Here is a 144,179-nt window from a genome sequence, read left to right on the forward strand (position 1 = left end):
TTTCAAATTGTTGTGAAAAGAAATTTGAGCATGATTATAATAAGAATAGAACAATATTACTATAACCAACTGAAAAGATAGAAATATTTCCTCGTATCGTATTATAATTTTAGTCTTTACTGTTATTATTTTTGAAATATTTTTAAAATATACGAAAAGTCTATAGTTCAAAACATACGTGAAAGATGAACGCAAGGATAACACCAATTATACTAATTTTTGAAAATTCACTGTAAACTTATTTTATTTTGTATGTAAAAGGCCGTATTTTTTAATGAGTTGTTTGTAACTTCAAAAATCAACTAAATTCGTTAAAATTTAAAAATATTTGATTGTTGAGGTCAAGAAAAAATTAAAACTGAACTGGTGCGTTAACGCACCAATGGTAAAAGATGGGTTAAGCTAAAATGAAAAATTTTGCATTTTAAAAAGAAAAGTTTTCAATCATTTTTCGTTATCTTTGCGATATCTGTCTATCTTCACGATATTCAGGGATATTAGCGAACATCCAACCCCAGAAAAACTTTTCAATCTATGTCACTGGCAGTCACGTCACGGAGACTCTTATTGTTAGGGCTTATCTCGGACCTATATAACCAGAAGAATTGATTTCTATTTCAATTTGGTTTTACTAGAAGAATACATATCGCTTATGACAGATGTACTTTTTGCAGACAATCTAACGATGGATTGCGTACATTGCGAGAAATTGAATTTCGTCTTTGTATGTTAAGGTGAGATATGAGATGTGAGGCGATGAGGCTTTTTGTAAAAGGCTTTCGAAAGAATTTTATATCTGCTGCTTATCCAAATGTCAGAAACATATTTTTAAAAAATAAACATTGTACATTAAAGAAGCAATAGTATAATATATATATATATATATATATATATATATATATATATATATATATATATATATATATATATATATATATATATATATATATATATATATATATATATATATATATATATATATATATATATATATATATATATAGTTATTTCTACTTACAAAAATTAATTGTATTTCCGACATTTGAAGAAAACTAAAAATATCTCGGAGAGTAATGAGTTTAGGTACAGGAATAGGTATAGGAAACGCTATATAAAAATAAAAGAGTCTCATATAATATTTCTATAAAATAAAATACACGGTGATCCATTTAAAAAATTGAGAAAATCGTAATTTTGTTTTGTAGTTCACCCTGCATACAAATTTTTGTCAATGTAGAATTATCTACCGATGTCGCACTTAAAACTCACCCTTTATATATTGTAAAGAGCTTCTAAGAATGAAATAAAATAAAATGGAAGATCCATAAAAGATCTCATTTTAAGTCTGCTTACATCCCAATGGTTACAAGAACCTCCAAGAGCAAAGAAAATGAAAGAGAAGAAGGTTCAAATGAGAAAACAGGATTTTGACAATAGCAAGATTATTATGAGCAGAGATATAACCTCCGTTCTCTAAGACTGTGTCGTTGAAAGGTACAAAACTACTTTATAGAGATGAAGACACGAGCGATCAATAACTACTTGAAAAAATGGTGTGCGAGAATGAAATAAAATGAAAAAGTTAAAGATGCCCTAATTCACCTACATGTACCCCTGAAGATATAAGAAATCCATTAAGAAGTAACTGTCAATACCTACTTCAAAAAATGGTATCTAAAGGTAGTATAGTACCTCTTGGGTACTACACTACTATAAAAACGAGGAAACTCTATGGGCGGTGGCCATATTGGCGTCATAAAACGCAGGAACTCGTTACCCCCTCAAAAAAGTGCACTCAAGATGAATTATTGTACTTTAGAGGCACTATACTACTTCTAAGAATGAAATAAAATGAAGTAAAAGTCAAATGAAATCGTAGGCTTCCACGGCCAGAGTCAGAATTATAGTTTATTCGTCTTCCGGGTTTGGACCGTGTCATTTGTGAGTGACCCAAAAGTGGGTTCATCATGAAGTAAAAGGTTTATGAAAGATATCATAATGATCCTGCATGCATTTATTAATATTAGAGGTCCTTAAAAAGAATAGCCTCTAACATCTCAAAGGATTTTTTTAAGCAAAAACAGAGTTTAAAGAAAAGCTGAAAGAACTCCGTAAATTCAAACATGTGCAGGCGATACTTCTATCAAAACTGAAGGTAGTATTGGTCCATTTTGGTAAGCAAAATTCAGCACTGAGGATATTTAACTACATGAAAAGGCATGCAAAGTATTTGTAGGTAAAATTAAACAATCTAGGCTGGAAGCCACCCCAAAATGCTAGTTTTATGCAGTTGGATGGAAAGAAAGACAAAGGATGAGGATGTATTAACCAAAGCTTGTGTTAATTACTTCCACGCAGGAGACCAAAGGGGAGTCTATGTTGATGGAAAAAACGGCACAAGAGCGATAAGTTTGACATCCTAAAATCGTAGAAATACGTTTTGTAGGGATGGAAACTAATTATGGGCATTTCATATACTACTATAACAAACATGTTTGTTATAGTATCATAATGTGTATGACCACAGACAGCAACCTTTTTTAAGTTAACTTTTAAGATATTCGTGCTCAATTGCATACTTACGGTTGTCTTCTTGTTGTTGTTCATTCAATGAACATGATTTTCTGCCGTTTTTTTTACTTTATATAATTATTAAAAAGTTTGATATATTTTTATACATAACGTTTTTATTACTTTTATTAAAACTAATAATTTAATAAAATTATAAGGCAGACTTTTACGCCATACTATGTCTTCTTTTTCATTTTACACTTCTTTGCGTTTGTGATTTACTTTTTAAGATGAATACTTATTAGTCTTCCCGTTTCTAGCGATAATGCTATGCAGCTGCCAAAAGTGTGGCCTAACCCGATGACGCACATCCAATATGCACCGGTTCGGTTGTCGGTGTTGGAAAAAAGAAAAGATCCAATAAAAAAATGACAACGTAAATCGCTAAAGAAGACTTGTGCCAAACTGAAACTTTTAATGGTAGTTCAGTGTTATCCGATTTAGAGGTTAGGGTTGCTTTTTCGACTATCGAGTAACACAGATTATGAGGAGTGTCTACTAACCATTTTAACGGTATTTTGCGGTGGAGAAATAAATTAAACAAATTGATTCAGCTTATTTTTATTGTATTTCTATATAAAATGTATGAATTATAATTATAAATTATAAACGAAACGACGACAATTGATATTTATATTCGGGTTAGATTTGTCACTATATACGATTCAAAAGAGTCGTTTATTACTGATTGTTTAAGACTTAAGTAGGCACCTGTCATTATTCTGCGTTCAGTAACTTTTTATTCCACTTTGGCCTGAAATATATTTCCGGTAGGCTGCATCAGGTTCCTTTTCTATTCTCGGACGCCTTCAACAATGCGGCTTTTTGAAAACTCTTGGTTAACAGTTAAAAACAGCTACAAACAGTTACAAACAATTATATATAGTTACAAACAGTTACAAACATTTACAAACTGCTACAAACAGTTACAAATAGGTGAATTGTATGGGTAAATTATTGATCTACTAATGAAATATATTTGTTCCTTACTTCTTCTTCTTCTTATATTGCCGTGCACCTATAGTGCGTTTGCGAATTATCTTAAGGCCAGACGTCTGTCTTTTGCGGCATGCAAAAGCTCGCCAGTGTTATTTATGCCTGTCCAGTTCTTTATGTTCCTTAACCACGACATTTGTTTGCGACCTACACCTCGCTTGCCTTCAATCTTTCCCTGGATGATTAGTTGATGGATTGCGTATCTGTTTCCTCTCAAAATATGGCCGAGGTATCCAATTTTTCGTACCTTGATCAAATTGAGTACTTCTCTCTCAGTATTTGCCTTTCTTAAGACTTCCTCGTTACTCACCCTATCTGCCTATGGTATGCGGAACATTCTTCGCAACGCCCACATTTCGAAGGCTCCAAGTTATTAATGGAAGGTACTCTTAACGTCCATGTTTCCATGCCATATTACAATATGGACCATACATAGCATTTAACCATCCTGTAGTGGAGATTGAAGGAAAGATTGCGGTTACATAGTAGAGGTTTAAATTTGATAAAGGCACAGCCAAAAACTTCTGCCAATCTTAGCAAAATAGTAGTAGTTTTACAACGAGAAAGAACCTAGATATCATCTGGATGCCCACTATATATGGAAAAACTCCCACAGAGACAAATGAAGTCAAAGATTTAGGAGTACTACTGGATAAGCGGCTTACAAAACTTTCATCTTCAAAGAATATCTAACAAAGCAAACTGATAATTGAACTGAAATATTTAAAAAATTTAATTGAAGAATACTGATTAAACAGAATATTTGATTGAAAGAAAAGTTGAGCGCCAACTATTTTTTCTTCTTTAGTGTTTTCAAGTTGTTGTTAAATTTTAATAGTTGTACTAAATGGAATGGGGCCCGGAATAAGTTTATTATTCTAAAAAGTATCTCATCAGAGGTAACTCAGCTTGTTTTCTTATTTATTAATGTCCAATAATTTTTTAACTGACTTTAAAGACGCAACAACTCATTAGCTATTCCCGAGTTTTCTTGTTCTTGTAATTCACTATATAATAGTTTCGCATAATAGTACCACTCTATATTCTTTTCTATAGCCTCTTGAGCCTATTTTTTAATAGCTGAAGTGATGGCTTTTCTTAGCGGTCTACAAATAACTTTATTTGTATTTAACTTTCATCGAGGTATCGGCACAGATATAATAATTGGCAATCAGAAACTGACTTTTAGAAAGATAGGTCGCTGTTGTGTGTGAGGAATCTGTTAAGGACTTTTTTTAAGCAAGGACATGGTTTATCTCGATTATTTTTACACAAAACATATATTGATATTTCTATCCCTTCTCCACCTTATCTAAACGTGTCTTTGTCTTTACATTAAAAGCTTGTATATATAATGATTATACAGTAATGAAGGAATCAACAGTGTCGACGAACGGTTGGACGCACCTGGGGCCTCACGCCCAGGGTGATCGCCTAGATCTACACCGCTGTCATTTGGCCAATGCTAACTTACGGAGCTATTGCTTGGGTACCAAAAGTGCTACAGGCAACAGCGATTAACAAACTAAACCATATTCAGCGGAGGGCTTGCATAAATATAACAGGTGCCATGAAAACAACACCAACTGCTGCAATGGAGTTGATCATTGGCATCACGCCTCTAGATATATATGTCAAAGTGGTGGCGCTAGTGACAATGATGCGACTGCGCTTAGCTGGTACAAACCTTGATGTAGGAATGGGACAATTAAGAACTCGTTTCTGGCGGGGAGAGCTGGATGCGTTACCACTGCTACAGGCAGGCTGCGACTCAATTGAACCAAAGTTTGTCTTTAACAAACCCTACAAAATTGAAACAAGACAGTTTATGGAGACAAACGTAGCAAATGCCTATTGCATATACACCGATGGCTCCAAAATGAAAGAAGCCTCAGGATGCGGGATATACTCCAGATCACTGAACCTAAGAATAAAGAGAGGTATGGGCAAACATGCCAGCGTAGTTCAAACAGAACTGACTGGTATCTCCATAGCCGCAAAAGAGATAACCCAAAAAGGTATAGCAGGGAAAACTAAAGTAATCTGCACAGATAGCAGACAAGCGCTACTAACCTTGAACAGACCACGTGTCACATCAGGTTTAGTAATGGAGTGTCACGAGTCACTAACTCAAGCTTCGAATGATAATACCATCATCCTGAGGTGGGTTAAAGGACATAATAGGAATACAGGCAACCGCATTGCTGACCAATTATCCAGGAAGGCGGCAGGCCTAAGACTCTTAGGACCTGGGGATCTTTTTGGTTGGTCAACTACAACAATCGCGGTAATTATCAAATGTCACTCCCATACGCAAACCGTAAAAAGATGGGAAGAAGGGAAAGGATGTAAACTTGCCAGGGTAACACTAAGTAACCTTGAAGAGTCAACATCAAAGAAGTACTTGGGAATGACCAGGAAAAATCTACGTTTGGCAGTTGGTTTTTTAACTGGTCATTGTCAACTAAGCAAACACCTCCACACACTGGGGCTAGCAGACACACCACTATGTAGAAAGTGTGAACGAGAAGACGAAACTGTAGAGCATGTCCTATGTGAATGCTCAGAGCTATCGTTAATACGAGAGTACGCGTTCGGCGAATCCTGACCCACACCTGCCCACATAAGAGAGATGTCTCCTGGTGACTTGTGCACCTTCCTAAAAATGGCAGGTTGGACAATGAGCTAAGCGTGACAGTTCGCTGGGAGAATGCACAATGGGTCAATTGTGGCCTAAGTGCTGTGAAACTTAACTCGCCCTCCCTACCCTACAGATACAGATATCATTAATATTAGAAAGTTACAATATTTGGGACATCTTACCAGAATTGAACCTTAAAATCTGCAGTGATAATATAGGGAAAAATACAGGGAAAGAGAAGCCGAGCGAGAAGACTTGTCTTGTGGTTGAATAATTTGAGTGTGTGGTTTAAATGTGGCTTTATTTAACTATTAAGAGCAGTAACACCCAAAATACGTATTTTCGTAATGATTACTAACTTTCTTAGAGGACATGGAAGGTGTAGAAGAAGAAGATAGTAGAGGATTTATAGCCTGTTTTCATATTTATAAATAGCAATAGTATATTAATAAGAGTTATTACATTTTACCGAACTTTTTTTTAATACATAATTGATTACTTTACAGTTTTTGTAATACTTAATTTATTGCTATTTTTTCTTTTAGATCTTGCAATATATTATTTTATTAAGTCCGCTCCTGCTGGTAGTGGCATTAGTCACTACCGCAGAGTAGGGTCACATATGGAAAGTGGAACCAGGGCTGCACAAGCCACGTGTTATAGTGTTTTGGACCACACACTCCGAGATTTTTCACCTTTTCTTCTCCTTTTGACTTTTTTATAGGATCAAATTGACAATGTAAGCTACGCGAGAGAGTGGCTGCTGCTGCCAGGAGATCACGCTTTCGCTCTAGTCGTTGGACACGTTCTCCTGCTGATACGATTTTTTTTAGATTTTTGCTCTTAACTTTCGATTTTTGCTTGTTAATGGTGCTTTGTGACCTTATTAGATGTGTGGAAATTGTTACCCGGTGCCGTACGTAACGTTGAATTGATCTCCATTTCTAATTTAATCGCCTCATTATCCGTATGTGGGAATTATTTTCTGCTTTCCGCAAAACACTTCAATTTATATTTTGTCTGTTCTGTTAAAAACTTGCGTGCATTATGCCGACTGTAAAAGCAGATGGTAAAACAAAGCTGCAATGTTACATAGTATTGATGTAATTTATTGATTCTAGTAACAAAAATATGTTTTTATATAGAAAGAGAAATGACGTTGATGTAAAGTAAAGTTATAAACAAATACATAATTTTAAAAAGTTTTAAAATGATCATAATTATCATCATCACTGTTTCAACAACCTCTCTTTGTTCTTAGTCTATTTACAAATATTCTTTTCCATTTTAATATATTTCGCACTTTATTTTTTTAATTTTTTTTTATGGCAATATAATTTTTATTTGATTGCAATTTAGTTTAACTAGGAGCTCAGTAACTAGTAAAGCCGCATCAATGGAAAATCTAACGATCCATTTATATTTGAAACCTTACTTACAAGCAAAATTATACGATGTTTGGCAAAACCAATGGTCCAAACCCATGGACACTTGTTGAAAAGAGAAAAGAAACTACGACGGTCCAATATACTCAGTTGAAATACTTCCACCGCCTTCCAAAAACTTTAAAAGAACTTCTAGAAGAATCTAAATACATAGATGACTTGGTAGAATTCTTAAAATCTATAAATTTTCTTAATTAACTTTAATACAATACATAAATACACATGCCAACCATGAAAAAACTTTTTTGATCAAATTAGCTTTATCTTATGTATTTTAGTGTGCTAAGTCCGAAAATCATATTAAAAATCACCCACCATTATTTTACAATTTAACATTTAAAATTGCATAATGTTGCTTGGTTGGTAGCACTGATAATGAATTGTACAACACTTTTTGTTCTTCCTGCTCTTGATTAACAGCTTTCTTTATTCTAACAAACATAACCTCACTTTTCAGTGGTTGACTTATATTCTTTTCAGTGTGGCTAGTCGCGGTTGTTAAAGCTGTCCAAATACATTTTGTTGCATATGTGGTGATCATTTATTTATCGTATGGCATACAATGAGAACTTCTTCTTCTTCTTCACTGGCTTTCCAACTCGGGGTGAGTCCTCGCCGCATCCACTATCGCCCCACATCCTCTACGATCGTGCACTTCTATTTCCCATTGTTGTACTCCAATACTAGATAAATCGGCTTCAATATCATCCTTATATCTTTTTCTCGGTCGGCCTACTGATCTTCTACCATCTAGTCTTTCAAAAAACACTATCTTTAACACTCTGTCATCCTCTGATCGTACCACGTGACCTGCCCATCTTATTCGGTTTGCCTTAATATGTCTAACTATGTTTTCAGTTCCATACAGAGTCACCACCAATTCAGCATTGCGACGTGTTCTCCAATCCCCTGTGAATTCATCTCTTTAAGGGCTAAATATTATTCTCAGAACCTTTATTTTAAATACTAGAAGCTTATTGATTTCCCGCTGGTTGGCAGTCAATTTTTCACTGCCATATGTAATAAACTAATAATCGTCTTAAACAGTGTTAATTTAGATTTTCTCTTTAGCAGCTTCGATATTAATAATGTTGTGTACCCTCTGGATGATCGATTGAAGGTTACACAAAGAACGGTACTAGGCTCGGGCTTCAGTCTGGTAGAGGTATCTTGGTCGGGGTTCTTGTTACAGCTCAAATATCACGGATCAATTAAGGAAGTACTTACGACACAAAGACAAGAAGTTAGAAGAGAAGATAAGAGATAAGAGAAGAAAAGTTATTTGGGCACCACCCTATTTTTAGAGGAACAGGGAAACCTTAAGGCATAGAGAATACGATAATGAGAAAGATAAGATACAGTTAAGATACGCGAGAATAAAATAAACCGTGAGAGAAAAGGTATCTTGATCGTGCGGTACACACTCAATATTTCGACACAGATACACTAATTATACGATAAAACAAATAACATAAATCAGTAAAAATGCCTGAAAGAGATACACCATGCACAATAATATATATTCATATCATAACAATAAAAATAAAAAGCAAAAGGTTCGTCAACAAAATTATATTGAGGTATATAAAAAAATACACTATAACAATCTTTACGGCACAGTTAGATGACACGAGATAAGTGATTGATTAATTTATAATCGAATAAAAACAAAAAATATTTTTTTTGGGAAAATAATTCTGCATAACGTAGTATTCTCAAGGATAGAAGAAAGCAAGGGACATTATAATAGTCAATATTCGTCAAACAAATTATTATTATGCCTTGAGAACACTTAAACGTTTACCAAAAATTTTTTTATTGAATGTGATCACCTCAAATCTATATATGAAATTTAACATAAATATACCCTACATTAATATAAAAGAAATGGTCCGTAATTTATACATATATTGTATCGTAGGTTCAAACTCATAATAGTTCGTTCCGTTTAACCATAAACAGCAAGGTCACTAAACTAAACGTTATAAATCAAATTCTTACGGTTTAGGTATCAAAGTTGAGCTTTAGTCAATAAAATTTACTACTCACAATTAATATGCCACAGGTGGATACAGATAGTGGCGTTAGGCCTTCAATAAAGTCACTTGACACTTGGTCCTCGGCAACAGGTAGCTACGCAACGAATTACGGTTTTCAATCCATAATTCCTGGGTTTGATTTCGGCAGACGAGAAGATAGACAGCCAAACAGGAATAGCACAGGTAATAATCGGTAGTAGAGATGAATGATGAATAATGCACAATGAATAGTGAATATTAAATAATGGCTAATGGCTAATCGTTAATGGCTAATGGTTAATCGGCAAACAGAAGTGACCTCGTTCCTTCGAAGTGGAACACGTCTGTTGGACAAAAGAGAAAATATTTAATATAGGACTCACTGTGTAAAGATAAATAAGGGTGAATTGAAAATCCACTTACCGCCGATTGTCGAAGATAAGACCGCTTGCCACAGGAACCAACTTGGAAATGAATATCGGATTGTGAATTTAGAAGGGCTTAGACAAGCGAAGGTTGAAAATAGGGAAGGGATATTGGCTGAAGGATGCCACGCGAAATTGACATTAAATATCCGAGATATTGGGGTTCATTTTCGTAGCGTTTACCAATAGAAAGTAAAGTTTCTACGAAAAACAACTCTTCTGATTTTCTGAGAAGGTAGCTCGGAGATTTCACAATAGGTCCTTTTTCCTTTGTTATTAGGAAAGATTTTTATGTAGCAAAACAAGATAAAAAGAAGAAGAAACATTTGGCGAAGTTATTTCTTTGTTAAAAAAAGGCGTAACAAAACGAAGGTATGCAGGCATGGGCGGCGTGAAAATAGTTTATTAAAGGGAATAATTTAAAGAAATTATGAACATGCTTCACAGCCCTTTCCACGATGTAAACTGGGTGTACTGAGTTTGCATCGGAACTGTGAAACAAGGAAGCATGGGAGAACTATCGTAAAGACAAGTTGAGAAAAACAAGGAAAGTTTACGTTACTACGATAACACATACGTACAATATGACCAAGTAACATTATAACATAACATAAACGATACACTAAATAGTATCTATCTAACACAATAGACAAAACATAAAAGTAATTCTACAAGTTTTACAAAAGTTATAAAGGTATATGCTTAATAATTATAATTTTTACAAAAGGTATGAAAGTACAAGCTTAATGAATTTATTTAACCTATATAATATTTTTATACAACTATGTTAATATATACACTTATGTGTCAAAAGGTATAAGAGGGTATCCGCTCGATATTGTTACAGCAAAATAGGACACGTAAGGCAAACAAGGCAATATGGAGATCGTTAAACAATGAGCGAGAGAGTGAGTTCGTCGCGAGATTGTTAACGTGAGGCACCTTGGTTTAAATAACACTGTATCAATAGATAGTCCGAGTATTTTGCTTAGATATCATCACTAGAAAGATAGACTTAACCTAGTTTCAGTGGTGTAAGAAGATAGCTAAAAATCCATATAACGGTACTTATTGAAATATAAGCGGTAATAATAGACGATTAATATGCCAACGTTTTTCGTAACCCGGCATAAAGGTAATAAGACTAATGTTAAGTTTTGGTTAGGTAGGTAGGGAGTTTGTAACTAACAAGGAGAATTGTAATGAGGATTTGCGTACTTAGTATCTCTTAATGATTATCAAAAGTCTATGCAGTATTAACAAGAGATTGAGATTTAATAGAGTTAAAAATTATATTTCAGTAATGTGGTTGCAAAAACCCGAGGTTTAGGAGCAGGGGGTACATATGGTACATAATTTTTCAGGTGCACATAGGGTATTTATTCTGGTATTGATGGGACTAACCTCTTAGGCACCAAAATTAACACTAAGAGAGTCATTTAATTGGCCTCATTCCGGTTGAAGAACGACTGAATTCTTACCACAGATGGTCAATAGAAACTAGGATCCAGATACTATTTTCGGCGAGTCAACTGGCGAACGTCCGCTAACATCAGTCCTAGCCTTCCTCAGTGCCTAGTATCTCTGGCAGATGCTGATCTCTATGACGAAAAGGGGTAGAGAAGATGTTATTTCTATGTTGGGTCTCACATCAAAAGTTAAACCAAGTAGGAAAGAGAGTACTACACGATTTGGGAATTCTAAACACGACAGAGATGTCACAGCCGGACAGTGTGTTTAGGGATTTAGGGGAAGTCTTGTTAGAAACACTGTATCAGTAAAGATAAGGTATAAGGCAATTGTACTTTTTAGAAGGTAAAGGCAAGAAAATCTTAGGTTTTCTTAAATAAGGTAGTCCTTAATTATTCCATTTGGAGTCAAGGTAGTTTTATTCAAGATACGATATGTTTCCAATTTTCTTTGGAAGGTAAGGTGTGTTTCTAACAGATAAGGTACCCTTCAATTTTCATTTGAAGGTAAGGTAAATCTTTTCCAATTTTTGTTGGAAGATAAGGTATATTTTCAACAGATAAGGTACCCTTCAATTTTCATTTGAAGGTAAGGTAAATTTTTCGTTGGAAGGTAAGGTATATTTCCAACAGGTAAGATATCCTTACATTTTTATCTGAAGATAAGGTAAAAATTTTTAAATAAAGGTAACACGATAAGATTTCTTCGCTTGTAAGGACTACAGCACAGCCTATATAACGATTATTTTATCAACGCAATGAGGTAAGGTGTGTTATAAGATAGGACGAAAAATTTAAGGTAAATCGCATGACGTCGAAAGTAAAAATAAAGACATAGATAAGTAGAAATCAAAGCAATTAAGACTAACCATGAATTATAGGGGTCTCAACAAACATCAATTTACATGGACAGGTAAGATACATCGGTAGAAAGACATGAGAGGTGTTTTCACGAATCTTGTTACAACAATGTATGTATGAGTGTCAGATAAGAAATAGTAGGAAATAGTAAAATAACCGTTTTTACTACAGACGTATTATAACATATATAGATATGGGAGGTAAAAGTTCCTAGTCAATAAAGTTAGATGTGGGCGTTAGACGACAGTTACAAAAGGTATAATATATATATTTCTAACATGGTAAATAGTTATTCTTGCTCATTTTCTGAGACTTCGGAATCAAAAGAGTCACTATAACACGGCTTTAAATCTTTTATATGCCAGCGTCCAGCATTAGTACCATCTTCGTTTTTTATTTGATACACCAGACGAGAGAATTTTTTAGATATTGTACCCTTGACATACTTGGGAGCAAGCTTAGACATGAAACGTTTTGGAGCACTACTAAGAACAATATTTTTGCGCCACACGGTATCACCAACAGAAAATTGAACATCTCGTTTGCGGAGATTATAGTATTTGGCATTTCTTTCATAGGCTTTAGATAGGTGGGTTTGGACTTCCTTGAAGACAGTTGACAGTCCAGTTATTTCAGAGGCATATTCGTCTCTGTTACCGGGAGAGAATTCGATATTTTGGAGCTGGTCATAGGGACGATTATAATAATCTCCTAATAAGGGAACGTTGCGGGCAAAATTCAGAAAAGCTGGGGAGTGTTGAGTAACTTCATGGCGGGCGGTATTAATAGCTTGTTGAATTTTAAAAATTTCTCTATCCCATTCGGAATGTTCGGTAATATAGCTGCGAATAGCGGTACAAATGGTACGATTACTTCTTTCTACGAAGTTGCATTGGGGGGAATAAACGGCAGTGAACCAGATTTTTTGAACTCTGTATTCATGACAAAGATTCTTAAGAATTTTGCTATTAAAATTAGAGGCATTGTCGCATATGATGTGTTGGGGAACACCGAAAGTTAAGAAAACATTATTTTCTAGGAAGTTAGCGACATTCTGAGCGGTAGCTTTGCGTAGGGGTTGTATTAACGTATATTTAGAAAACCAGTCAGTCACGACGAGTAACCAAGAGAAACCTTTTTTACTGCGCGTGAGGGGACCGATAAAATCAATAGCAATTATTTGCCACGGGAACTCGGCTTTCTTCTGATTTCCCATTAAACCCATTTGAGGAACATTTGGAGCTTTCTGTGCTCCACAGACTTGGCAAGAACGAACGTATTTGAGGACGTCTCTCCTCATCTTCGGCCAGTAAAATCTCTCTTTGACCCGGGATAAAGTTTTAAAATAGCCTAAATGGCTACAAGTAGGAGGTTCATGACAGGATTTGAGAACGTCGTGTTTCTGGGGAGAAGGTACTAAAATTTTCCATTCTATTTCGTTAGATTTAAAAGGTAGACAGGTAGGTACATACTTATAAACATATTCATTTTCTACTTTCCATTGGGGGAAGTTATCTGGATTAGCGATAATTTTTGACCGTAAGTTATCATACCAGGGCTCGATTCTATTTAGATCAACATCGAGAGAAGCTAATTCGGGACTTACAGGAGTTTCGTCCAGAGGGACTTGTTCGTGCATTCTACTGAGTGCATCCGGTACTTTATGGCAGGATCCCTTTCGGTGAACAAGAGTAAAGTTATGTTGTTTGAGGCGCATGGCCCAACGACAAAGACGACCAGAGGGATTTTTGAGGGTAGTCAACCAGAGAAGGGAATAGTGGTCAGTGATGACGGTGAACTTGGTTCCTTCAACGTACGGACGAAATTTTTCAATGGCGAAAAGGACGGCAAGGCACTCACGTTCTGTGACAGAGAAATTTCGCTCGGCTTTAGTCAGAGATCGACTAGCGTAACATATAACTTGTTCGCTATCATCTAATTTTTGCGTCAAAACAGCTCCAACTCCAGTATCACTGGCGTCGGCTTGAACGACGAAGGGTTTCGAAAAATCTGGTTGAACCAGTACGGGGGCAGATACTAAGGCTTGCTTGATTAAGATAAAAGACTTTTCAGCTTCAGGATTCCAAGTAATGGTTTGTTTCTTTTCTTTTCCTTTACCCTTTAGGAGATCGTTTATTGGAGAGACAAGGGTAGAGAAATTTTTAATAAAACGGCGGTACCAAGAGCAAAGTCCAATGAAGCGTTTAATTTCGGTAGTGTTTGTAGGTCTGGGATAGGTTATCATAGCAGATATTTTTTCGGGGTCCGACCGAAGAGAATTATCACCAACGATATAACCGAGAAACTTAAGGGAAGTTTTGAAGAACTCGCATTTATCTACGTTAATGGTAAGATTTGCGTCCTTTAGCTTTTCTTTAACTTTAGAAAGAAGAGAGATATGTTCTTCAAAGGTAGGGGAACATACTATTATATCGTCAAGATAACAAAAAATAAAGGGTTCGAATTCAGGTCCGAAAATTGCATCTACTAGACGTTGTTGTGTTTGTGCTGAATTACACAAACCGAAAGGCATAACGGTAAATTGGAATAACCCTCGACCTACTACGGCGAAAGCAGTTTTTTCACGAGATGATTTTTCCAAGGGGATTTGCCAGAAAGCTTTCTTAAGATCAATAGACGAGATAAATTTTGCACCTCGTAAAAGAGAGAGGATCCTATCGATATTTGGAAGCGGGTAGGTGTCATGTTTAGTGACATCGTTTAAAGTACGACCATCAAAACAAAAACGAAATTCGTCATTTTTCTTCCTAACCAACAAAACGGGTGAACACCAAGAACTACAACTGGGTTCTATCACACCTAGCTGGAGCATTGAATCTAGTTCCTTATTTAAGATATTCGACATATATGGAGACATAGGGAAAGGACGTCGCTTGAATGGTTTTGAGTCGCCTGTATCTATTGTCATTTGAATTTTATTTGTGCGGCCTATACCTTCAGCGCTACTAACTTCGTTAAAGTTATTAATAATTTTGTTCGCTAAGGTACGGTCGGTTGGACTAAGAGATTCTAACGAACAAAGATGCGGGAAGATAGCTTCTGGATTGGCCATAGGAAAAGGATGATTTGGTTTGTCGGACTTAGTATTCCATTGGTTGGTATTAAAATCAATTGAGAGACAAAATTGTTCAGCAAAATTACTTCCAAGGATAAAAGAACACGGTAAAGAAGGCACTACAAGGCATTGAATTACTCTAAAGACATTATCGGCAAGAATAGGTAAATCTATGAGACCAGTTACTTTTTTATTGGAACCGTCTGCTAGAGAAACTGTCGAGTTAACGGATTTATTTATTGGAATTTTATTTTGATTAAGAAAAGCGAGACCTTGTTGTCCGGCACACGTAATGGAACAACCGGTATCCAATAGTACAGTAAAATCTTGATTGTAGATATTTACAGATATGTAGGGTCTTTTATCAGTCTTTTTAGAGATCACAAGGGGACAGACTTTATTATGAGAAGGAAGACGATAGAAGTTTCTAACTTCCGTAAGGTAATTTTTCCACTCATTTTCGGTAAAGCGGTAGGAGTTTCTATTCTGAATTCTATTTGAAGAATAACTGGAGGATCGGGAGATATCGGACTTTTTGGGATGTCTGGGAATAGAATAGCCGATAGTATTTATTCCGTACGTTAGTTTTTTGGAGGATTACAATTTGTACATTGTGGGAAGGTAACTTGAGATTTTCCACATCGATAACAAAATATTTTCCTCGGACGACGACATTCACGGTGACTGTGTCCTTTGCCTTGGCAATTCCAACACGCAGTGGAAGAGTTTGGCTTAGAAGTTAAGGGAGGTACGTAATTCTTGCCTGAAGAACGGTTCGTGGGAAAGGTATTACTAGAAGAATTGTTTCTAGACTGAAAATGTCTCGGAGGGTTTCTCTGGGCATCCCTTTGGTTTTCTACGCTAGAAATAGAAGGAGAGTCACGTTTGAAAACTGAGGCAGCATTTATTTCGACGGTATTAATGAGAGAAGATAATTGGTCTACGGTATCCACCGTACTAGTGGCTATCATAGTAGAATATTCCGGTAGGAGATTTGAACGAATATAAGAGATTATGGTTTTTTCGGAGGGCTGTCTCGGTAATCCCTTTATTAAATTAAGTATGTCTGCTTGATACAGAACGAAAGGTTCATTTTTTCTTTGCTTACGGCTTTTGATCTGATCCCACAGTTCGTCTTCATAGCCATGCGGAAGGAATGTGAATTTAAGTAATTCGACCAGTTGTGGCCAAGAGGTAAGTTTAGATTTAACGCTGCTAAACCATTTAGCTGCGTTACCTGAAAAAAATTCCACGGCAGATCGGAAAAGTATCGCATCGGGAATATCACGCGATTCAGCAAGATTTTGAATTTTTTCCAAGACACTAAATAGATGCTTAGGATCACCGGAAAATTTAATATTCCAATCACCTACATTGACAGGAGTATTAACATGGACGATAGGGTTAATGGCTGGCATAGGAGCTTGTGAAGTTAAAGGTATATATGCAGGATTCGAGTCGGTAGTGATTATTTTATCATCTAGGTTTGCTTCTAACAGAAGGCAGGTAGAGATAGCTTCGTCTTTAAAATTCGATTCCACAGGTTTCTGTGGATCTGGGGTTAGACGTTGTAGTCTTAGGGAAAGATGCAATAAATGGGCCTTTGTTCTTTTGTAGACAGAATCACTAGGGTTTCCTTCAAATTCAGAAATAAGATTTTCGACTTCGGAAAAGATAGTTTCGATCTGGCTTGATTCATCTTCAAAGATAAGGGGATTTTCCGTTAGATCGATAATCGGAGTGGCTTTCTGAAGGGCTTTCTTAAGGATAGATTTTTTTTCGGAAAGAGTTCTATTTGACTTAATACCTCTGATTTTCAGTTCGTAATCGATCTGATTTACCTTGAGATAAGAGATAACAGAAGAATCCATTTTTAAACTCGTTTAGATAAAAAATAGTCGAGAGAAGAGAAGATACTTATATTTGAAGACTGCGTTGCGGTGCTATTTTTTACCATTTAGCTACCACATTGGACGATATTTTCTTGCTGTTAGCTACCACATTGGGCGCCATTCTTTTCTGTGTACCCTCTGGATGATCGATTGAAGGTTACACAAAGAACGGTACTAGGCTCGGGCTTCAGTCTGGTAGAGGTATCTTGGTCGGGGTTCTTGTTACAGCTCAAATATCACGGATCAATTAAGGAAGTACTTACGACACAAAGACAAGAAGTTAGAAGAGAAGATAAGAGATAAGAGAAGAAAAGTTATTTGGGCACCACCCTATTTTTAGAGGAACAGGGAAACCTTAAGGCATAGAGAATACGATAATGAGAAAGATAAGATACAGTTAAGATACGCGAGAATAAAATAAACCGTGAGAGAAAAGGTATCTTGATCGTGCGGTACACACTCAATATTTCGACACAGATACACTAATTATACGATAAAACAAATAACATAAATCAGTAAAAATGCCTGAAAGAGATACACCATGCACAATAATATATATTCATATCATAACAATAAAAATAAAAAGCAAAAGGTTCGTCAACAAAATTATATTGAGGTATATAAAAAAATACACTATAACAATCTTTACGGCACAGTTAGATGACACGAGATAAGTGATTGATTAATTTATAATCGAATAAAAACAAAAAATATTTTTTTTGGGAAAATAATTCTGCATAACGTAGTATTCTCAAGGATAGAAGAAAGCAAGGGACATTATAATAGTCAATATTCGTCAAACAAATTATTATTATGCCTTGAGAACACTTAAACGTTTACCAAAAATTTTTTTATTGAATGTGATCACCTCAAATCTATATATGAAATTTAACATAAATATACCCTACATTAATATAAAAGAAATGGTCCGTAATTTATACATATATTGTATCGTAGGTTCAAACTCATAATAGTTCGTTCCGTTTAACCATAAACAGCAAGGTCACTAAACTAAACGTTATAAATCAAATTCTTACGGTTTAGGTATCAAAGTTGAGCTTTAGTCAATAAAATTTACTACTCACAATTAATATGCCACAGGTGGATACAGATAGTGGCGTTAGGCCTTCAATAAAGTCACTTGACACTTGGTCCTCGGCAACAGGTAGCTACGCAACGAATTACGGTTTTCAATCCATAATTCCTGGGTTTGATTTCGGCAGACGAGAAGATAGACAGCCAAACAGGAATAGCACAGGTAATAATCGGTAGTAGAGATGAATGATGAATAATGCACAATGAATAGTGAATATTAAATAATGGCTAATGGCTAATCGTTAATGGCTAATGGTTAATCGGCAAACAGAAGTGACCTCGTTCCTTCGAAGTGGAACACGTCTGTTGGACAAAAGAGAAAATATTTAATATAGGACTCACTGTGTAAAGATAAATAAGGGTGAATTGAAAATCCACTTACCGCCGATTGTCGAAGATAAGACCGCTTGCCACAGGAACCAACTTGGAAATGAATATCGGATTGTGAATTTAGAAGGGCTTAGACAAGCGAAGGTTGAAAATAGGGAAGGGATATTGGCTGAAGGATGCCACGCGAAATTGACATTAAATATCCGAGATATTGGGGTTCATTTTCGTAGCGTTTACCAATAGAAAGTAAAGTTTCTACGAAAAACAACTCTTCTGATTTTCTGAGAAGGTAGCTCGGAGATTTCACAATAGGTCCTTTTTCCTTTGTTATTAGGAAAGATTTTTATGTAGCAAAACAAGATAAAAAGAAGAAGAAACATTTGGCGAAGTTATTTCTTTGTTAAAAAAAGGCGTAACAAAACGAAGGTATGCAGGCATGGGCGGCGTGAAAATAGTTTATTAAAGGGAATAATTTAAAGAAATTATGAACATGCTTCAGTTGAAAGGGAGTATAATGCTCCATTTCCCGCAGCTATCCTTGTTGAGTCCTCTTTTTCTATGTGGTTGTCCGCTGTGATTATCTCCCCCAGGTATTTAAACTCCTTTACTATTTCGAAGTTGTGATCATTAATACTGATGTTCTGCCTAACTCTTGGTCTTGGATTTTTGGTTACTACCAAGTATTTCGTCTTTTCTTCATTTCTTCGAAGGCCCAGACTACCCCCTCGAGCTGTGAAAACACCTCTCTCACGTCTCTTGTAGAATGCGTGACTGCATCTATATTATCAGCAAAGGCCAGCAGCAGTTTTGCATATTTTACTTATTGCATATTCTAAAGCAAAATTGAACAGCAACAGTGACGAGGGATCCCCCTGCCTAAGTCTTAAATTTATACCAAATGACATCGATCTTCTGCTTCCTATCTTTACTTGCGCATATGAGTATGTTACGCACATTTGCGTTAATTTAACTAATTGTCTTGGTACTCCCATTTCTAACATTGCTATCCACAATTTGCTTGCTGGAAATCTATGAAAATTTGGTGCACATCGCGGTTGAATTTCCAGTTTTTCTCTAATATTCTCTATACAATAAGAACACATCATTAAGAATCAATATAAAACGTTACATGGAGTATTACAAACGAACATCTAATGTATTATTAAAATAATGTAAAACATTTTCGGTCGCATTCAGGAACTCATCGAAAACTCCAGGGAATCGCCTTCGGGCGCATTCTTCAACAATGTGACGGACGATCTGTCGTTGCGCACTACAGTCACACTCAGAAGTAAGGGCTTTTCCCCATCTATATAAGCTGCCCAAAAGCAAAACCTGTGTGAAAATCAAATCAAGATGCTGAAATTAAAAGAAGAACACACTTGGCATGGGGCGCTTTCGGAAAACTAGCAAATATCTTAAAAAACACCTACATTCCTGTAAACTTAAAGAAAAAGGTAAATAACACATGCATACTACCAGTTTGTACCTACTTCTTGGAGACAGTAAGTAGCCCTTACCAAAAAATCTGCTAAAAAATTAGAAACAACTCAAAGAGCAATTGAACGAATCATGCTTGGAATATCACTGAGAGACAAGATTAGAAACACCGAGATAAGACGTAGAACGAATATTAGGGATATTGTGGAAGAAATTACAAAAATGAAATGGCGCTGGGCAGGTCACGTAGACCGATATAATGACAACAGGTGGACATAGAGAATTCTAGAATGGAGACCAAGAACGACAACAAGAAGCATGGGAAGACCTCAAAAAAGATGGGTGAATGACATAAGAGCAGTAACAGGTAAACAGTGGATTATATTGGCGCAAGATAGAGAAAGATGGAAACAATTGTAAGAGACCTACATTCAGGATTGGATGGAAAATGGTTGACAAAGAGAAAGAGATATAAGCTGTCAGCACATCTACCGCTACTTGCTCTTATTCTCTTTAGCGTTGTCCATGTATTGTCCTCTTTGGTCTTCAAATAGTTTTTCTATATATTCTTTCCACGTTCTTATTTTACTCTGTTCAAGATGATGTTCTTCACTATTTCTGTAATATGTTTGATCGTTTGTTCTTCATTTGATTCGTCTCTAATTGCAGTCACTTGCTCGTTTAACGTGGCTTGTACTCTTATTCTCATATCAAGGTTTTTCAGCATACTTAGGTCGTACGATTGTGCTTTCTTTTTCTGCACTGTTTTGAGTTTGACTCGAAATACTCCCACCAGTGGAACGTGGTTTGTCTCCAAGTCTGCTCCAGGGTAAGTCTTGACTATTTGATTCCTAATAATTCTCCCGGGTCTGTCTTGAGGGGATTTTCACGTGTACAGTTTGCGAGATGGTAATTGGAAGAATGTGTTGGTGACAACTAGTTCTGGGTCTTCTGCGAATTTTTCTAGGAGGTCTCCTCTCTCGTTTCTGACTCCAAGTCCATGTGCTCCAATGTACTGTGTCTTACCTCCAGCTCCAATCTTGGCATTAAAATCGCCCATAATGATGAGAACTTCCTGTCGAGGAATTTTCTGTATGATACTTCGTTCTTCTTCTTCGATCTTCAGTAATGGATAAATACCAAGAGAGTGACAATGAAACAGTTTCTAAATCTATTATTTGGCTTTGTAATTTTTTGTCTCCTACTACAAAGTCCATTTTTGAACTTTTTTGAACTCAATTTACTTCCGTTGCCATGTATGTTATGTCCTCCATTTGTTCTTACAACTAGAGAACAGATTATAGCCATGTTTCCATTTCATCTTCTTTATTCACGTGGTGTATTTTATTGCATTCGTTAAGTTTTTTCAATAAATTAAAGTTAATAAACTATATAGCTAATAAAATATGAATGCTTAAAATGTCGAATTACAGTTGTATTTTGGTTTCCTGTAGGGTCAATGTTATTTTATATTTATGAACGAATTGAAATGTCAACGCTAATTCAAAAAATAGTATTTACCTTTTAGGAGTTTTTTTTTTCGAAGATTAATCCTATTATAGTCCGCCTGCACATTTACTAAACCAAACATTTTTTTATTAAACCACATAAACAAGTTTTTTTAATCCTCATTTTGTTTGTAAAATTTTTAAATTCTAATTTAATTTTTATGATTAATATATGACTTATTTCAATGTAGTTTATATAAAGTGTTCTAAAGTTTTCTGGGACGTACAATTTTTATATGCACGAGCAATTTTATAAATATAATTATTCGTACTTTTTTACTGCTAGGTTCCTTATCTTTATGCACCCTACAATTAGATATTATTGAACCGTTCATAATATATGTTTCACATTCTTTTGAATTTGTCTTTCAAATATATTTGAGTACATTTTCACGAGGCAACGAAAACTTTATTGTTTTGGTCCATAGATGGCGCTGTTAGAATTCAAGTAACTTTTTAGATTACTATTTTCCTTACATTGGCACATCCATTGCAAAAATAAACACCAAACGTAAATTTGAAACGTTAGAACTTACCTGGGTGCAAACATTTGGTCTTATCACAACTCACTGGTAGCTTAAGTAAGGAAAAAATCAAAGACCATATTGAGATTAACAAAGTAAACCTTGACGCTCTTATTATACTGATTATTAAAACTTTAAGTAAAACGCTATGTACAGAAATTACCACATTAACTTTGATAAATTTACTCTTTTTAAATCTATTAAAAATACTAATTTATAAACACTTTTCTCTGCTGCGTTAAAATTGTAAAAAACCGTTTAATTATAAATTACTTGGAGCTCTGTAATTATCCTGCCATTGTGACCTTATTTACAAACCTTCTACTAACTATATCCAATTTATTATACTAATAAGATACCAATTAAAAAACCTTCGATGAAATCCCAACCTACAATAAATTTTGTTCAAATGCAGCACCTCCCCGCATTTCTCAACAAGCGGCATATTAAAATGATTAATCTTTTATGTAAAATACGACCACCACCATTCCGTCTATTTTGGTGAAGGATTTAAATACAATCACAGTCTAACAGACACTGAATACATGTTTTTGATTAAAGTCGACATCAGCGTTTGTAAAAGTAAATATAGTCTCCTCAACTTCCGCTTTTATATTCTGTGTAACTTCCTATCTACCAACGAAATCGTCTGTATCTGTACAACATTAAATTATTAGTATTTTCTATTTTGTCAGAGGCTTTAGATGAATTTTCAAAAGGAATTTCAATTATTTTTTAATGCACCGTCAAATATAAATATAAATATAAATACACACAAAATTAAATTATGAGTTATTTTAAAATGTTTTGTAGGAAGGTATACATACAAGGTGGTTACATAAAGAAAATTTCCAAGCGTTAAGTGAAATATTATGTAAAATTGTATAAACTAATCAGTTTAAAAAATATATGACGATCTATCAAAAGCATTGGATGAGAATGTCAAACACGTCGCTATTAAAAGTGGAGACTTTAATGCAAAAATTGGACAAAAATTAGAGCCATCAGAAACTGTACCTACTTATGGTGCTTCAGGTAGAAAGGAGCGGGTTGAAAAATTACTTCATTTCCTATAAGAAAAAAAATATATAACGTGAAATGAGGTGAGATTGATCAGTTTTAAATTTTTTTTATAAAAAAGGGTGATCAATCTCAGACCCGTGAATGGGGTGAGATTGATTATGATAATTTTATAGTATAAATCAGTAGTGATTTAAAATAGAGTGATCAATCTCAAATCTGAATAATTAGGTCAAACAGTTTTTTGAATTTTTACAAAGGGGTAAGATTGATTTTACAAGGTGAGAAAGATCACACAATTTTTATTGTAATAGCCTTTATTTATACCAAAAAAAAAATCTAAAAATGTAATTCAATCAGAACACTGTCAAGAAAAAGAAAATTGGATTTGACATTCTTTTATATTAATGTCGCCGCGAAAATAATACTTTTGTATTCTATACCAGAAATTGTCTGGATCTAGTTCAGATCTGGTAACAAAGCAACAACTTCCTTAAACGGACCAGTTGATATGACATTTTTCATCATTTTGAAAATCTTCCTCGATCCTGCTGATTTAAGGTCTTAAACTTCGTCTTTTCCTTCTAAAACTTCTTTTACCTTGCAGACATAGCGAAATTTCCGAAAACCAGACAAAAATTTCACCATCAGGAATTGTCTTTTCGTGATATTTTCTAATGTAGAACAAAAGTATTCAATCTCCTCTTCATCTTTGTTAATATCAACATCATTGTTGCTGCCATCTAATTTAAGATTTTCATTTGCATCATCGTCACTGGACTTCTTAGATGGTTTAGGTGCTGTAACACTTTGACTTGATTCATCTTCTAACAGTTTTCTTTTACGTCAAGATTTTTCAGAGCCGGAATTGTTAAAGTCCTTTAAAAAATTAGTTAGAGAGCATCTAAGCTCGACTGGATTATTAGAGTCTTTTCTAAAACTCGATTGGGATTGATTGGTGCATTGCCACATGCTTCAAAATCAGAAAGGAAATTTCTTTTTATAGCACTTTTCTATTAGTCTGGATTTTTAGTTTATACTATATTCATGTTTTCAAGTTTTTGCTTTAGCAGCTTAGGAATTTCATTTTTCAGAATGCCAGATTTTAAAGTTTTCCTTCAGATTTATTTTAAGGGCCTGAAAAACACAACATCCAATGGCTAACAAATATTGGTAAAGTTAAATGGCAAACATGCAAATATTATAGCATTTTGTTCACATTGTCTCAGAACATCGGGATTAAAATGCTATGCTAGGCAGTCGCCTATTAACACTTTCTTTCTATCGAGTATCCTACCATTTAATGTACTAATCCAGAGATACTTGGATATAAACCAAGATATGTACGTCTGTTTCATAGATTACAACAAGGCTTTCGATAAAGTCCGCCACAAAGGGCTTATGGAGGTCCTCAAAGCAAAACAATTACAATACAATGACCTTCGAATTATAACAAATGTATATTATAAACGTATGGTAAGAGCCACCATTGTGTTAAATACCAACTATGAACGACACAATATGATAAAAAAGAAGCAAATAAACATATGGACACATCCAAAAAACGAACAAAATTTTGAAGATCATATCGATAAATTCCTTCAAGAAAAATCATCAACAAATGATATTAACATCCTAAATGACATAATAGTAGAAGCAATAACAGAAGCTTAAAAGAAATGCTGCCCAAAAAGCGTGAAAGAAGAAAAAATTAGTCTGGAAACACAGAAAAAAATGGAACAAAGAAGAATACTGAGAAGCGACGAAAACTCTAGTAACGACGATATAAATAAAATGAACAAGGAAGTATCAAGAGAAATCAGAAAAGACCTAAGAAAATACAAAGATGAGAAAATCATCAAAACTATTGAGGAAAATAAGAGTATGAAAATAATGAGACGCAAACTCACAAATGGAAATAAACAAATAGTCAAACTCAAGGATAGAAATGGCAATATCACATCAAACAGAGAACATTTGTTACAAATTGTGGAATTATTCTATGAGACAATATATAGCAACCAATCGACTCTAGATATAGTTGAATATCAGCAGAGGAAGGTTCAAAATCAGGGTTCCGAAGATATCCCAGAAATCTCCTTGGACGAAATTTACAAGGCTCTAAAAAAGATGAAGAATAACAAAGCTCCGGGGGAGGACAATGTCGTCACGGAAGCGATAAAGATAGGAGGCTCAGTACTGATAACCAAAATTCAAAAGCTCTTTAATCTATGCCTATGGAATCAAAATATCCCAACAAGGGAGAGATCAAAGACATGCTCCAAAAACTGAATTACATACTACAAGAAACTGGGCTGGAGATAAATTTCGAGAAAACCAAAATGATGACCAATATGGTTCCCAGCGAAGAGATACAGATCAATAACAACAAGGTAGAATTAATCGATAAATACACATACTTGGGTCATGAAATCAGAATAACTAGAGACAACCAAACCTGCGAGCTAAATAGACGAATCACGTTGGGATGAGCGGCATATGGAAGGATGAGAGACATTTTTAAAACAAATACCCCAATTCACCTGAAAAGGAAGGCATTTAACCAATGCATCTTACCAGTCTTGACCTACGGAGCAGAGACCCTAACTTTAACGAAAGCTACTGCCGAAAAACTGAGGGTAACACAAAGGCGAATGGAGAGATCAATGCTGGGCCTAACCTTGAAAGATCGCGTGAGAAATGAGGAGATACGCCGACGAACTGGCGTAGACGATATTATACTGCGAATCAATAAACAAAAGTGGAGGTGGGCTGGACATGTTGCTAGAATGGAAGACGGAAGATGGACGAAGAGATTATTGGAGTGGAGACCAAGAGCCGACAAGCGAAGTCGAGGCAGACCACCCACCCGATGGACCGACGACCTAAGGAGAATAGAAACAAACTGGATTGCAGCAGCTAGAGATAGAGAGAACTGGAGACGTTTGGAGGAGGCCTATATCCAACAATGGATGTGAAAATGGGGCTGGATGATGATGATGATATTATAAACAGCAAGCACATATACGCATTAATAAACACATATCAAAAGAGTTAGAAATTAAAAAAAGAGTGTGACAGGGGTGTGTATTGTTACCACCATTATTCAATGCAAACTCTGAAGGAATTATGAAAAGAGCTCTTGAGGGAGAAACAGCAAGAATAAAGGTCAATGAAACACCAATTAACAACATTAGATATGCGGACGATACTATCATAATAGCAGACAACCTCCAAGACCTCCAAAAGCCAATGAACAAGATAGTGGAGTATGGAGAAGAGTATGGATCATCAATAAACATCAAGAAAACTAAATTTATGAGGATATCAAAACCCCAAAAAATATTGATGAAACCCTGACAATTAACGGTAAAACTTCAGAACAAGTTAAAAACTACAATTATCTTGGCACAATAATTAATAACACAAACGATTACTCCAAAGAAATCAAAGTCCGAATAGAGAAAGTACGAACAAAAATAGAATGAGAAAGGTACTTTGTGCAAGAGAACTGAAATTAGACTTGAGAGTTGGCAAGGTGTTATATTTTCTGAACTCTGCTTTACGGGATAGAAGCATGGACACTTAACGCGCCAACTACTAAAAAAGTTGGAAGCATTTGAACTGTGGATGTATAGAAGAATTCTGAAGATATCATGGACAGAGTATGTAACAAACAACAAAGTCGTGAGAAGAGTCAACAAAAGAATGGAAATATTGGAAACCATCAAGACACGAAAGCTGAAATACCTGGGACATGTTATGCGTAATGAAAGATACGACATACTTTAATTATACTAAGTGACATAGAAATCCGAACACCCAGTTTAAATGATTTTATTTCAATAAAATTTGGTGTAATTTATTTATCTTACTGAAAAAAATAAGTGATAAAGTTTTTAGCCTTATCGGTTGGAGATTCCGGTTTTTATACTTTTTGTTTTTAAATTCACTAACAATCTAAAAATGAATATTTCAGCAGCAGTAAAGATCCAAATTTGGCGGATTGTGGTTCTTGACATTCCTTACGATTGGTTACGATGCCTAGAGTACGGAGACCTGTACGATTTCGTCAACTTAGTGAGTTTGATAGGGGCCGTATAATGGGACTTCGGGAAGCTGGACTTTCTTTTCGGGAAGTTGCAGTTAGAGTGCAAAGAAGTGTAGACACCATGGTTAGGTGTTGTCAGGCATGGCTTCAAGAAGGCCGTACGCAAAGAGCAAGGGGCACTGGACGCCGCCGTAGAACAACAGACCGTGAAGATCGCTGCCTAAGATTATTGGCCTTAAGAGACCGTTTCTCCACTACCAGCTCCATTGCAAATGAATGATTTGCAGAACACGGAAGACCTATTGGCATGCGAAGTGTTTACCGACGAATGAGAACTTTTGGCCTGTTTTCATACCGACCACACTGGGTCCTCCCTTTAACTCCAGAACACCGCCGTAATCGCCTTCAGTGGTGCAGAGAACGGTCACTCTGGAATCAGGAATGGAACAGTATTGTCTTTAGTGACCAGTCTCGATTTTGTTTAGGCATGCACGATGGTCGAGTGAGGGTTAGAAGGCGACGTGGTGAAAGGAGGAATCGACAGTTTTTTGTTGAAAGACATGTTCATCACACTGTTAGAGTTATGGTTTGGGGTGCTATAGCTTATGGTTCCAGGTCATCTTTAATCTTCATCAGAGGTAACATGAACGCGCAGCGTTATATCCAAGAAGTTCTAGAACCCCACTTTTTACCCTATCTTGACACCCTGGCAAATCCAACTTTCCAACAAGATAATGCCCGACCATATGTTGCAAGAGTCACAATAGACTTCTTTCAACATAATGATGTCACATTGTTAGCATGACCACCAATATCTCCCGACTTATCCCCAATTGAGCACGTGTGGGATATGATGGGTAGGAGATTGCTCAATTTGCAACGTCCTCCTCAGACTCTACAAGTACTTGGAGAGGAATTTGTGGTTGCCTGAAATGAGATACCACAAGAGGACATTGACCACCTGATCAGAAGCATGCCTAGGCGCGTTGAAGAATGCGTAACACATCGGGGTGCATCCACACATTATTAAAGGTAAAAGGGCTTTAAAGCAATGCAATCATTTTCAAATGTTAATCATTTACTTATTATGCTTCATTAAGTACTTATACAAAATGTTATTAAAATAAAATCATTTAAACTGGGTGTTCGGATTTCTATGTCACTTAGTATAATTATACAAGGGAAAATCCACCAGGACAAGAGAGGAAGGAGAAGAATCTCAAGGTGGCGTAACTTAAGGGAATGGTACGGATGCACACCAATCAAGCTATTCAGAGCCACAGCATCTTAGATCAGAATAGCCATGATAATACTTCGATGACCAACCTTCGTCGCGGAGATGGCACGTAAAGAAAAAGAAGAACTGATATGCCTCATACAAGATCTAAAACATTTGGATATATTGTTGACTGGGCCATTGCAAATTAAAACTCTTCGATAAAAAATTTCAAAAATATCCTAACAGACGTTCTCGAAAGTCTGGATAAGTACTTCAAACATGTAGACTCAAACACAATCTCAATAGAACTGAGGATGATATGGATAATTGCCGAATACACTTTGGGGCAATATGATGGATACCTTCGGGACCTTACCTAAGCGACAACAGCTTCAATTAAATATTTAAGTGATTTAAATGATAACTATAATATCATCATCATCAGCCATTTTGAGTCCAATGCTGAACATAGTCCTCCTGTAAATAATTCCATTGCATTCGATCTTGAGCACCCTGAATCCAGTTGTGCTAAGTACGCTTGATGTCGTCTGATCACCTTTTTGGAGGATCGATTAGTATAAGCATAATGTCTAGTTCTCCATTTTAAATTTAATTAAATTATATATGTTGTATATTAAATGAGAATACGCTAAAAAATATAATAAAAAAACCGCCAACATCGATTAGAGTACAAAGACACACGTTTTTTAAGCATATTTTATGGGTTGTTACAACATAATATAATAGACCCACCATGTATTCATCTACTCGTTACTTGAGACACGTTAGTTACGAGTGATTAATAGGAAAAGTTATAAATGTATTTGACGGGTTTGTATTGCCTAGCGGCAGCATCAAAAAAGCAACATTTTTATTGTGGGTTGTTCTATATCAATTAGGATTAAAAGATTATGAGATTACAGTCTATTTTTATGATATACATATGTTAATTTTACCGGGAATTGATGTCAAGAAGGTTCATGGCCCACTTTAGCCGTACTATATATGTTATAGTGGAGAGAGAAAACAAAAACAAACAAAAATTAGGATAAAAGTTAATAATAAACATTGTTTTAACCATACAGTTATAATTTATTTTATGATCAAGTACTGTTCATATCAATAGTTATAAATAAATTAAGTTTTCTGGTATGATGTTAACATTTTTTCACAATTTTTTTTAAAATAGGCGTCGTTTTTGTGGATAGTGAGACCTTTTCGTTTTATTACTTCTATTGGAATGCCATTCCCTCATTGGCATCTATTGCTTTTCAGATGGTTCATCATCCAGCCCCATTTTCACATCCATTGTTGGATATAGGCCTCCTCCAAACGTCTCCAGTTCTCTCTATCTCTAGCTGCTGCAATCCAGTTTATTTCTATTCTCCTTAGGTCGTCGGTCCATCGGGTGAGTGGTCTGCCTCGACTTCGCTTGTCGGCTCTTGGTCACCACTCCGATAATCTCTTCGTCCATCTTCCGTCTTCTATCCTAGCAACATATCCAGCCCACCTCCACTTTTGTTTATTGATTCGCAGTATAATATCGTCTACGCCAGTTCGTCGGCGTATCTCCTCATTTCTCACGCGATCTTTCAAGGTCAGGCCCAGCATTGATCTCTTCATTCGCCTTTGTGTTACCCTCAGTTTTTCGGCAGTAGCTTTCGTTAAAGTTAGGGTCTCTGCTCCGTAGGTCAAGACTGGTAAGATGCATTGGTTAAATGCCTTCCTTTTTAGGTGAATTGGGGTATTTGTTTTAAAAATGTAGATGGTTCATAGTACTGTAGAAAGCTGATAAGCTTTCATATAAGATAGATTATTTTGAACAAGAAATAGTGGCGGGACGTTTTTACCATTATTAATGCTCTAAAAGAGGTAAGTTTAAAATTTAGAATATATAATTTTGTATTAAAATATTTTCTTATGTATTTAGTGTTTTGTAGTAATCTTAAAACTTATGGTATTTACTGTTAATATAGTAGTTTGACAAATAGTTGACAATTTAAAAATTCCTCACTTACTAACTATTCTGATATTTTGGCAACGCTGTGGGGTTCTAACGTCGTAAATCTTGAGTGAGAATGAATACTATACACTATGTTATATATTTGTAATCAGGAAATGCAGGGATACTCAAAACTATAAAAAAATACAGAGTGTCCCATTTGAAATATTGAAGATACATTTTATTGGGCACTCCCTGTATATAAAATTTGGTCTGTTGCTACATTGTTGGTCGGTACAGATAAAATAATACAACTTTTATTTAAAACTTTTTTGTATTCCCGAAATTAAGGAAAATAAATGGGGGTCAAAATATAATGAGAAACCCGGTACATCAATATACCGGGAAAGTGTAGTTGAAGGTCGCATTTTAAATATCTGTCAATGGTGCATTTAAAAAACAATATAATTTTTTAAATTATGATAATATATTGGAAAGATCTTTAATATCAGTCTTATTATTGATATAAGTTTGATCGTTTTTATGTGAATCATCTTTAATACGCATATTTTATTGTAGTTTTGTTCTTTTTTGTAAATCTGCACATTTTCAAAATCAAAAGAATGGTTATTTTCTAGAGACTGCCTAGCTAAAGTTGTAATGTTAAATTTGTTGGTTTGTATTTTATGTTTATGTGCAACAACTCTTCCATGTATATATTGGCAAGATTGCCCAATATATTCTTGAATTGCAATCTTTACAATTTATTTTATAATGGCTGATGATATTTAATAAATATTTTCCAGATATTTTTGACATCAATGATTAATGAATTCCGACATATCTTACAGTTTTCTGTTTAATCCACTTCTTTGACTTATTATCTCTTAGGTTGTTTTTTTTTAAATTTTTATAAGTAAGTAATAAAAGCCAAGTAATCAAAACTATCTAATAAAAAAATTGTATAACTAATAAACATAAGTCTTTAAGTAAAAATAAAGAATTTCTGAAATATTCCACTTATCTTAAATAAAATTATTAGGGATAATATGTTCTAATTACCTAAAAAGACTCTCTCTTATCTAGCACGATCCAATAAGTTATTATCTAATTCCTACCGTTCTTTATATCCCCAGTTTGTGATAGAAACCAGCCAGATACGCATCAATAAAACAAAACACAGATAGAGGCTGATACGTTGCTAGCAGTGAAAATCATGTGAATATTTATTCTCTACACGTATTGTATTCGGCAATGCATGGCGGATGCTCCAGCGAGGGCTAAAGAGGGCTACAAGAACCCCATCGACGGAGAATCCTCTAATCCTCACTCTCATACATACGGTAAAAGAACCCTTTATTCCTATAACGAAAAGTTGGAAGCCGTTTAGCGATGCTATTTATATTTTAATGGGTGTTTTCCCAGTCACGGTTTGATTTCTCTTGCTCATAAGGAATAGTTTTTATAATATTAAGAGTTTAAGGTGATAGTTTTTTAATTTTTTTCTTAATTTTTTTTTATTTAAAGAAACAAAGTCGCATCCACCCAAAGGTTATTAGCGACATTCCTGTAACATTTGTAATAATAGTAAATTTAACATTTGTAACAATTAATCATTGTAACAATTAATTACAATTTGTGAACAATTGAACATTTGTAACAATTAATTAAGTTAAATTTTGTGTAACATATTTATACATTTTAAGTAACCTAATAAATTGTTCGGAACTAAACTTTTGTTGAGGAGTGCTTTCAGGTTATTTGGCAATTTGTAAGACTGGCTTTGATTTACTTATTTAGGACAGTCTATCAAAAAGTGCTTTATACTGTCTACTATATTGCATGTTTCGCATTTTGGAGGTTCACTATTTGAGAAGAGATAGGCATGAGTATACCTACAGTGTCCAAGTCGTAGACGTGTAATAATAGTTTGGCATCTTCTACTTCTGGCTGTGGACTTCCATGAAAAAATATCACTTTTGATGGTTCTGAGTTTCGAACTAAAGTCATTCCACTTCCGATTCCACGCACTTAACACCTTATTTTTGAAATAAACTTTTAGATTGCCTGCGATACTCCGATACTCTGTTTTTGATGCGTCACTGGTGATAGCGTTACGCGCACGAGTATCTGCTTCTTCATTCCCTTCTATACCTATATGAGATGGTATCCATAGGAAATGGACTCTTCTGAAATTTTTTTGAGCTTTCATTAATTCGGCCCTGATAATTTTCTCAATGGGGTGTTTAGGGTATACATTTTGCATAGCTTTGACTGCGCTGAGAGAGTCAGAAAGGACTAGACAACGAAAACAGTCATATTGGTTGGAGTTATATTTTTTTGGGGGATTTAGATTAGTTTCCTGTAGGCATATTACATCAGGAGATTGTTCACCAATTAGATGATGGAGCATAGCAAGGCGATGAAAAAAACCATTAATATTCCACTGAAGTAGAGACTTGAATTTAGTGTAGGCTTAACTGAGATGTGTCACTTTCCGCTTCCGATGCCTAACTGTTAATATAATTATGGATTTTTTTCCTTATGGACGTGAATTTACGATTTATGGATCTTTCCTTTAAACGGGTATAAACTTGACTGGGCATATGGGACAAAGCTGGTAGGTCTGTGGTTTATTCTTGAATTGTGGTTATAGGATCTGTTGACCCCGTGATATTTATTAGGAGCATGTTAAATTGATCAACGTTTAGAGGGAAAGGTAGAGGGTGATTTTCTATGAAGTTTTTAGCAGCTTCAAGTAAGAGAGAAAATGAGCATTCAGAAGTGCTTGCTGAACTAATTTAAGCGTTTTTAGATTTTGCTTGGACTATAGGTGGTGGAAAAATGTTACATTCTTTTGATGATGGATCTGCTTCAGGTGAAATAATTTTATCAAAGTTTCTTTTTGGTTGATTAATTATGTGTTAGAAATAGTCATTTGTTTATACTAAGAAGGGTTTGTGTAATTCGATACTTGCAAGGATATATTTGTTGCGCTAGATACCAATGCTTCATCGTTTTGGTTGGGGTTTAGTTGAGCTAGTGGTTCGGAGCACTGTGACGCGATGTGTTCTGGTTTCTTGCATCTAAAGCAAACTAAACTGTCTCGAGAAATGAATATTCTATATGTCGTGTTGTCAAAAACAAGAGTAAATGACTCTGGCAGTGTTAGATTGTGAGGACTGATATAGATTTATCTTCGAAAACTAAGGATGTGATTGTACTCAGGCATAGAAGCACTTATTTTAAGGAAGGTCATGGGGAAGACAGGAACTATGCCAATTTTTTTTGTAACTCATTGATTAGCAAGTCGTGCGGTATTGAAGGACATACGCCGGAGAGCTCAAGTCGTTCCGCTGGTGTAACTAATCTTCTTGCTCTGACAATTTCACCTTGTATTTCTATTTGACCATGATTATTCATAAAATCGTCCACGGAATTATATTTCCAAGTGGACGAAGGTAGTCTTGAGGTTTGGTGTTTTCTAAGGCACTAAAGATAATTGCTTGGGACTTTAAAGGAAATTGCACTCTCGACGCTGCCGAAGAGTATGACTGTGATGTGTTTATTTGATTTTGATGGTCTTGTATCGTAGAACGGTTGTGTGATTCCATGTTTGAATTCATTTCGTTAAACGTTTGTTAAAAGTAAGTCCGACCCTGCACACCTGCTAAAACAGGTATATCGGTCTTTATTAAAAGCGGTTATTTGCTGGTAAAACTGGATTTGTTTATTGACAACAATAACAAATAATTGCAATTTGCTGACTTTAATGCTAATTTAACTGGATATTATGTAAAGAGTTTGTACACTTACAGTTTATTTTAATATATCACTAAGATTTACAATTTATAACTTACATTAAATTTTGTTAATGTTAAAAATATTCGGAGCCCACATTGAATACAACATTATAGTTATCGATGCAGAACCGAACTGTTTTTTTTTTCTTAATTGTTTTATTCATCTTCAATTTATCCCTAAAATAGTGTACACATTTAGTTTTTAAGATAGAATTTTAGTTTTGAAAATATTAGATTTAAATCGAACATTTTGCAATAATGAACTACCGAATTTAATATTAAAGTTCTTGTAAGTTGCATTATTAGCGAACCTAATGTCCATGCTGGTTTTGTTGATCTTGATTCCATCTTGGTCCTCGTCCAATGCTTCTCTGAATATACACTCCGAATACAGAGAAAATATTAGCGGTGATAAGACGCAACACAGTTGTACTTCTCGTCAGATTCATATATTTTCAAATATAGGAATCGTGAGAACCTATAAGAATTAGTATAAATTCACTATCACTTGAATTGCTCAAAGCCGGGAATGATTTGCTGAAATTGTGGCCAAATTTTTTGAAGGAGATGACACCATAAAAAGTGAATTGTCAAATTCTGGTTGGATATTACGATAGCAAAGATTTATAAAAAATCCCGAAAGAATATTTATTATAAATTACGTAAATTGTTGACCCACTTTTATTAGTACAATTAAAGACTAGACAAACAAGGACAGGCAGTCCAGTTGGGCGTGTGTAGTGTCGCTCCGAAATTAAATTCCAATATTGGGTGGTTTCTAGTGTAATCTGCATACAAAATAGTGTAAAGTGTATTATTTTAAAAAGGACCTTTATGTAAGTAAATGATCAGTTATCTGTTTTTGAACTGTATTAAACTAATAGTTAGTTTTAATTGCCCTACCGATAAAAGTGAAACTTCTGAGTGGTTGAAACGAGTTGAGCTTTTTGCGCTGGACGGGTGATTAAGAACGATAAACAATAATAATTATCAACAAAAACAATAGGTCTGTTATTCAGGTTTCGGTAAAACTATACAGAATTATAAAGGTTGAATTTATTTGCTGTTTTGATATTGATTGTATTTTTGTATTTACAAGCGGTAGAAGTCGAAACTGGTTAGGATCGAGAATAATTGCTAAGATTTAACTGTAGAGGTAGGCGCGGCGCTTGTCGCGATCCGTAACCGTTACTTATAATATTTATATTTATAAATAATTTAATTAGTTGAATAAGAAGAACGATAGTGGATGGTAATGTTGATGAAGACGGTAAAAGAAAAAGTAAAGAGGAGATAGACATATTTAGCAGGAGCAGAAAAGTGAGCCGAACACCAGACAGGTCGAAACCAACAACGAATGAAACTAGCAGCCAGAATGAAATGATGGAACTAATGAGACAAATAGCAAGCGATAATAAAAAGAGAAACAAGGACCTGGAAGATATAAAAAATACAATGAGTAATATGATTGAGGAACTAAAAGAAATTAGGAAGGAAAATAGTGAATACAAATTGCAAATAAAAGAAATAATAAGAGAAAATGAAAATCTAAAGAATGAAATGACTACGATGAAACAAAAAATAGATAAAATAGAAATAGCCTTGGAAGCATGTCAGAAAGAAAAGAAGAAAAATAACCTAATAATGAGAGGCTTACCAATAGACACAATAGAAGCAGAGCAACTGGAGAACTTCATAGAAACAAAAATGGGAGTAAAATCAAAAATAAATAGGGTCTTCTTCCTTTGCCCTATCCGTTTCGGACGTTGGCTATTAACAATAACCTATAAATAGGGTACAAAAGAAAAATTAAACAATGTATGTTATCGAATGTAAAAAATTCGAAGATAAAATGAAAATACTGAAAGCCAAGGGTAAACTAATGAACTATAAGCAACATAGAGTATATATAGAATGTGACCTAACATTAAAAGAGATAGAAATACAAAGAAATCTTAGGAAGATAGCAGCAGATGAAAAGACTAATGGGAAAAGGACAAAAATTGGATATGGTTTCATAGTTATTTAAGGCATTACAATACAGAACCAACTGGCAAAAAACTAGCTGAAGAAAACACAATGATGGACCGAGAAACAAAACAGGCACAGAACAGGGACATGAGCAGATCTAAAGATAATAACACAAACGAAAATAAAAACAATTTGAAGTACAACTTAAACACAGAAAAGAACAAAACAATTTGGAAAATGGTATCATGGAATGTGAGAGGGGTAAATGGAAAGGAAATAGAACTGGGGGAAGAAAGTAGAGATAAGAATATTGAAATAGTAGCTATAACAGAGACAAAGAAAAAAGGAAAAAAATCAATAATATTAGAAAACGGAATGTTACTAATATACAGTGGAGTGGAAGAAACGAAGAGAGCTCAGGCAGGAATAGCGTGCATGAAAAAGAAGGAGAGTATCAACAAAATAAAAAATTGGATATATTACAACGAACGTATACTAAGAGTAGACATAGATATGGATACAGAGGAAACCAATACAAACCTAATCATATGCTATGGACCAGATGAAGACGCCACAAAAAAAACGAAAAGAATGAATTCTGGGACAAATTACAAGAAGTGATAAATGATTGTACAGAGAAAATTGTGATCACAGGAGACATGAACAGTAGAGTGGGAAAAGAAACAGAAAAATGGAACAATGTCATCGGACCTTATGGGGAGGAAAAATTAAACAAAAATGGAAAATTACTACTCGAATTCTGTCTAGACAATAACCTTGTGATTATGAACACACACTTCCAATATAAAAGGATACACAAGATCACAAGAAAAGTCAAATCAAAAGACGAACAATCAATTATAGACTATACTATAGTGCAAAAAACAGAGACGAACTGGATAAGAGACGTAAGGGTAAAAAGGAGTTATGAAATTGGTAGTCACCACTATCTACCAGAAACCACATTCAAAAGCAAAAGAAACGAAATAAAAAGAAATGAGAACATAAACAGAAAACACAAAGAGATAATAAAAATTTATAAACTAAGGAAAGAAACAACGAAAATAAGATACTCAGAAGGACTAAAGAAATAGATGGACAATGAACATGAAATAACAGAAGTAATAGAAGGAGAATGTGGAAAATTTAAAAATGCGATGATAAAAACAGCTAAATCAATATGTGGAACTACAAGAAATAACAACAGAGGGAAACGAACATCTTGGTGGAACGATGAAGTAAAAAGAGAAATAAAAGAAAATAAGAAATAATGGAAAGAATACATACAAGACAAAACACAACAAAAATATGAAAATTATAAGAGACAAAGAACAAAAGTTAAAGAGATAGTTAAGAAACAGAAAAAGAAAAGTTGGAAAAAACTCGGGGAAAAAATGGAAGAAAACAGCACAGAAAACGTAAAATTACTTTACAGAACACTGAAAAACCTAAGAAGCAACAAAGAAACGAAACTGAAACAAATAATGACCAGGGAAGGAACAATAAGACAATAATGAAAATATGGAGGGAACATTTTCAGCTGATACTGAATGGAAATCAAGCGAATATAATGGACAAGGAAAGCCACAACAAGAGAGTATCCATGAGAAAGACGGAAAATCCAGAAACTATAGAAAAAGAAGAACTGGAAGAAGCAATAAGAAAGATAAAGATTGGAAAAGCACCAGGAAGCGATGAAGTAGCACCAGAAATGATGAAATATATGGGAGTAAAAGTAAAAGAAAAATTGTTATACATATATAACCTAATATGGAAGAGAAAAGTAATACCCAGAGAATGGACAAATGCAGTAATTATACCTGTATACAAGAAAGGAAACACAAGAGACTGTAGGAACTATAGAGGTATATCACTACTATGTGTAGCAGCAAAAGTATACGAAACCATAATAGAAAGGAAAATTAGAAAAGAAATAGAACATAAATTAGAGGACGTACAAAGTGGATTCAGGAAAGGACACAATACACAAGACCATATATTCACCATGCAACAAGTAATAGAAAAAGCCTTAAAGAAAAATAAAGAAATATATCTGAGCTTTATAGACATGAAAAAAGCATTCGACTCAGTCCAAAGGAAAGACATATGGTAAAGCCTAAAGAAGAAACAAGTAAGTGAAGAACTAATAGAAGCAACAAAGAGTATATACATCAAAACAACAAATACAGTAAGAATGTTAAATATACAGTCAGAACCATTTGAAACAACTCAAGGAGTTAGACTAGGGGGAAGTCTCAGCTCAGTGCCATTTATAAATGTAATAGATGAGATAGTAAAAGAATGTAAGAAAATATTCAAGAAATACTGCATCGGTTGGAACAGAATGCAAATGATAAATGCTGAGATGTGTATATTTGCAGACGACATAGTATTAATTGCGGAAACTGCAGAAAAACTGAAATACAACATGGAGAAGTGGAACCTAGAAACAAGCAAATAGAACTTAAATGTAAACAAAGAGAAGACTCAGATAATGAAAATATCAAGAAAACAAGGGACGGAAGATCAAATAGAAGTAATGATAGACCAACAAAAAATAATACAGAAAAATTCATACAAATACTTACGAATAGTAATCAACAACAAAGGAGACATCGAAGACGATCTTAACAACAGAATGGAAAATACAGGAAAACTATTCCAAGCACTAAATAGAGGATTCCTTAATAACAAAAAAATATCAACAATGACCAAGATGACAATACACAAAACAATATATAGATCTACAGTGACATATGGAGAAGAAAATTGGATATTAAACAAAAGACATCAGAGCAGAATTCAGGCAGCAGAGATGAAATACCTCAGAAGAACGATAGGAGTAAAAAGAACTGATAGAATCAAAAATGAAGAAATAAGAGAAAGACTCAAAATCAAACCGATACTCGAGTCAATCAAGGAGAAAAAATTGGCATGGTTCGGACATCTAACCCGGATGGACAATAATAAACAAGTAAAAAGAGTGTGGGACGCCAAACCAATAGGGAAGAACAGAAGAGGAAGACCCATTTAAGAATGGAACAGTGACATCTCGCAGATACTGCAGAGTAAGGGTAAGACTTGGCAGGAAGCAACACAGCATCCAATAGGAAGGAATGGAGAAAGTTCGTTAAGAGCTAGGACACCTCAAAAGACTGTCAAATATTGTAATTTAATGAATTGTATTTAAAACGGCCCAACAACGAAAGGTACAAATGGGTCTACTGATTAAGTAAAGTAAAGTAAAAACTAGAGCCCACGTATCTATTATTCACATGTGTATCTTGTTTCATAATAGTTTCGCTACACTTCAAGTTGGCCTTGTATACTCAGCACCTTTGAAACAACCAAGCCAGTCTTTGGAATTTTTTCTTCAACTGGCATAACTTGAATTGACTAATATACAAGTTTATAATTTCTTATTTATATTTTGCGTATTTTTTCTTTAACTCATGGTCTATTCCTAGAAACAATAAAAAAATGTTTGAAGTCTTCGATAATGTTTAGATAATAGTCCTTTGACGAATCTTTGCAATTCTTGTGCTTCTTTAACCATATAAATTAGTTTTTTATAGTTGCCTTCTAAAAGTAGTGTAGACCTATTACTTACTCTACTTAATGTTTATTTAAACCATCCTCGATTTTCTTTTTTAAGGTTTTCGATTGATTCACCCGTGGTATTAGAAATTATCAGATACTACACTGAATACAACTCGTGTTACATGTAACATTCGATATGCGATTTCTATATTTCCCTTTGTAGGTATTTATATTTCTCTTTGTAGGTATTTACATTGGCGAAAGCGAAATTCGTCATGTGTTTTCGACTGCCTTCGTAGTTTCGCATTGTGGGTCATTGTAATTTATCTACAACGCGTTCTGTAAATACCCGAAACACGCTGTGAGAAATAAACAAAACTCACATATCTCTAACTGATCAATTGAGTTAAAACCCCTTATTTAAAATAATAACAAATATAGTAAAAGTCGTCGAAAGAAATATCAAATATGCCAAACTAAAGTGAAACTTGGACTTACCATATAGCAAGAATAAATTATGGCAGGCTGACAAAGAAAATATTGGAATGACTACTATGACGACTACTACTATGGATTGATAAAAGTGCTACAAAAAGATAACTCTCACACACTGGACACATAACCTAAAAAGGTAATAACAAAATGGATCCAAGTAAATTAGTATAAAAGAAAGTGGTTACTTTTATATAAAGCCTATGTCCCACAAAATAATAAGTTTAAATATCTAAAAATATTTAGTATATCCCGCTTTTAAGATCTAGTTTACTTACTACGGTCATTTAAGTTGCATAAAATATTATAATTCAATATATTCCGTATATATTTTAGTAGCTGTTACCAATTACGGCCTAAATAAAGTTTATCTTAAATCGAGATTGATTGGTAAAAACCTCACATCAGTGTTGTAATGCAAGTATTTGGGGCGTTGTTAAAAACATATATTGATTAATTAATTTGACACAAGTGTGTGAGATACGTCAAGTGCTTTTGGCTACTTGAAAGCCTATTAAAATATTTCTCTTCCCGTTTGGTTAATGCTCCTAAAGACAGTTTCATCATCTGGCTGTCACTTTATTTATACATCGATATTTTTGATACCAAATCGAGAATAAATAATAGAGACTGATACCGAAAACACCGTTATTAAGGTTGATGGTGTAAATTAACGAACGTGACTTTTATTGGTGTAAAAGATTTCTCGGTATTCGAGTATACTAAATGCATTGGAAACTATTAACTTATCTGTAAGCATTTCTAAATAAATAATAAAATTTTATAGAATAGTAATTAGCTATTTAAATGTTTGTGAGGTAAGAAATAACAGCAATAAACATTAAATATTGACTGGGAAGTAACGAAATGAAAAGTTGAGCGCACGGTCCATTAGATGAACGTGGCAATTCCATGAGAGATACGAAAAAGAGATAATTGGTTCATAAACTACGTATAATATATTTTTTAGTCATATGCAGATAATGCGGTTTTAGAAAAGGATTCAGTACAAGCGACCATCTGCTTACGATAAAAATATTAATTGAAAAGGCCAACGAATATCAAATCCCAATGTATATGGCATTTGTAGACTTTGAAAAAGCATTCGATGAGGTGGAACATTGGGCAGTAAAGAAGTCTTTACAAAATGGGAGAATAGACTATAGATATACGGACTTAATTTCCCATATATATGATCAAGCAACAACATTCATCAAAATAGTTCAACAAACGGAGCCCATTAAGATACTGCGAGGAGTCAGACAGGGTGACACTATATCACCCAAACTATTCAATCAAGCTTTGAAAGACGTTATGAGGAAACTACAATGGGAAAAACGGGGTATTAACATAAGTGGCCAATACTTGAATTATTTGAGATATGCAGACGACATTGTATTAATAACAGATAAAAGGAAAGAATTACAAAATATGATGTTCACAATCTGTTCCACATTTTTGGTTAGGCTAGAGCCATGTTTGTAGAAATCTGCCATTGGTCGTTGTGCTTAAGAGCCAACGAACTGTACCTGGTGCCGATTCATCAAGTCAAGCATCCAGTTTTATTTTGAGAGTAATTATGTTGGTACCATAGACAGTTATGACAAGTAGTTTTTTGTTATGATTTTTGTTTGTTGTTTTGTTTTATTTGATTTACTAGAGTCATGATGTATTGTTGCAATAGTTAGAAAATGCTACTCTTATTCCAACCTGGATTCTGTTTGCCCTAAACGAAAACTTTTTCTGTTTGTCCAGTTTTCGCTCTTACGTGGGGGTATTGTAGCATTTGTAAATTCCTTGGTATATGTATATTGAAAACAGACGTTGATAAAGATGTTATTAGAGACATGGGAATCTAAAAATTGCATTCCACAACATATCTCCTGAACTAAGCAAAAATCCTTAACGAATCGGTTTCTTGTACTCGTACAGAGTATATCGGAATAAAAGGGAAAAGACAGTTAAAATTTGATTTCACGTATAGTGCGCCTGTATATCCGCCTTATACGTATTTCACCCTGATGAACCCTATTAGGGCAAAATACGTATAAAGCGAATATACAGACGCACTGCACGTGAAATCAAATCTTAACTGTCTTTTTTCTTTTATTTTAAGTTTGTTTATATCACGGACGCATATTCTTTAATATTTTTCTTTGATTTAAGATGTTTGATACTGCGTTTCAAACAACCATCCATTTAGATCGATAAGAAGGTTTCTTCGGAAAGATAATTGCGATAGCTGCTTCCAGCGTTTCTCCAAATTCATTGACTGGCCAGTTGGTTGTCAAAACCAGTGCCAATAAAACACACACACACACATGTCAAATTTAAAATGTTTTCTCGTTCTTCGTCCCTTTTCATGGAAAATATGTAGTGTATTGTGGCAGTTAATAGTTACAGTTAAAGTGAGGTTTTGAAAGATATCTACATGTTCCAGTTTCCTGTTATTTTAAGAAGCCGAGTCGGAAGTTCGTGTTCCAGTGCCACTTCAACCTCACTTTTGTTTGTCCCTGGTCGTTGTTTCAGACTATAGATGCATTCTATTTGTTCGTGTGGCAGAAAGTGTAAGTCCTGTTATCTCAGAAATTCCAGTGCAGTCTAGTTTCCACCCCCAAAAGTAATGTAGTGAAATCAAGGTAACTTTTGTGTTTAAATTTTAAAGGAAAAATAAACATTTTTTTTTAATAATTGCTCTCATTATTTAAAAAGATAATTTTTTATTTGTATTAATTTATTTCTGTTATAAATTATAGCCCAATAACAATAGTAAGTGTTTCTCTTTGTTTTGTATTTACTTTTGTAACTATGAATATACTATTTTTGTATTGTCTATTTTTGTAACTGTTTGTGGTGAGACAAAAATAAATGTTTAATTTATTTTCATTACAATTTTTAAATTTTCGCCCCAAAACAATTTATTTCTCACATATGTCTTTATAATTTAACACCTCAAATCGGCGTATTTATTCAAAATAGCTAGAGGTCCTTCTTGTTGTTTTTTTTGTCCAGTTGTTTCAGGAGATTCATGTAAGTAGCTCTTTCTTTCATTTTTGTAGTTTTCCCAATCCAAACTGCTTGCCATTCACTTATCCACGACCGAGCCACTACAAATAAACCCTGAGTGCCGTTCGAAAGTTTGGTTTACTTTTCTTTCCCTATCTCCACCCCAGTAATTAGCAAATAGAATACGATCACTAAGAAAAATCAAACACAGCGAACGTGTTAAAGACCTTAAGCTTATTTTAGTATAAAAACAGGCTAAATGTTTTTTGAATTATAACAAATTTAAGGATTTTGTACTGTTAATATTACACATATAAATCAACTTGTGGGCTAAAAAACAATGTAACAAGTTTTATTATTAAATTGATCCATAATTCAAATTTAATAAGAGAAAATGTATACTTAATTAGAGGATCGAGAAGACGTTTGCAAGGGATATAAATTTTATATGTATACAGAAACAATGTAAAGAGAATTTTATGTAAATATTAATTTAAATTTGTTATTTAGAAACAAAAAAGAATATTTAGCTCATTAGATCAAGACTTGTGGTTCAATTTTATATTTAACAAATTTCAGGAACAATTTACTTCGAAATATTGTGCAAAAGAAATACAATAATGTATAGTACTTTTATTACACGATAAAAGATGATATTTTTGAATTTTATGGAATGATATTTACTTTATTAATTTTTAACCATTATTAATTCCTAATACTAAAATACCTATACACACAGTTAGCATGTTTTATCTGATTGGATCATTATTGTAGCAATCCTCTTTGCTTTTTTGTGAAAATTAAGCTTTTACTGTTTACTCTTTTATAAGAATAATTAAGAGTAATTTAAAAAGAAATGTTAATAGTCACTAAAGTTTTAATCGCACCAAAAAAAACTGTCGCAAATTTTCACAAAATGTTTTCCCTACCCTAGATAAAAAAATTGCGGAATTGGTCCATATTTAACAAAGACATGGTAAATTTTTCTGAGCGCCCCGGATTTTAAGTTCCGGATTAAGTTTTTTTTTTCGTCGAGCCGATAGGAGAAGAGTTTTCCTACCACCGAACCAATTCATAAATAATTCATAATTCAAAAATGGCGGTTTTTTAAAAATTAAAATAATATCAAAAATGAAAATAATTGTTTTAATAGAATAAAAATAAAAATAATAAAAAAATATTGTTTTTTGCAACTTAAATGTACCATAAAAAATAATAAGGTATGTACAGACATGTAAGAAGTATCAATGGAGAAAAGTGACCAAAAAAAAAAATGATGAAGTCGAGACCAGAACAGAGAAGAAAAAGAAGAGCACGCCACTTATAGTAATTTATTAAAAAAATATATTTTTCAACGCAATATCATTCTTGCTTGTTCATTTTAAAATATGACAATAAGTTAACAGGAGATAATTAATATGGTTTTCTCATAACTTTTAATTTGTGTTTCTAATAGAGAAAACTTCAATTTTTAATGAAAGTTGGAAAATATTTGGTAATTTGAATCGGGCAGGCTGCCTCGATGAATTTTTGTTTTCCATATAACAAAATTGATACATCAAACTTAGTTCATTAAAATCAGTTCGCAGCAAATTCTCAGACTCGTAAATTGAACAGCCTCCATGCTTTTCTATCACAATTAATCTTAATTATAGTGCAGTGCGCGCTTAATAAACTACACTGGCCTTTAATGTACACTAATACAGCCAGCTACAAATTGAAACGTAAAAGTTGCATGGCACAGTTTTTTTAAGGGGTATGGTACAGGATGGCCATTTTGATATGAAGTAACTATGTGTTATCTGCTGTATGGTGAGAAATTTCTTCATTATATACCAATAAATTTTCGATTTTTATAATTACGAAGACTAATTTTCTTTAATATTAGTTATCAAAATTTGACACAAACTTAAAATTCACAAGAATATATAGAGATTTCTTCAGAAGTCTTAATATTAAGAATCAAGAATAAACTCTTGTAAGAAGCTGGATACAGATCTGAAGAAGACAAAAAATGAAGCAAAGTAGAAGGTGAAGACTCTGCTTTTAATAGAAGCAAAAAGACACCAAGAACTCACGACAACAACAACCAAGACGATAAACTCAACTAGTTATTAAATATGATTAGGAAGATTAAAAACCTAATACCAAAAGTAAGAAAGGCAGTAAAAAAAATCATTGTGGAACAAAGAATATAGAAAAAAATAAGAGAATTAAGTAGAGAAAAACCAACAAGGTAATAATACAAGGTATACCGATAGCTAGAAAAGATAAAAAAAATTAACGAAACCATTGTCCATTGTATGAGAAAAGAAATGGGCATTGACGTATACTTAGAATAAAATTGGGAAGCAAACTATGAACTAACCAAAGAAAAACTGAAAACACAGAAAAAATTAAACAGATTGCTAAAAAAACAAAAGAAAAAACGGGAAAAGTGTTAAAATCAAATTCAGCAAATTAATAATAAATGGAAAAACCTGGAAATAGAACAGAAGCATAGATCAGCTAGAAGAAGTTACAAAACTATTAGGCAATAACACAACAAAGATTTCAATACAAAAGGAGACGAACCAGGTGACAAAAAAATGAATTGATGTACATTGAAAAACAACAAACAAAAAAATAATGATACATTTAAGATAGCAACATGGAATATTAAAATACTACTGAAAATTTTAAAGTTACAAGAGGTCTCAAGAGAATTAAATAATTTTAAAATAGATATCGCTGTCATACAAAAAGTAAGATGGAAAAAAACAGGAGAAATAAACCTAGAAAGAATACACATTTTTGTACAGTAGGGGGTAGAAATAAGAAAATAATGGAGAAGGATTTTATATAAATAAAAAAATTCTCAAATATACTTTTAGTACATGCACCTCAAACAGTTACATCAGTACACGGGGCGGACTGTCAGTCCGCATATTGAAATGGCAAGTATGAGACGGACTAATCAATTCTTCTGATAAAATAAAATGAACCACTATTATAAACACTTATTAATTAATTATTTTGCATATTATACACATTTATTCCAAAATTTCTGTGGCTAGAAGGCAAAAGGGGATAACTCTCATTTGGAAATTTTTCAATACAGACATTTTTAGTTCATATGGTCTTTTTGTTACCTTATAGACGTAATATTAGTAACGTTTGTATATTTTTAGATCCGATTTACATTCTGTTAGATATATTTAAGTGTTTTTTCTTAAATTAATATCTATGTGTCCAATATTTTGATAAATTAAACAAAATATTTTAGGATATTTATTATTTTTAATTATTTCAAGAAAGCATAAGGAGATAAGTCAAGTTATAGTTGAAATGCACATAAAATAATCTTGGTAAAGGGGGTTATGTAGATTTATACCCTTATGCTCGGTAGTAACTTGGCTAACATTATGTGCACTGTAGTGTTAACTGCAGTTATTTCTACTTACAACGGGCAACCACAATAAAGCAAAGAAAATATTTTGTTCTGGATATACCATTGACAGAACAAGAAATAAAACGTAAATTTTTTCAAAAAGTTTATTAAACATGGAGGTTTCTAAAGCAATCTGATGATACGTTTACAAATTAACAATTGATCAAGATGATACTTAGAAAGAGAATTAAAGGCGCATTCTAAACACAAAATAAAAACATGTATTCTATATAATACGATTAGAGTAGCTTTCGCAGAAAGAAAATAATTTTGATGAATACAAATATTTTTCGGAAGCTGTTTCTTTAAAATAATAAATTCCACAAATATTTGTTTTAGAATATTTTATTAAAAATCGTCATCACTAAAATAATTATCTATGTCTGGATCTGTGTCAGCAGTATTATCCAGATCTTGTGAATTTCGTAGGATTTGGGCAAGTCCACGATAAAATTCTTTTGCACTCTCATCAACTAACTCAATAAGGTCTGAAAGATCGCTTACTTTTTTTTTCACTTATTTGTCTTGGCTTATCATACAAATTATCTAAAGTAATGTTCTTTATATCGATGGGTTTATCTTTTTTTTGTCTTCTAAAATTTATTTCTTGAATTGGTTCACATTCCTGAAGCGATGTTTTAAAATTAATAATGCCAAATTCCTTGGTGTATCTTAGCCATTTCATATTTCTCCAGCAAATTTCAGTCTTATTGTCGCACTTTTTTCTCTTTATTAACATTCCTTTGAATAAACTTTTAAAATTAAAAAAAAGAATTGGGGTCATTTCAACTACCGTAAACTTATTTTTTTCTGTTTGGTTTGTTTCCTCTGTTTTTTGTTTTTATTTAGCGGTAGTAGTACGTTTTATTCCTGCAGATCTTACTAAGTTATATCAATCTCTAGGTACATGGATAGGAAATGGGCATTTTTTTAAATCTTTCTATTGTTGCGTGATCTACGTCAGACTCCATGTGAGTATGGCCAGGCACTAAAAATTTATGATCAATTACCTTTAAGTTATTATTTTGACTAATAGCGTAAACATTGCTGCCACAATTGAGTTTTTATTTTGTCCGCCACAAGCATCACTGTGTGCAAAACTCTTAAATAAACAAGAAGCAATTTCGTTGGCACCTCGTCCTGCGATACCTTCATGCCATATATAATGAGTGGAGACCTTTGCAGAACAATCATTAATTGTTAAGTTATACGTATTTAATTGTCGTTTGTAAAACACGGTATTAGTTTGTAAGTAAGGGGTAGGAAAAACCTGTTGTAAGTCAAATACAAATATTTTTTGACTTTTGCTGTTTATACATTTTAATTTGTCTAATCTCTGACTTGTAAGCAGTTTCAGCTTCTATATGATGATCTGCTAATAAATTCTCATACTTTTTCCTTGCATCAGCTGTCTTACTGATATTAATATGATTGTGAAAAATATGACAATTGTTACAGGTATCGTTGCTTGGTTTTTTAAACTTTAAGCCTAATTTATCGATTGTTTGAGAGTAAACTTTATAAGAAACCGGTTCAGATGTTATGTCCTGGGTATACAATTGATACATCTTAGCTTTTGTTAATTCTGCTACTAGATACTTTTTACTAGTATGTTTTCGTGAGTAGTGAGACTCATAGGCAGGAAATTTTGATATGTGGCTATAGACGAGTTTCATTCTAGATTCGGAAATTTTGTTGTTTGGTTCATACCTGCCTCTGCCATCAGCCATAGGAATACCACAGTTGGATGATAGTTTTTATTTTTGTAACAGTTTGTATAAATTTATTACTTTCGTCAAAAATAGCACAAAAACATACCTTGCAGCATTGGATTCTTCCTCCTTGGCTTTCTATAAAATATGTAAAACACTTTCCCTATGTTTTCAAGGTTTATCAGTATCACTTCTGTTAGTTGTAATCTTCTTGTCAGAAATTTGAATTAATGAGGCAATACAACTTACCCTTCTATCGTAGTTGCCCATTCCCCAGTAATTTTGAAACAGAGATAATCTATGTTCATCAAATATTTTTTCTTTACACTTTCTTCTACAATCTCGCAGTGACCGTGACTGCCTAGCTTTATTGCGTTCCCTTTGTTTGTTTCATATCCTTTACCCGTATTTCGTAAAACCTGTCTATTTTTCCTTTTTCATACTTTTCGTTTCAATATTTTTTGCATTGGTTGGCCATGTTCTTCATTATTTTCACAATTTGGTTCATCTGAGTCATTTTTCTCCTGTTCGGTGTCAGAATCACTATGGTGGTCTTCTTGAATGTAATCATAGGCCGGGTCTTTTACGCTGTCGTCTGAGTCAAAATCTTGCTGTACATTTTCTTTTTCTAAAAAAAATATGGAATGTAGTGATCAATAATCAACAATTATACCACACGTGGAGAAATAATAATTGTTATTTCGAGTTGCCATCGTAGTGAACGTTCCTTGATAAAATTTGCGTGTACTCTCTTCACAATCTAGACAAGTACTGACAAGAAACTGATACGAATATGATTTGCGTGACACCGCATTCTTGCAAAAAGGGATAACTTTGTATATCCTAGCAATACTTTCATATATATTTCTTCTATCACATTCCGGCAAAAGGGGATATCTTGATTTAATACCTTTTACTAGTACACATTTCGAATAATTCTTAAGTTAACATGACTTAAATCGTTTTGCTTCTCAGTTAATTTCATAATGTTAGAAAATATGTGCACATATACCATTTTACTAGTAATTACTATTTTGCTCTCCAGAAGATATCTTGAGTTATATCCTTAAAACAGTCGTAACGATTAAATTGTAGCCAAGTTACCCCTTTTTGATCAATAATAATATTTTAATTAGTAAACTTTCACTTAACTCTCTTTACCAAGATTGTGCAGAATCAAAAATGCTGTCGAATGGTATCCATAACACTATTTTGCAAAAAATCGACTTATCCCCTTTTGCCTTCCAGCCACAGATTTGTGCAATCTTGTAAACACATATAGTTTCCACATTTTTAACACGACTACTTGGTCGGATCGTTCTTTTTTCTGTCGCAGTAACCGCAGCATCCCGTTTGTTGGCCAATATTACCAGCTGAAAGCGGTGGTGGATCTTTAAATTTAACCATTTCTGTAATTCCTAATTTCATTGATGATGGCAAACAAGAAAGAATAGCACGAGTACGAAGGTGATTATCAACTAATTGTCTAGCTAAATTTTGTAAAAAAATCTTCTGCTGGTTACATTATCAGGATTGTTGCAATGAAAAATGACATTTGTATTAATAGGCAGCACACTGTTTGTCACGGTATTTAGTATTGTTATAATCCATTATGATTTCGGGTTTACCTGTTACTTCATCTATTTTATTATCATAATGAAGACTGGATAACAGTAGGATGTTTTATTTTGCTTGGGTTTGTAAGACACAAGAGTGGCATTTTGTCGAAAGTCAAATAAACTACTGCTAACTAACCGTGAGTTTGGGGGGTTGACAAACTCAGGTGGCAATTCTGTTTTTACGAATTGTAGCAACTAAGGTCAGTTTTTTTTGGAAGTGCAATAAACTCAGATTTTAGCCATTCTGCTGGTATTTCTCTAGAGTTGTATATGTTGTTAAATATGTTTGCGTCTATTGCTATTGATTCGTTATCCATTAGTTTGAGTAGTTCTGCTTGTATATTATCAGGGCCTGCTGCTTTGCCATCCTTTAACTGTGTTATTACGGAGTAAACTTCCTGCTGTAATATTCTTGGTCCATCATTTACCTCTTCTTCTAGCTCAAAGGTGTTATATCTTTGGTCTCCAAATAGTTTTTCTAGATATTCTTTCCACCTTCTTATTTTACTGTGTTTGTCCAAGATGATGTTTTCGTCAGAATCAGTTATATTTCCTTTCTGCATTCGTCCTAGTTCCCCTGTGAGTTCTTTAACTTTCCTATGTACATTGTGACTATCGTACTTTGACTGCAAATTCTCAATTTCTTCGCATCTTTCCCTTGCTTCTTTTTCTTTCGCTTCTCTGATTTTCGTTCTTATTAATATATTTATGGTTTTATATTTATCTGGGTCATTTTTGGCTTATGACTTTGGGTGCTCAGCTCATATTCTTCCCTGTGTCGTTCCAATTTGAGTTTATGTACAATTCGACAGATATAGCTGCAATGCTCAAGGTCACTTCATCGATAAACGGAGGAGCCGATAGTCAGTTGTATGTAATTTTTCGAAGCGTAAACATCCATATAAAACCATTGAACATAAATTTTATTGCGTTTGCTACGTTGTCAGATAACCTCGTAATTCGTGAAATAGTGATTTTTTGTTGAATTTTCATAATATTCTAGTACGCAAGAGGTGAAATTTCTTATTATTAAAATGAATCACGTAAGTGCCGTAAAAAATCGGGTTCTGAGTGCACAAGCTCGTGAAATTATATACTCGGTTTTAAAATTTACGCAACAGGAAGCAGAAGGAAATGTTCTTCTTATTGAGTTATCGAAAGTGCAAGAACGAGTAGCTGCTTTGACAGGTAAATCGATTGTATAATTATATTAAAATGTATATAATATATTATAAATGTTTTGCATACTTAGATTACCATTTTTTGTTATAAATCAATTAAAAAAACAGATGGTGTTATAGAGATATAGAAAATAATCGAATAAGAGAAAAAAGTTAATATAATATTTAATTGTTATAGGTGTCAGTTTATCCAGCGTCAGAAAAATAGCTAAAGAGGGTCATGAGGTTGAAAATGGAGAAAGCCCCGGATTCTCCACACCTAATAAACGACAAAAAAAGTCCTCAAAAATACAGCTAGATCCATGTGATCAAAGTATATTACGGAGACAAATATATGATTTTCATCTTCGCCATAAACAAGTTCCCACAATTAAAAAAATTCACCAAAAATTTGTTAATGAATTGAATTATGCAGGTAGTAGAGAAAGTATGAGGATCCATCCATTCCACAAACTTGGGTTTCGCTGGAAAAAAACAGTCGACAACAGAAAAATGTTGATAGAGAAACACGAAATTAGACATTTAAGGCTGCAATATCTGAGGAATATCAAGGAAGCAAGAAATGCAAATAAATTTATAGTGTTTACTGACGAAACTTATTTACTTACGAGCCATATTGCAAAAAACAATTGGTGTGATACCAGTAATAATGGACTTAAAAAACCAGTGTCAAAAGGGCAACGCTTAATTATTGTTGGGGCAGGAAATGAACAAGGTTTTGTTCCTGGTTCTTATGTGAGGTGGAAGTCGACGTCAAAATCTGGAGACTATCATGATGACATGAACTATGCAAATTTTAAAAAATGGTTGGAAGAAAATCTTTTGTTTAACTTGCTTCCGAATATTGTGTAACAGTGTTAGATAATGCGCCATACCATAATACACAGGAAGATAAATGTCCCACATCTGCATCGAAAAAGTGTGTTATGCAGGAATGGCTTCGGGAAAGAAATATTGCATATACTGCCTCTATGTTGAAGCCTGATCTCTATAACATAATAAAATTGCATAAACCTCGTTATGTAAAATATGCAATCGATAGAATTATACGAGCACAAGGACATGATGTATTTAGACTCCCACCATACCATCCAGATTTGAATCCCATTGAAATGGTTTGGGCAGCTTTGAAATCATATGTAGGAGCCAGAAATGTAGACTTTACATTTACATCAATCCAGCAGCTGTCGGACGAATTTTTTGAAACCTTTCCTGTGGAGGTGTGGAAAAAAATAACAGACAAAGTCATCGCAACTGAACGTGAATTGATGTCAAAAGAGCCACTAATTGATGTAGTCGTAGATCGTATTGTTATTAATCCAGATGAAGATTCAGATAGCGACGATTTACAATTAAATTCCGACAGCGAAAATAGCGAACTTGATATTTGAAAATAAAAACAGGTAAATTTATTTTTATAAGCTTATTTCCACAACCGTCGGAAACAATTTATTTTAACTAAATATCGCAATTCTCAGTATGAAACAAATTTAGCTTTCTAATTTAATAGATTTCCATTCATTCAGTTCATTTTAATGATTATGACTAATAACTTCAGCAAATAACATATTTTATCAATTACCATTTTAACATTTTAACTTTGATATTAGGGCTCTGATAATAAATATAATTATAAACTCATTACAGTAATTATGGAGTATTAATATTACAGTTCAATGGACAACCTCTAAAATAATATTCGATTAGGCAACACCGCATCAATCAATGTCTGGTCAAGTCAAATCGTCACCATCGCAGTTATTTCTGTTTACTTGTACCTACCTCCATACACGTGGAGAGAATAGCTCCTTGCCACCTTGCTCCAACTGATTATGCAGGGAAAGATCCAAGGAAAGAGAAGCTTAGGGAGGCGTAGAATGTCATGGCTGCGCAACCTGAGAGAGTGGTACGGATGTACATCAAATGAACTTTTCAGAGCAGCCGTCTCAAAAGTCCGAATAGCTGTGATGATTGCCGACCTCCGCCGCGGAGATGGCATTTGAAGAAGAAGACCTACCTCCAAAGCAAGTACAATAAAATGTTTATTTTATACACTTGTTCAATAATGGAGTGTTTTTGAGGAGACCAAATTGTTTAATACAATTGATTTTTGTCCTATATATTTATCTGTCACATTCTTAGAGGTAATTTTTCGTTTAATTTTGATATTACATACTTTAATGAAAAGATCTCTGTATAAACTAAAGCCGATAAAACTGAACTTGAGAACTTCAATGTTCGTAAGACGAAATTGCTCAAAAGAGATATTAATATCATATATTGCTGCTTGATTCAATTAGTCAGACAAATACTTATTAGCGTAAAGAGTATAATATATACGGTAAGTAGGAGCTTGATAGAAATTTTGACAAAATTGATGATTGTGAATACCTAATTACTTTGAAAAATTATAATATGACTATAATATATAACGATGACTATAAATTATAACTAGAAACCGAATATATATGCACTAAAATTTTCAAAAATATGATAAATATTTGCAAACATATGCATAATTTTTATTTAGATATGCAATATTTTTTTTACACAATAAATTATAAATGAATTTGAATAAAATGTAAATGAGAAACAAATCAAAAATTGATATCGGTCAGTAGTTTAATTAAAAAACTCTTTTAAATAATGTGTAAAAAACTCTATTTTCTAGTGAAAGAAATTTTTTTTGTGATTTGTACCAAATGAGATCTCTCCTAGTAGTGATACTTTAAATACTTGACGTAAGTGAAATATTGTAAACTTTAAATTAGTCGTTTATATCATTGTTCTATTGTATATCATTGTTCCGAAAATGGCTTTGTAAACCGAAAAGCGCTCAGCAAAGAATTAAATGTTTACACTTCAAGAATACTTTCCTCTTTTCATTCTTAGATTCATTTAAAATATGCCTAAAAAAAGCTGCATTGAAACTTTCGCATCACAAACGATCTCACGTCACGGGAAATCCTTCCACGAAGACAGCAATAGGTGGAATTTGCAGCTGAAGTTGTGTAGTTTTGAAAACCGTACTTGTGCCATCGAAAAAAGGAGTTTTAATTGTTTTAGATTTTTTGTGATATGAAAGTTTAAATTCAACGTTTTTTATGCAGATTTTAAATGCCATATTTTTCTTCTTAGAGTCCGTCTTTTTTAAAAATTTTTAATTTCATGTCTAAGATTCGATAACAAACAAAATGGTTAAGAAATAGTTAAGTTAAATAGATAAAGTAGCTCATATTAGAGCTTTCTTGGAAAGGTTTGTAGAAAATTGCATATTGTCCCTCTGATTTTTGACAGTTGACGAGAAGCTTGAATTGTTCAGAGAGAGATGTGCTTTCAGGCAATATATGCCAAATAAGCCATCGAAATATGGAATCAAGGTACATGTATTAGTTGACGCACGTACGAACTACCTACTTAATATGAGGGTATACGTGGGACAACAACCGGAAGGTCCATTCTGAGTTAGCAATTCCCCAAAAGACATTGTAGAGAGGTTGGTTGCTCCTGTGTCTGGGACAAAACGCAATATAACGTTTGGTAACTGGTACACTAGTCGTGATCCCTTGGTGAAGTTGCGTGAGACTCATAATTTAACTACACTAGGTAATATTAATAATAAATAAGCCAGATTTGCTCATAAAATTTCTGCAAGGGAAGGGAAGAGAAGTTTTATTCAGTATATTTGGATTTCAGAACGGATACACTATTATTTCGTATGTACCAAAGAAACGAAAAGTTGTTTTACTTATATCTTCTCTCCACCATAATACAACGGTAACAGATACTCATAATAAGCTGAATGAAATTTTCTTTTATAGTTCGACCAAAGGCGAAGTTGAAGTAGTAAACGAGCTATCTGCAACGTATAATATAGCACGCAACAGTCGTTGCTGAATCGCGACTGTCGCTAATGAACACTGCGAGAATCAATAGCCAGATCAATCTCAAACAAAACAGCGATAGTCCTAACATTGCTAGAAGGCTTTTCTTGAAGAAACTGCGTTTTCAATTGATCGAAGAACATCAAAGAGAAAGAGTGAATAACCCTAGATTATCTAGAGAGTTGAGAAGTAGTATACGAAAAATTTTAGGTAAAAATTCTGGACCACCTGCAAAGAAATAGAGACAGTAAAACTAGATACGTGTGTCAGGCATGTGAACTTTTCTCGTGTTTAGAACACTGTGTAACATATTGTGAAAATTGCTCGAACTTTAAGAACTGATAACTCAATAATTAATTTGTAGAATTTGATTCTGCTTTTTTCTTTGTTAAGCCAGATACTCCTTTAATTTGTAGTTTCTTATTTTCATACTATTAATCTCGAAAGGTATTAATTCTCTGGTCAACAAAAAAATTTGTTATTTCATATAAGTGGCTATAAATGTTTAATATTAAACTATTATTAGCAAATGTTTATTTGCTAATAATAGTTTACTGTTATTAGCAACTATACAGATTCTTATTTAATTATTGTTTTCTGTCCCCGCTCCCCGTACGGGGGTGGATTTAGGGGAAAGCCCAGAGATAGGAGTAGCAAAGAGTTTTGTTTCCTTTTTATTGTTTTAGAATAGACATTCTTAGTACAATTCTGCTTGTTCGTATATCTTTTAGAGATTCAGTAGCAGTTTCGTCCTTGCCGACTCGACCAAAATTTAGAATAAAAGAAGAGTAGCGCAACATTGATGATTGCCAGAACTGCAAGCGCAAAACAGTCTAGCAGGATTTAAGTAAACTGTAGTACACATATATATTTATTATTACTGTGATAGTAAGTACATTATTAAATAAAAAAATGTCAAAATCAGTATTTTTCATCACTGTACTTTCATTTAATAGATTGTCAACCATTTTATTTTATTATTTGTAACAGTAGTTATCGTAATTCTAACTGAAAAAGTAATTTAAAACATATTTATCTAAACACATTTTATACTGATGCGACTCCCTACACAATGTCAAACAAAACAATAAATATTTCAAAAGTTTTAGTTGAACCCGCCCAATGAAACCTCAATCATATTCAACAAAGCAAACACTCATTTGATGATTGAAAATGCAACTAGCACTACCCCCCGTTTGTCGCAGAGTCCCGCGATCAAACAACAAATTTTGTTTGAATTTATGCAAGGATAGTCTGATTGACGCGTTGCACCAAAAATTTGCTGCCGGATTTTCATATTTTATCATAAAATTCATTACTCATATACACTGCAATCTAGTTGAAAATTTTGCTAATTCACTGTATGATTTTTTTGGCAAATAAATGCACATTTTTCCGAATAAACGTTCATGACATCTCAGATATTAAATATTTTTTTAGTTTTTAAATGATTATGCGATAGTCTACTTATCGAAGGTCTTGCAGTCTTCGCCAGTGCCATCTTTAAAAAAGAAGATGTCAGAATATTTTCCAGTCGTGGTTTACAAAAAATTAAAACACATTCTAAAAATGTTGTGTGTGTGTGTGAGAGAGAGAGAGAGAGAGATGGCATTAGACAAAAAATCTTTTTGCCACAGAAAATTGTTATAAGGATGTTTAAATTTTTATTTTAGAATCGTTTATAAACTTGATTAGAATATTATATATAGATTTGTCAGAATATGATAACAGATTGCTGATGTTAACTGGTAGGCTAATATTGAGATCTCCGACAGATTTACCATCACAAGGACAGAAAGGGGTTTCATAGATTCCAATTATATGCAGATGCTCTGGAAAGAGGCCATGGTTAAGTTTTAACCGGGTTATTAACGAAGAATGTACTTTATTATAGTTAAAATTAAAATGGGAAATATTTTTTGGTAAGCATGGATGAATAGAAAAGTAATGGTTTCTTGAAGCCTTCTGAGCCTCTTTATATTTTGACATCCATCTTTCCCTGCCAATACTCCTGATAATAGGAAAAAGATCTTTAAAGTAGTAAAAATTTGTAATTTCTGATATCTCAGATGTATTTTTTGCCATACCATCCACTAATTCGTTTCCAATTACTCCATTATGTCCTTTAACCCAGAGTAAAGTAACTGTTTTTTTTGTGAATTTTAGATCATGTAATAATTTTTTGATATCAAGTATAATGGAGTTTTGAAAACTATCCAATGGATGGCTACGAATAGCTTGTAATACTGCCTGAGAATCTGATACTATTACGATGTTCTCACAATAATTAGTGACACACCAAGTTAGTGCTTTCTGTACAGCAGCAGCCTCGGCTGTAAAAATAGAACAACATTCAGGAATTCGATATTTCTCAACATAATTGCTGTTTGAAACAAAAAAAGCGAAACCAGTACTTTCAACAGTTTTTGAACCATCTGTATAAATTATTGTTAAATCTTCCCCTAATTTGCTTAGTATGGATTTGAATATCATATTAGTTAAAATTGGCAAGTCTGAATAAGAGGGCATTATAATGGTTGGTTTGTCTATCAGAACTTCAAAGTCTTGTATGTAAAAAGGAAATTTTGGTAGCTGTAATATATAAGATTGAAATGAATTCGTATCGATAAAAGATTCTGCAAGAGGAGGAGAATTTTTTATTCTAAAATAAGAATTTGTTAAATTTTCTGTCAAAAGTAAACCTATTTTGTGAACAATAGTTGTATTAAACGATCTGTATGTTATTAGACGTTTGTTGGCTAACATTTGTCTACGTATGTGTAAAGGTGGTTCCTGGGCTTCTGCTAGAACTGCTTGGTTTGGTGAAGACATCATAGCTCCTAGACAAATTTTTATTGATTTAAATTGTATTCTGTCAAGAGTTAATAGATTTGTTTTGCATGTTGAACCGTAAAGAACACAACCGTAATCCAGAATGGATCGTATGTAGGATCTATAAAACATTAAAGAGATATTTTGATCTGCACCCCATCTTTTTTTAGAAACGAAACGCAGAAGGTTAATTCCAAGTAACTTTTTTTTGAAAAACAGAGTTGAATATCCGTAACTAACTGTATGAGAGCATCAATGGTACCTCGACCTCTACGAAATCCATACTGTGAGTAGGGAAAAACTGAACTACTTTCAATAAAATGTTCTAATCTAAATTTTATAAGCCTTTCAAAGGATTTTGTCACACATGATAATAGAGAAATGGGTCTATAAGATGATGGAAGTTCTGGGTTTAAGTTATATTTGAGTAAAGGGCATATGATAATATTTTTTAAAGTATCGCAATATTCGTGTTTCAACCACCAACTATTAAAGATTTGTAAGAGAACATCTTTGGCATTTGATGGCAATTTGTCCAATATCTTATAAGTAAAACCGTCCAAACCGGGGGCTGTATTTCTGCTTTTTTTTAGTGCGAAATCAAGTTTCTAAAAATGTTATGTATTATATTTATATGAGAATAAATCACAAATAATTGTAATACTAGAAAAAAATTAAGAAAAAACCAAGAATTAGTTACAAAGGAAGCCTTACATAAAACTAGAAAAATATCCAACCAAATCTTTGGAGAACAGATTACACTATACACTATAAAAATTTCAGGAATACGTTACATGATTCTAGAGAAGTAGAACATCACAGCTAAATGGAGTCTCAAAATACCCGAAAGAAAACCTACCCCTCTGACGAATTTGCAACAGCATGGGTTCTTCTTGCAGCAAACTATCTAAGTTTCTTCTAGATTTAATAAAGCCATTGACACTGTTGCTTTTGAGTATGTTGCACATACGATAACCTATATATAACATATGAGGACATCAGAAAGGGAATATAAATACATACGTTCAATCTAGAACCCGCTGGTGTCTCCGCTTCAGCTATATGTATATTACTACAGACAAATACTAAGGAAGACGAGTGCCTAAGTCGTGTGCCTAGGTCTATGGACTAGTGTGCCCTCCGATGCGCATTAATCCACCTCAAAATCCTTCCCATTGGCCAATTGACTTGGAAATCCTTAAAATTGCTACACAAGCGTGTATTAAACATGTCGGTCAGGCAAGTCAATCCATCTCTGGCTTTCCTATAGTTATGTTAACTTGAAAGCCCTACTGCTGGTGTTCTGCTCCTTTACTTTTACCTCAAGATTCTGCAGCTGATTTTTCTTCTACTTTAAATGGTGTTTTATTTTATACGCAAGATATAGTTAGTCTTTTTCAAGGCTAACACGAAAACACTTCGACGATTCATAGCCAAAATGAACTAAGCAGAGATTACTTTACCTACCACAGTTGAAGCACTCTGTAGAGCGTACAAGGTAGTAAAGGCGGTTCGAACCCCTTTCTCCGGCGAAAAGACATGGCGCTCAACTATCTACACGACCTCACATCCAGCTAGACCGAAGGCAACACGAGTAAATCCACGTCATGCTGGATTCAAGAAGACAGCGGGAAGAGCCACCGGATGTTAGAGTGTCAAATCTAATATTTCGCCATCGAGTTCTTCCGCAGACCTGATGCCTTCATTGTACCAGATGTCTTCGGCGAGCCAGGATTTTACGAAGTTAGTTAGAAGTCTTAGAAGCTAAAGAGGTCCCTAAAGTAGGCCCAGTTACTGCCTGCCCTACCGATATGTGGTCCTAGTCACCATTGCTAGAAGACGAACACGTCGAAGGCCACAAACCGAGAATGCCACTTGCAGAGGAAGGAGATGATTACCGTGCCGTGGAAGTTGTTGTAAGTGTTGTGTTATGCTGTGTTTCGAACAATTTTTATCTCCAGTTGTAATTTTTGCATTTGTCAAACTTTGTATTCTTTTGCACTTTAATAAATTCTTTCCAGTCACAGAGTCTTCAGAGGAGGGAGTTAACTTAAATTACTTCTCATTGACTAATGGACCTTAAAATCGCTACACACACGTGTATAGTTATGAGCGATTTTCAAGTGGGCCAAGTCAGTCCTCCACGGGCTCTCCTAGAGTCATCTACACTCTGGGACTCCTCCTTCTGGGACTCCTTTCTACTACAATTGGTATTTTATTTTTGATGTGTATAATCGAACAGCCCATAGCAAAAATGTACTTAGCAGAGGATTCTTCACCTGCGACGGTGGAAACCCTCTGCAGAGCGTACGAGGCAGTAAAGGCGGCTCGGCCCCGTTATCCGACTAGAGATACCTACATTCTATATATGGTAAAAAGGTCCTTGTAAAAGTTCTTTTAGAAACTAATATATTGTTCACAATATTTTTACCAAAGCGTTCACCAAATTGATTAGCTCTTGGGTAAGTTTTATGAAACGCTAAACTAAAAAGTTACATAAGTTGAAAAGGGGTTATAAAAAATATTAATGAAAATTACCTTCTGTTATATTTAGATGAGGATGATTTTATGCAATCAAATTTAATTGTTGTTTATTAATCAATCAACAATTTTTTAAGGAAAGGTAACTGTTCGTTGTGCATTTACTAAAAAGATGCAAAAGAACAATTATATCTCAAGAAGCTTGCTGTCCCGCTTTTAAAAACATACCGTAGTATCTCTGTAAAGTAAATACACTGTTTAAAATCTTTAAAATTACTACTTTAAACTTTATCTTAATGAAACATTCATCTCACACTACTTTTTGCACTTTTATGTTTATATCTTCGAGATTTGAGTCATTTTCTGTTTTCTTTTTCGATTTTTCTTTTAACAACATGACAATAAAGCAACCTCTAACTTTTCCAAGGTTCAAATCTCAAATATGTTTAATATTGCAACCGCGATCGAAAAGTGATCTTACTGCGATTAGTTTCGTAACGTAAACCACCTCAACTGATACGATGAGCAGTAAGGGTGTTCACATAAGAATTGTCGTAAGTCACACTCTCACTCTATTGCTCAAGTAAAGCTTACTTACACTCTTGTCACATCGTAACCAGTCCTGAATCTCATTATTTCATACGTACTTACACTAATTTCTATGATTTCACAAACATTTTTAGTGGAATATACAGTCGTATAATTCACGATCTCTTGCTGATTAAAATTTTTAAACTTTAAACTTATACAACTTTGAACAGATACAATAAAAAGTGAATGCGTATCTGGCGAAAAATAAAAAAAACTATTACAGTCGATTCCTAAAAAGCAAAACGAGCAAGCCCCAAACAAACGCTCTCTAAGGCATCGTAAGATTATTTAAAAAAACATGGAATATATCTCAAAGGAGAGAAGAAACAAGTCAAATTACACAAAACCTCGTCGACAGACAGTTTTATTGAAAAACGTTTGAAAACAATTCTCTAGAAAATGCCATCGGATGGCTTCGTATTAGACAACGTCGCCACTATGCACATTTTATGGGGTATTTAATTTTTTTAAACAAAAAAAGGAATTATTAACAGATTAAAGATCAGAACGGCACTAGTATTTAGATTAAAATTTAGACTATTTGTAAAAATAAAAAAGGCAACAAAGACTTGTTGATGAGCAGTATTATCTTCTTGCTGCAGAAGAGGATCTAAGAAAAAGGGGTATTTTGTAGAACTAGTTCTATGAAATGGTATTAGATAAATCTAATGAGTGAGTGTATTTAGTCAATTTAGAATAGCCAATGAGCGAATTAGAAATGATAAAAAATAGATTACTCTTCCTGATAACAAAGGCAGTATGTTTCGTATCTGTAAGCTTTGATAATTTAACTCATTGTTGAAGCTCCACATTCATAAAGTATATCCGAGGAAGCTGAAAATAAGAATACAGTAAAGCGTTTAAAGAGAACCTAAAAAGCTGGTACAGATAATTAAAGCTATCGACCTCTGTAAAAGTGACAAAGCAGCTAGCCTTGGTAATATAACAACGGATAAATAAAGAAATTTGGCACAATAACAAGAAAATCGCTAGTAAAACTATTGAAAAATTACTCTAAATCTGATAAACTGATAAAAATATGAAGAAAAATCTAAGTCATAGTTTTTTTGAGATGTGAAAGAGTCAGAGTTAATCCGAAAAGCTATAAGTCAACATCCCTGCTGGATAATTCTAACTTAATTTATAAAAGATGGTTTTTAAAATCGCAAAATCATTGGGGCAGTTTCTATAGATCATACATCTGCTTATGACATGGTTAACTAGATGCTGCTCCTTGGCAAACTTTACAGCACAACCAAAGACCTCTTTAATCTCACCTTAATCTGTTCGCCCTTTTTCGATTGATTCTGTTCGATTTTTATGGATCATCTAGAGACAAAGATTTTAAAACATTCCATATTCAAACAGTTTTTATATTGGTGGAGATACGTAGACGACGTACTGGTATATTTCACAGGAACTAACAGGCAACTCGACCAATTTTTATCGTATATTATTTCACTTTATAGTCATATTGAATTTACAATAGGAACAGAACAAAATCAATCCATAAATTTTTTAGATTTAAAAATTATCAGACTTAAAAACAAACATGACTTCTCCATATTTCATAAACCTACCCATACTGACACGACTATTCACAATTCACCATCCCATCCAACACAACATAAACTGGCAGCCTATCATAGTATGTTACATAGATTAACAGAAATTCCGATGTCAAAATACAATTTTGAGACACAATTAAATATCATTAAGCAAATAGCAGTAAACAATGGATACAACGAACAAACAATTAATAAAATGTTAAATCAAAAACTACACAAGAAAGCCCTGAACTTAGTATTTCCACCACCAGAGAAAAAACTCAGTACCTTCTGCTCGATTACATATACAGACAAAAAATCAACAAAAATAGCCAAACACATAAAAAAGAAAGGAATAACACCAGCTTTCAGAACAAATAACAACCTAGGCAAATATATTAAAAACAACAAGAGCCAACATAAAAAACACTTACACAGTGGTGTGTACAAACTTAAATGTGGCGACTGCCCAACAACTTACATTGGTCAAACTGGTAGAAATTTTAATTAACGAATAGCAGAACATAAAAGGGCTTTCAATAATAGAAAAACAGATTCTACATACGCACTTTACCTTCTAGATCATAATCATTCTTTTAATGACGAATTTAAAATTCTTCACATTCAAAATAAAAGCCTTAAGCAGTCTTTGTTAGAATCTATGGAAATCAACAAATTAAATAACACAGATATAATTCTGAATGACCAGCTTGAGACAAACAGTTCTCCCCTCCTCAACCTATTTCATTAGAGACTATAAAGTGTAAACCCATGCCAAAAACAGATCACTTGAGAAAGGCAATCAGCCGAAACATCTGTAGTGATCAGAATTTAAAATAAATTTTGTGGAAGTTTTGAAAACACAGTTTTTAGTGTTTTATTGTTACATAATGACTAATCTGTTGCTATATCGAAATATTGCTGTTGGAGAAAGGAATATTGTGTAGGCTACATTGAATAAGTACGTAGGACATGAAATTCGGTTGAGCATATGTGAGCTCCCACGTCGCATAGGATTAGCCTGAGCAGCGTTTGATAAATTAAACTATTTATTTAAGTCGGATCTACCCATATGTCTCACACCGAAAATCTTTGACCAATGTGTGTAACCTGTACTTACGTATGGCAAGAAAACGAATCGCAAACGAAGAAATACGTTGTTAGAACAAAAACATAAGATGCCATGAAAAAAATAACATCACTAAAATAAAATTGAGGAAAAAAAGTCGCCAGATTATCAGACAACCGATGGAAAAAACTTGTTGTCAAGTGGAGTCCAAGACAAGAAGTACTCGGAGCAGAAGACGCCTACCAACCAGAAGGACTGACGAGCTGAAGAGCGTCAGCAGTAACTGGATGCAAGCCGTATAAGACAGAGACAGACGGAAAGAGCTGCAGAGACCTATGTCCAGAAGTGAACGCATACAGGTTGATTATGATGAGGATGATAGTTCTCTTGCCGAGTTTGATGGGTTCCAATATAAAAAATATTAATACTGATTCAAAATATTTAAAATTATGAACCATTTTAACACGTTAAGCACGGTGAGACATCAACGCAATGTCTCACTGTCCGGTAAACTTAGGCCGGCGTGACACCAATAGACGTCTCATGTTAAACAGAAAATAAGACGGCGTGGCTCACTGTAAAGTCACACGATAATGATAAATTTATGGGAGGCGATAAATAGCCGTCTATAGAAACATCTAATGTGAACCGGTCTGGAATTTTTAGACACATTCAGTACTTACAGTCAACTGAGTGTCATCAATGAGGAGATATTGTATTTCAAAAATAAAATGCATATAAAGTAAACAAAACATTTATTAGCAAAAACTCAGTTACAAAATAAAGACATAGTTTTATATAAATGAAAAAAAAATCGCATTACTTTGATTTTGTAGCAGAATGCGTTTCAAAAAAACATGGAACACAAAAACTCTTTTTACAAGATGTGCACTGCCATTTCGTTCTTGGAGTTTTGCTTTGTGCTTCTTGCCGTCCTAAAGTTTCTTTTTTTAAAGCATAGCACACAACACATCGACCTTTAGCGTGCTCTTGTAATACATGACGCTCATCATTTTGGATGTTCTTGGCCGATACAAGCTCATGAGTTACATCTAAAAGTGTCAAGGCAAGATGCTCTCTGAATTCAGTAATCTGCATTTTATTTTTCGTTATTTCCTTATAACACAAGTATGCATTCACTAAAGCAGAACCTAAAATTAACTCGATTGCTAACTTCCGGTACCATTTCGTTCCCTTTCTAAGAGAATGCGAATATGCTTTCAATTGATCCGAAAGATCAATATAAGCTTTGGCTTTGTTATAATCCGCGATGGCTTTTGGTTTTTCTATCTCTTTTCCACGTTGTCTCACTCCCACTACCTCATCGGTGTGTTTGGTGGTCAATAGCAGCACATCTCTCGTATCTTTCCATTTCATCATAACGACACCTGTACCACTTTCCTGGGCAAATACTTCATGTCTTTTTAGTTTTTTTGCCACAACTTCTTTCGCGTTCAGTTTTCTGTTCGTCCTTACAGTTCCAACAAGATGTGTTTTTCTGTTTAATAATTTAGATGCTAAATCCACACTAGTATAGTAGTTATCCGTATGGAGGGTTCGACCTTTGTCCAAAATATTGTCCATCAAACTCATGACTACATTCGCTGTTGCATTACTGATACCATCAGTTCCACAATACACTTGTAGATTATAGGTATATCCACCAGTTGTACAAAGTTTGTACAATTTGATTCCAAATTTGTTCTTTTTGTTTTTAATGTACTGTTTAAATTTTAAACGACCTCTAAAAGGAACAAGAGTTTCGTCAATACATACATCTGGTCCTGGCACAAGAACGTACTGAAATCTTTCTATCAACTTATTGATCAGTGGGGTCAACTTTCTAAGTTTATCATTTGCAAAGTTCACATCCTCGTTATTGTTGAAATGCCACATTTGAAGGAGTTGTTCGAATCTGTTTCTTGGCATGAGATCTTTTACCTTGTTAGCGTATAAAAAATTAGTGCTCCAATAAGCTTTTAGACGTGGTAGCTGAACTAAACACATCCAAATAATTACACCAAGAAATATTTCCATTTCTGTGTTATCAGTGGGAACCCATTCCTTTACGTGGCCTTTTGGCTTCTGCTTCTCTCTCAACACTTGCTCGGCATAAAGATTGGTTTGGTACACCATATGGTCAATAATCTCATTTGTAATAAATAGTTTGAAAAAGTCGTATGGAGTCTGCTCATATCTATCGTAGAATTCAGCTTTAATTCCAATATCAACACTAGAGAAATCAAACGTTCTTAGTGAAGTACCATCAACGGGTCCCCATACTATTTAAGTATCCTGGGTAGTGTTATTTTCTTCATCGGCGTCTTCGGATATATTTCGAGCTATCACATCTTCAATAGTTTGATCAATCTGTAACAAAATAACTGCTGTGATCCAAACATTTTTCAATTGATTTATAATAGCAATGTCGCCAACAAAAAAGAAAGATCTGAACTAAGCTTATTCACCATTCAACTGTTGTGTTCAGTTGTAAGTTCACTGATACATTCAACTGACGTGGATGGAGCAAGTTCTCTTTCAACATTGATCGCCTCAGTGGTTTCAAATTTTTTTGCATGTTTTGTAGGAATTTCTTCATCACTACAGGTTGCGTCACTACTATCAGGTACATACTCATCGGATAAATAAACGTCCTCAAATTCACTTATTTTATCGTCTTCATCAGATAACAATTCATCCCACAATGTTTGCAGCCTACGTTGCTCTTGTTCATAATCACCGTTAGCCATGCTGCTCTCTTGATTTTCGACTTAGAATGATGAAATGTGCGTAGTCGATGAAATCAGAAACACAAACCAACTTGTTGACATGCGCAAAGTGTGACATCACATTCATGTCTCGCCGTCTCTGTAGGCCGATATATTCGGAAAGACGGCGAGACATTAATGTGATGTCACGAGAAAAATGATAAAAAAATACGTAAAATTTTGCAATATTAGAACTGAACTATATGTCAGTTATACATATTGAGCATTCTATTTAACAAAAAATAAAAAAAAAACTCCCGTCCATGCGGAACTTTTTTTACTTAGTACACCCGTGCTTAACGTGTTAACTCAGCAACAGGTACAAGTAAGTAAAAAAAATAATTTCGTCCCCATAAAATACTCGTGTCCTTCGCCTATGTGTTTTTGACTCTAAAAGTGTGTTGCCGTGTATTGTTATTCTGTGCTTAAATACCCACTTGGATCCTTCTTTTTATTAGCTTTCAGCTTGGTATGAAAATGTTTCGAATAAAATTTTATCGCATTGCTCCGAACCTAACAAGTTCGGAAACAGAAACAACAAGAATGTAAATTATTTTTCGATGAGAAGACTCATGTACACTTTCGGAAAATTTATTCAAAGTACCTCTTCACCGTATTTAAGTATTTTAATGTTGGTGTTGTTCTCAAATATGTTGACCACCTAAGAATTATAAGTGACTAAAATATCGTTAAACATTTGTCACTTTGTCACGATTTTTAATACGATATTCGGCCTACTCCATTTGAACAAATTTTTCAGGAGAGACATAAAACATTATAATATTTTTTTATCATTATAATATCATTACGCATTATTTTTGCCAATACATAATTGTTTATACAATGATCCTTACAATATTTGGGCATTTTAAGCAGTTATTCAATTTTTTTTACAGGAAAAATACGTACTGTTGAATTTAGCTGGTACACATCAGAGATTAATTCAAATAAAAATCCATTGGTGATTATAAAATAGGTTTAATTTAAAATGAAATAGTTTACAAAACAAATAGAATTATACTTATAATTATGATTTATAACGTATTCCTAGTCTTCATGAGGAAGGTCGTCATAATACTGATGCTAATCTCTCGGCATCAAGTTCTTTAATTGCTGTAAATCCAAGTATTTCTTTCTTGTAATTTTTCTGCGTTCAGGGTACAAATTTGACAAATCTTGAAACGGTATTGTATTTATTCTGTAATCTTCCTTTGGTTAAGTCATTTATAGTCCTCAGAAAATCTAAGCTTATAAAGTATTTTTCCGGAGAAAGTATACATGAGAGGTCGAATTTCGGTATCCTGAAAAATAAAGATAAAACTCCGATTCAGTATAGTCAAAAATAATGATTACGATTTACTAAATAGCAATACTTTAGGATCTCTCTTCAGTTTTACTGGTCTTACGGAGTTTTAAAAATTTAGCAGTTTAAAATTCTTAAAGTAGGATTAGTTTAAGTATTCAACCGTGTAAGGTTTTGATTTCTTCGCTTTTCTGCAAATGGCAATGTACTCAACTGAAACATTTTTTAATTTTTAATTTAATTTCTAATTATTTGATTTTTAAGTTTTTTCTCTATTATTGCGTGCATACTGTCGACTTCCATTTGTGTGTGGCCCACTTCCAAATATTTTTGTTGAATAGTCAAATTGTGTAGCTAAACTAAGTTAACGAGGGCGTTACTTAAAACTACGTTTCGGTTCTGATCACAACTTCCATCAGTATACACTATTATGTGCCTGTTGTCTTCTCCCATTGTTAGAATTATTTTTTCCATAAAAAAGTTCACCAAAATCGTAGTAAATTCATCAGAATTCAATCCTCCTTTAGTCTCATTCTACAGAAAGCAATATTCATCATTTTGCTTCATGTCATAAATGCACCAGTTGTAAACGCAGAGTTTGGTCTTATAATAAGTAGATGATACTCTGGAGCGTGGCGCCAAAAGTACAGCTTGAACATCGGCAGTAAAGACAAATTCGTTTTGTTTATCAGATACCTTTTCCATTCTTACTTCTTTTTTTTTACTTATGTGCTCTTCATAATTTTTTTCTCCAACGCGTATCCATTACAAATTTCGCATAATCTTTCTTTGGTTTAAAGAGAGATATTTTTCGTATCGTAAGAGTGTTTGTAACAGTAGCAATAGATGACGTCTTTTTGTTTTTTGATTTACAATAATTTGTGTACATATTGTAAAGCTGTTGCTTGGATTAAATGTCCATTTTGGGCAAACCATCTACTGCAAAGTTTTAATTTATTTATCAAATGGATTTCTTATACTATTTGTTTTTAATTCTTCCAACCCCAAATACATGATTTACCTTGGAAAAGAGTTCGGGAATAACGTTTTACAGACTCGGATCATATTTTTGCCTTTTTTAGATGGTAAATAAAAGTATTAAGTCTCTTAGATTTTTCTGGATCTTTTCTATCTCTTTGTCTATTTGTATGAATTTGTATGAATAACCTAATTATCGATGTAAAGTCGTTTTTCGTTAAAAGTAAAATTCCAGAACGGATCAAATAATGTTTTTCGATCATTTTCAGACATAATATTCCACTGAATAACACTATTCCTTTTTTTCTTAACAATTACATCAAGGCTTCATAATTTTTTTTTTATTCTTTATATCTTTTCTCCACTTTTCATAAATTTTTTGTTTTCCGCAGTATTCTTTACCCGTTTCCCTATTATTTTTATTGCTTTGAGTAATCCAGTGGTCTTTCATTACTTAGCACCGTTTCTTTCTTTGGATAACAGGTTCATTACATTCAGAATCAGATTCACTGTAATCAACTAGTTTTTTCATTAATTCAGGATATGCAGTTGGGATTTTAGGTAAAGGTACAGGAGCTTTTACATCCCCTTCTTTCATATCAATGACTAAAACACTATTCAATATTAATAAGGTATCATTTTGCTTAATGCTACATGTAATTGGTTCAATAGGATTAACCGTATTTTCGGTATTCGCATCAAATAATGGTTGACTGTAATTTTCATTATTGACTGAGTAAACCTGTTCAAGTATAACATTATCAACTGTCTGCATATTATTATGGACACAACTTTGACTATTAAACATAATACTATCGTTGAAGTATTTAGCGTTAAACATCTTTTTTATACGAGGATGTCCGTTATCAATACAATCTATGTCGCCATTGGCAAAAAAATAGAGAAATCAGAATGAGAAGCTAAGCTATCATGTTTGGCCATACTATCCAAATTATAGGAGTCTTGCGACAATAAAGACTCTGTGATAGGTAGTGTTAGTTAAATCTCGCTCCTGTTCATTTTGAGTACTCATTTGCAATATTTTTGAATGCGTGCCTTCAACATCTAAAAAAACCAAAAAAAAAGCTATCACCACACCATAAATTCAATAATAAATACAAGATTGAGAAAATTAAGAAAATAAGTACCAAAAATAAAGATTAAAAAGTGCAATACATGATTTATTATGGGTATAAGGATATCATTTTTGAGGTAAAAGGTAAAAGTTTTTGAGTAAAAAACATTTTTCGTATTTTACCTGCTCTCTCCTAATAGTTGCACTTTTAATTAATATAACAAAAAGCTTAAAAACATATATTTTTAAATCGGTTACGACAGCTTAAAATAAAACATAACATTGAGATACTCCCATCACTAGTGTGAAAACGAAGACAGCAAACCAGCCAACTCCTAGCGAATATTAAATCATTAAAAACGGGAGGTGAGCAATTATATATAATTACTAAATAAATAAATAATTATACAAAAAATTAATTAAAATCCTTTGTAAAAGGTATATATTTAATATATACCTTTTATAAAGGATTTTAATTAATTTGTTAATATATGGTATACAGCCAAATACAGGAACGTAGATTCCTTGTGGAAATAATTATACCTTGTATTATTATCCAATTGTTTGTCAATATTTTCTTTCCTTGTGTTGTGTTTTAAAAATTTTTTTGCCATAAATTATTGTGGAACGATACACGTACGTAAATCGGAATTAGAAGTTTCCGAAAACACAGCATTTATCTTATTATCATTTATTGTGACACAGCTCTTTATCTTCAATATTACCTTGCCATTCATAGTTTTTTTATTTCTTTGTTATCTTAAATTGGTCCAGGAGAAACACGTCAATTTTTGATTCTTAATATTTAAGGAAAACTGTGGCTTCAGTGTTAATATTTTTAGTTTGCAACATATCGAATTTTCTCAACACAATTTTACTGTAGTTAACATTATTTTCTGAAAAGGAATGCAGACCTGTGGCTTTAAATCCTGATATTATATTTAAGATCATTTTTGGATGATCAACCAACTAAGGCAGTGCCATAGCTAAAAATAATTTAGTAATATCCTGACCATTTTTCTTTATCTTATATTTTCGAACATTTTCCACTTTTGTTTTATAGGCACAACAGAGACATTTAAAGGCTGGATGATGTGAGTGGCATTAGGGTACAATGCTATTAAAATTATTTGATTTTTTTTGCAAAATTTACTTAAATATAGGGTCAAATGGGATTTATGTTTATCTAAAAAGACAAAAACCGCAACTCTATTTGAAATTCCTTCAGATAGGGTATAAACACGTTTCCTAGCCCCCAACCTTTAGGAGCTGCTTTATACATGGCGGAAGGAATCCGGTCATATTTAAAATTGTTAAAGGAGGAGGAAATTTTCCTTCTGCAATAACTGTGAAAAGGATAGTTACATTTTTCGTATTTGGTGAGGTTCACTGATCATAGATATTTTATCTTCCCGGTCCAATTACAGTATCACTTTGTGAGGCTTAACAGAACCATGTTTCGTTCATATTATAAATTATTTTTGGATCATCTAATATACTAGTAGCACTTATATTGTCATTAACGTATTTTCTCTTCAGTCACCGCGCCTCTACCATTGTGAATGTATTCTGATTTTTTCTGGGATAGTTGCTTGTGCCTCTTAAGGAAGCTGTAATATCATTTTTTGCCAGGGTGATCATTGACAAAAAAAGTTTTAATATTTGCCTCTCGAACAAGTTTTTGTACTGAAGTCAATAACCCGTCTTTATCAATTTCAAACCTCATCTTCGCACAAGTTAAGATCCATTTAACTGGGGGTCTTCAGTCTCCTTTTACAAATGAGTGTCGAATCCACAGTGCACTCTTAGTCTTAGAATTTCGTAATTTTAAATTAACGACTGGCTGTGGCCACAGACCCTTCTTCGGATATGGCATTTAAAACTAAATTTACTTTTGAGCATGAGTACTGGAATTTTGGTGTTTTTACCTTTTAATATTCGTCAGTGCGTTTGGCATTTTATCTAAAAGAAATAAAATAGGCATATTTATGTAAACATGTTACATTTGTAGAAAAGTAAACTGGCCAAATGTGGATTTTATTTACCTACTTGTGGTCAGCAGGTTGGTCATAAGTGGGTAAATAGAGATTTTTTGGTTTCCGCTCATGACCTCCTTCATTGCTCCAGAAGCTGGGGAAGGCCCCATAACGCGATAAACCGGTGACCTAAAAATAGAACCAATTGGATAGCAGACGCCCAGAACAGAAATAGTTGGAAATATCTTAAGGAGGTCTATATTTAATAACGGACACATCAGGACTGATTGATGATTTTATGCAGCTCATTCTATTTGATTGAATACCCCTATTATGATTAACTGCAAACTTTACTTTTTTCACACTTTCATTAATTATTGTTCTTCGACTATTGACTGTTCAGCCTCTTACTATTTTTGCGACCATGATGTTGAAGAAGATGCCTGACACGGCATCTTACTGATGTAGTCCCTTTTTCACATATATTGCTTCCGAAAATGACAGACACATTTTATTCAGGGTTAAAAGATTTAAAAAATATGAATTTAATGAATTGAGTCAATATTTCAATTAAAGATATGTTTATTTGGACGTTTCGTTTTTTTTTATAAATGGCGTATACTTTATTCTTTGAGCAAAATTTTATAATTCTATAACACATTGTATTTAAGTAAGTGTAAATATTAAGTCAAAAATTAATATTTTATGATATAAAACCAATTAAAAATACCACATATACAAAATCACTCTGTATACACCGCAGTTGAACTTTTTATGTAATAACTTAAATTAAATCGAAAGTTGATATTCTGGCGAAAATTCTGCAAAGAGAATTATTTATATCATTTAAATTAATTGCACAAAATTATCGAACTATTAAAATATCCATTAGAATTGAATTGTAGCTATTATTGTTAATCACATAAAACAAACCATTTTACTGCTAATAGTTTGTCGAGTTTTATCAGATAGACCGAGCGTTTTATTGGTTACTAATACAACTTGCTTATTTGTGGAATAATTCTCCTGATAATAAAATAATTTTACAACTTTCTGATTTACAATATGAGTTCTATTAAATTTGTAAAATTACTTTTGAATATAGCAGGTTGAATTTATTCTCATTAATATTAGAGTAAAAATGAACTTTGTTCTATAGAATTATATACATAAATAGTTTCTAATGCTTGTCACAGTTGGCCGTGCTCTAAACTTCTTATCGGTCTCTTCCTCTTTCACTACATTTCTTTGACCGTTTCTAGTGTTCATTAACTTCTAATTTAGGTTTTCTTTACTTTTTGCTCTCTAGGGGTTTCTAATAAAAAGTTGGTCTTATTTTTTGCTTTTACTATATTCACACTACTACCGATCATCTCATGAACTGTGTGTGGATATTCTACCTGATCTTCACTATATCTCCATTTTATACTGCGTTCCATTCCTTTTGCAGTCTTTTGTCGACCTTCATATTTTCAGCATCATAGAATAGTAATATTATTACTTTCCTTGGATCTCTTTTCCATGTATCTTTTTTTATTAATCATTGCTCATTGTTTCTTTTTATAGATACAAATATTTTGTTAAGTACCTTTAAATAGCCGCGTTCTGGAATCTCGTGTAGTTCCCGTGCTGTGTATTATCGACACCACATCTATTAATGTGAGATTTAGTGCAGAAATTAATGTATAAGGATACTTGAACATAATTCCTTGATTTTGTATGTTGTTTTATTGAAATATATAAAAATAATACGGGTCACGGTGGAGCACAAAATGTCCTTTAAAACTTTTGTCTTCGATTTTGGCCTTTAAATGATATACCAAAGATTCAAACCTATTATCGAAAAGTGTGTTATTTGCCACAGATTAAATGCTTAGTTCAGAATTGTTTATATCAAAGAAAGGATGTTTTCATCTGTTTCATCGATTACGAGAAAGCATTCGATAATGTAAAACATGAATTGATGATAAAATACCTACAAGAGTTGGGATTGGATGCAAAGGATATAAGAATCATTGCCAATCTGTATTGGAATCAGACAGCAACAGTACGTCTTCAAAATTCCAACGAAACAGAAGATTTCTCCATTAAAAAAGGAGTAAGGCAAGGTTGTATACTGTCTCCAATGCTGTTCAATTTATACGTAGAAAAAGCCTTCGCAGAAGCAGTGGAAGACTCTAATAAGGGTATTAAAGTAAACGGCATATTTATTAATAACATCAGGTATGCCGATGATACAGCCATAGTGGCAGATAACATCGAAGATCTTCAATGCCTTTTGAATGATCTAACTCTTGCAAGTGAAGCTCGGGGTTTGAAAATAAATATCAAGAAGACAAAATCAATGATTATAAGTAGAAATGATTACCCCAACGCAAAGATATATGTCTCTGGAGAAGAAATCGAACAAGTCAGGCAATTCAAATACTTGGGATGTTTGCTGAATGAGGGTTGGGACCCCGAGAATGAAATAAAGAGCAGAGTTGAACAAGCCAGAAATGCTTTTTTGAGGCTTCGTAAGTTTCTGACTGATCGCAAATTGGACTTCAACCTCCGATACAAGATGCTTAAGTGTTACGTGTGGCCTGTTCTCCTGTACGAAATGGAAGCATGGACGTTAAAGGCCAGTTCCATTAACAAACTTGAAGTGTTCGAAATGTGGTGCCTGCGTCGAATGCTCAGAATATCATGGACGGACAGGGTCAGAAATGAGGAAGTACTCAGAAGAGCGGGCTTACAGGATAGGGAACTTTTTAATTATGTAAAAAGTAAGAAGACTGCATACTTGGGGCACATTATACGAGGAGAACGATACACTTTTCAGCAACTGATACTCGAAGGGAAAATAGAGGGTAGGAGAGGTCTCGGACGTAAAAAAATGTCATGGCTGCGCAATATTCGACAATGGACAGGAATCCACAGCTATGAAATGCTTCGCAATGCTGCTAAAAACAGAATTATTTAATCCAGAATATTTAACATCTCACCTGACAAGACGATGTACGGTGGACGCCTACGCAGAAATGCATGGCACCTTAAGAAGAAGAAATGCTTAGTTTGCGTAACAAATAATGTCTTCTCTACCTTAGGATAGAGTTCAACAGGCTCGTCCATTTTCTAAGACTAAAAGAAATTTTGCCTTCTACTTAGAGTTCTTGTCCGTTTCGAACATTGGCGATCATTCTGGCTATGATGACCTTGTTGGCTGCTATATAGAATATCTGTGTTGATGTCTTTCCATACCATGCTCTTAGGTTAGCAAGCCAGGATATTCTTCTTCATCCTGGGGCTCTTTTCCCTTTAATTTTACCTTGCAAAATGCATTGGAGTAGCTCATATCTGCCTTGATTTCTTATTATATGTCCCAAGTACTGCAGCCTATGGCCCTTCACGATGTTGACCAAATCCGCGGTTGTGTTTATCCTCCGTAGTACTTTTTCATTTGTGACATTATCTATCCATGGTATCGTCATGATCTTTCTATTTAACCATAGCTCAAAAGTCTGAAATTTTAATAGAGTTTCCTACTTTGTCCACGTTTTTACACCGCACAGAAGCACTGAGTACACGTAATATTTAAGGAGTCTTATTTTTGTTTTTAGGATGAGGTCATGGCTCTTGAACACAGAGCTTATAGTCAAAAATGCACTTTTTGCCTTTCCGATGTCTCCTTTATTAGTGAAAATTAAGGCCCCTTGTATCACCTTTCCAATGATCCTAATGATCTGTTGCTTTTGGTTATTTTCTGATTGGAGCTCTCCTTGAAAGTTATCTCTCTAGTACCCCTACCGATTGAAAATAAAATGTCTTGAAAAAAAAAACATTGAAGAATATGGTCCGAGGATTATTTGCACCGTCTGCGACATAGACCCAAATAACATCAGCCCCAACAAATCTTAGCAGCCGATCAGCTAGTTCTCATACAATCTGTTTAACTAACTATTAAAAGGGATCGGAGATTTCGCGCTGTACTTGTAAAAACGTCAGAAGGTAATTATGTTCTCCTAATAATAAAACTAGCTCCTCTTCCAATTCCTGATTAAACTTCTTATTAACTGTCTTTTGTTTACTTGCTACTTGTGTATATTTTCGATTTCCCCCCCGCCCCCCAGTATGTAGAAAATTGTCTTTTTTACAACCGCTTTTTGTTCAATAAATGAACAATATTCGAATTTTCAATCCAATCTTACTAAATTACAGACCGATGCGATCCATATGACATTCTTTTAAAAGACAAAATTTCAACAAAGCAAGAACTGAAGAAAAAAGAATACAAAATGTAACAACTGTTGTCATAAATATTGCAACTTCAGCAGATGAAAGTTGTGACTTGACTTTTTTTTCCTATCGCACACGAGACACCTTGCTCGTATCTTTGCAGGCGGCTTCTCTTTGCTTGTTGGTTTCTTGTATTGGTTTCAGAAAATATTTTATCACTTAACAATGATTGTATACAGTTGTGTTCAGAGAGTTATGACTTCATCAAGTCTAAAGTGAGCACATTTTAAAATTATCTTTGTAAGATACATCAATATGAGTTGCATAGAGCAGTTATCCATTAATTACCACGATATCCGTGAGTTGGAAAAAGATAACCATCCTCCTGTTCTTCTTGTAGCTGAGTATATGCTACACTAACATTATCAACTTTGGTAGCGTTATAATTATATCAGGTGTACTTGACACTGGATTTATATCTCCACCCTCTAGCGTTGCTGACTTCGACCGCGTTATTTGATTTTGATGCATAGGAATTCAATATTACATTTTTGGAATGAAAATAACGAAGATTTCACAAGCCTAGTTTAATGAGAAAAAAGTCTTGCGGTATTTCCGTTTATTTTTTTTTGTTTTTCATGGTTTCAATCGTAATAATTTTATCTTCCAATAATTATATCGCTAGCGGATAACTTAAATACCAGCTACCATAAGCGATGAAGATGAAGAATCGCAGTAGATGTATTTAGCAGCCTATATAGTGCTTTTAAGTTCGCTTACCGTATCAAATTTGACACATAAAATGTTTTGGCGTCACATAATATAAAACGTTCATAACAGTTTATACTTCGCCGTTTTGTTTGGAAGAAACTGATGAAAACTACAGCGTTATCAGAAAGGTATCAGTTGTTAAAAAATTGCCGCAGAGCAGTTGTTCTTGCAATTCTCTACAAATGGATGTATGACCCATCTTATTGCAGATCATTTATCTACTGCTGTCAAGATTCTCTTAAATTTGAATTTTACCACCTTATGTACATACATACATTACAGAAATGCATTGGTTAGTGACCAGTGTAGTAGTGTCTAGGGGCTCAGGAGACTGAGATCTGGGAAGACCTAAAGAAGACATCGAAGAGAATGTCGAAAACTCGGCGCAATGATAACACAGGCTTACAGTGTTTTTGCTGCCAAAGTGTTTAGAGCTGATTTTAGGTATATTTAGGGTGCTGATTTTGAATATGGCTTTAGTGTTGACCTATCAGCTCAAGTTCTCGGGATAACGTAGGTCCTGCCAGGTTTTATGCATTAAAATATGAATGTGCTAATACGGATATACTAAATTGAAAAAAAAATCACAGAATTAGAAAATACGGATATTTTAAGCCATTTAATTACAATAAAACCCTTTGTACAATGAACCAGATATACAATTAGTTTTGAGAAAAAAAAACAAGATAGAAAAAAACTTTACTTGACGTAACTAAAGCTTCGCTTGCGTGATTTCCTGAAATGAAATTTTAAACAGTCTCTCTTCAAACTCCAGCAAAAATCTGCCATTATATGGGTGTCTTATCTTCCTTGGTAGCGATACATCATGGTTTTTATGTCTTGGTGAAATCTCTCACCTTGCTCCTAACTTGTGTCACCTAAGTTTTCAGGAAAACGGTCCAAGTGGCTGTGTAGATAGTGGACTTTGATGCTCATATTAAATTCAAGTGATTGTAAGTTATTCAGAAAACGGTTTACCACATCAGCATACTTTTTACTTTTGTGATTTCCCAGAAAATGTAAAGCCAAGGTTTTCTCTCTACCTCATTCATTGACCCCACAAAAGCTGAATTCTTTGTAAGAAGTCTGATCTGTGGTCCATCAAAGATTCTAGCTTTAAGTTTTTCCGTACTTATCTGGGACAGCTTCCTTCCTATGTAGGCGAAGGATGGTCCAATAGAATCAAGTTCCTTAACGAATTGCTTTATTGGGCCTAGCTTAATATGGAGGGGTGGTAAGATTATTTGCTCTGGTTCAACTAAAGACAGGGCAATAATGTTCTTTTGCCGAATTACCAATTATTTTCTCTAATGCCACTCTTTGCAACTCCACGTTGCATTGGAAGACTCTTGGGTTTAATATTAATTCCTGTAATAAATCTTAGTTTTAGGTTTAATTGCACTAACCGAGGAAACCTTTCAAAACATATATTATATATATGTATATATATGTATATATATGTATATATATATATATATATATATATATATATTATATTATATATTATAGTATAGCATATTGAGTATAGCACTTTAATTTGATTGGAGCCACTCTGTACCTACGACAGAGTTATCGATTACTTTAACAGCTGTAATGAACATGCAATAACCTTTAATAGGATGAGATTGATTATATGTATATATAATTATTTACTATTAGATTATCGTTAACATTATTTATAATCATTAAATGTCAAGTTTTTAAATTTCATGGACGTTTGAGTTGTGTAAAAGACAAGAGTATTTCGCTTAAAGTGTCTAGTTATAATCAATCCTTTTTTCAGTTTGCTCAATACATACTTCGTAATCTTTTTACTACTTGGTAAAATTATAATATTTAATCTCACAATAAAGTCTAATGCAGTGTATAGTACAAAAAACTATAATTTTTTTTGAGTAGGATTATAATCGTTGAAAATTTCGGTAGATTGTATTTGTATTAACAAGTCAACATTTTAAAATATATTCAAAGTAGCATTGATGAAAATGGCTGCATATGTGAAATTTTGTGGTTACTATCGGAAAATCATAAGCTACTTACACGTACAGTTTTTTTTATAGGGGAGTTAGGTTGTAGCGAAAACATAGAACAGCATATTTACCTTTAAATATTTAGTTAAAATCAACATAAAAAACGAACCACATAACCTAAAATTTTTTTAAAAATGTTTCTAAAACAGTTCGCTTAGAAGATTAACAATCAAACTAAACACACCGCCAAATTTAAAGAAGCAGTTATAACTGTTTTTTTTTTTCTTTATATTACTATAAAATGTTACTATTAAATGTCATTATATTCCCGAATTAATTGTTGACTATATTTAGCCCAGTCTGGTTAAAAAAAAGTCCAAAATTTTTTGGCAGATATCTGAAGCTTTTAAGACATAGGTGGGGGTTACTAGATGACGAATACATGAAAAAGAGACTACATTATAATGCACAGCCTAGGTTTGGCGTGATTGGTTGGTGGGTGGGTCCAAATTTAAAAATTGGCGGGTTTCATGTTTATTAAAATGACAATTGAGGTATTGTGTCACAGTATATCGCTAAAGAATTTATTAGCAATATACAGAGTAGCAATATACTGTGGTATTGGTACAAAGCGGATGATATTCACATTTTAGGATTAAGCTGGCTATTGCAGTTTTATTAGAAATGTAATTATTTTTTCTTTTGAGATTATGTAGGTAAAATTAAATTCTGACTTGTGTTTTTTTATTTTGATATGCTAGTGATGCTTTTTTTTATTAGATATATAGATATTGCTTTAATATTTTTGATTAGGTAATTTTTTTTATTAAGATTTAGAGGTTCTTCTTATTATTTTTATTTCTAGAACATTCATTAACATTATTATTCTCGTTAGATTTCTCTATGTGGGATCGACTTCTCTAATTATTTTCCTGTAAACTTTTCTGTTCTCTTCCAGGGACTAAGTACCTCTCCGCTTTTTCTCTGAGATTATAGTTTTTCAGAAACATGCAATTTCTGTTCATCCCCTTTTTTACTGCCCTACATTTAGTACCATACATCATAGCTGGTCTAAAAGCAGTCCTATACAATTACCTTTTAGTTTTCTTGGTACCTTTTTTATCACACATCATTCAATTTGCCTCTTTTCATTTACCTTTAATTGAAGTATGATAAATAAAACGGTAATACCGATCCTAGAAGCCGAAAATTATCATCTTTTGTGAGTTCTTGTCTATTCAAGCCAACTACTCTATCTGGACTTGAAATATCATCTTTAAAAGAATATTCTAAATATTTTGTTTGTATCCAACTGAATTTTAATCATTTTTTATTAAGGACCTGTCTCCGCTACTCTATATCAAGGAGGTTCAGTTGTTATCTAATCCAGCACAAATGGGAGTAAATATGGGCGAAACCCGGATGAAGCCCTATTTTCACACAAAATTGGCCAGTTTCACCTACAATTGTATCATTCTAACACTATAATAGTTACTCTAACTACATATATATATATATATATATATATATATATATATATATATATATATATATATATAGTAGTTCTAACACTATTATAGTTGTTACTTGCTTATACTCCACATTCAGCCGGCACTCCTTTCCTACTAAATCTCTGCCACAGTAGGTTTCTGATAACTTCATCATGTGCTTTCTCAAGATTAATAATACTATGTGCAAGTCTATCTCTTTCACTCTAAATTGTTAAATTAGCTGTTTTATAATAAAAATTGCTGATGTAGACCTGCCTCCTTGCATAAATCCAAATTGACATTTATCCATTTTCATTTTTTAGAACACTGAATTATGTTAGATTTCACCACAAATGTAGGATAATAAAAAGATATATTGTGAATCGAGTACTATGAAAAATTGTCATTGTCAACAAAATGAAGCAGAGGTTTACTGGAAATAACTATTGCAAACCAAATAAAACACTAAACAGCTATGTTTAAAATGTCTTTATTCTTTATTAAAAATCTGGGAAATCAAAGGAGGGGGGGCCGTTATTGGTGCAATGGCAAAGGAAAACCCCTCTAAACCTCGCCTAGGGCCCAGTACATCCCGATTTAAAAATACAATTCTAATATAAAAGCCTACAAATATAACATCATTATAACATCATTACTTAACACAGCTTTAAAATTCAGGCCTAAACTAAGCATTTATACATATATTTTATGAAATTTTTCTACATATATTACTAATTGTCGCTGGATTTGACCCTCGGGAATGAGGGAAGGTGGTCCAGTCGCACTATCCATAGCTATGTTGGACCGGAGCATATAGGGATCACGGTCCGTGGACATATAGGTTATATATGAACCCTAGCTAGCGAAAAAAATACCTTTATTAAAATACAATTAAATGTTTATTACAAGTAAGAATCTGCAATCAAAGTTGATTAGTATTATAACTAAGAATCTGCAAAGAAAGGGGTTAGATATCTTAATACTAAGAATCTGAAAATAAAGTGTTAATTAGTTTTAGAACTAAGAATCTGTAAAGGAAGGTCGTTAGTTATGACACCTAAGACTAATTAATGCAAAAAGTAAAAAAAGTAAAAAAGTAAAAAAAGGAAAAGTCCCAAAAATTTCGAGAAATAAAAGTTATTTAAAATTGTCAGATTTTCCTGAAAATGCGAAATTTGTGTCTGTCGTAGTGCCTCCGGGACTAATCAACAAAGACATGCGACATCATCATTCAATCTTCGCTTATCCACTGCTGGACATAGATCTCCCTCATAATTTTCCATCTATTTCGATCTTGTGCCTCTTGCATCCAATTCCTATGACAACGTTTTAGATCGTCAGTCCAACGTGTTGGTGGACGACCTCTACTTTGGTCTCATTCGGTCATCACCTCTTGGTCTCCATTCCAGTATCCGCTTTGTCCATCTATTTTCTGTCATTCGAGCCACGTGACCTGCCCAGTTCCATTTTAGTGTTGCTACTCTCTCTACTTCCCCTCATGACATGCGACAAAATATAAACAAATAAAAAGTTATTCACAAATTTCGTATTAAAAATTTCCTAAGTCGAAAAAGACCTGAAAAGTAAAAATAATCCTAAGTTATTTTTATAGTTAAAATGTTTCAAAGTCCCAAAACAGTATATAAATATCAGAAAAATAATCTAAGTTATTTTTAACCTGAAAAAGAAATAAAATATTCGAAATATTTTCGAAGTTCCTAAAAGAGAAAATTAATATAAAATTATTATAATTTTATTATAAGTTAAATTAATAACCTAAGAGAGATACCTCAATTGTCATTTTAATAAACATGAAACCCGCCAATTTTTAAATTGGGACCCACCCACCAACCAATCACGCCAAACCTAGGCTCTGCATTATAATGTAGTCTTAAATCATTCCCTTATATTTTACATAAACAATATTTAGTTAATTTTTTTTATCAAGAATATCTTTATTTTCCCTTTTTTTAAATTCAAATTGATAAATAATTTACGGATACATCCTTGTCTTACTCCACGCTGTATAGGTATTTCTTTCGATTTTTGTTGGTCTATTCGTATTATGGCTTTCTGCTATCGGTATAGATTGGTAATGATTCTCACGTCTTCGTCATATAATTCTGTATTCTGCAATATTTTTGCAATTCTTAGGTGTTGTACTTTGTCGAAAGCTTTTTCGAAGTCGACTAGACATATGAATACGTCGCAATTGACATCTCGACATCGTTCGATTAGTGTTTGTACAGTAAATAATGTTTCTCTGGTGCCAAAGCCTTTTCTGAATCCCAATTGGTTTTCAGCTATTCTATCATCTAGCTTTTTATAGATATGTTCATGTATCACTCCTAAGAACACTTTTAGAATATGGTTCATCAAGCTAATTGTCATGTGCTCTTCATACTTCATTGCGTTTGATTTTTTGGGTATTGGAATAAATATTGATATAAACCATTCTTTCGGAATCTCTCCCGTATAATAAATGTCACTAAATAATTCTATTAGTGTGCCCATATAATTTTTTGTTAATATTCTTAAGATTTCTGTAGGTATTTCATCTGGTCCCATGGCCTTCTCATTTTTTATACGTTTTGGCGCTTTCTCAATTTCGTCTTTGGTGATTGGCCCATTTCTTCCTCTTGGTTTAATGACCTCAATTTTCTCGTCGTCTTCGAATAGCTCTTTTATGTATTCTTCCCATTTGTTTATTTTATCTGTACATTCCATTATTATCTTGTTATTTTTATCCATAATATTTCCGATACCCTTCTTCTTGTATATGCCAGCTGCCTCTTTGATTTTCCGGTGTATGTTAAAACTATCGTGTTGTTTATCGAACCTTTCTATTTCTGATAGCCACAGTTCCTTAGCTTGTTTGATTTTCTGTTTGATTTTTTTATTAATTTTTTTGTACTGTTGTTCGTTTTTATTCTTGTGTGTCCTTCTTTCCTCTACTTTCCTCCATTCATCTGTTGTTGTTAATTGCTTTTTTTTAACTTTTTTAACTTGAGTTTCATGTTTAGTAGAACCAGATTGTGGTCACTTGTCATATCTGCTCCTGGGTACGCTTTTGCCGACATTATGGCATTTCGGAATGTTTGATTTATTATTATGTAATTTATTTGATTTCTTATTATAATTTCACCATCATCTATAGGTTCTTTCCATGTATATATTCTTTGATTTGGGAGTTTATACAAAGTGTTTTTGATAATGAGTTCGTTTTCTTTGCAAAACTGAACTAGTCTTTCACCTCTTTCATTACGTATTCCTAATCTGTGTTCTCCTACTACTTCTCCATCTCTTTCTTTCCATACCTTCGAGTTGAAGTCACCTAAAATCAAATTTACTTCTTCTTTTTAAATTTCATTGAATGTTTTGTTTAAGTCATTGTAGAAGCTGTTTGCTTCTTCCTCTGTACTATCAGATGTTGGTGCATACACTACAATGATGTTTATGTTGAACGATGTAGCGTTTAATCTCAATAGTGCCATTCTATCCGTTATCGGTTTGAACCCTTTGACTGATCTTTTGATTTCTTTGTTGATGACTTATTAATATTTGTCACCTACAGCTAATTTTCTATTTTTTTTTAATTTTAGAACAAGTGGGTTTGTTATACCGACGTTTTCAAAAATGTTAAATTTTTTCAGGTTATCTGCGGAAGGTTAAATAAAATATAAAGTTGTCCCTGACACTCACCCCCAAACATAATGACAATACTACTACTAAAATGAATAAAATATCTCTTAATTATCATCGTGAATGAGCAGATAAAATTAAACTACCAGAAGAATATTTTCTATTACTAAGTAAACAAAACAAATTATTCTGTTTAATTTTTAAGGTTTAACAAAAAAAAAACCAAGATAATAAATATAAATTTTTCATTTTTTGGTAATTTGTTTTTTATATATTTAAGTCAATTGCTGAGTGTTGAAATAAGGCAAAATTGGAAAACTTAGAATGACATTTTTAAATTGCACTGTACTAGAATCAACTAAAGTATGTAGTTTCTTTTATTAACAATTGGTAAACCGAGTCCTTCAAGTACTGAAAGAAAACTAGTGCAAATTCCAAAAGAGTAATTAGTTGCATGTTTAAACGTGAACGTAAAACGTAAGCGAGTGAAAGGGGCGATTCAAAGCAAACGGCAAGAATCTGATTATTCTGATTAAACGTGATGTGATGAAACAACAGCTTAAAGCAATTCTCATTGAAAATTCGTTTACGACTTCCCAGTTCGTAAAACTGATGAGTACATGGCAGTGGAAACCGCCGTGGATTTAAAACAACTCCTTTGTGTTCATTTCGTGAATTGTTACAGTAAGTGAATTTGATTTAACGGGAAAAATAGACATTTTCAGTAATTTATGTAAATTGCTCTTTCTTGTAGGCAAATATAATTTTCTTTGAATGTATAATTATCTAAATAAAGTTGTTTCATATTGATGTATACTTCATTCTATTGATATATGCTTTAATAGCTAGTGTCTATTTGATGAACTCACACGGCCATGTCATTGCTGTAGCCATTAATCCCAAAAAAATTGCAAATATCAAGCAAGTTCAAAACCGCATTATAAACCATTTTGCAAGAAAATTTTCCAGTGGCCTACCAGTGAGCAAGCTGACGACGAGTCAGATAATGAAATTGATTTTGTTCCATAATATTATTATTTAATAATTACTAGGTTTTGTAGTTACTATACTTTCGAAATAAAAATATAAATGGTTGTTTAAATTTCTGGTTTTTTTTTCGTTTCATGCAAAAACAGCATTAGTCCAATATTTCAATAGTCATTTTTCATAAAACCTTTATTTTTTTCGAGACGATTTATAGATCATTACGATTAGAAACACAATTACAATATAACTTTGGATTTTGAGGTAATCCTTTTCATCCATCTTTCAACCATTTAGTTCTTTTTGCTATTATAACGTCGAAACTCCAAGTAACTCAAAGAGCAATGGAAAGATGTATGCTAGGGACAACAAAGAGGGATCGTAAAAGAATTGAATGGATACGGAGGCAAACCCAGGTGACTGATGTAATCCAAAGAATAAAATCCCTGAAATGGCAATGGGCAGGATGTATAGCAAGAAGAACAGACAACAGATGGACCACTAGAACAACTATGTGGTACCCCAGGAACGCTGAGAGACCAAAGAGGCGCCCGAATCTCAGATGGGATTATGATATAAGAAAATTAACAGGAACAACGTGGTCTCGAATAGCACAAGATAGAAAAATATGGGCGCAAATGAGCGCAAATTATAAGAACAACGAATAACTAAGACATCGTCGAATAATAATAAGAACATAGAATAACATTGAAATAAGGGAGGCTGCACCGTAATTGGAAACGGTTGATAAAGCTGCACATGATAATGATGATGATGATGATATATATATATATATATATATATATATATATATATATATATATATATATATATATATATATATATATATATATATATGTATATATTTATATTACAATTTCTGTTCTATACTATATCTAAATTGGTAAAATTTATAGTAGTGTATTATTAACATTTGCCTCAAATGCCGAATACTGTAATTAACTAGATTGCTAGAAGGCTGTAGTTGATTCATACAATCATAATTTACAATAAAATAATTGCACACAATTTATTTTATAGCATTCTTTAGGAGTAAACGACAGTTGGCAATATATTAACATTGATCCCAATAAGTATGTGTTAGATCTCAGCGCTTTATACTTTTAATATTATGTCATCGAGTACTTAGCTTAATATTCTATTCTTAGCAGCCAGTTAAAAACAGCGCTATCGGCACTAAACATATCCTTGTCGTTAATAATTGAAGTTTATAATGCTTAATATTTATGGCCATAATTGTTATAGTCTCTTCGTCTCCTTGGTTCAGGCTAGACACTACCGATTTCTGGAACTTGGTTTTCTTGATGAAAACGGACACTGTGTGAATGCTTGCAACTTTCATACGATACTAGAACATACCGTAATTGCAATTCATTACGAAACGACATAGATGCACTTGTAAAAAGAATAAAAAGTGATTATTGTAAACGTAATTAGAAAGAAGTTAAGCATGATTGTTATTTATACAAAAGGAAATATGACGTTTTATAAGAGGTCAAAGAACGGATGAAAAGGAACTAACCGATCCGAAACACATAAAAAAGGATATCTACATGGATAAAGAGAAACAACATATGGCACTAGAATCTAAAGCACTAGAAATTACCACAAACGAATAATGTGGTTATTAATTTAATACAGTCAAACAGGAAGTTTAATAAATACTTAAAAAGCTGAAGAACAGAAACGCTGCAGGTAAAGACAGGATACCAAACTATAGATTTTGAATACTATCGATTTCTTTGAATTTTCTATTTATTGTTTTGCTGACTATTTCTTCTACTTCACTACATATCAGTTTTCTCATATCATGTTTTTTTACAGTTTTCAGCACCTGGGTAGGTATTAACGCTGTTGCAAATATTTGATATTTTTTGTTAACAAGTATATAGTCTATTTGGTTTCTTATAATAACGATTTCTCTGTTTTCTCTAGGTGATTTACACGTATAGAGGCGTCTAGGTAGTAGTTTGTAAAATGTATTTGGGACGATTAAGTCATGTTCAGCTGCAAAGATACTCATTGTTTCTCCTCGTTGATTTCTTTCTCCTAATCTATAAGGACCAAGATGTTGTCCTTTTCCGTTACCTATTTTAACATTGAAATCTCCCATGACTATAAGGAGTTTATATCTCTTATAAGGTTGCTTATTTGTTTGTAAAATTCTTTGGCTATTGTTAAATCCTATTTTACGTCATTCTTGTGTGAGTTCATCAAGAGTTTTTACACTGCGAATAGATTCCGTTCGTCTTCTGTCATAATGCTGCACTACCAAATAAAGCAACATTTGATTTTAATGGTAATGGTTGATCGTTTTCTAAGCTTGGACGTCCCATTAAATCGCTCAGGGATAGCTTTTATTTATTTCTTATATATTATTTGTGTGAATCCTCAAAAATGCGTTTCGTTTTCGAACATAAACAATGTGTAAAAACTAACTAGTGCTCTGGGCTAAAGATATTTGGTTCGATAATATTTCTTTTGAATGAATCGTGCACGCCATCTGAACGGGCGGTAATACAATATCCAAATCGATTACATCTTTTGTTATCTTATATATTATATAAGTTTAGTACATGCTTCTTTATTAATGCTATGTAAGGAACAATATTTGTCGTACGTTTTAATTAGGAATTGATTTATTTTGTTTACAAATATTTCCCAGTGAAAATAGTATATTAAAATTAATCGTTTGGATACTTTGACGAACAAATAACAGTTTCCAATTAAAGTACATAAACAGATTAATCATTTGAAATTGTGTTATAGTTTTAAATGACTGTACGTGCTAACTGCATGATTTTCGTTGTTGAAGATGGAGCGAAAGAGCAAGCTTTATATTATTCATAATTTAATAAATGGAACATCGCAATGCGAGTTCAATAATAAGTTCATTGTTTCCATTTAACACTCATCATGATGTCCCGTTTATTAGTCGATAAACATGTTTACTTCCAATGAGGCTTATTAACCACACATACACAATTACGCTCGAATACATTCAGGCACTTCGATCCTCATCATTCGTGCCTGGACAATTTCAATTCAGAAAATTATATCTCATAGAGTTTAATAAAGATCGTTTTGAAAAATATATAAAGTAATTTGTAAGAGCATCGGTTTTTGAAGTTATACTTCTATACGCGTGCTCTACGTTGGAACTTTGTATGGTAGTGAATCTGTGAAATCATTACATAGGTAAGATAATGAGTAATAGTGAACAAATTCCCTTCGTTGGCTCAGTGAAGATGTTCGTTCTGTTGTAATGGAAACACCAAATAATAGTAGCAGAGTTTATTGTTGAGACGTACACTATGGGTGTAGACCCGGGATTACTTTGAGTAGAGACTGATGAAGTTGATCGTTGAAGACTATATGTTCGTTGAGTGAATATTGATTGAATGCTTCTCTAGTCAAGAGATATTAGTTTTATATAAATTCTATTTGGGTCAATATTTTTCGCGTACCTAGCGTGATATGTGTATTTAATTTATGTAAATTGTTTAACTTTGTCAGTACTTTTGACTGATGTCCAAATTATTATTTATAATTGACCAAATGTGTATGTAACCTAATTAACTACGTGTGTGTATTTAATAACAAATAGATTCATTCGGTCTAGTGGGTGATAAAATTATACTGTCCAATTTCGGATATGAATTATGAAGATTTGATATTGGACATACTGCGGAATCGGGCAATCTGGCCCAAGTGTCAATACTCAAAGTTTACATATAAGTATTACATAACATAGTAAAATTCAAACATGATAAATTATAAATAGTTTAAGAATAATCAAAATCTTCCAACCGTACCCTAGCTATCAATGTCCGACTCTATCTCTAGATTAAAATTAGGGCAATTGGATGAAAATGTGGAAAGTGGGATGTCAACTTGTGAAGTCGACCGTACAATGTTGTGCCGATTACTAACTAATACAGGTACTTCCTGTTCGTTAGTCTGAGTTTGTGGATTCCCTGAACGACATAGTCGTGCAACAGGACGGTACTTCCATAACGTGAGTATCCCAATTATTACCATTATAGTAATGATCCCGGTGGCCACAAAATAATGCCAATTAGATTCGTGAATCGATCGCCACTGCGTATGCGTCATTTCTTGTTCCAGACTCTCCTCCTCAAGTAACACATGACGTAGCTCTCCTCCTGGTATGTCAAGGTAGGTGTTTAGAGGCGTGTTAAACTTGCGGGGTGTCCTCGCCACCAGTTGGGCCACGGGAGTGATTGGCGACTTCAGGTAACTCGTCACTGCTCTGTCCACCCCACTGCTAGTGGGGAGTAATGTAATATTTTTCGTTTGGGCGATACATTTGGGTGAAAGCTTCAGGAATGTGACTCGTTCCAGTACTCTTTCGCTTCGATTTCCATCGCAAATAATGGATATGTGTATCGTGACTGGCGTGATAACTAGCCAGAGGTTGGGAGTACCCATCTTACTCCATTGAGCTGTCTGTATTGTCCTGGCTACCACTGGACATGTGCTATTCTTAGATCGCTCATAAATTTCTTCTAGTATGCAGTTTGGTTGGGTATCCATGTTTCTTATAGCCGTTGGTGAGCACGCTATCTGCGCCTTTGTCAACAGTAAGCACCTTTCTCTATCTTCCGTGGTCAATTCGAAGTAGTGCAGTGTGTTATAATCTACGACCAGTAGATTCCTTGGGGCGACAAATGTGCGCAACACCGACCCCTCAACGTTAAGTGGTATGGCCGTGACTTTGAGCATGCTGTACTTATTTTTCCCTGTCACTATGAAGTAGCCGATGACTGTTATATATCTGTCGTCATGACTGACTTCTGTTTCTATAATGGGTTGTCGTCGTATTTCGACCCCTTGAGGCAGTATCTGCCCTGCTTTCCCTATTAATTTGGTTATTTCACCTGGTTTCACTATATCAATGAAGTGTCCGTGGTTATAGTGAAGGTTTAATATTCCCTCGTAAAATTGAGTATATTCGTTTATGAAGTCCATAACTTGTAATGCTATCGTTTGTATTCGTAACGTGCTATATTCGGTTTCTAGTTTTTGTGCTTTGTCTTCTACTTCGTTAAGTCCTTTAGATATTTCTTGTAGACCTGTGATTAGTGCTTTGTTAAACTTGTTCATTTGCTCGTTTATCCTGTTCTCTGTGTGATTGATTGATGTTATTGTTTCTAACATTATCTTCGGCTGGTGCTGTGATCCCTTTATTAGCTCCTTTTGGTTATTATCTAATGCTTCAATGTTACTGTAGGCTTCGTCATTGACTCCAAATACTGAGGTTAATATTGTTCCTAATATTCCTCTTCTTTCCCTTCCTTTTATTTCTACTGTCAGCCCCTCGCTTACTGACTCCGCCTTTCTTTGTCCTTCCTCCAATTTCTCTATTATATCCTTACAATTCACGATTTTTATCTCATGACACAGTTCTCGTACGCCTTGTATCATATTTCCTATTAGTTGGTGCTCTGTTCGAATTCTTCCTTTTTCGAGTAACACCTTTATTCGAAATGTTCCCGGGTCTATGACGACCTCTCCAAGGTCTTCTGTGAAAAATCCTGGTACCGGATTATATATTTTATACGGTTCTGCCTTTATGGGTTTTAACATCGTTAAAAACATTATAGCTACTAGTATTTTCTTCCATCTTAGTGCTGCTGCCTTTTTCGGCTTTTCCTGTTTCTCTTCTTCCAGTCGTATTAGCTTATGTATGGGTCTTTTAGTCAGTTTCCCGTTTGCCTTTCTCACTGTTACTACTCTGGTTAATCCCTCCGCTCCAGGGTGTGTTTCTGTTACCCTCACTAATGGCCATCTGCCTGGAGGTGTATCCTCTTCTTTAATTATAACTATTTCTTCTTCTTTTATGTTAGGGTGCGCCTTATGCCATCTATTTCTCTGTTGTAATTGGTGCAGGTATTCCTGTTTCCAAATTTTCCAGAAGTCTCTTTTTATTTTCTCCACTAATCTCTTCTAAGCTCTTCTTCCCGATTTGGTGATATAATTTCTCTCCCTATAAGGAAGTGAGCTGGTGTCAGGGCTATTTTCCCTTCAGGGTCTTCTGATGACCCACATAATGGTCTCGAGTTCATACATGCTTCTATTTGTGCCAGCACCGTACTCAATTCTTCATATGTTAGAACTGTTTCCCCGATGATTCTTTTCAAGTGATATTTCATTATTCGCACTGCGCTCTCCCATAATCCTCCGAAATGTGGTGCATATGCAGGTATGACATGCCACTGGGTACCTAGTGCCAGTAATCCTTGTTTTATCTCGTCATCTATTTTTTGATTTTCTTTTTTCAACAAATTTGCTGTTCCTACGAATGTGGTTCCGTTATCGCTGTATACGTTGTTGCACTGTCCTCTGCGTGCCGTAAATCTCTTGAACGCTGCGATGAAAGCATCCGTAGACATATCGCTTACTACCTCAAGGTGTACTGCCTTCGTTGACAGACACACAAATACTGAGATGTAGCCCTTATAGCTCCTCTGTCCTCTGCCCCTCGTGGTACTTATTTTTATTGGCCCGGCATAATCTATCCCTGTGTTAGTAAAGGGATGACTCGGGTTCACTCTGTCTTTCGGTAGATCTCCCATTAATTGTTGTGCTGCTTGGCTTTTATACCTCCTGCACCTTAAACATTTTGCTAGATGATCTTTCACGGTTCTTCTGCCGTTGATTATCCAGTATTTCCTTTTTATGTACTGTAGTATTTGTTGTAATCCGCTATGTAGATTTCTTGCGTGACTATCTGTTATAAGTAACTTTGTTAATGCACTATCCTTTGGCAAAATTATCGGATGTTTTTCTCCGTACTTTAGATTCGTGTGTCTCAGTCTTCCGGTGACTCTTAGAATTCCTTGTCTATTCAGGAATGGTACCAATGACGCTAATTTATTTTTCTTGTCTAATTGCTGTTTCTTCTCCAGCTTATTTATTTCTGGTTTGAAGTAGGCGTGCTGTGTGTGCTTTATCACCTTTAATAGCGTTTCCTCTAATTCTTGGACTGTAAGCTGACTTTGTTCATTGTCCTTCTTTTTTCTGCATTTGTCTGCAAATCTCCTACAATATGAAAGTACTCTTCTCATTCTTTCTAAATTTGAGAATCTCTCGCATATGTCCTCCTTTATCGTTGTCGTGTGCACCGTTATTTTCGTTTTGACTTCCTCCTCATTTGTCTCTGGTATTTCTTCTGATTCCTAAGTTAAAGTTTTGTTACTAGTCAGCCAAGTTGGTCCCTTCCACCATAGCTCTGCTTCTAATAATTCTGATGCGGTACTTCCACGTGAGAGGATGTCCGCTGGATTTTCCTTTGTATCTACCTTATGCCAATTTTTCGGTCCTATAACGCGTCTTATTTCCTCTACTCTGTTGGCGACGAACATTTTCCACCTTTTTGATGATCCCCTTATCCAAGCCAGGGTTATCGTTGAGTCCGACCATGCATATACCTCAATGTTTTCCCTGTTCAATGCTTGTAGGGTTTTCTTCATTAAATTTGCTAGTAGTACCGCGGCACACAGCTCGAGCCTCGGTAACGTCGTTTTCCCTTTCAATGGTGCGACTTTCGATTTTGCTATCATTAGATTCGTTTTAATTTCTGCGCCTAATACCCTTGAGTAGATTACCGCTCCATATCCTTTCATAGACGCATCTGCAAATCCATGCAGTTCTACTCTGTTTATCTTGCTTAAGTTGTTCCACCTGGGCAATGTTATTTTCTCCAGATTTACTAATTGCGCCTGGTATGTATTCCACCTGCTTTGTTGGTTGCTAGTTAATTCTTTATCCCAACTGGTCTTTTGCTCCCATAATTCCTGTATGAACATTTTCGCCTGAATTACTACAGGTGCTATCCATCCCAGTGGGTCGTATAGTTTTGCTACTTCTGACAGTACGTGTCTTTTCGTTATTTTCTTTGCCGTCGTTATCCCTATTTTGAATGTGATTATATCCTCTTTAGGTGACCAGTGTATTCCTAACGTTTTCCGTACTTCTTCTTGTTTGAATGCCTTCGAGTCTACGTTCCTCATATCCTCCGGTACGTTCTCCATTATTTTTTCTTCGTTGCTCAACCATTTTCTAAGAGTGAAACCTCCTTTTCTGAACAGTTGTATTAATTCCTTTTGGGCTGTTTCTGCTTCCTGCACTGTCTCAGCTCCTCCTAGTATATCGTCTACATACATGTTTTCTTTTACAATTTTCGATGCCAACGGGAACCTCGCTCCTTCGTCTTCTTGTAATTGTTGTATTGTTCTTAACGCTAAAAAGGGTGCTGCGGCCGTGCCGTATGTCACCGTCGTTAAGTTATACTCTTGTATGTGGTCCTTTGTGTCCTTTCTCCACAAAATTTTTTGATATTTTTGGTCTTCTTCTGCCATTCTGATTTGTCTAAACATTTTTTCCAGATCCGCTGAGTATGCTACCTTATTGGATCTCCATCGTAATAGTATATTTGTCAAGTCTTGTTGTAATTTCGGCCCTGTGTGCATAATATCATTCAGGCTTACTGCCGATGAGCTTTTGCTTGATGCGTCAAACACGGCTCTTATTTTCGTTGTAGTACTGTCCTCTTTTCTCACTGGATGATGAGGTAAGTAGTACCCATCTCCCTGGTTTTCTGCTATTACCATATGACCTTGGTTTTCATAATCTTCCATGAATTGTCTGTAATTCGCTTCTAACTGTTTGTCTTTTGCAAACTTCCTTTCTAGTTGCATCAATCTGGCGAATGCTTGCTGTTTAGATTCTCCTAACTTTGCGACGTCTTCCCTAAACGGAATTTTTACTTCGTATCTCCCTTCTTCATTCCTTTTTACAGTCTGTCGATACAGTTCTTCACATTCTTGTTCTTCCACTGAGAAACTTGTATCCTGATTTACTTCTTCTAATTCCCAGAAGTTCTTTATTTGTACGTCCATTTCTTGTCTTGATATCATACAGCATACTTCTGCTTTTATATTCTCCCTTTCTCGTGCTATTCCCGAAACTATCCATCCTAGTTTGGTGTTTTGACTCAGGAGTCCATTACTTATTCTGTGCATCCCTTCTGTCAATATGTAACTGTATTCTTTTACTCCTAGTAGTAAGTCTATCTTCCCTACCTTGTAATATCTTGGATCTGCCAGTATTGCATTTTTCTCGTTATAGTCCGGTAGAATTATATCCTTTTCCGGTAAATTCCTTGTTATCTTCGGTAGTACTAGTGCTTCTATTTCCATCTCGAAGTCACTTTCGTAATGAGTTTCGATTAAAAGTTTCATACTCCAGTTGGCTGTTTTTTCTCCTGACGAGCCTATCCCGGATATGGTCGCCTGTATGGGCTTCCTTGTTGTTCCTAGCGTCGTCGCAGCTTGTTCCGTTATAAATGCGCATTGTGACCCTTGGTCGATTAGTGCTCTCATTATGTGTGAATCTCCTTTCGCATCTCTTATGCGTACCACAGCTGTCGCTAGTAATGCTTCACCTTCCTTATGGCTTGCACAGTTTACTGAATTCTGCCCTCTTTGCTGGTCGTTGCTATTCCTAGGCCCATTGGTATCTTGTGTATTTTCTCGCCTTCCGTTATTTTGTTCTCTGGCGTTGTATGGATTATTATTTCCTCCTCTGTACCTATCAGCTTGGTACCCGTTTCTTCTATTGTTTGAATCTCTTCCATTTCTTTCTTGTGTTTGTTCTCGTTTCGTTTCATTGGAGTTTCTTTTGTTGCTTGTGTTTCCTTTTTCATAATGCAACATATGGTGGTGGTCTCCGCCACAGTGTCTGCACCTATATTGTGAATAACATTGTTTTTCTTTTTTATGTGCTAGGCAGTTTGTACACAATCCTTTTTCTTTTATCATCCTGTTCCGGTCTCTTACATTGAGTTCCTGAAATTCTCTGCAGTTTGGTACTCCGTGATCTCCGTTGCATATCACGCAATGTGTTCTTGGTTTCCTAAGAGATCCTCCTTGCTTCTCTTGTCTTTTTTCTGACTCCAGCAGTTCCAGTGTCTGAAATCTTCGCTGTAGGAATGTTTGTGTCGATTTGTACGTCGGTATCTCTCTACTGTCTCCAATGTGGTTTTCGTACAGCCTCCTAGTTTCATTGTCCCATTTCGTTATGATAATTCGGGCTATCAATGGGCTCCACGCTTCCGTGTCTGTTCCTAACCCTCCTATGGCTTCCAGACTTTCGTGGAAGGTGTCATGTAGTGATTTCAATGCTCTAGCAGAAGATTCCTTTACTTCCTGCGCTAGTAGCATCCTGTCTATTAATTTAAACAATATCATCCTTGGGTTCTCATACCTATCTTTTAGCATGTTCCAGGCCACTTCGTAGTTGGCCTCGGATATGTTTAAGTGTTGTATCATTCTGTTGGCTTCCCCTCTTACTTGAGTTTTTAGGTACTGCATTTTTTCTGCGTTTGATAACTGGTCGTTTTCATGTATTACTTTAGTAAACAGATCGTGGAAAGTTCTCCACGTTTCATATCTGCCTTCATACACAGGGATTTTTACCTGCGGCAATGTCACACCGTCCCTCCTCTGTGTGCTTTCTGGCCGTTGCATTCCTGGCCTTATTTTCTTTAAAACTTCCCTGACTTTCCTCTTTAGATGATTTATTCTCTCTACTTCTCCAATATCTGTAGCGTCCAGTTCCTCATTTACTGCTGCTTCAATCATTAGTGTATTCACCTTTTCCATGTATTCTCTTAACTCTGACTGCAATTCTTCATCCTCCTGCAAGTCTTGTTCATTTTCTGGCCGTAATAATTCCTCGATTCTTTGTTTTCTTATCTGTATCTCCTTTACTTTCGGTGCTTTTCCTCTTTTCAGCACCCTTCCATATTCTTCCAACAGGGTTTTCCCCTCAATGTATGTCTTAAATACCTGATCATAGTATTTTGTTTCAAAATATTTTTCTTTCGTTATACCCCCTTCTAGCAGCTTTTCGTGGTTATTTAAAAATTTTGCCCAATATTCTTCTAATTTTTCCTGTCTATCCCGGATGTATTGTTGATTTTTCCGAGATTGGGAATCCTTTTTTGTATTTGAAACGAGTTTCACTATTTCTGTTCCTATTTCCGCTTGCTTAACGTATAGACTCTCCATGATTATTTTAAAAATTTTTACATTCAGCGGTAAATATATTAGACAATACTAAATGTACGTTATGTATTAAATAAGTATACCTGTATTATAACACTTTCTTTTCTATCGGAATGTGCAATTTAGCGAAATATGAGTTTGACCTTGCCTGCTGTGCTATTCTTTGCATTGAGGTAGGTCAAGATGTAATCCACACACTCTTATAATGATATATATACATATATATATATTGTTATCAAAATAAATGAAATTATTTGCTACGTAATTATTTTAATTTTTCGAAATAAAATATTTAATTGTAATTAAAAGCAAGCTATATGTATGAACGTTTCTTTTTTCAAATTGTCATACAAAATTACTGTTTAGTTAATTATAGTTGTGAATGACGTTTATTTTTGTTTTATCAATTCTCTGTATTATTTAAATGGTATGCATTCTAAAGTACATTATTATACGATTGATAGAGTGGAGATTGTTGTTCTAAATTGTTAAATTGTAATAAAAAAAAACTTGTTAAATTGTAAGATTGTAAAAGTTGGAAGATTTTGTAATTATTCAAAAACTTACGGTTTTTTGTGTTCTTAGACGTTGAGGATCCCTCGCTTCTGGTGGGTTCTGCAATCGGTCCTGTCCTTTGGCTGCTCTGCGGCTCTAGTATGGCTCTCGGCTTTGGTACTGCTCTCGGCTCTAATATGGCTCTCGGCTTTGGTACTGCTCTCGGCTCTAGTATGGCTCTCGGCTTTGGTACCGCTCTCGGCTCTAGTATGGCTCTCGGCTTTGGTACTGCTCTCGGCTCTGGTATCGCTCTCGGCTCTAGTATGGCTCTCGGCTTTGTTACCGCTCTCGTCTCTTGTATGGCTCTCGGCTTTGGTACTGCTCTCGGCTCTAGTATGGCTCTCGGCTTTGGTACCGCTCTCGGCTCTAGTATGGCTCTCGGCTTTGGTACTGCTCTCGGCTCTGGTACTGCTCTCGGCTCTAGTATGGCTCTTGGCTTTGGTACTGCTCTCGTTCTCCCGGGTCTAGTGGTCTCTCTCTGCTACTGAGGGTGTTGCTGGCGTGGACTGTATAGGCTCTCTCAAACTTCCTTGAAGTATTCTGTTTCTCGATAGGACCATGAACAAAATCCCTTCGTTGGCTCAGTGAAGATGTTCGTTCTGTTGTAATGGAAACACCAAATAATAGTAGCAGAGTTTATTGTTGAGACGTACACTATGGGTGTAGACCCGGGATTACTTTGAGTAGAGACTGATGAAGTTGATCGTTGAAGACTATATGTTCGTTGAGTGAATATTGATTGAATGCTTCTCTAGTCAAGAGATATTAGTTTTATATAAATTCTATTTGGGTCAATATTTTTCGCGTACCTAGCGTGATATGTGTATTTAATTTATGTAAATTGTTTAACTTTGTCAGTACTTTTGACTGATGTCCAAATTATTATTTATAATTGACCAAATGTGTATGTAACCTAATTAACTACGTGTGTGTATTTAATAACAAATAGATTCATTCGGTCTACTGGGTGATAAAATTATACTGTCCAATTTCGGATATGAATTATGAAGATTTGATATTGAACAAAGAGAGAGAGAGACAGAAGATATATTTTCTCTCTCTTCCTCTCTCGAATATAAAAATGTTCCTTTTGTATATATAATTTAATATTATATATATTATATAAAGATATATATATATATATATATATATATATATATATATATATATATATATATATACATATAATATTATTATATTAATTATATTATATATTAATTTATTATACATATAATAAAATATTTATTAATATTATTATTTATATGATATGTTTTGTATTATTTATTAAATGTTCGTAATTATATTAGTCTTTTGTATTTAAAAATAATAATCTCAATAAATCACTGTATGATCCAGAACTGTCTCTGAAATTTTGAAATACGTTTGTGTCATGTCCTCGGTAGTATAGTAGTCAGTATCCCCGCCTGTCACGCGGGAGACCGGGGTTCGATTCCCAGTCGGAGAGGACTTTTTTATTAATATTATTACATGGTAAATTAAACATATATGCGTAAGTAGAAAAGTTATGTATATTATTGTCATTTTTAAATACTTATGAATATTGCATTTTAATTTGTATTGTATTATTATATTAATAACAAAATAAACAATGAATTTTACTGCAGAGTATGTGTAAAAAAAATTTTGCATTCAACTCCTTTCATACATATATGAAAATAAAAATATACATTTTCATCAAAATATTGATTCAATCCCTCATTTACTATACTCCTATTACAGGTCAAAAGTTATTTATTAATTGTTAGTAAGTTGTTATTAATTCTGTTTCTCTTTCTGCTATGTCTTACCTATAGAATTACATATGTAATGATTGTGCAGATTGTCTCCCAAATAAATTTGTAACGGCGAATGCGTGTATAGAAGTGTAACTTCCACCGGCAGTCCCACTGGACTGCCACACCCGTTTTTTTAGCTAAGAAACACTTTTGACATAATGGGAATTCCATAATTAATATTCTATAATTATATCCAATAGTTAAGTTTATGTTTTTCACTCTAATATATTAGGATATTAAAATACAAATGGAGAAAACATAATTAGTTTGACGTTATAGCTAAGAGACTAATAATTTCGGCTTTTTAGACAAGTTTTTTTCAAAACTTCTCCGGTTTCTGCTTTATAAGAAAGAGGCGGGTCAATTATATGACATTAGTCTAAGCAACTGAAGATTTTAGCTTTATACACTAAATCGTTTAAAAATAATTGTCAATAAAGTTGGTTTTTTTAGTTTTAAAGAAAAGAGGGCGGGTACATTGAATTTCATTAGTATAAGAAGCTCTACTTAGCAAATTAGCTGGTGTCCTTAGCTTTTAGCTATGTAGTAGTTTCTTGCAACATCAGTTTATTAAACTAATTTTTTAAGAAATAATGACAAATAGGTTATGTTTAGGGTTGAAAGAGAAAGAAATAAATTCGTTCTTATTTATTTAATACAACAAAAAACTCTGCTCCTGGACATATTAAAATACCTTTAATACTCTTAGATAAATTGTGAGACAATGTTAAAGATTTTCTTCTAAACATTTTAAACCGAATATGGTAAAATATGGTCTTTCCAGCTAGTGAAAAAATGCGATAAGTATTCCTATTCGAAAGGTTTGCGAACGGCTTGGAGTGTTTGGGTTGGAAAGCTGAGTAGTGGATAAGGATTCTTTTGTTTGGGGAGGATTGGGAGGACTAACTACAGAAAAGAAAACAAAAAAATACTTACAGAGATGTTCTGGGCAACACTAAACAACAAGAAAAAAAAATGTCTTTCAAAATTTTTTGTTTGCATCGCTAAATGATTTTTAATGATTACAAAAACAATTTTTACGTGTTGTTCTCCAACCTTGCAAGTTTTAATATATTCATCCACATTTGCAAACATTTCTAGGTTTTTTGCTTGAAATTGCTGTTCCACAATTCCAATTTTCTACAAAAAGCATTAACTTTATTTCTCGTATCCAATATATGTGTATATATGTGTGTCCCTTAGAGCTGAAGGTTCAAAATATTTAGTTTCTCGAATATGTCAACCAAGTAGCTCCATTCCATCAAAAATAAACCATCGCGAAACATCTCGGCTTCTGGTTTATTTTTTTCTTCTAGAAAAATGGCGATTTCATGCCTTAATTCAAAAACACGTAAAAATTCCCCACGTGATAACCATCTTGCATTACAATAAAATAATAATGTTCAATGTACTGCACCTACATCTTTACAAAGTGCAGAAAAGATTCTAGTTTTCAAAGGTCTCATTTTTATGTAATTAACTACTGTTACAACCATAGTACAATATTCAGGCCATGAGTTATTTCGTTGGAAGCCAAAGCTTCTCTGTGTGTCCGTATACACATTGAAGACTTTTGTTTCACAAGCGCTTGTAGACTTTTTCCGGACATTGCACGAGCACCATCGAAGCATATTCCGACGCAATTCCTCCACTCTATTTTTGCTTCGTTTATATAATCATTTAAGATAGCGAATAATGCGAGCGACGTTGCTTTTAATTCTGTTGGTTTGCAGAGTAGTTCTTCTACAACTGATGTGCCATCAGAAAATCGAAAGTATGCAATAAAATGAGCATCATTATTTCTATCTGTTGCCTAATCAAGCTGAATCGAAAACAGCTTGTCGCACAAATTCCCGAGTAGCTGATCCTGTACATCTTCAGCTATATCACTAATTCGACGGGCAACAGTATCATTTGATAGAGGTATAGACTCCAATTTTTTGACAAAATTATCTCCAAACATAGTTTCTACAATTTAAATTACAGCTATAAGCTCTTCACCAATAGTGTGAGGCTCTTTACATCTGGCTATTTGATATAAGGCTTGCAAGTAAAGCTTTTTCATTCACAAAGTTTTTTTAAAAATGATTTTTGCTTTTCATGTGATTTTAATTCTCGGGGCTTGTTAAATGCCGTTTCCAAATGTCTATTAAGTCTATTAGGTTCCACGCTGTCGGCCAAAATTTTTGAGCAAATAATACTTTTCTTCTTTATTTACTTCAGTAAAAGTAAACCCAAAATTTTGAGGAGAGAAGGTGCAGGTAGATAGACGATCAAGAATGTTCAAAATATCGGAACTTCTCGCGGAGAAAGGCGATCGGTTCCGAATCGGTGTTGCTACATATCAATAAATTTATTTATGCTCGGTAATATGGTAATTACAGTAAGATTTTACTGTAAGTTTTTTGTAAAAATACTCAAGTTACATTATTATTGCATAGATATATTGTTATTGTACGAGAGGGAGCGCGGAGAAAATAATTATGGAAAATTGGATCGCAAATGGTAAAAGGTTGAGAAACGCTGGCCTAAAGGCATAGTATTTTAATTGAAAAGTGTAGATACCGCTAACAAAATTGCAGTTTTATTTAACATACAATGCTTCTATAACTCCAAAGACTTTGTAAATAGATTCGAAGTACTTTGTTCTATGTAGAAATACAAAAACTGCTTTTTTTGCTGCTTTTTTTATTATTTTTGACTAACCTAACCTAACCTAACCTCATATTGGTGAGGAACAAAATGAAGCCAGCCATTGTAACTTTCTATAACGAAACAAAAGAAGGAGTAGACACCGCAGATAAAATGTGCGCATCTTAAAATGTATCTAGAAATGTAAAATCCTAGCTAATGGTAATGTTCTTCTCTATGCTAAATATGAGTGGAATTAACTAGCAAATAGTGTACTTTGGAATGTTTAAATACATATTTAAAAGTATCTAAACTTAGTAAATTTTTTTATTTATAATAACTGCTGTTTATTTATAATAACTGTTTACATAAATAGTTAGTTAGCAATATTTCACTTCGGAGTTCGGTTCTGCATCAATAACTATAATGTTGTATTCAATGTGGGCTCCGAATATTTTAACATTAACAAGATTGAATATAAGGTATAAATTGTAAATCTTAGTGATATATTGAAACAAACTTTAAGTGTACAAACTCTTTACATAATATCCAGTTAAATTAGCATTAAAGTCAGCAAATTGCAATTATTTGTTATTGTTGTCAATAAACAAATCCAGTTTCACCAGCAAATAACCGCTTTTAGTAAAGACCGATATACCTGTTTTAGCAGGTGTACAGGGTCGGACTTACCTTTCACAAATGTTTATCGAAATGAATTCATACATGGAATCACACAACAGTTCTACAATACAAGACCATCAAAATCAAATAAACACATCACAGTCATACTCTTCGGCAGCATCGAGAGTCCCAAACCATTATCTTTAGTGCCTTAGAAAACACCAAACTTCAAGACTACCTTTTCTCACTTGGAAATATAATTCAACCGAAAAATATAATCTTCTCTTCTAGATTATCTAATAATCGTATATGTATGTATTTATCCAATAAACAAATAGTGGACGATTTTATGAATAATCATGGTCAAATAGAAATACAAGGTTAAATTGTCAGAGCAAGAAGGTTAGTTACACCAGCGGAACGACTTGTGCTCTCCGGCGTATATCCTTCAATACCGCACGACTTGCTAATCGATGAGTTACAACAAATCGACATAGTTCCTGTCTCCCTCATGAACTTCCTCAAAATAAGTGCTTCTATGCCTGAGTACAATCACATCCTTAGTTTTCGAAGACAAATCTATATTAGTCCTCACAATCTAACACTACCAGAGTCATTTACTCTTGTTTTTTTCAACACGACATATAAAATATTCATTTCTCAAGACAGTTTAGTTTGCTTTAGATGCAAGAAGCCAGGACACATCACTTCACAGTGCTCCGAACCACTAGCTCAACTAAACCCCAGCCAAAACAATGAAGCATCGGTATCCAGCGCAAAAAATATATCCTTGCAAGCATCCAATGACACAAACCCTTCTCAGTGTGAACAAATGTATATTTCTAATATCCCGGAGATACCGAACAAAGTAAATGCATCAAATAAGGACAGTCACATAATTAATCAACCAAAAAGAAACTTTGATGAAATTATTTCACCTGAAGCAGATCCATCTTCAAAAGAATGTAACATTTTTCCACCACCTAAAGTCCAAGCAAAATCTAAAAAAGCTAAAATTAGTTCAGCAAGCACTTCTGAATACTCATTTTCTCTCTTACTTGACCCTGCTAAAAACTTCATAGAAAATCACCCTCTACCTTTCCCTCTAAACGTTGATCAACTTAACATGCTCCTAATGAATATCACGGGGTCAGCAGATCCTATAACCACAATTCAATAATATACCACAGACCTACCAGCTTTGTCCCATATGATCAGTCAAGTTTATCCCCGTTTAAAGGAAAGATCCATAAAACGTAAATTCACGTCCATAAGGAAAAAAATCCATAATTATATTAACAGTGAGGCATCGGAAGGGGAAAGTGACACATCTCAGTTAAGCCAACATTAATTAAAAACATCACTTGTTGTCTAGTCCTTTCTGACTCTCTCAGCGCAGTCAAAACTATGCAAAATGTATATCCTAAACACCCCATCGAGAAAATTATCAGGGCCGAATTAATGAAAGCTCAAGAAAATTTCAGAAGAGTCCACTTCCTATGGATACCATCTCATATAGGCATAGAAGGGAATGAAGAAGCAGATACTAGTGCGCGTAACGCTATCAGCAGTGACACATTAGAAACAGAGTGTCGGAGTATCGCAGGCGATCTAAAAGTTTATTTCAAAAATAAGGTGTTAAATGCGTGGAATCGGGAGTGGAATGACTCTAGTTCGAAGTCCACAGCCAGAAGTAGAAGATGCCAAACTATTATTACACGTCTACGATTTAAACACTGTAGGTATACTCCTATCTCTTCTCAAATAGTGAACCTCTAAAACGCGAAACATGCAATACAGTAGACAGTATAAAGCACATCTTGATAGACTGTCCTAAATATGTAAATCAAAGACAGTCTTACAATTTGCCAAATAACCTGAAAGCACTCCTCAACAAAAGTTTAGTTCCGAACAATTTATTAGGTTACTTAAAATGTATAAATATGTTACACAAAATTTAACTTAATCAATTATTACAAATGTTCAATTGTTCGAAAATCCAAGAGTATTTTATACTGATTCTCTCAGATATACTACGTCCGAACAAGTGCTTAAAGTCACTACGCCCGACAGAAGGTTAAAAATGTTCTGTCTTAATTTTTCCAATCTATACTTTCTTAATTCTTTCACCGATCTAAAAACAAAAAAGAAGCGCTTTAAAATTACCTCATTAATTATTTAATCTACTTACTTATTGAAACACCACCCTCTGTTTTCCTAATTTGTAAATGTTTTTATTCGGTTAGTTCGAGGAAAAAACGGAAGAAAAGCCAGGAGTCTGGTAAAGCCAGTTTTCCTTGTTAATTCAGACCGTCCCGCCAAGACGACGGAGGAGAGGGCCTCTACACCAAATGAAATTAACGAGGAAAAAAACTTTAATGGGCTCCAGCTTCAACTTAAGAGGATCGGAGCGGAATCGAGGCTTTGTAAAATATACCGAAAGATTAAATAAACACTGATATAAGTTTCTGATACTTAATAATATTATATTAACATTATTAATATAATTTTAATCAATGTAATACAGGGTGTTGCACGATGAGCTTACACTATCATATCAGAAACTACTTACAAGATATTTATCCGCAAACTATCTAACAAAAAATCAAATTGGGAACAATTTGAAAATACCATTAACCAGAATATAACGTTAGATCACAGAATAAAAGAATCTGATAAGCTGGAATTTGCAGTACAGAAGCTAACGGCTGTAATACAAAACGTTGCTTGGGAATCTACTCCTATAAGTAAAAAAAGTAATCCTGAAGGCAACAATGTGGCATTACATATCAAACAAATCCTAACCGAAAAAAGAAGAGCGCATGCAAAATAGCAAACCGACTCTACCAATTCCTCCAATAAGAAAACCTGATAGAAGTTGGGCGTAGTCTGACAATGAAAAAGCTAATGTATATATTTACTCCAAATTTAGATCTAAATATAAATGATGATGTAGTTAGCGAATATCTAGATGCACCCTGCCAACTATCACCTCCAATAAAAGCATTCTCCTCATTCGAGGTTCGCAAAATAATAATAAGTCTACTCTCACAAAGCCCCAGGATACAATTTAATCGATAAGAGAATCCTAAAACATCAACCCAGGAACGCAGTTCTCATGCTTACTATTATCTATAATAGAATGCTGCAGTTATGCCTTTTTCCAATCCAGTGAAAATATGCTCATAATATAATGATTGGAAAGCCAGGTAAATTGCCTACAGAACCTTCTTCCTATCATCCGATAAGCTGGTTACTCTTGATGTCCAAGATATTTGAAAGACTGCTAAATAGAATAAACGAAACTTTGTTGATTATCCAGAATTCATTACCCCCAAAAGAGATTTAGGTCTACCAATGCCATTTCCTCAGTGAGTTTAACAAAAACATAAATTGGTTTTTATTCTTACATTTTAGTTCAAAGTTTAAACAAAACAAACTATAATAAAATAATAGAGTTTGCAGAACTTCTAACGATAAAATGTCCAGAAGATAATAAATTTTTGAAAAACATAAGGTGTGACGAATAAAAATTTACAAAAAACGAAATTTTTAATAGACACAATTCGCATTACTGGAGCGAAGTAAATCAACATTTATTATGAGTAGGTGGTTGGCAGGAGCGATAAGAGTTGTCTCTATAATGTCTTTTGTACAAGAGAGAGAGAGAGAAAGAGAGAGAGATCAGAGACAACCAGGTGGTCGCTCTTCACTATTATGATGGTAACTTAAACAACTACATTTTTAGCTGAAGGATATCTCAATATTAAAAAATAATAGACCAGTTATTCAGATCGTTTATCGCCACAAAAATTGAGAACACTATTTTTTATTAATGATCGAGCTGCCCTCATTGTTTCAAAATAGTAAACCAATTTTTAGAAGAGACTTTTGAATAGGTGAATGAGCAACAATAGTCCTTTTAGGTGGCCTCCACGACCCCCAGATATAACAGTTCTCGATTTTTTATTAAGTAGCTACATATCGAGCTACAGACTACCATTCTCTTACAACAAAGGGAGATTGTAAACTTGGAGTTCACAATGAATTTTATTCTCTCACTACAGCAATGATTTGACGTGCAATAAAAAAAAGGTGTGACAAAAAGGCTCTCAGAAAACAGCTTGAAATTTTAAGACTAAAATGGTCTGGTCTGGTCTCCTTCCAGTTTGGACTTCCTCCCACACCAGTCTTACTGTTCGTTCGTCAGAATGTCTTCTGAGATGTCTTACCCATTGGCGTCTTCTGGACTTTATTTCTTTTATGATGTTGACGTCTGGGTAAAGTTCTTCGAGCTCTTTGTTAGTTCTTATCCTATATTGTCCTGATGCTTCATCCAGCACAGGGCCAAAGATCTTCCTTAGGATTTTTCTTTCCCAAACACATAGTCTCTCTTGGTTTGTCTTTGTTATCGTCCATATTTCGCTTCCATACATCACAACGGGTCGTATGATTGTTTTATAGACCTGTATCTTCGTACGTCTTGTTAGTTGTTTCGATTTTATAAGGTTTTGGAGGGCAAAAAGATATCTGTTGCCGGTCTGGATCCTGTTTATTTCTTGTGATCCGTTATTGTCTTCAGTTATTGTTGTTCCAAGATACTTGAATTCTATAACGCGCTCAAAGTTAAAGTCATCGATAGTGATGTTCTGACCGATTCTGTTGCAGCTCATATACATATATTTCGTCTTGTTTTCGTCGATTTGGAGCCCCATCATCTCTGCTTCCTTCTCGAACCTCACGAAAGTCTCCTTCATGCTTAGTCGTGTGTTTCCTATTAGATCAATATCATCTGCAAATGCCAGTAGTATGTTTGGTCCTTCTCGATGAAATACTGTATTCGGTTTTTCGATTCTTGCACTTCTGATTATGTGTTCCAGAGCTAAGTTGAAGAGTTGTGGTGACAGTGCATCTCCCTGTTTTAGTCCATTGTTTATTTCAAATGTTTCCGAGTATTGTTGTCGAACTCTCACCTTACATCGTAACCATTCCATACACATCCGTATCAACCTGACTAGTTTTTTTGAAAAGCCAAGTTCCTGCATCGCTGTCCACAGTCTGGCGCTGCATACTCTATCAAATGCTTGTTTAAAATCTATGAACATCTGATGAAGCTCACGATCAAACTCCCCGCATTTTATTGTGAATATCTGGTCAATGGTAGAGCGGCCCGGTCTAAATCCGCATTGATAATCTCCAACGATTCCTTCGGTGTATGTTTTGGTTCTTTCTAGCAGGATGTTTGCAAGGATTTTGTAGGTGGTGTGGAGTGTTATTCCCCGGTAGTTAGTACATTGCTTTTTGTTTCCTTTTTTGTGTATTGGTACAATAACCTCTTCTTTCCGTTCAAATGGCATTGTTTCTTCTGGTCTTCTATTTCACCTGTATAGAACTATATGTTTGATGTATTTCTTTTAGATTGGTCTAAATTGGTCGTTCAATAGTTGATAGAAGTATTCCTTCCAGGTTTTTAGGATTTCCTTGTTATCAGTGATGAGCTGCCCGCTGTCGTTTTGAAGAAAGTTTTCTGTTCTTTCAATTTTCAAAAAAAAAGTTTGTATTAACTAGACGGTAAAATTTAATATCTGTTGATTAGTGTGTCCTTTTGACAAAAATCAAAATGAGTTTTTTTTAAAGACGGGGAATGCATATTTCGTATAACAATATATGGAATTTTATTTCCACCTAGTTTGATTGGCCAGACCACTACTCCATCTCCCGAGGATTTGTTATCTATCATTTCTGAAAGGGTCGTTTGGACTTCGTATGGTATTATTTCTGGCATTTCTTCTGATCACTGGTTTGTGATTTTGGGAAGGGGCTGATCTTGTTTTTCGTTGGGGCTCTTGTACGTTTCTTGATAAAATCATTCGACAACCTCTAGAATTTCGGTTCTATCTATGCTGATATTTCTTATTCTGTACACATTTATTTTTTTTGCCTATGTTGTTCGTATTCCGGCTAAAAACCTTTAAACTTTTGTTTTCTTGAATCATTTTTGCTTGTAGTGCCTGTATTTTGTCATTATTTGCTTGTTAAATATCTTTCATTTCGTTTTTTATGTGTTTTAAATGTCTGATTAGTGTTTTTAATATAGGTCATTGTTTTATGCAGGAATCTATTTATTTCGTATTTTTCTGATCATCTTGGTTATTTCCAATTTCACATTTTATCATTTAACATAATTAAATTAATCTGATGATACTGTGGAACAAATATTTTGAATAGTGTAAATGAGTGTAATCGCTAAGCTCAACCTCTGGTTCATCAGGGAATTTCTTCTTTGTTCATTTGCTAACAACTATTTGTTTGTACAAAATATTTAAGAATCTTAGGATCAATTTGTTATTCTATTATATTGAGCTATTATATTGTAACATTGTTTTATATTGTATAATGCGAAGTAAATAAAGATTATTATTATTAATATTATCCAGATTTAGCCATACGGCTTACACTCCCTCTAAGGGGAAAATTCACCCATCCCAGATACCTACGGTATCAAAAGGATTGAGCTCTGGTGAGACTCTTTCTGTGTTATCGAGCCCTAGTAATAAAAGTAGTAGTAGATAAAATAATAGGTACTCTCTGGGTACTTTCCATTCTCCACTCTCCCCCAATTTATCTTTCTAGATCTCTGTACTTGGCGATCTTTTCGTTGTATTTAACACGTAAATTATTGGTGTTAGGTATCGCCACATCAATGAGTGTTGTTTGTCTAGTAAGTTTATTAACTAGTATGAGATCCGGTCTATTATGTGCCACTCGTTGGTCTGTGAGCACAGTGCGGTCCCAGTATAGCTTGTAGTTGTCATTTTCAAGCATTTTGTCAGGAACATATTGATTATAAGTAAGATGGTCCGTTTGGAGAAGTCCCGAGTTGTCAGCTAGTTCATGTTGAATAATTTTTCCTACTGATTCATGGCCTTCTTTATAATGAGTTCCGACAAACGCCTGGCAGTCCCCAGTAAGATGTTGGATAGTTTCTTGTACTTGGCATCCATAACGGCATTTTTCATTTTGAACTTGAGGATCTTGAACAATATATTTCGGGTAATTTTTAGTTGGAATAACCTGATCCTGAATGACAAGTAGAAAGCCCTCAGTCTCGGAAAATATCTTTTATCACATATACAGAGGTTCATTCATCCAGGTGCGAATTTTTTCCTGCTTAATCAGGTGGTTTATCTGCTCATCTACTGCGCAAATTGCTCGATGTAAGGTAGATGTCTCAGTCTGCACCTGAAAATAAGTTCTTAAATTAGTAATCTGTTTATCCAGTTGCACTTTATAATACCAAATGAGTAGCTCAGCGCGGAACAGGCGTACGTATTTATATATATATATATATATATATATATATATATATATATATATATATATATATATATATATATATGTATATATATATATATATATATATATATATATATATATATACATCGGTTTAGAACGTCTTTCGACGTTGTCCGATACCTAAACACCATCTCTTCCTATCTTCGCAGTCGTTTGTTGTTAAATTTCTTTCGCTCATGGACTTGTTTACGCCGTGTTGCCATTCTAATCTGGGTGTTCCTCTTTTCCGTCGACCTATCGGTTGCCATTCTATTACTTTTTTGGGGAGTCTTGATGCTGGCATCCGTTGAACATGCCCATACCACCTTAATTGTTTCTTCTCTATATCTTGAGTTATATTTCCTTCTATTCCCATACGTTGTTTTATTACATCATTTCTGATTCGGTCTGGTCTGGAAATACCTAAAGATCTTCTCATTGCATCCATCTCTACTGCTTCTATTCGCTTTTTGTTCTTTTCACTAATTCTCCATGTTTCAGCGCCATAAAGAAGAGTAGTTTTAATCATGGTCTCATATATATTAAATTTCCTTCCTTTCGTTATCTCTTTACTCCACAGTATACTATTGAGACATCCTAAGACTTTCTTTGCTTGAGTGATTCGTTTTTCTATTTCCCGTGTATCAGTTCCTGTATTGTCAAAGGCAACACCCAAGTAGTCATAGCTCTGACAGCAGGAAATATGTTGTCCGTTTTCGAGGTCTATGTTATCTGACTCGGTTCCAATACAAAGATATTTGGTTTTTGTTGTATTGATATTCATTCCCCAGTCATTATATTCTTCTATCAGTTTTCTTAGCATGTACTGCATGTCTTCCCTGTCGGTCGCTAGCACTACCTGGTCATCAGCAAACTGGAGTGTATATATACATTCATTGCTAAGCTCTATACCCATCCTATGCACCTTTCTTTTCCATCTTTCCAATGCCGCTGCAACATATATCTTGAATAGGGTTGGTGAGATACAGCATCCCTGTCGCAAGCCTTTTGTAACCAGGAATTCTTCCGTTAGATATTTTCCTGTTTTTATCTTTGCCTTTGAGTCTCTATATAGTTCTTGTACAGCATTTATCAATGTGTGGTTGATGTTAGATCTTTTCAACGTTGTCCACAGTTTTGTTAAGGGGATGTTGTCATATGCTTTTTGCAAGTCTACAAAAGTAATATGACTTTCTAGATTCTTAGCCGATCTTTTTTCTATAATTTGTTTAAGACAAAATACGTTATCGGTGCACGATCTTCCTGCACGGAACCCGCTTTGTTCTTCCTCTTCATTGTGCTTATATTCTTCCTCGATCATATTTCTCAAAATTCGTCCATACAGTCTGCTCAGGGTGCTGGTTACCGATATGCCTCTATAATTATTACAATTCCTTTTGTCCGTATTTAATGCCTTAAACAAATTTTTACTATTAAGATATGACCGATTTAGTTGTCTTACTCTTCGTACGAACTTGAAAGTTAGTTCGGCTTTCATTTGTTTATGGTCGATTTTCTGTGCTTGCTTTCCTCCGAGATATTTGTACATATCATTTTCACCCATTGCCTCGATGTTTTGGCCATCTTGCATTAAACCACCGGGCTGAACCTTTTCTCTGACTATATTTAGTATAAGGCACTTGTGTAGTCCAAATTGCATTATTATTATTATCATATCTTTACTCGGTTTAATCTGTGGTCGCTTCCTATTGAAAATTTGTTGAACACTTCGATGTTTTTTATTATTTATTTTCTTTTAGTTATGATAAAATCTGTATTATTTTTGACTCTGATTTAAAAAGTAACAGTAAGTTATTTTTTTTTTATAAATAGTAACATATATTTATTATATTAATGGACAAAAAACATGTAGTTTTGGATCCGATAATCACATGGAAAAATCCTTTAACTTTTTTTATAGATAAAGTAATCAAGGGCTCATGAGACTAAGCAAGCATTAAAAAAATAATCAACAAAATTTAGAATTGGAACTTATTACAAAAAGTCAAACGACGAAATTCCTCATTTATAGTCAACAGGCAAACACTCGAGTAATAACATTTTCCAGAAATAACAGTTTAACACCCCACTTTAAACAAGGGTGCCTTAAAGAAAGTGGCCGATTCTCTTAAAACGCAAACAGCGTAGAAAGAAAGAAAACATCCCCGTATAAATTCCGTGGAAAATTAACCCCCAACAACACACAAGGCTCAGCCACGCTGGATCCCCTCTTTATTGTCATTGCAACTAAATTGACTCATGAATCTCAAACGCTGAACTGGTAGCTCTGTTGCTGAAACTGGAAGTTTTGCTTTTCGAATTACTTGTTAGCCGAACGTTTACAAAGAGACCAGTTATTACATTAGCTACCCACGTATAACTCGCGGAATATATGGGATGTCCTTCAAATAAAAAATAAAACTTTTTTGATACCTATCTAGCCTTTGGTTAAAAATAGAAACTATTGTATGTACTCGTGTATGCATATATATATATATATATATATATATATATATATATATATATGTTTGTTTTGAGGTTTCCGCGGGAGCTATATGTGCTGTCACTATTTTTCCGGGTTTGACTCCGCGTTGTAAAATGCTGGTTTTCTTCAAAACCATTGTTTTGGCGACGTTTCGGCAAGGTCTCACTTGCCATTCTCAAGCCTGGTGGATCTACTTCTCGTCGTTACTCGATTAGTACTGATATATATATATATATATATATATATATATATATATATATATATGTATATGTATATATATATATATATATATGTATATATATATATATATATATATATATATATATATATATATATATATATAAGAAATACTGGATATTATTGACTGTCGATATAAACAAACAACACAGTTTATTAGGGCTGCAGTCATTTATTCTTTTATTCCTTCTTCAAGACACTGTAATTAGAAGAAAGCGTAAATATTTACAACATATCTCAAATTGTCATTACAACTTACTAGTCGTTGAGATTATTTTTGTAAAGCTACGACACTCAACATTAAAAACACACATATAAAATATAACATTTAAAATAATGAACAATATACATTTTAAAATTTAGTTGGAAAGTTAAAATTTTGTTAGAAACATCTTTTCATGGTGTGTTCTGATCCATAGAGAACAGAAAAAAATACCAAAAATAGTGTGATTAAAAAGTAATTAGAAGTTCTTGCTATTATATTAATGGAAGTAGTATATTAAACCTGTCTTGATAGTATGCAACATGTTTTGTATGCAGGTGTATTACGGTGTGTATATGTAAAAGTAAATCTTTATTTTATTTTTGATGTTTTGTCAGTAAGTAACAATAAATGTTGCTCAATTTATCTATGTCTGACTTTTTATTTATACAAGACTTATTAGACGTATCCAGTTCTCACACCTAAGCTATTGAACATTTTCAAAAATGTTAGTAGCTTAAAAATTGCAACTAAGAATGTGAAAACGGTATCGAAGTTGTACACAAAGACAAAGGATCCTTTCACAATACAGGAGTCATCGAATGTTGTTTATTCTATACCGTGTGCCAATTGTAAAAACGTGTATATCGGAGAATCATCTCGTAATTTTCACAATAGAGTAATATCACATCGCAGCGACATAAAAACCAAAAAGATAAACGCATGTGCGCTCACAGAACATGCATTAACTTTAAAACATGAATTTAATTTCGAAGATTCCTGTATTCTGGCAAAGGAAAAAAACCATTCAAAACGTGTTTTCTTGGAAATGTGTTTCATAAAATCTAATACGTCTTGTATAAATAAAAAGTCAGACATAGATAAATTGAGCAACATTTATTGTTACTTACTGACAAAACATCAAAAATAAAATAAAGATTTACTTTTACATATACACACCGTAATACACCTGCATACCAAACATGTTGCATACTATCAAGACAGGTTTAATATACTACTTCCATTAATATAATATATTAATATATATTAATATATATTAATATGTATTAATATATATTAATATATATTAATATATATATAATAATTTTGTTTCGAAAATACAAAGAGCAAAGTAACGTGCTACAATTTCAATTATAATGAACCAACAATGAAGAGTGACAAATTGGTTTATAAAATTGGTAACTGCTGACTCAGTGGGAATGTGTAAAATACTCGGGCCTCACTGACTCTGCTGATACTGCATGTGCAGGGATCCTTGTCGGCTCTGGTAGTTGGAAGTTGAAACCTGATACTCCGAGAATCGTCGTTATAAGTAACCTTGGTTGGTACAATGCATATAATAGCTCACCCTTTTAGATGAACGTTGGTGCGTGGCAGCAACTTTTAGACTGTCTGTTTGTTAGATTTCAGTTGGATCTGCTGTTCTTTGTCTATAGAGTCCCTTAGGAGGATACTGGGTTTTTGTCTTGAAAGGATCTTCTTCTAATTCCTGGCGAAGGCTGTCTGGGTGTCTTGGTGGAGAGAACGGATGGTAATTGTCCTTGGTATTGCCAATTTCTATCTTAAATCTTCTCTTGGATCTGCATTTACATATGACGTGAAGAACAACCAGAGTCACAATGACGACTATTGTTAAGATCGTGAACCAGCTCAGATGTTTGTTGACGAATAGTTCATTGATTAGTTTAATTGAGTTTATGATGAGCTATCTTAAAGTCTTCAGTATTGATCTTGCTAAGCTTCAGTGGTTTTTAGTCAGGAAGATGGATTTTATTAGCGTGTTTGCATCAATTGAATGGTATTTGGGCTGAGTGACTTCTTTAAGTAACATTGTCATGGACGTCGATCAATTTCTGGGAGTGTACTCTTGTACTACCAATAAAGGCATAGCACGTGGGTTGTAGTTTTAATACATGGTTGGTGTGAATTATCTCTGATTTGACGTCTCTGGACTTGCATTTGATGGTAATAGGCAGTTGGACAAAAACTGTTTAGAGCCACAAGTTCTTGTTGATCTTCTGGAAGTTGTTATCTTTGGCGAATACTACGGAAGTCTGGCATGTTCTGGGAAGACGTTCTTGTCGTTTCAGAAGTTGGGCTTCGCATATGGCATCGCTGTCGATCGGGTATGGAAATGTGTTGTAACAGATTTTGGTTCGAGCTCGCAAGGTTTTGCATGATTCAACACCATTGTCATTGAACAATGTATTTATTTGTTGTTGTTAATATTGTATGAAGACCTATTTGATTATCCAGTATTGATATTGGATAGAGACAATATAAAGTATATTGTTCTGCATCAGTTAAATGAATATTTAGGACAAACACAATTCTTGTGTCTAGTTGATAGGCTTGTAAATCGAAAATATCTAGAAATTGAGCTAGATTCGAAGTAGAGATTGATAAAAGAACAATATTTTCCTGTAATTATTGTGATATATGCCTAAGCGATTCAATTATATCAAACGGGGTGATAATTGAGATATGTAATATTTGAAATCGAGTAAAGATTATGGCAATAACTATATCATATCCATTATTGACTCTCCAATTTCTTTAATGTTATTGTTGAATATGTTCTCATCTATTTGTAATTTCCCGATTGTGGCTTTAAAGTTCTTAATACCAAAAGTGGTACCCGATAATTGATTTTTCAATACATTTTCGATTTGATACTCATCGCGGGTTATTTTATTTATACATTCATTGAAATAATTGCCATCTGACGATTTTAAGTTTGCGGTAATTAATTTCCATATCGAACATATTCCGTTAATAAGACCACGTTTCTCTTGGAATGTGTATTGTATCGAATCAGCCATTATTTCTGTATATTTAAGGTTAACAGAAATTTGTTTAAGAAGACTTATGTGAGTTTGGACTTCGGATTTGAATGCCAGCATTCGAGGTAAATCATCTTCGATGGTATCCAATTAATTTTCCAAGATTTTGTCATTTTTGTCGATAACGTCTCTGATTGGTTGCATGTCTTTATTTATAAGGAGGGTCCATTTGTCGTTTGAAATTTTAAGGTTGGTTTCTTCAATGGTGTTGTTGATTGGGATTAACGTGTACTGGGAGTGGATGACTGGAATCAGTCTGAGGAATATTAATTCCTATACTATAGATTTATCCATAATATAGATTTATACTGCTATTATTTACCGTGAGACATACTGTACAATCTGCTTAGTCGCTATAATTTATCCCTTATTATGCCGTTTTGCGTGGAATCATGTTGGGAAAAACGAGAAAATATAATCGCTCTAGCGACATCTATTCGCTGACTTCATTTCGCTTTATTTTAATTGCATTGCGGGATTTCGGCAGCCTAATTTTTATTAATACCATCATCATGTTGTTCGCTACAATCTTTTTTGACCTTTTTTTAGGAATAAAGGGTCCAAGCGAATGACCTAGCGGCCAACAGGAAAGGATAAACGGGAAGTTATTTCGTTTGATGTTGTTCCGTGTTCAGTTCATTCCAAAAATAGAATAAGCTTAATGAGGTTAGTACGGTATATCAAAGGTTACGAAGAATTATAGGTAGAATAAGTATCTTCTTGACTTTTACTTTGTAATTTGGGTTATTTTTTTATCAGATATGAATTTAAAATTAGATTTAAATTTTTATAATGCACTTTTCACGAAGATTTTTATCTTATTCTTTGTTAATATTTCTATACGTATCCAGTTTTTACATTTATATATGATCAAGAAATATTGATGATCTAAAGTGCTGCTAAGAAGCAAAATATGATATATTTACCAAGCAAAATTGAATTCGTAGCCTTCAAATCCAACGTTTAAAATAATATATTGTTGGTTTTACCACCGAAAAAAAAACATAGCTCAGTGTTGCATTATGTGCATATGTATTTATCTGTGTAAATATCTTCCATAGTGCATTTAAGATACGACCCTGAACCACTTCTATTTTAAGATACCTGCCAGATGTCATCTGTTAATGTCAGATACCAATTTTTTTACTCATGTTAAACTTTTAAAAAGTATAAACATCAAATTTAATTGTAAAATGTATTGTTTATAAAACAAAATAAGGTGCTTTTTGAAAATGGCAAATTTGCAGAAACATATATATATATATATATATATATATATATATATATATATATATATATATATATATATATATATATATATATATATATAGAAGACAAATTTAATCTTTGCAGATAAGTTAAATAGTAAACTCTTAAATATTGGGGAAATCTGCAAGAAAGACTCTAATGAGTATCAATTGTTTCGCCGAACGTTTTCGCCAAAGAGAATTAATTTGGCTTCTTCAGGGCTGAAAGAGAATAAATTATAATTAGCTACCATATATTATCTATTAAAAACATTATTGATCTTACCGTAACTTAGAATTGTAGAGTTAGAATATTAATTCTCTTGGCGAAAACGTTCGGCGAAACAATTGATACTCATTAGAGTCTTTCTTGCAGATTTCCACAATATTTAAGAGTTTACTATATATATATATATATATATATATATATATATATATATATATATATATATATATATATATATATATATATATATATATATATATATACATATATATCAAGACAAAGTGGTGGAGAAATATACGTATTTGGGTCATGAAATAAGAATCAGCAGGGATAACCAACCATTCGAAATCCAAAGACGAATTACTGTAACGTGGGCAGCCTTTGGAAAACTGAGAGAACACACTTAGGGCCAAAATAGCTATTAGCCTCAAAAGAAAGGTCATGACTAATAGGTCATGACTTATGGGACTATGACTAGGAAAGACTACAGCTTTGAAATTGAGAGTGGCATAGAGACGAATGAAACGGCATATGCTGAAAGGGACGTTGCGTGACCGAATCTGCGAAGAAGGACGAGTACTGCTGATGTTGTGGAACGCATAGCGGAACTGAAATGGAACTGAGCAGGCCATATAGCGAGAATGCAGGACTTACGATGGACAATAACATAATTGGAGAATAAAAGCAGATTTGGGCTGACGACATCACGTTGCCCTAGAGTTACACTGTTGTATGTGTAGTAAATCTAGTTTTGAGAAAAACGGAATACAAAATTTTGATGGTTGTAAATCTGGCCCTTGTAAAAATAAATATTTAAGATAAGAACAGACGTAAAATTTGGCTACAATGTGTCAAGGTTTTAAGCAGGCCATACTGAAAATTAGGGTTTTCCCCAAAAATGTGGATATTGAAAAAAAAACATACAACTATGTTATACTACTGAAAAGTTTATTGCTGTAATGTTTATTACATACAACTTTGTATTTTCAAACACTTTTAAAAAAAACAAAATTTTAATTCTATTTATTGCAAATAAATAAATTAAAGTTCCTCAAAAATATATTATAACATTATAACACTATAAACAAGTAATAATAAACAATTATTTTGGAAAGATAGTCATGTAATAATCTTTATCAACTTGAGGCATCCATCTAAACATACTTTTTATAGCTTGTATTTTTGGTTGCGGCATGGATTTATTTAGTGATAACCGAGATGGGGGTTGCATATTAATACTACCAGCTGCAGCTCTTGTAGGACGAGAATCACGAATAACAACTTACTCCCAATTTTCATGTAAATAACTAATTTTATATTTTACCTCAAACACAGATTGTGTAAATTTCAAGGCAACAACCTGACTAAAGGGAATTGATTTGTAATTATATGTAGCAGCACATGTTTTATAATCTTTGAAATCATTGTTTTTTAATTGCAGTATTTGATACGGCTTCTTTGAATTTACTTTTAAGAGAATTCGTAATAGAGATACTGGCGAATAATACTCTGATCTTTTTAAAACCCGTTCTATACAACTGTGAACAGAATCTATTTCTTGGTTGCATGAATGGCCGGGCGTTGTAAATTTCATTGTAATTGTATCTATGTTGGGATGATCTTGGATAAAAAGAGAAATTGCAACAGACATGATTGAATTCCTGTTCTGGGGGACGCAGCTATCGCTCCACAACAACAAAGAAGTTAAATTTGGATTATCCAAAAATACTGCTTCCAAAATTTTTATCAGAGCACTTGCCAGATCGTTACCAGTTCTTCCCATTAAACCCTCGTGCCACAAAGAACAATATACCTGCTTTGTGCTTGATAGTATTGCTGTGAGGTTGTAAACGTTGAGTTTGCTTTTATAGTAGAAGTTGCTGACTTCAGCATGTGGACAACTTAACACATTTTGCAGATCAAAAACTAGAAATGTAGTCTGAGTCTCTTTATCCTTGTTTTTATTCTCACGGCACGCAATTTTATTTTGAATGTGCCTCTCAAACGCCGATTTCTTCTCCGTTAAAGTATCATTTTGCGTCTGAACCTTCACCTCCTCACACAGATCACACCGATCTTTTTTAGGGACGTGAAAGTGTAAGTTATATTGATTAGAAAATGTACTGCGATAAAATGATTCCTTAACTGGTTGCTTACTGGAAGGTATACAGACTTTAGTGTAGAGTTCATACATTTTTTTAATAGTAAGTAAGGAGTCTAAATACTGACGTTGTGAGTTTGCTCTACAGTAATGTGATTCTACATGTGGGAACGACTCGATATGCATCTTTACAAAATTAACGTCTTCTTCATGGACCCTGAATTTTGTATGTTTACCTTGTGCCGGGACATGGGGTATATTGGATATATCTTTTTTCTCATGTGCGGTGTATATAGGTGTTTGACTTATGGCTAGGGTAGTTAGGTAAAAAGTCTTGCACACCTGAATTAGTTGACTACCGACTTGGAAATGATACGTAAATGTGTGTTTTCTTCTACTGTTTTCTTTGCTTTTGTTCTTTCTGTGACGCTCAACACTGTATATTTTGATTGTGGTTAATATAAACAACCTCTTCCCAGATTCATTTAAAGTATAATAACGGTCAAAAAGGCTTTGTGTCTCACTTTCAGATATCACTTTTTGACAGTTATATAAACATCTATTTAGACAATCTTTCGTGGTTTTAATTCGTTTGGCTGGAACAATTTTATTCCTTACTGACAAGTACTCCTTTCCGGCTTCATGGGCTGCCTTTCTAATGTTGCACTTCCAGGAAGCTGGACGTCTTTGCCGTTTTCTTGTCAATGTTTTAGAGATTTGTGGTATTTTGTTGTCTTCAGTCTCAGCAGTAACGTGATCTACATTTTCATGCGCCTCATCACTCGACTCTTCACTTGAACTTGAAGGCTTGGATTCTTTATCTTTGTCAGAATCGTACTCATCCGAATCAAAAAATGGTGGTTGGGCATTTCTAAAAAGGTAAAAGATATAATCAGAACTAAATTCGTAAATCATTACTGGGTTTATTCTTTGATATAATTTTCTAATAGGAAATTTATAGGAATATCCTATTCCTATAGAATAGGAATTTCCTATTGGAAAATTATATCTATTAAAAGAAAATAGTTCTAGGCAATCATTAACATGGTGCTCATTTAGACGTTTTCTCTGAAAATTAGTTTATTTACAATTTAAATAGATAATTGATTTATTAAAAATATACCTTAAATCCGCCAGTGTGTCATTTTCATAGTCGATAGTATCCATCATTATTTTATAATAACTGGAATCTGCAAAACATAAATACATAAATAACATAACTAATTGTTAGCACAAAGAAAAATAACCTCACTTTTTGAATACTCGAATATTATACAAAATGCAATGAAATGCATGCGTAGGTATATCACACAGCATTTATATTATGTTTATAGGGATACGTTAGAGAAGGTTTGTATAATTTCATTTATAATTGCTTTCTACAACACTTAGAGTTTTATAGAAAACTTACCTTAGTAAAACTATAAGCTCCAAAAACATAAATATTTTTAATATCACAAAGTTGTATGTGACCCATACACTTATGTTGCACAAATGCTGCGTGACACAAGAGTGTAAGTGACACATACAACTACGCAACTGCAAAAATACAGTTTCACTTCCATACACTCTTGTATTTCTGGTTGTCTACATCGCCATAGTTAAGATACATCACTGTAACTTTAGAAAAATAAAGTTTAATGAACATACAACATTGTTACACTAATATCTCGGAAATGAAAAAATTGCGACATACAATAGTGTAACTCTAGGGTGATTCAGGCGTATCGCCAAAAATTGGCAACAAAGAATACAAAAGGGAGGCCTATGCAAAGCAGTGGACGTGATAAATGAAGGCTGTGTAGCTTTCTCCTGCACTGGGTGTATATTAACCAAACCGCTATGCCAATTTCTACCATAATTGCTGTTATGTGGGAAAGCACTCTAACTATAAACTTGATCTTTAAGTACGTCCAACTGTGACCCCACTGATTCTCTGCTTGTTGTTGAAGATTTGCTTCTCTTTATCTTTTTTTTTTGAGAGTTCGCGTATTTTCTATTACTCTCAAGTTTTTAACGGGAAGTACTGTCTTTTTTATTTACGGGAATGCACCCTGCGTTTACTGTAAGATCAACAGGATCGCCATGTGTTGTTCGCACATGGATTAAGAAGATTGGTATGTAATGTTGGTCGCATATCATTCCAACATCGGAAAGTATCAAAGAAATCTAGTTCCAATTTTAAGTATTGGAGACTTTATTATCTTTTTAACTATTTAGATCTTCAAACTGTGTTACATTTAACCTACTGTAACATCACATTGAAAATTCTACATAGTCGAAATGTCGACAATAATAAATTCATCGTGTTTTGACTAACACGCATGTATATTTCAGTGTGACATTGATCTAGTTTAGGTTTTAGGTCGTAAACACGTAGCTCCTCAATATCGATGAGTATTTACCATAATTTGGCCGCGAAATATTATTAAAGATTTGTTATTGACTGACCCAAATTAACTATATTGAGTGACCCTTTACTTTATCGGTCACAATACCTATAACGTTAACCAACTCTGATATCATTTTTTGTCTTTTATAGCAGAGTAGAAGATGGATCTAATCGCTTTTTTATAAATTTTTTTACTTAGTATGTCAGTACTTATATACCTTGCTTAATATTTTTTTTGTTTAAAACATTCAAAGAAAAGGTGGACATCTAAAAATATTAAAGTCTTTCTGATATATACAACCGAGTAGTCAGGAATAAAACACAATTCAGAAGCAAAGTAATTCACCGTTAAACTTCATATTTGCGTTTTAAAAAAAGAAATTTATGTAAAATAGTATTTACGAAAATAATATTTGATTATATTTTTATAAAGTTAATTTATTTGAAAACTGCAAGAGATAGGTATAGGGAATACTAATACAGGTCGATAGTGAAAACATATTTTTCTAAAATAATGAATCATATACAGGGTGTCCTATTTGAAAAAAAGGAGTTAGGGGAGAATTTAGGATGCCAGTTTCATGCCAATTTTGACAGCACCCTGTATAAGGCAACTTTACACTGTAAACAATAATTCTGTTTCTGTACAAAACGAAACGTTACCGCTAATATATGGAATAGTAACATCTTGCTTTGTTTCTTTTCTTTTCTTATCTGACTGAGATCTTCAAGAGTTACAGTGTGAAAGGGATTTCCACCCCTTTTTATTGTTTTATCACTGCTTGTACATTGTATGTATATATAAATATATATATATATATATATATATATATATATATATATATATATATATATATACATATATATATATATATATATATATATAATGTGTGTGTGTGTGTATTAAAAAGCTTTGGTGAGCTGGTAAGACAATAAAACTTTGTTTCTTTTGACTGCATTTTAATCGTAATATTTATATAATAGCAGAAATATTATTTATTTAACTATTTAGAATTTACTGTCTCTGCTAAATACAATTATTGTCAGTCTTTCTACTAATTATTTTCAGAGCTCAACTTTACTTATTCTCAGGTCGAAAGCGAAAAACCCATGCGTGCGTCCCATATGCCCACAGCGCAGAACATCATTCGTCGCTCTTCGGACGTCCGGATTTTATAAACTGCTTTGTTCTCTTAATTGCATGAAAATGCTATTACTGCTGATACAACATTGCCGTGGAGAAGATGGAAGATATGTAGGATATATTTTTATACATTTTACAACTATTGAAAATAATCTTAGAAGAGCTCAGGTTCGAAGGGTGAGGGTCGAAAAAAATAAGCTTTGAGAAATTACGTTTTTAAGTTTTAAAACCAGATATAAAAATAATTAACAGGAAGGGTACTTCATTTTGTTTATTAATTCATGTAGTAACTTACGGGGAACATATAGGTTATATTTTTGGGTCATCAATTTTACAAATTACTATAAATATAAATTTATTTATCTTTTGATTAGGGTCCACTACCGTGTCTTAAAATGAAACTAAAAATACAGATAAGGTAGTCTATATTTTCGAAAATAATATCATACAGATCTTCTCCTTTTGATTACATAATGCTATAAATATTGTAAGATTGTTAGTAATGGATACAATAAAAAGCTTTAAGCATATGTCACTGCGTCAAAATATGCTTGAGACTTTCATCATCATCATCTTTGGCTCGACAATCCTCTGTGGATCTTGGCCTGCTCTAAGATTCGTCACCATTCTGTTCGGTTTCTGGCAACATGTTGCCATCTTCTGATTTTTAATATACGTAAGTCGGTTTCAACTCCATCTAACCACCTAATTCGCGGTCGGCCTTTGCTTCTTCTTCCTACAGGTGTTCCTGTGGTTAGCTTTTTAGCAATCGTATTTTCTGGCATTCGTAATATGTGTCCAGCCCATCTAAGTCGCTGTGTTTTAATGAACGTTATGACATCTGGCTCATCAAGGAGCTGATACAATTCAAAATTATATCTTCTGTGCCACTGCCCTTGGTCGTTTATAGCTCCAAATATTTTGCGGAGTGTTTTACGCTCAAATATTCCCAAAAGTCTTTCATCTTTTTGCGTTAGAGTCCATGTTTCTGCTCCATATGTGAGGACCGGCCTCAGCAATGTTTTGTATATAATAATTTTAGTTCTTCTTTGAATGTTTCTTGAGTGAAAATGCTTTTGGAGTCCATAGTATGCCCTATTTGTAAGGTTTATTCGTCTTTTGATTTCTTCGCTTGTTTTATTGGTAGCAGTCAATAGCGACCCAAGGTATGTGAAGTTGTCAACACGTCCAAAGGTATGACTTCCAAAGACTGTTTCTCGTTCCTCATTTGCTATAGGATCCTTTGTAATCAACATGTACTTGGTTTTGTCTTCGTTGATGACTAGACCGACCTGTTTCGCCGCTGTTTCCAATTCTAGGAGATATTGCTCAACATCTCGCTTGCTACGCCCTATTATGTCAATGTCATCAGCATATGCTAAGACTTGTATCAATCTATTGTAAATAGTACCGCCATCCCTAATTCGTGTATCTCGGACTGCCTTTTCTAAGGCAATATTAAATAGGAGGCAAGCCAGAGCATCCCCTTGTCTGAGTCCATCCTTTATCTCAAAGGATCTAGAATTCTCTCCCTGTATTCTAACAGTGGCTCCTAAGTTCGACATTGTCATTCTCGTTAGTCGGATAAGTTTCGCTGGTATACCAAACTCATGCATTGATTGGTATAGCACTGTTCTCTTGACACTGTCGTATGCGGCCTTGAAGTCGACGAATAGGTGATGGGTTTCAATATTGAATTCTAATGTTTTCTCGAGAATCTGTCTTATTGAATGAATCTGGTCAATTGTTGTTTTTTCTGGAGTGAATCCAGCTTGATATTTACCAATTATGCCCACTGTGTAAACTTGCAGCCTTTCGTAGAGAATATTTGCTAGTATTTTGTAAGCAGTTGTTAACAGGGTTATACCTCTATAGTTGTTACACTGGAGCTGGTCACCTTTTTTATGTAACGGGCATATCACGCCTTGAGACCATTCACAAGGCATGGTCTCATTATGCCAAACAAGAAGTAAAAGCCTATGCAGTGTCTGTAGTAGGGCATCGCCACCATTCTTGTAGAGCTTACTGCAAATTTAATCAATTCCTGGTGATTTATTATTTTTAAGCTTTTTAATGGCTTGAGCAACGTTTTCGATGGTGGTCTTTCGTTTGGGTTGAAAGGATTCCAATCATGCTTGAGACTTTACAGAACAAAATTTTTTCTAATGCTGAAATCCTCGTATTTTGCTTTATTATAAGGGTAAAAGTCCACAATATGTTAGCTCTAATAGGTGAAAATAACCTTCTGGTAAAGCAATGTGTTTCCTCTTAGGCTAAGTAAAAATAGTTGCTTCATTTAGGCCATTAACAGTCTGACAATTTTTTTCTTTTCTTCCTCTGTCAGTAGTGTTTCAAGGTATTGTTCTATTTAAGTGGGCTTTAGTCTTTTCTTTCTTTAAGGACGACAATGAAGTAATTGAGTTTCTATATGAAGACTGACCGGAGGAGGTCTTCACGACGATCATAGTAAAAGAAGGAGACATCTCGGAAATAACAGGAGACGTGGCAGTTTTTGTCACTAAGACCGACGAGGACAACAAAGCCATGTAAACGGCCAAAGCTATGTTTCCGCAGCTACCAGGTGCTCCAGCGGAGGTGGACCAGGAGGGCGGCCTGGAAACTATGAGAGTCACGATGTCTATTTATAAAGATAAAACGTGGACCCACAAGGAGAAGTATGGATTTAAACTCCTCCCAAACGAAAAGGAAGAACCTGTGCCGGTGAAGTTCCTGAAAACGTGCAGGAAACGGGTACAGGAGCACTGGGAGTTGAAACATTGAGGAGAATTATGGAGTGGGCTGCAAGAGAAAGGGAGGTGACGATCACGCTCCTAGGTTAAAACCTACCCCTACTAGGTTTGGAAAGGCTGACACAGATGAATGTATATTGTATACTGTACTATACTGTAATAACTCGGCCACTGTGACACATACGATGTTAGAGTGCAACAGATAGATAGTAGAAAGGAACATAATGGAAAGAGAGACAGGTGTAAATTTTATTACAGTGGGAGAAATGATTGAGAGAATGACTGAAAATAAAGCAAGTTGACTAGAGTCTTCCACGCGCTATCTGGAATGAGACATGGAGCCTCCTTGCTGACAGTCTGTAAATGAATGAAGGTAGTGCTTTGGAAGTGTAGGCCAGCCTTACAGCGGTTATTAGTCCGCTTTTGGATCGCTGGATGAAAGAGGAGGGTTGGTTTAGCAGGTAGGCGTTCGGCATAGACTCGGCGACGAGAGGGCATTTTAAAGTACCTCGGGAACTGTCACCGGGAGTACGAAGAACGAATGCTGCACTAAGGTCAGTTATGCGGCGTCCTGGACTGAGATGTAGAGATTATAGATGAATTATACAGACCACCCTCTATAATAAAGACGGAAAAAAAGTGTTTTTTTGTCAAAGAAATTAAGAAAATAAGTATTTTCGAGCTTTCGGAACTTCTGCTACCTCGCAGGTAAGTGTTAATTTTGGAGCAGTTTTTTTCGCAGCTTTCCAAATATTCGCCTCTACTATAATAGCCTCTTTTAAGTTACTTTATTTAATATTGCCTCATTTATATGTCGCGTTTTTTGTTGTATTTATTATATTCTTTTCACTATACAGTTATATCTCTTTGCTAATACCACATATTAGATTTCTGAACATGGCAACTTCTTTATATTCTTTGTTGTGATTTATTTCAAGAGTATTTTATTAACTCTTGTAATTTCCCTATGGTCCATTGTTTATTTGACGTTTATTGCATTATTTTTCTGTTTCTTCTCCATTGTTTCGTGGGAGGGATAGGACGCCGATGTCGCCAGCGGTTAGTGCTTCCTGTTCCCGAGCCGTGACGACTACGCTTTTTACGGCTGTTGCTCTGTTAATTTTCACAGAGCTTACAATTTTCCTCTCTTTTAATTTGCCGGCTTTCCTTTCGTTACGATGCGAATTGCGGCTTTCCAACAAACTAATTGTTTTGTGTTTTTTTAGCTCGTTTTTTCATTATTCCGGAAAACGTTTCTGGAAGATGTCAATTAGGACAATAGTATGCAACTAGGAGTATCGGGACGTTGGGTTGGTCTCTATTAAAACACTGGTGGCGCTTGGGGTAACTGCAGTTAATTAGAATATCACGATTAAAGTTGAACGTAGAAAAAGTTTAGCTCTTAGACTATTTGTAATATTAATAACAACAAGATATTTCCCAAAACAGGGAGTTTTCTACTTTTCAGAATCTGGTAATTGCAACCAAAAGCTACGCAAAATATACTGTCAAAGACCCTCAGATCTGAAATGGCTAGTGCTGATATGGATGTCAAGATCAAAAAATCTTACTAGGAGTTGCCTGGCATTTACCTAACTGGTTATAAACAGTAAGATGATTCAGTAAAGAAAATACTTTATTACAAACAAATTAAGACTTTGCCAAACCAATCGTATCCCTTATTATTAGACTTCGGCAAATATGCAAATAAAAATGTAGAAAATATGCGCATAAATATGCACGTGTTTACCCGAAAATATGCAAATATTTTACAAAATATGCATACAAATAAATAAAAAAATCGTAAAATAGTAACAATTTTATTTAAAAAAAAAGTGTACATAACTAAATATTTCCTACTATTCATTAAGATTTACATTTATTTTAAGTAACTACATCATTTTTAAGTATGAATAAACTTATTTAGAATTATGGTAACAATAAATGACCAAGTGGTGTTCAAAATTTTCTAACAAAAACTTGTGGCTTCTGTCTGAGTACATATATTTATATATGGAAAAACTTCGTTCAACATCAACTGATGTAACGGGAGCATTTTTCAAACTAATCAAAACATTTGGTTCTAAATTAATTGTGTCCGAAATATTTCCAGCTAGAACACTGACTACTTCAGAAAGAATATGGTAACCTTTATTTTTTTCCATAGTAGCTTCAAATTTTTTTAAAATATCTTTTCCAATATTACCTCTAACGTTCCGACAACATGACGCAAATTCTTTTATTAATGCTGTACTTTCGAACAATGACAGTTTTGGTGATTCTAACTGAGTAATTGTTTTTTGAACAAAACTAAAATTTGATTTTATAAATGAAAGTTCTTGTTAAAGCAAGTTACTCTGAAAAGTTTGTTTAGAATCCAAAAGAGATTGGGAACTTTCATCTGTTAACGTATCAATTATGTTCTTTATTTTAACAAAATGATCTGCATAAAAATTAGCTGCTTCTAACCATGTTCCCCATCGCGTTAAAATAGGTTGTGGTGGAAGAGGAATGTTAGGTAGCATTTCTTTATAAAGTTGAATTCTTATAGGAGATTCAAGAAATACTGGTATTTACAAGAGGAAACTTTTTTCGTATTTCCTCTGCAACTCTGTTTAATCCATGCGCTACACAAGTAACATGTATTAAATCTGTGAAAAATATTTTTAAATTTTGTCCTGCTTTCACCATATAAGGAGCAGCATCCGATAAAATAAGCAGTAATTTATTAGAAGGAATAGTTGTCGGAAGAAAAAAAGTTGCTAATGTTTCTTGTATAAAACGCGAAATTGTTAAAGCATTTGTTTTCTCAAGTTGCTGGCATGAAATAAGATGAAATTTTGGTAGGGTATCTTCTTTAAGAACACCAATCAATAAATGAGCAATATACTTTCCTGAGGAATCAGTGGTTTCGTCTACAGATATGTAAAAATAATTATCTGCAATTTCTTCCTTAATATTAATTAACACCGACGAGTATAGCCCGTTCACATTATTTCTTCTTAGAGACCGATCACTTGGAACATTAAGTTTGCAATATTTTTTTAGAAACGAACTAAAATTTACATTTGCTAATTTTGAAAGCGGTATGTTTGCAGACACTAATGCGCGACACAAGTCTTCATTAAAAGTTTCTTGCTCATCTAATTTTTTTGAAGTAGATTGGAAACATTTAGCCATTGAAGTTTGATGTTTTCCTCCTATTTTTCCTTTTTTTGCAATGTGTGAAGCAGTTCTCACATGTTGGTCTATCTGAAATTTCTTCTCACATGCTATCTATAAATAAAAATAAAAACCTTTATTTTAACCCAACCTTTAAAATATAAAAATATACAAGGTGTTTTTGGTTAATCAAATAACTGGTTTGGAAAAAAAAAAACACTCGCTAAGTGTTTCAAATGCAGTATTAATCCACAAATTAGTTTTTGGTACTAATCATTAGTACATCATATAACTTATTTTAAAATTCAACAAAAGTTTTTTTTTTGTTAATTCAATTACAATAAAAATAATTGTGTTTTAGAATAGCTGACTTCATAAAAAAAAATAAAGGTGAAAAATTTTTCTAAATACACACCATTGTATTGTACCATGGACAATTTTTTCTCACTAAAGGAAGCTATTTTTCATTTAAAAACAACCTACGAGTACTAAATTTCAAGTAAATACGTTTATTGGTTTTAAAGTTATTGTTGTTATTAACTAAAAGAATTTAATTTTTTTTAATTTTAACACCCTGTATCTCGAAAAGTAAATAAGTTTGACCCCTCATTAACTATATCGTTTTGTTCAATTTTTCGAGAAGTATCTACAGTCAAACGTTGTAAGTGTCATTTGGAAACACCCTGTATGTATGAAATATTAGATATTTAATAGAAAATATTAGATACTTACAATTTTGCCACAGACTGAACAGTAGATTTTTCCCATACCTATCCATAGACAGCTCTTTATAAGGTTTAATCCAAGTTGAAGCACTGGTTGTTTTAGGCATTATAAAATCACAATCTTCCTTTTTGTTACGCACAACGAGTGTTTACGCTTTGAATATTAAAACAAAAATGATTTACAAATCTGAGCATCAAATTAGAAATGTTTAGGTACCTAATTCAATAAACTGGGAGATTTTGGAAAATCCCTAAATTAGGAACAAAACTATTAGCCGTTTACCTGCTGTTAAGATACAATAAATTGTAGATAGATTTGGGGATTAGATCATAAAATGCAAATGAGCGAACCCTTAGCGATTATCCAATAACTGAATGCCTCAGTGACCGAGACTTTCTAAGAATGTTGAGGGCTACTTAAATTGATCTTCTTTGAAATTGTAAATGTTTTGTACCTGTAGAGATTACGTACTTAGATCATTTCTTGATTAAAATGACTACAAAATTTTATACAAGAATTGAAATAAATTGGTATGTTTAAAAATTTTCAAATACAGTATAAAAATCTGAACTTTTATGCACTTTATGCAAACTTTTATACAAATATGCCAAAATATGAAATATTTGCATAAAATATGCACAATATGCAAAATATGTAATATGCATATTTGCCGAAGTCTACTTATTATAAATACGTTTCTGACAGTATGCTTATGAAGTATGACAGCTACAAACCAGACTGGGGCCGTACTGTGCTCATAAATCAACCTTCATCTTGTTTACGTGCCTCTTACAACTCTCAGAATAACCATCATAGTGACTTGTATCATCGATGCCGCTGATCTGAACACTTCTGTTCTGCAGTTTAATCACGTTCTTAGGTTGGTAGCTAAGAAATGCGTCTTCTACTTCAGCTTTTTTGTTCTTGTATTTAACCATAACTAACCACCATAATAAGCAACGAAACCGTCTCCGAATACAGTAATCTGATATAGGTCTTGAGCTACGTTTAGCATTCAGTCTGATATCTACTGTTTACTACGGCTGTCTACTTAAACCTATTTTAATAAGCCTTTTAAGAATTTTAAGATTCAGGAGTTTTGTTAATATGTAATATATATATATATATATATATATATATATATATATATATATATATATATATATATATATATATATATACCCGGTATTTAGGCGTTCGACGCCCTTCCGGTAAGGATCTATGGAGGAGTATCACCTAGCCTCAAGCCCTTATCTCTTGCCGTACTGCTCCACCATATGCCGATCAGATACCAGCATATTCTAGACTAAGCCGCAGATTCATTTTAGAATTTTAAACTGCTGCGTTAGCCTTTTTGTTTTCTGTACACCGAGCCGGGGATTAAACTGACATCTCTCGCATTGAAGCGAAGGAGAAGCCAGCCGCCCAGCCCGCTTGGCTAATCCGATCGATTTGATTTGATAATTGTTAACTTGTTCAAAGATTTTTATGTTATTGAAGTCAAATTTATGCCTTGCCTTTAAGTGGTGGTCTACTAGGACACAATAGTTTTTTTTGTGTTGAAGTCACTTTTGTGTCACTCAAAATTTTAAGTAAGTCATAGCCAACTGAGTAGAATAATGTGGGGTTGTATTAATATTTTACACTCCAACAATTTTAACTACTTAGCTATTTTGATCTCATTTTATGTTAGCAAATGATCATTCTAGGTTATTATGTATTTTTTTTTAAAAGATATATTTTCACGGCCAACTTTATAAATTTTCACGTAATTGTTGTTGCAGTTAAAGTTTGTAAATGTAAAGTAAATTAATTCCAAGTTTTGACCAACCCTGTATATTAAAATAAAAATCTTTTTACCACAAATATATTTTTTGATGTCAAATCTTTACAATTCTCAAGGGTGTTAATTTTGCTACGAAATTAATAAAAAAAAACGTAGTTATCTTTTAAACTATAATACTACAAAAACTTCTAGACATCTAGAAACATCTAGAAGAGACCAAAATTGTAAAAATATACAGGGTGTTTCATTCAAAATAAGATGTTTGTCTCGCCCTGTCAATATGGGTGACCCTGTATATTTAAAAATATTTTTAAAGTATGTTACGATCTATGCTTCAACTTTTACCCACATATTTTTTTCTCGTATGACAGATGAGTAATTGGACATATGCTCACCCTGTATATAGTGCACGCACATGCACACAGTATTAAATAAAGAAACAATTATACAATTTTTTTGTATTTAATTTGATAGAATTTTTGCTCACACTTTTTAGAATATTCTATTGAATAAATTTATGTTGCAAACACCAAATATTATTTTTTATTGAAAGATGTCCGTAAATGCAATATGTAATAAATAGTTTTATTTTTTTTTAACATGTATCGTTTTTTACATTAGCGACGAAGTCGTATTGCTTCCTTTGAAATGCAGCAGCTTATAAATAAATAATAGTCCAGAAAGTACATTTACTGTTTGCTTTATTCTATTTATCTTTTTCTCTCTCTACATACAACTGTTTCAGGGTTTCAACGACACGCAATATTAAATATGCAGCGATTCTTGTGAAAATCATAATTGGGTTCGGTCCGCGATATGTAGGGCGTGCCAATAATAATGAAAAAGAAGCTTAGAGGACTCTAGTTAGTTGTCGAATGCGTACATGATTTCTTTAATAAAGTTATTAAAATTTAGTGATATCTGATTTGTTTGATATATGATTTGTTTTAAATTATCTGGCAGTATCATTACAAATAAATAAAGGCAAAAGTAAGTATAATGTCTTAAAGAGGAAAATAAAAAAATATAAGACGCATTAGTCACATAACTAGGGGTCTAACGGAGAGAATTTCAAAGCTATGTACTTTGAAAATAAATTTTGTTGATTTTTACTTAATAATATAAGAATTTAAAAGTAATCCAGTAATTAATATATGACTTTATCTTACTTGTTAAAACTGTAGCCCTTATTGTATTTGGCATTAACCGAAACGTCGTACAAATTTTTATTGGACCTAGTCTATGGTGAACAGATTCGAATGTAGATATAAGGATCGAATCGTTTGTAATGCCCCTTTGTCCGCTTCTTCACTTCCGTCACTTGAAGTTGTGGTGTAAAAATTATGGTTTTATTGACAGCTACTAATAATTACACTAAAGATGATGGTTAGGTAACTTTCTAAAATAGACTGCGCTCAAATGAGTTCAAATCCCCAATTTAAAATCTCACAAATAATGTGTACCTCAGCACAGAGGTTATTGCTTCTATCATACTAACAAACTTTAAACTATGAGCTTACAATACAATTTTATCTAGGCCGTAATTGTAACACTTAAAAAGTTTAATTGGAAAATATATTATTCGGCAATTTATTACGTTGTAGGTAAATGAACTAATTATTAAAATATTACACGATATGTTTTCACAATGTTTCAATTATACACGGTGTAACTATAAAATATTAAGAAGTTAAGAATAATGTGAGATTACAAATTAAGGGATTAATTTGTGATTGAACAATGGTTTCATGAGAAATGATGTTTATTTCTGTTCGAATTATTTTTTTAAATTCTTTAAAATTTGCTGATTTCGTTTTATAAACCACATTTTTCAGATGGCCCTACATAAATTAATCCAAAGGATTAAAGTGTGGCGACCTCGCTGATCTTTTAATATGTCCACGTCTTCCAATCCACCTGTCATGAAAAATTTCGTCACAGACACAGGGTGTGCAACCAAAGCCTGCAGAAAACCATTCCACACCAACAGACATTAAACAGGTTAAGTGCCACTATATAGAAAATTTTAATCTTCATTGGTTGATCACTTTTTTTAAAGTATTTCTATTACTTTAGATACAATTTTGATATAATGTTATTATGTATTTTATAAAAATAAAGCATATTGTAACATTTTTTATAGTTAATATATTAAATTATTTCTAATCCTTTTACCCCGTTGCTGAGACGCCGATAGCCGTATTTGCAAATAATATATACGCTGTTGGTCGGTTGACCATTAGGAAGTTTTATTGAAAATTACCGGAATATTACGGAACAATCTACCTACTTATGTAAAAACGACGGTTTAGGTAATCCTCGGTTAATTCCTTCCGGCTGTAAGGCCGGGTTCCTTTATGATAAATTTGTTAAATATCGTCGGGGCACGTAGAAACGTTTTTCTATAATAACCTAATGCAGAGGATTTTATATTTCATCACGTTCCTAGCTAGAAGGGTACCGTTAGTTTCTATGTTCGTTAGAATCTTTTTGTCTTCTTAGAAATAGATACAGGCTGATTGTCATTTTCCCCACCTTTTTCTTGGGTAGTTTGGTAAAATTTTAGAGGAACCAACTTACTTCTCGGTGGATACTCGTTGACAAAAGGCCCACTTCTGAGTGGGCATTCGTTGAGAAAAGCCCTACTTCTCTTAAGGCGCTTTGCTCAATATCGTCTCTGTGCATTTTCTTTCTAAGTGTGTGTACACTTGTATATTTGAGTTTTTTGATCTAATATCATATTAGATTAAATAGTGGTATAGAGTACCTTTAATTTTAATTAACTTCAGTGCTTGATACAAGTAAAGTATTATAGTGAATTAAATTAACTTCAGTGAAATAGTGCAGCAGTCATCAGGAATTACTGTAAGTTACCATAATCTTAGAATCTCCTCTTATCGGGGCGAATAATATGGTATGGTATCATATTTTTTTCAATCATCTGGGCGAATCTAAATTCATCCATGTCTTCACCTGTAGTTGAGGGTAACTACTGATTTTTACATTCAATATTTTCTTACGAACTTTCCATCAGCTACTAAGAAATTTCAATAAATAATAATTACGAACCTTTAGTTCTTAATCATTAAATAACAGTGCGAGATAGATAATCAACTTAACCAAGTGCGGTTTGGTTAAATTTTTATTTCGGTAACCTTTTTGTATTCTTGTAAATTTAGATTTGATTAATTTTTGTTATTCGCTATAATTGTTAGACATTTTTAACCCAGTGTCTCGAGATATGCCATTAAACAGCAAAGAGAGACCTTCTTTAATCAACCTTGGTTGAATTTCTTTCTTACTAACTATCAGGCTCTTTTTGCTGATAATTGAACCTGTGCATTATTATATTGTTGTATTTGTAAGGGTACTTATTATTCATATTACTGCTTATTTTTATGTGTACACCACCATTTCATAATTGATGGTGTATTTTTATTACTTGTATGTACATTAAGCTACCGACATCATTGTGTTATTGAATATATTGTTTTTGTTTTATGTATGTATTTTATTTGTCGACTCCTAACAAGTTTCCTGATATAACCATAACTCTGAATATTTGCTTTTTACCTTTAAGTATTACTATACCTTTGACCAGTAGAAAGATCAGGCCGATTAAGTTTCGTAGGTTAGAAGATGGAGGAGTCCACCTAATATGTTTATTATTTGTTTATATAGTGTGTTGACCAAATTTATTTAATAATTAACTGTTGGTATCTTTTCTTGGATTTGGTCTCAGAACCAAAATATCTTTCTTTGTCTCTTTTCTTTTCTTAGGTTTCTTAATTTCCTCCTTAAACCAAAAAAAAAAATAAGTGACGCCCTGTTTCTATCTTATCGTATCTTTGGTAATTTTACCCATCTATCTTTTTGTTTATTTCTGTATCTTTTCCAATATTTCTTATCCTATCTTTACTTATTTCCCGGTCCCGGTCCCATTCCCGGTTCCAAAACCTAGTTTCGAACCCACGACTCGCTCTCCACCAACCATCTGGCTGCCGTCCGTAGTGTCTCCATTGGTGACCTTTCTAGCACCATCCAAAAAAGGTTTCCGAGGTTACAATATTTTGCCTAAAATGTGTTCTTCCTAGGAATATGTTACAGAAAAATGTATAATTATGCAATTAATACTTATAAATATTATGTACCATGTGAGTCGTCTTCGACATCTCAGAAGCACAGGGTAAAGTATGCTTTCTAGACTATCTGGCCGGGCTCGAAATGTCCCTAGTATTTTAAATGAGTTCAAGAAGCCGCTGTTAAGCTACACAGCATTTTCTGGCGACCTAGGGCGTGATTCCACGTTGGCATTAAGCGACCTGTATATAACTTTTATATGTAAGAAAAGAGATAATCAACTCCTTATACGATAGAGCCCGAACCATCTGCTCTAACGGAAATGCATTTCAGGAAAATAAATCTGCTAACAAAAGTTCCAATTAAAAACGACTACCCATTGTCATTTATAAATAAGGAATTCCACAAGTCTGTAAAATATATGCAATTTCATAAATTTCTTTAAGATTTATATTGAATTTGATAAAATTGTGGTACGCTTAGTACACTCAAAATCTGTTTTAATTTAGTTCTCTTAAATCTGTTCTCAAAAACACGTTATAAACTGTTGTTATAATAGTAACCTATTTTCATATTTATCTTTCTAAAATCGCTGCATATTCCCAGAACAGAAAGCGGGTTAACTCTCTTACATGCATGTCTCGAAGTTGGATTATGTGTGGTAATGTCTTACAGGTGACCACAAACGCAAATGCAAATTCGCCGTATTTTCAACTTCAAAGACTTGTTCTACAAGGAAATTCAATTTCTCAACTCAAATCTACGGAGTACAAAGTCTGCGCTCGATCCGACTATCCAACGTCGCATCTCCTTGTCTCAGCAGCCCGTGGCTCTTTGTCCCAGTACAGGGTGTATTCGTATTTATTTATGAGATTATTAGTTCTTACAGTTAGCTTTTAATTGGTGTAGCATTTGGAGGGACCTAGTTAATAATTGATGATAAGAAAATCTGGCCAAGCTCCATTAATAAACATATTTTTCTAATAACTTTTCATTATATCTATATTTCTTCACATTTTCTTTGTTTGAATCATTCAATATTAATCTACGTCATCTCATCTACCTCTTCCATGATATTTTACTGCGTTATTATACGTATTATTCTTCTTCTGAACGTGCCTTATGAAGTCCCCTTGACTTTGGCGATTAACGCGGCAAGACTCTCTCTTCATGTGATATTTTGAACAATTGCTCAACTCTCCGTATCTTAGTCCATTCTCTGACATTCTTTAACCACGAGGCTTGTTTTTTAGCAATTCTATTTTGTCTTTTGATTTTGCTTATCATAATTAGTTGAGAAATAAATATTATACTAAAAATATTGAATATGTTGCCGGTCTGAGTCCATTTCAAAATGGGTAAAAGAAATAAGAATAAAACTTACACACAGTCGATTTAATCTACCACCAACGACCGGTTTCGCATACTATAATTTGCTATGCATCTTCGTAAACGGTAAATAGTAAACTAAATGCTGAAAATGATTAAAAAAGGGTTATTATATTTTCAGCATCTAGTTTACAATGAACCGTTGACCTGAAGATGCATAGCAAGTTATATTATGCGAAACCGGTCGTTGGTGGTAAAACAAATTGTTTGTGAGTGAGTCTTATTTTTATTTCTTTTACCTATTTTTAAATATTATACCGTTTTCCCCGTATTATACATTCAAGATATATCCTGGAGTTGACGCTATCAATCAACTCCGAGAATCTTCTGTTGTGTTATTTTTAGTTACTCTGTATTCTAGTAAAAAGTAAAAATATTGACAGTCGTGGTATAAACATATTTCTAATCTATATTGGGGCATTTACCTCAGTTACTTTATGGGGCATTGATCAAATTGAGTGGTCTATATTATATTACAAATTACTATCCAGACTTTTATTGTAGCATACCACAGGTCTTCTAAGTTTGCTGGAGGACGTGACAATCGATTTAGGTTTCGACCTACCATATCAGACACATGTTGCCCTCATATGGGCAACATAACCTCTGCATGGGCGACATTTTAATGAGAATACCCAAGAGTATGTCGACAATACAGCGTCAACTATTGATTGACATCAAGAGAATTGTTCACCAAAACAGAAGATTTTCAATTCAGGATCAAGTTATTTCAACTAAAAATTACCTAAAGTTTATTGATAAAGATCCCTAAGTCCAATATGACAAATGTCTATATGGATGCTAAGCCCAAGAAACCATCCAATATTTTATCGAGGGCTGCCAGATGTTTGTCGGTACTGATTTTAAAGAACGACAAGGCTTACTATTTTGCCTTTAAGAATCATTTTCCATCTTTGTTGACTCTCCTTAGTACTTCCTCGTTAGGTTTTCTTTCTGTCCAAGATATCTTTAGGATCCATTTATGAATCCATATTTCCAATGCTTCTAATACTCTAATTCTTTGTCTTAGGTATTTCTAAACTGAGATGATTTTATCTTATTGCAAAGAAATGTCTCATTTTTATAAAAGTAGTTTTATTGATTGCTCTTTTGTGATTTATTTGTATATCCAGATCTAGTTGGTCCGTTGTACCAGTTCCCAAGTATTTAATTTTGCTAATTTTTTCAACTAGCACTTCATTTACTTAAAGCTCTACATCTGGATGTGTTTACGACAAAAGACAAAAAGGGCCTAGCCGGCTAAGATAGTGAAGATTGTCCCCAACGATATATATCAAAAAGTATCCGAACAAAAAAATTTTTAAACCCCTAGACCCAAACATAACCTCAAAGAAAAATTAAAACGTGTTTTTCCGTTTTTTGACTTTATCTTTGGTTTTAATCACCGTAGATACTTGTTCTTGTTTTTATTTCTAGGATATTTCATTGTCTATATCATGATATTTTTTACACCATTTTTGTTTAAAAATTCAACGCTTTTGAAACTTTAAATTCGTTTAAAAAAAACTGTGTCGAACGCTACTCCGAAAAAATAAATATTATTGTTTGAGCATCACGTAATCTCCATGATTTTTTTCAGATGTTTTTAGGTGGGGCATTATGGTTAAAATAACAAAAAATCAGTTTCGGTCTAGCCGGTTAAGATAGTAAAATTACCCCCGCAATATTTCAAAAATACAAACACTATGTTGAACTACACCAAAAAGTACTAGGACAAAAAAATTTTAGAATCCTAAATCCACACATAACCTTCAAAAAAAAATTAAAACATGTTGTTTCGTTTTTTGACGATAACTTCGATTTTATTCATCATAAAAATTTATGTATGAATTTGAATACTAAGAGACACAAGCATTATGTCACCCTGTACTTATATGTCATTTCTCCAGTTTCCTTTGTCCGTTTTTGATCGGACAAGAATGGAAACCGATTGCCATTTTCCGATTTTTCACTTTTATTATTTACTTCGTTTTGCTTGCTATTGGGGTAATTCTTATAGACTTTGTATCCTTTGTTACTTTGATGTTGTTGCCAAGAGATTGTATTTGATGTTTCTTTCCGGTCTCGAAGTAGAATATTTTGTTTTGCTTCTACCAGATGTTCTATTTTAAATGTTGTTTTTAAACTAAGGTTTATTTGGTGAAATAAAGTCGAGAATGTGAGACGATTACTGTAAAAAGTGTAAGTTGGCTTTGATATCGGAAGTATTTTATCTATAGGAAAATCAAATTAAATGGATAGACACTTACTCCAGTCGTCAGAGACGAAAATGCCACTGAACCTTTAAAAATCATATAAACAAGCTGTTGTTTATATGATTTTTATGGAACCCCAAAAAATATATTGTTCTTAAGCTATTTTCTTGTGGCGTTTTAAAGTAATTACTATTTTAATTTGAATAAGCCACAATTGAAGGTTATTTATTAATGTTTGTATTTTGAGAACGATTTCCGAAGTGGAAATTGAAACGTCAATAAACTTACTTTAACCTTCAATCGTGGCTTATTTTCATTAAAATAGTAATTACCGAAAAAATATGAAAAATGATTTACCACTTCTACCATCCAGCTCCCTCCAAAACTCCTCCCTCTATCTCAAAAACAACGCTTCAAGCGACCGGCGATTTTGAATGTCATTTACGAGCTTTATAGGCCTATTGACTTAAACACAATAATTTTTATTTTTCTTGCAATTTGAGTCTTATTTATAAATTTATTGTTCATTGTGTAGTATAGGTTAATCGTTTTTTGAATTCAATACTCAGATGCAAAACAAACGCAATGGAGAAAATTTTGGTCAAATTCAAAGTATTTTTATTTTTTTATTTTTAGCGCTATTTTGATTTTTGTGTATAAATTTATAAATTTTAATTTGGTAGTCAATTTTTTAATAAAATTTTATATTTGTCTTATTGTACGGGGTTAATTAAAACGTGGTTTTCTTATCCCAACTTTGAAACATCCTGTGGAATAATTCTGTTTACAAATGTTCATAAAACCTTTTTTTCGGTTGCAACCATGTCTTCTAAGCATTGTGTTTTTTGTTTCATGTCAAAATATGCCTCGGCTCATTTTTTAGAGCCAAATGAATTTGCCACCCACAATTTAGGACTTTTTTATTTATGATTATTTTGGAGTTATTTTGTAATACGACGAGGTGGCTTTGGTGAATGTCATCATTATGTCATATTGACACTTACATTTTGTTTACCTATGATTAATCATGGCTCTTAGTGTCGAAGATTGTGCGAAAGTCGTTGCTCTGGTTGAAGATGGGCGAAATTATGAATATGTGGCTATAGTACTACACATTCTAGCTCTACCATTGGAACAAATGCATTATTAAAGCGGGAAGTGGTAGAAAGCGCAAAACTACCGCTTTAGATGATCGTTTTATACGAGTCAACGCTTTGCGGGATCGTCATTTAACAGCGGTGTAAACAAGAAATAAGCTTCAAGAGGTTAGAGGCAATAATGTAAGTGTATTTACAATTTGGTTTGCAAAGTTACAGACCAGCAACTGGGCCCAAATTACTTCCACGGCACAGAGTGGGTAGACTACAATTTTCCAGGGAACATTTAAATTGGAATTTAGGACAATAGAGTAATGTTTTTTACGGATGAGTTAAGATACTGTCTTCAGTCATCAGATGGGAGGGAACGAATATGGTGTCGAACTGGAGAGATATTTGCGGAGTGCGCTTTCGGTCCCCGCGTTAGCCTTGAGGGGGTTCGGTGATGGTATGGGCAGTAATACTCCGAGGGGCGCACACTAAATTAGTATTTATTGAGGGTTCGGTAATCGTTGACCGTACAACGGTATATTATGGAAATTTTAGCGAATCACGTAGTACCCTTTTCTCAATATGTTAGCGATGATTTTCTATTAATGCAAGATAATGCGCGACCCCACTCTGCAATGTGTGTCACGCAATATTTAGAGGAAGTTGATATTAATAAAGTAAACTGGCAAGCCTCAATAATAATGAACTTCGCTTGGCTCCAAAAGAAGAATGTCAAAACATCCAGCAAGATGATATTCGCAACCTCATAGACAGCATGAGCCGACGTGTATAGGCAGTTATAGAAGCTAGGGCAGGCAATACAAAGTATTGAGTTATTTTTTAGTAATTTTTCTTTGTTAATTGCGTACTTAGGTTAAGTTACATTTAAGTTGGTCTTTTTTATGTTTTGTTATTGTTACCATTGCTCATTAAAACCAAGACAATGTCGTTGATTTTAATTATTATTTAAATATACTGCTTCTGGGATGTCGATATGGCATTCCCTCGATATCAATCACCAAAGCCCCCATCGTCGTATTACAAATTAATACAAAATATAATGGTATTAACAGGAAAAGTCGTAAATTGTGGGTGGCAAAGTCATTTCGCTCCTAAAAATGTACCAATCCATATTTTCACGTGAAACAAAAAATATAATACTTAGAAGACATGGTAGCAAGCAAGCAATTTAATTTAACCCATTTTTTTTATTTTTAAATATTTTTCAAACTTAGTTATTTTTTAAAAGGCATGACTACCATTATGTAACTTGTTCCAAAATCCTTGCTGGTAATGTACTCAGTATCTCGCCATACAACCACTTCTAATTGCTGTATCGAAGTACTTGAGAGAAATTTGAAAACAAACATGGCATAAAACGCCAGCGATTAATAACGAAAATTAATTAAGCAAATTTGCAGATAAAATCACAATTGACTGAGTGCCAAAGGGAGACGCACATACCAGCATGTGTGAGCACAAGCAAAATCCATAACCACAAATTAATGTAATTTCAAGTGTTTACAGAATCAGACCCGGCTTCGGCGTAAATTCAGTGTTCTCTGTCGACTCATTTACCGCAGTAACTGCACAAACCAATACCTCCTGAACCGCATATTCATAATTTATAAGATTAAGCACAATGTAATTGACTTCCTATAAATCGATTCCAAATAGATTATTGTCTCGTTTAATTTGCTAAAAAAATCTTGAAAATATACTAAACAAAAAGTGTCAGTGTATTTGGTAAAATTATAAATGTTATTTATGTTCTTGAATAAATGTATTAGTTAATTATTTTAAGACTTTACATCTATCAAATGTTTATTTAAACGGTGCTGGTGTTACTTTTTATGACGAAATAGTTAAATGCAAATTAATCAATTACCTTTTTAAAATTAACGTGCTAACGCTGGTCTTAGAGTTAGTCAGCGCCTAGAGTCAGCGCGAGACGGTTCAGTATCGTGCTGATCGTCGCCGGAGAATTTGTTACGTTATTCGGTACTCTGAGGGCTGATGAAACAAAATTCTTTAATTACTTTCGGATGTCAACTATCACTTTCGACAAATTACTGGCGAAGACAGGCAAGAATCTGGTCCATGCCAGTGTACGACGTGTACGTATACCACCGATTGATAGACTGATGGTGACTTTAAGGTAAGAAAAAAACATTTGTTGTAATTATCATAATGTTTATACATAGATGCTACGTCTTCTCTATCCTTTTTTATGGTGTTGAATCGTGGACCTTGAACGAAGATATGTGCAGAAAACTGGAAGTATTTGAGATGTGGCTATTTCGGAGAATGCTTAAGATTCCGTGGACTGACCGAGTCACAAATAAGGAGGTCCTCAGAAGAATGAATAAGAACCGAGAGGTACTGACCACCATTAAATCTTGAAAGTTACAGTTCTTCGGACATATTATGCGAAATGAATCCAGATATGCTCTCCTTCAAGTCATCATCATCATCATCATAAGTGGCTCGACAATCCGTTGTGGATCTTGGCCTGCTCACAAAGAAGTCGCCACTCCTGTCGATTCCTGGCAACTTCCCTCCATCTTCTAACCCCTAGAATCTGTAGGTCTTCTTCCACATCATCAATCCATCTCATTCGTGGTCGTCCTCTGCTTCTTGTGCCCTCTGGTTGTAAAAATGTTAATCTCTTCGTGTATTCGTGATCTGACATCCTAGCAATGTGTCCAGCCCATCTAAGTCTCTGCACTTTAACGAATTTCACAATATCTGGATCGGTGTATAACTGATACAGTTCAAAGTTGTATCTTCGACGCCATAGCCCATTTTCATTCACGGCCCCAAAAATCTTTCTAAGAATTTTTCTCTCAAAAATACCAAGAAGTCTTTTATCATTTTGAGATAAGATCCACGTTTCAGCCCCATATATCAAAACTGGTCTTATTAAGGTCCTGTATATATTAAGCTTTAGTGCACGTTTTATATTTTTATTTTTTAAATGTCTCTGAAGGCCGTGATCAGTTCTGTTTGCTATTGCTATGCGTCTTTTTATTTCGTCGCTTGTCGTGTTTGTTGCGTTTACTAGCGATCCAAGATATGTAAATTCGTTGACTTGCTCAAAGGTATGGTTGTTAATTTGAATTCTTTGTTGGATATTTCGAGGGTTTTTAGAAACCAACATATATTTGGTTTTTTCCTCGTTTACCACAAGTCCTAATTCACTTGCTGCGTCCGCAAGCCTTGTAAAACACTGCACCATGTCTCTCATACTTCTGCCCACTATAACTATATCGTCAGCGAATGCGAGAATTTGCGTCGATCTATTAAAAATAGTTCCATTCATTCTAATATTTAATTGTCTGATTGCCTTTTCCAAGGCAATATTAAAGAGCAGACACGCCAACGCGTCTCCCTGTCTTAGACCATTATTAATGTCAAAGAACGTAGAGTTTTCTCCTTCAATTCTAACGCATGAGCTTACGTTTTGCATTGTTAGGTGAGTCAACTTAACTAACTTAGGTGGGATCCCAAAGTCTATCATTGCATTATATAATGCAGTTCTTTTCACACTGTCATAGGCTGCTTTGAAGTCAATAAAGAGATGGTGTGTTTCTATGTTATATTCTAGGGACTTTTCTAGAATCTGCCTATGTGCTTGAATTTGATGTGTAGTTGACTTTCCAGCAGTAAATCCGCATTGATATTGACTAACAATATCCTTTGTAAAATGTTTAAGTCTTTCAGATAATACATTGCCGAAGATCTTATACGCAGATGCTAACAGAGTAATGCCTCTATAGTTCTTACACTCCAGTTGATCCCCCTTTTTATGCAATGGACATATTATTCCCTTCAGCCACTCTTCTGGTACCCATTCATTCTGCCATATAAGTACTATTAGTTTATGGATTGCTGCAAAAAGTTGATCACCACCTTTTTTATACATTTCCGAACAGATGTCATCGATTCCTGGGGCTTTATTGTCTTTGAGTTTTAGGATCGCATCTGACACTTCTCTTCTTGTTGGGTCTTCACTGTGTAGTTGACGTTGTATATTTTGTTCATTTTCTATATTGTACTCTCCTTCAATATCATTTATATTTAGATGTTCGCTGAAATGTTCTGCCCATCTATTAAGAACTGAGTTTTTATCATGTAGAATTTCACCGTTAGTGTCTTTACAAATTTTTAATCGTGGTTTAAATTCTCGACGGCTAATATTTAAGGATTTGTAGTATTTCCTCGTTTCATTTTTATCGAATAAACTTTGTATCTCACTGAGAGTGTTCTGTTCGTATTCCCTCTTCTTACGTCGATGGATACGTTTTTCCTCTCTTCTTAGACGTCTATACTCTTCTTTTTTTCTCCGTGTACAACCTACGTCAATGGTTTTTTGATATGCTGCGTTCTTTCTATTTGTGGCCATTTCGCACTCATGATCAAACCAATGATTTCTTTTTTCTGACTTGGTTTTGCCCAATATTTCAACGGATTTCTGTAACACAATATCTCGTATATTTGCCCATAGTTGGTTAATATCTTCTTCTTCTTCTAAGTTTTTTGTCCTTATTTGGTCTTCTATTTGCTGTCTGTATACATTTGCAATGTCGGGATCTTTTAGTTTATTAATGTCGATTTTTTCTCTCCTTCTTCCCATCTCCTTTTTTAAATTGGATATTCTCTCTTTAAATCGTGTTTTAACTAGATAAGATTCAAGTCATCCTGCAAGGAAAAATATTTGGAAAACGTGGTCCAGGAAGATAAAGAACATATTGGTTAAAAAACCTCCGAATCTGGTTCAATACAACATCTCTGCAGCTTTTTCGCGCTGCTGCAGATAAGATAAAGATTGCCATGATGATCGCCAACATTCGTAACGGATAGGCACATCAAGAAGAAGAAGAATCATAATGTTTAATATCTCTAGGAAGGAACACTTTTTCATATTATTATTGATCATTATGGCTAGTTGTTTGCACACCATTGTTTTGATACCCTGAGTATACTGGAGTTGCATCTCTGATTTAGAACCGTAAATAGCCTGGATTCGTATTATTGTATGATGACGGTTCATTTGGGTCATGCTGCAGTGGAGACCTGTCATTTGAGTGAGAGGATAGCGAGGTATTTGACTGGTAATTGTAATTTTTATTTTTCATGGCATCGCGCAATACTCTTGACGGAAACTCTAGTTTTT

At 33.8% G+C, this 144,179-nt stretch overlaps 1 protein-coding gene across 1 annotated transcript; it reads left to right on the plus strand.

Annotated features, from left to right (window-relative positions):
- Positions 1–52,203: 52,203 nt before the first annotated feature.
- Positions 52,204–52,668, plus strand: LOC140433983 (uncharacterized protein C21orf140 homolog). The gene has a single exon (XM_072521952.1). The coding sequence runs from the start codon at positions 52,204–52,206 to the stop codon at positions 52,666–52,668; it is 465 nt and encodes a 154-aa protein (XP_072378053.1).
- The last annotated feature ends 91,511 nt before the right edge of the window (positions 52,669–144,179 follow it).

Source organism: Diabrotica undecimpunctata, chromosome 2 (genome assembly GCF_040954645.1).
Source record: "Diabrotica undecimpunctata isolate CICGRU chromosome 2, icDiaUnde3, whole genome shotgun sequence".
In the NCBI taxonomy this organism is placed as follows: domain Eukaryota; kingdom Metazoa; phylum Arthropoda; class Insecta; order Coleoptera; family Chrysomelidae; genus Diabrotica; species Diabrotica undecimpunctata.

Excerpts from the sequence above, each read along its gene's own strand:
- LOC140433983 (XM_072521952.1), top strand. The coding sequence starts at position 52,204 with ATGCAGGAATGGCTTCGGGAAAGAAATATTGCATATACTGCCTCTATG.